At 32.8% G+C, this 144,179-nt stretch overlaps 4 protein-coding genes and 3 long non-coding RNA genes across 13 annotated transcripts in view; 4 read left to right on the plus strand and 3 right to left on the minus strand.

The window, feature by feature from the left end:
- Positions 1–23,052: 23,052 nt before the first annotated feature.
- LOC143203514 (uncharacterized) lies at positions 23,053–110,640 on the plus strand. Of its 2 annotated transcripts, none has more exons than XM_076415693.1 (3): positions 23,053–23,269; positions 108,167–108,222; positions 108,285–110,640. In XM_076415693.1, the coding sequence occupies exons 1-3, from the start codon at positions 23,240–23,242 to the stop codon at positions 109,555–109,557; spliced, it is 1,359 nt and encodes a 452-aa protein (XP_076271808.1). In that variant the 5' UTR covers positions 23,053–23,239; the 3' UTR covers positions 109,558–110,640. The 2 variants fall into 2 exon arrangements, with proteins under 2 accessions (XP_076271808.1, XP_076271807.1); XM_076415692.1 differs by lacking the exon at positions 23,053–23,269 and adding an exon at positions 38,920–39,506.
- Positions 69,153–72,285, minus strand: LOC143203515 (uncharacterized). Of its 6 annotated transcripts, none has more exons than XR_013007354.1 (7): positions 72,149–72,285; positions 71,792–72,066; positions 71,435–71,709; positions 70,721–71,352; positions 70,364–70,638; positions 70,217–70,281; positions 69,153–69,531 (listed from the first exon to the last, which is right to left on the minus strand). It is a non-coding gene; the product is annotated as an uncharacterized LOC143203515 (long non-coding RNA). The 6 variants fall into 6 exon arrangements; XR_013007349.1 differs by having other exon boundaries at positions 69,445–69,531; positions 69,860–70,281; XR_013007351.1 differs by lacking the exon at positions 69,153–69,531 and adding an exon at positions 69,650–69,740 and having other exon boundaries at positions 69,860–70,281.
- Positions 89,976–93,014, plus strand: LOC143203517 (uncharacterized). The gene is made up of 2 exons (XR_013007355.1): positions 89,976–92,449; positions 92,603–93,014. It is a non-coding gene; the product is annotated as an uncharacterized LOC143203517 (long non-coding RNA).
- A 1,060-nt stretch (positions 110,641–111,700) lies between the features above and the next one.
- On the plus strand, positions 111,701–112,996 carry LOC143203441 (uncharacterized). The gene is made up of 2 exons (XR_013007337.1): positions 111,701–111,964; positions 112,659–112,996. It is a non-coding gene; the product is annotated as an uncharacterized LOC143203441 (long non-coding RNA).
- A 1,228-nt stretch (positions 112,997–114,224) lies between these two features.
- On the minus strand, positions 114,225–115,400 carry LOC143204321 (uncharacterized). The gene is made up of 5 exons (XM_076416912.1): positions 115,247–115,400; positions 114,982–115,195; positions 114,857–114,929; positions 114,451–114,805; positions 114,225–114,388 (listed from the first exon to the last, which is right to left on the minus strand). The coding sequence occupies exons 1-5, from the start codon at positions 115,262–115,264 to the stop codon at positions 114,281–114,283; spliced, it is 768 nt and encodes a 255-aa protein (XP_076273027.1). The 5' UTR covers positions 115,265–115,400; the 3' UTR covers positions 114,225–114,280.
- Positions 115,401–115,616: 216 nt separating this feature from the next.
- On the minus strand, positions 115,617–116,539 carry LOC143204322 (uncharacterized). The gene is made up of 4 exons (XM_076416913.1): positions 116,352–116,539; positions 116,217–116,295; positions 116,057–116,157; positions 115,617–116,001 (listed from the first exon to the last, which is right to left on the minus strand). The coding sequence occupies exons 1-4, from the start codon at positions 116,401–116,403 to the stop codon at positions 115,817–115,819; spliced, it is 417 nt and encodes a 138-aa protein (XP_076273028.1). The 5' UTR covers positions 116,404–116,539; the 3' UTR covers positions 115,617–115,816.
- Positions 116,540–142,446: 25,907 nt separating this feature from the next.
- The window catches only part of LOC143203364 (uncharacterized), a 2,796-nt gene continuing 1,063 nt past the window's right edge, over positions 142,447–144,179 (plus strand). The window contains exon 1 of the mRNA XM_076415457.1: positions 142,447–142,607. Coding sequence (XP_076271572.1) covers positions 142,584–142,607 — 24 coding nt within the window. The 5' untranslated portion in view covers positions 142,447–142,583. The remainder of the gene's footprint in view (positions 142,608–144,179) is intronic.

The raw sequence follows: 144,179 nt of genomic DNA on the forward strand, positions 1-144,179 counted from the left end.
TTATTTTAACATTATACTATATCTAAAAACTACAGTTAATTATAGAGCCACAATAATTTATAGGTAAGAGTTAAAATCCTCTTGTTACTATTGCTTAAATATTCAAAAATTAAGAAGAAGAACAATTAAATAAATTATTCAAAATATTACGTATAACTATTACAGGTTATAAACCGGCAAACATTATTTTAGCCCTTTATTTTGACAAATTTTAAGTCGCTCGGTAATATATCATAGCTTGATGAATTTGATGATTGATGATTTGATTGCGGCTTTAATAGGTTATTTCAAAAAGGAACGAGATAACGGAGTAAATTCTGTTAGTGAGGTAATTATTGATGATATTAAATAACATAAGTCCCTACTATTAATTGAAAATGTATTTTTTTTTTGTTTTAGCGGGTTGCTGCCGTGCTAAATATTACTGTGGCTACAGTGATAACAACGCTTATAAAATAAAGAATAATACGTTAGATTAACCCAAGAAAACCCGTCTACATATAAAGTGGGCAACGAACCTTAGCCATCTTGATATTGGCTCAATACGAGACCAACTATACGAAATATAAATATAAGAACAGTAAGTATACAACCTATTTTATCGATATAAACATAATTTAATAAAATTATTTTGGAGAAAATTTTCTCTCTGGAAAGTATACATAAAACAACTAGGGACGTGCAGCTTTTTGAGGGATGTAAGACATCCTTTCATACACTCTTACATGGCATAGGAATTAAATGGTGTAAAGATAACCTTCGGAGAGGTTTAATGGAACTTCCAGACATTACCTTAAAAAGAACCCAATTAAAGTAATGAAATAATATAAAAAAAACTTGAATATTTTAAAATGGTTCATTGTGGTACTCTTGGCAAGACAGTAGCAAAAAAAGTGTAAAAAGACAATAAAAATTGATGGAAAAAGGTAAAAGTTACAATAGCATACAATTGGATTTTATTGGTCATTATATTTATTAATAATTAATTGTAGATATATGGCTGGTTGAGAAGGATATTCCATCAACAACTGTTTGAATATGTGGAAGGAAGCATTGTCAACCACAACACCTTCGGTTTGGATGAACTCGATAAGACATACAGAGGAAGTAATTGATAAATGGTGGAATTGTGAACATGTTTTAGGCAGATTATAAATTATCAGTTTAGTTGTTGAATTGGACAGTGAGTCGTAAAGTCAAACAAGGAAACTTTCAGTATATATGATAATGCTGGAAATTTCTGAGACAGACTAATGAGAGTGGAAGCAACTAAAGGTATGCACATAATTAATTGAACATAACCGCAGAAAATGGTATTGTAGGGCGTGAAATATTTATATGCACAGATATTATTGTAATTGTTCAAAATTAAACATAAACATTAGGTTAGAACGTATGAGGAGAGAATGTATACTAACTGTTTTGTAGATATGGTAAAATAATTAGACATAATTCAGTCATTAATTTGATTAAGAATAGTGTACACAGGTAGTAGCAGAAGAAATAAAAATACAGTGATACCAAGATGACTTGCCAAGTAAACACGCCATCGAAGGAAACAAGAACTAAACGTAAAAAGTCAATGTACTATTGAATGAAAGTAAAATACGTTTCTCAGATATATAATTGTTAATTAGGTAGATTAATCCTCCAGTAGTATAACACTGCATAAAAAACCCGTCTAGAAACTCTACCTCATGTATGGCGTAGAAAAGAGTTCAATGGAAACAAAACAAATCTAAGCTACAAAATATTATACCTGTGTTCATAATTGTAGCTTTAAGTCCTTCGATAATATATATATTAGATGTACTATAATGTTAAAATAAATTATATTTGATAACATTATTGTTCAATTATTTTATTTAGATTAGAATTTTGTTGTGTGTCAAAGCCAAACTGAACTAAAACTCAGAGTTGATGCTACAACATTTTAATGTTTCGACGTCACAAATATCTATGACGCATTACTAAAAAAACTTTGAATAGACTATATACATGTTTATATATGTACATTTTAGGTTATTTTATTGCCATTATATGGAGCGCTAATTTTCTGTTATATATTTGTTGCTTACATATTGTTTGACCTGGCTGACAAATATGAAGAAGAGGTGATAGATGATAAATTACTATGTATTATTAGAAAACTGAACTTAGTAAAATATTTGTAGAACAAGAATTTCTGTGACTCCTTACAAAATATGACGTGGTATCTTTGGAATAGTATTAATACAAAATCTTACATGTTAATGTTAATTCAAGCAGAGAGAAATCAGTACATTACGGTAGTTTTTAACATAGAAATTAACAGAAATCTATGCATCAGGGTACGTAATATATATTACTTGTTTAGTTATACTTATCTAATATTTTATGTTTTAGTACATAAGATCTCTTTATTTCATAATGACGTTCTTACTACAATTCAACTTACAAAATGTCTTGGTATGTCATAATTAAGATATTTTACCTGAATACCATGATTATTTGATATATATAGAAATTGTTGACTGTTAAGTAAGCTAGCAGAAATAAATCTTTACCTTCTAAACACTAATTCCAACGAGCGTCCGATCGATGGATCACATCACTTGTAGTGGTATTCCAGAGGTCCCACAAAAATATACTTCGACGACGGAAGAACAGGAAGGTAGAGGAGGCCTCAACTCATATATATTAGCGATGGTTCTTTAAGATTTTGTTACTCGCACCTAAAAGTTACGTAAGAAGACGTTTAGTTTATAGAAATAAAACAATATTTACATGCAAAATCAGTCTTTTATTAATAAATTTGTATATTAATCAACCTCTAAACTATTTTTCTAAGTAATAGCACAGTGATACACAGGTTTGAAATGTATTTTAGTATGCTCCAAATAAAAATAATATGGAAAAAGTAATAGGACGTCAGGATTTTCTGAAATACACTTAAAATCCAATAAGATACAACACAATCAATACATCTTCGCCGATAATAATAATAATTTCCATCGCATGCAAAGCATGCTCTAAGTAGCTTGTCATGGTTTCACTACCTAGCAAAGAAATAGTTTACCATAACATCCAGGGTGCTCCTTACCGTACGGAGCGCAATTGTTTTAGTCACGACGCAGGCGTCGAAACGATACCCGCGCGCCAATCGTCGAAAGGGTTACGCGCAACGCTCAACGCGATATGTTTTTTCTGGAATATCATAAAATATTGTCAAATTAAGCGTTTCATTTATAAACTGAGTCACACACAGTTGAGGCCGTTAACACCGAGTGTCATAATCTAGGAAATACTACAAGAAAATGACGAGAGTGAATCAGATCTCAGTGACCAAAGATCAAAAACTTCCGACCAGATAGTTTCAGAGGAACGTCAACCTTTTAGATTGATCAAACAACAATAGAATGAGACGTCTAGTTCAAAATATTCTTACAAAAGATTTGGGTACTAATCTGAAATTGGTTTATTTGTGAGAATATTATTGGAAATAGTATTATACAAACCAATGAATTTATACCACACGATCATCTCGTCGTATAAAGCTACACCAATATGAGACAATTTAGAAACACTTACACAAAACTGCCTTTTACCTTATTCTATAGGACAACATGTTCTTATTGATGAAATAAAGACAGGATCGATTTTCGAAGGAAATGTCCTTTTGGATACTTTTAAAAATTAAATCATTAAATCTAAATCCGACAAAAACAGAATAAAGCTATATTACTTGTTGACGCTTCTACGTTTTATGTCCTCAATATTGAGCTTTACGTCGGCAAGCAGCCGAAGGTCCGTATCAGTTAAAAGCTAATTTACCAATTTCTGACGTTGAATAAAATCTAACGATCTATAAGAGGTATCAGTGTTCCTTTAGTGAAGGATTTGGAAAAAAAATCATAAGATTCCTGTTCACCATGCCTGAGAACAATTAAAAAACTCCTTGTTTTGTAGATAAAAACCTATCTGAATATTCAAGTTGATTTGGATTTTATTCACTATATGCTTCACTGACTTCATTGTGCTGTTGAAATCGATGAGAGTACAAATGAACAATGTAAGCCAAACATAGTAACTTTTTACAATAATACGAAAGGCGGCGCCGACGATGAAGTCGACAAAAAGAGTATACTACATCAAGGAAGAATAATAGATGGCCCTCGACAATATTCTTTCGTCTTGTGGATATTGCTGGAATAAACGTAATGGTAATACTGAGCGCAAATAAAGTTGTGATTCAAAAAAGGCGAAAGTATTTACGTCAATTAGGCATTGAGCTAATAAAGGAATTTGTCCAAAGAAGATATTTTATGGTAAATTTTCAACAGAACTTTTTAATGTGGACGTTGAGGATACTAACAATGAAACGTAAACAAAAAAAAACACGCAATCCAATTCTCAAAACACATCATGCCATAGAAACATTTTCTGAAGATAAACTACCTTTATTTGCAATGAATGTTATCTTGGCAAGTCACCGATTCTGAAGGAAACTAGACCTAAGTTGATGGATTTTAATTACTTGATCTTACGGAGCCAATTTTAAAATATTATTTTTTGTTACCGGGTAAGTTACTAGATATCTATAGCTAGTTACAGGCCTAAGATGACTTTTGTTCCCAAATTGGGTTTGTAATGCAAAGAAACGTTACGTTGTATGTTTTTATTTTGTATGTTAATTTTCACCCAATAATCAGATTCTTTTTTTCAGCATATAACAGATCCCGTGACTGCAAACCGACTGATGCTGTAGAAATTCAAGGGTTATTCAGTTTATTGTAAGTTGAAGGCGGATTCTACACGAAAATATATATATATATGACACAAATGAGACAGATGTGCCTATTTTTCCTAGTACCATGGCACTGAAAAAAGTAAAATTTCTTTTTAACTCATTGCTGTTTGATGATGCAACCACACGAGCATCTCGTCGTATAAAGCTACACACACAATATGAGATATTTTAGGAACATTTACACAAAACTGCCTTTTATCTTATTCTATAGGACAACATGTTCTTATTGATGAAATAAAGACAGGATCGATTTTCGAAGGAAATGTCCTTTTGTATACTTTTAAAAATTAAATCATTAAATCTAAACCCGACAAAAACAGAATAAAGCTATATTACTTGTTGACGCTTTTACGTTTTATGCTCTCAATATTGATCTTTACGCCGGCAAGCAGCCGAAGGTCCGTATCAGGTAAAAGCTAATTTACCAATTTCTGACGTTGAATGAAATCTAACGATCTATAAGAGGTATCAGTGTTCCTTTAGTGAAGGATTTGGAAAAAAAATCATAAGATTCCTGTTCACCATGCCTGAGAACAATTAAAAAACTCCTTGTTTTGTAGATAAAAACCTATATGAATATTCAAGTCGATTTATATTTTCTTCACTCTGTGCTTCATTAACTTCATTGTGCTGTTGAAATGGATGAGAATACAAATGAACAATGTAAGCCAAACATAGTGACTTTTTACAATAAAACGAAAGGCGGCGCCGACGATGAAGTCGACAAAAGGAGTATACTACATCAAGGAAGAATAATAGATGGCCCTCGACAATATTCTTTCGTCTTTTGGATATTGCTGGAATAAACGTAATGGTAATACTGAGCGCAAATAAAGTTGTGATTCAAAAAAGGCGAAAGTATTTACGTCAATTAGGCATTGAGCTAATAAAGGAATTTGTCCAAAGAAGATATTTTATGGTAAATTTTCCACAGAACTTTTTAATGTGGACGTTGAGGATACTAACAATGAAACGTAAACAAAAAAAACACGCAATCCAAATCTCAAAACACATCATGCCATAGAAACATTTTCTGAAGATAAACTCCCTTTATTTGCAATGAATGTTATCTTGGCAAGTCACCGAAACTTCTGAAGGAAACTAGACCTAAGTTGATGGATTTTAATTACTTGATCTTACGGAGCCAATTTTAAAATATCATTTTTTGTTACCGGGAAGTTACTAGATATCTCTAGCTAGTTACAGGCCTAAGATGATTTTTGTTCCCAAACTGGATTTGTAATGCAAAGAAACGTTACGTTGTATATTTTTATTTTGTATGTTAATTTTCACCTAAAACTAAGATTCTTTTTTTCATCTTATAACAGATCCCGTGACTGCAAACCGACTGATGCTGTAGAAATTCAAGGGTTATTCAGTTTATTGTAAGTTGAAGGCAGATTCTACACGAAAATATATATATATATGACACTAATGGGACAGGTGTGCCTATTTTTCCTAGTACCATGGCACTGAAAAAAGTAAAATTTCTTTTTAACTCATTGCTGTTTGATGATGCAACCACACGAGCATCTCGTCGTATAAAGCTACACCAATATGAGATATTTTAGGAACATTTACACAAAACTGCCTTTTACCTTATTCTATAGGACAACATATTCTTATTGATGAAATAAAGACAGGATCGATTTTCGAAGGGAATGTCCTTTTGTATACTTTTAAAAATTAAATCTTTAAATCTGAACCCGACAAAAACAGAATAAAGCTATATTACTTGTTGACACTTCTACGTTTTATGTCCTCAATATTGAGCTTTACGCCGGCAAGCAGCCGAAGGTCCTTATCAGTTGAAAGCAAATCTGCCAATTTCTGACGTTGAATGAAACCTAACGATCTATAAGTGGTACCAGTGTTCCTTTAGTGAAGAATTTGGAAGAAAAAATCATAAGATTCCTGTTAACCATGCCTGAGATTCACTATATGCTTCACTGACTTCATTGTGCTGTCGAAATCGATGAGAATACAAATGAACAACGTAAGCCAAACATAGTAACTTTTTACAATAAAACGAAAGGCGGCGCCGACGATAAAGTCGACAAAAAGAGTATAATACTACGTCAAGTAAGAATAATAGATGGCCCTCGACAATATTCTTTCGTCTTTTGGATATTGCTGGAATAAACGTAATGGTAATACTGAGCGCAAATAAAGTTGTGATTCAAAAAAGGCGAAAGTATTTACGTCAATTAGGCATTGAGCTAATAAAGGAATTTGTCCAAAGAAGATATTTTATGGTAAATTTTCCACAGAACTTCTTAATGTGGACGTTGAGGATACTAACAATGAAGCGTAAACAAAAAAAAACACGCAATCCAAATCTCAAAACACATCATGCCATAGAAACATTTTCTGAAGATAAACTACCTTTATTTGCAATGAATGTTATCTTGGCAAGATACCGATTCTGAAGGAAACTAGACCTAAGTTGATGGATTTTAATTACTTGATCTTACGGAGCCAATTTTAAAATATCATTTTTTGTTACCAGGAAGTTACTAGATATCTCTAGCTAGTTACAGGCCTATGATGATTTTTGTTCCCAAACTGGGTTTTTAATGCAAAGAAACGTTACGTTGTATGTTTTTATTTTGTATGTTAATTTTCATTCTTTTTTTCATCATATAACAGATCCCGTGACTGCAAACCGACTGATGCTGTAGAAATTCAAGGGTTATTCAGTTTATTGTAAATTGAAGGCGGATACTACACGCAAATATAGAGTATTTATATGGCACTAATGGGACAGGTGTGCCTATTTTTCCTACTACGATGTCACTGAAAAAAAATTTTCTTTTAGACTCATTGCGGTTTGATGTCGTATTTTGTATAAAGCTACTAATATAAAACTACCAATATGAGATATTTTAGAAACATTTATACAAAACTTTTACCTTACTCTATAGAGCAAGATGTTGCTATTGATGAAATGATGATAGGATTTCGAGAGAAATGTCTTCTTCGATAGTGTTAAAAATTAAATCATTAAATCTAAACCCGACAAAAACAGAATAAAGCTATATTACTTGTTGACGTTTCTATGTTTTATGTCCTCAATATTGAGCTTTATGCCGGCAAGCAGCCAAAGGTCCATACCAGTTGAAAGCTAATTTACCAATTTCTGACACTGGATGAAATCTAACGATCTATAATTGCTACCAGTGGTCCTTTGGCAAAAAAAAACATAAGATTCCTATTATGGATACCATGCCTAAAACAAAAAAACCTCCTTGTTTTGCACATAAAAACCTATCTGAATATTCAAGTCGATTTATATTTTCTTCACTCTGTGCTTCATTAATTTCATTGTGCTCTTGAAATCGATGAGAATACAAATAAAAATATAAACCAAACATAGTAACTTTTTACAAAAAAAAATGAAAGCCAGTGTCGACGACGAAGTCGACAAAAAAAGTATACTAGGTCAAGGATCTTATCAGGTCACTTACTTCAGTAAGTGATCTACTGTACAACTTATAATCTAAATCTTATTCTAGATACTATTCTAACTTATTTTAAAGTATATCCTAACTTGCTCTAAAAATTATTCTGGCTTATTCTAGAGATTAATAAATCTCACTCTATGTCTATTAATCAGTTCGAATGGTAGTTTATGTTTGAGCCTACGCACTTCATTGTCATCGCGCACATTTAACTGTTTGGTGAGTCCATTGGGATGTACTAATATTATTTCACAATACTTCGTACTAATACTTTGAATCACACTCGTTATGGGTGATATCGCGCTGAATTAGTTTGTTGAACACGTGATAGGGGGCATTGACGATAACTCTCAACACTTTATTCTGGAACCTCTGGAGTATATCTATGTTATATTGGTCTATGTTATAGTAGTACCGCACAGTTCAATACCATAGGTCCAAATATGTCTAAATATTGACTTATACAGCAAAACCTTGTTATTTAATGATAATTAAGATTTACACTTTTGGCTCACATTGTATCCTCATGTAATGATAAAACCGCTGTATCGTCAACATATGTTGCAACAGTACTGTTTCTTGAGGTCGGTAGGTCAGCTGCATACAATAGATATAACAATGGGTCAAGAACCTGCGAAGCACCCGAATATTGTGGGGGTAGGTGAGTGTATTCATCACCCTGTCTGTGAGGTACGATTTCCGCACTTGAAAGTGCATATGGGGCAAAAGCTTTTTCAATTTAATAGGCAGTCCAGTGTGCTACACCTTGTCCAGGAGCTTTTTTAGAATTTACTTCTTTAATTGTTTGTTTTACTTCCTTAACAGTAAATTACTCATGTGGCACTTGTATTTGAAACGGAGTGTTAAGAAAGTCAATTATGTCATTTTCTTCTGTTGCAGATATTTCAAACGGGTACGGATTAAATACTGTTTTTAAATGTTTACTTTTTATTGAATGTTATTAGCTGCTATTTCTGTGTCTATTTCTCTTTTGAGAGGTAAATTTATAGATACTTAACTGTCTATCTAATTGCTCTAAATAATGGCCAGTTAGTTTATGTGTTATGCAAAGAAGGTGGTTTTGTTTTGTTGAGAATATTTGAGTTCACTGTTATAATAACTCGTGAGTGATCAAATGATAGATTGAATCATGATTCAGCTTTACACGTTTTGGTATCAATATATTTTGTAACACAAAAGTCCATGGTATCGGGAATTTTATTTCTATCTGACGGCCAATATGTTGGCTCACCAGTAGAGATATGCTGTAAGTATATGCCTTCATTGCTTTGATGAATTCTCTGCCTTTTGCTGTTATTAATCTAGAACCCCATATTACATGTTTCGCATTGTAGCCTCCTCTGGCAATGAATCTATTACTCAGTCCATTAAAGAAACCGCGATATTGTTCTGCCTTGTTGTTGTGTTTAGGAATTTAGGAGACAATAGATAGCACCCATTGGTAATGACCCGTGTACAATGGCTACATTTGTGGCTTGTAAATATTCCTCGCTGAATGTCACTCTTTCACAGTGTTTCATGTTTTCACGGATAATTACGGATGTTCCTCCATGTGCTTTATCATCTGGGTGTTTTGTGTGATACAGCTTGTATTTCGGAATCCGTAAATAATTTCTAGCAGAGAAATGTGTTTCGGATACCATCATGATATCTATATTTTGTTCATATAAGAACATTTTAAACTCCCTGACATATTGCTGGAGTTGATTAGCATTCCAGACAGCTATTTCGTATTTGCTGTAATGGTTATCAATCATTAGGCTAACTTGGTAATGACGACGGTGAGTAGATTCATCATTGTACTCATTTGCTCCATAAGTTTACCCATCATTTTCTCTAATTTACTAATAGTACTTATAGTTTCAGTGGTGATTGGCGTTGTCTGTGTGTTATGTTGGGTCTGACTGTTGGTTATTGCGTGAGCGTATGACATATGAGGATGTTCTATTGGTGCTTTACGCAAGTTAAATAATATGGACTGTTTTGGTGGCTGTAAGTTTATTTTTTTCTCTCAGTGCTGGATACAGTTTTTGTTGCAACGCTTGATGGACTAAGCATCCCCTATAATTTTCAGGATGGTCACCGTTACAGTTGACGCATTTTACTTTATCGTCACGTGTTTTGCGCGTGCAATCATTGGTCGCGTGCTCTCCTGCGAATTTCACACATATATACAACTTGCAACAACATGTTTTGACAAAACTCTTGTTGAAAGCGTCGATTTCGAATTGGAGCATTTTTTAACATGGCTGACAAAGTAAACTTGAAAAACTTATAAACTTACGTGTAAAATATTCTTATTTTGTTAACTGTGTTTTTATATTACTGTGTTTTTATGTGTTATTTTGTTAACTAATCTTTTAGTGATTTGTCTAAATCTTAAGATATCTCAGGTGTTGCGTCCCTGGAAGTAGTACCATTTCAAATAGAATACCCAGCTTTCATAGGGAACTTGCTTGCTTGAAAAACTGATGGAAATCTCTTATGAGGTCTTAAATAAGAACAAAAGGGTTTATAATGTACATTTTACACATGATGACTACAAACCAAAATGTAGAAGTCCAGTTGTTATTTAACCGTCCGTTTAATGACCGGGTACCCGGGTATATTTTTTATCAATCAATTAATTAATAAAAGTCATTAACTATCAAACTTGATACCCCGCCCGTTCAATATCCAGGAACCCGAGTACCCACTAAGATTAATGAACGTCGGGTTTATATACACTTCAAAGACTGCTTATTAAAATATTTAGTTAATTTGACTTTTAAATTGATAATAGACAATATAGTTTTTTTTTTTTTATTTAAACAATAATTAAACAATAATTCTTATTATAAACAATAACAAAAATAGTAAGTAAAAAATATATAACTCCTTTTTATTTTATTTTATTAATATCGTTTTCCATTCTTTTACTATTTATTTATTTACATTATTTTATTTATGATTTTATGATACAGTGTCATATAAAAATTAAATTATATTAAATTATTTCGTACATCCTTCACATCTCATGGTTCGAATACAGTGTTCGTCACAAATAGGGTTCTCATATACCGAACATATTTCTCTAGTTTAACGTATCTAGATTTGACAGCATGTTGGTGTTCCTATGAGGTCCACATCTTTCTCGAACTATATTACGCCTCCCAGCTTGATGTTCACTTGGTGATGTCGCAGCCCATTGAGTACCATCTTTTGCTTTCATTCCAGACGCCGTCGCTTCTACTTCACTTTCTTCATCCTCATCCTTTCTATCTTCACTTTCTTTATCTTCATCATCTTCATCATCATCATTTCATCATCTATTATGAATAAAATATACAATTTATATAACATAAAATACATTATAACTATCAACGTACACAAGAGAAAATAGAAATATTAATTATATTAATATTAATTATTGTATCATCACAATCCAAAGCTGCCGCCTGACTCGGGGGAAAATATTCATCATCATTACTTTCCAACAGGCAGTCATGATCAGATTCTTCTGCTTCGAATGTTTTCTCCAAATTCTTATTACTTCGAGAGCGGGCGACTCTATTGTAAACAATTTCAAATTTATTTATTACAATTTTTTTTCAATTTAAAACATAAAATAAATAAATTACTTGAAAATAAAACAATTAAATATCTCCTTACCGTCTAAAACTCGATGAATCAGCCATTGTAATTAGATTAAATACAATTTTTTTATTAATATATTATCATTATATTATATTTTAATATATCAATAATATTAATAATTAATATTAATTTTGTATATTTTCTTTTCACTTTCAGTGTATATTTTATAGAGTATTCACTGTGCTTGTAGAATTTCAACTGAACACGTTTCTTTCTTTTCGTACTGCATGAGAAGGGGAAAGGGACATCACAGGTACCTAAATATCGATTGGCTTGGTATTCCGCTATTGTTATTTCTATGAGGACTATGATCTATGTCCATATAGCTATTTTATATACCACATAGCCAGTTTACACAATTTCTTTTTAATTCAGTACACTAATGACTTGCACATCTGCCTATATCGGTATATAGGTGAATGGTAAAAGTTTGGTCATTGGCCGGACGGTTAAAATTAAATCTTTTATAATGTTAATTATATGTAACTTATTTGTAAAATATAACAAGTCTCCATTTTAGCTGTAGCATAGAAGAACTAAAACATTGATCCAAATGTGTTAGGTAAGGTGAGTTGAAGCCCGGCCGTATGATAGATGTAATTTGACAAAGCCAGGGACTTTTTTTACTTTGCCGGTAAATGATGTCTAGATTGTTCTATTTAATTCCCAGACTATACACAAAACTTAACAAGCAGTCTGTCCAATATTTTATATCAGTAAATGCCTATATTTTTCAACACGGTCAACTGTATTATGCATTCTCAATAAGACGTGATTAGAAAGATAATAGTAAGATGTTGTTTGTTTTGGTTTGTGAAAAAAAGTGAAAACCATAACAAAAGACAAAAATGAAAAATTTTTATTGCAACATCTAAATATAACAAAGCTTATATGGATGACTTACAATATATATTTGGCAAAAAAAGATCTAAAAAACAGTTGAAAATCAATTATCTTCAACATATATATACTGTACTCTGTATTTGGCCGAGTTATATTTAAGATAATATAAAATGTTCCATACTCAATCGTTTATTCAACTTTGTATATTTAAGACTATAAGTTTTGTGTTAAATCTGTTATATTACATTTTAATGTATTGTTAGTATAATACATTGCCATTAAACAGAAAAGTCTAAGAATTCTCCTCTGAAATGATATTTGCTACATAAATTTACATATATTTAAATAAAATGTATTTTTAAACTGTTATTACATTTTTATTTTTGCTATTATTATTAATAAAATGTTTTAAATTTCCCGCCATTCATATTGTCAGTCTCGTCCTCTGGTGGCAAATGATTGCTAAACTTGGTCACAAGTTATATATGGGAGATACACTTCTAATTCATCTGTATTATCGACCAGGAATAAACGATTATACCCAAAGAGCTATTCCGATTATACCCGAACGTACAGGGTCTGCATAATAACGATTGCTCATTTAGTGTGGTTTCAAAAACTTTTGTCTCAAAATGGACTACTATCTCTCTTACAAGGAACATATTGAAGACCTTAAATAAATTACTTTGGAACCGCCTTGAGCTCTCACTTGTATTAATAGAAACTGAGCAGTGACATCATAATAAACAAAATCCGAGCTATCATAAACTATTCGTAAACTATTTCTTCAAATTCGTAAATTAATATTTGGTGGAACATGAGTATGCGTTTTACATTTATCAATATTTAGGGGGCATTTTAAGGAACATATTTTAAACTATCGCTAGAAATTAGGAAACCAACATAGTTGAACTTTGATGATGTTTTTATAAGACAAGTATTAAGGCTGTTAAGACATGTATGTTAGAAATGGCGAAGGTGCCGCGATTAAGATATATACACAGTTTATAATACATATTATATTATTAAGTGCTTGCATGTATTCGGTTCATTATTGTAGTAAAAAGCATTTATTGAATAAAATCGCAAAAAATCGAATATATCACTTCATTTTTTAACAAAAAATAGCTATTCTAATTTTAAGACGTCCCTAACAAGTAATTTTTATTACAGCAATCTAGTAAATTAACACTAATAAGATATTTGCTTTTATTCTAATTTGCTTCAAAGTTCTTGTTCTGCGATAGACAATTTCAGCATAATATCTATAGTCTATTCAAAGTTTTTTTGGTATATACGACATCAAGATGTTCAATGTGTTGCCTGCCTCAATATGTAAATACGTTTCAGAATCAGGCAATACTTTCCTTCTCGTTTTATTCTAGTTGAAAAGAGACATAATGTTGTCTGATCAGTTCGAACACGCAAAGGAATAAGTCTGTTAAAGTCATCCGGTTTTCAGACATATGCAACATTCTTCAATGCAATTGTAGGAATGTTTGTCGGGTCGGTCGGTCGGTCGAAATGGCTGTCGACTACTCACTACTACTTTTGGAAGGAATTTGCACGAGAACTAAAAACATTGGTTGAATAAAACTATACAAGGGTGTAGGGAAAAGAAAAGAGAAGATAGCGGGACGTCGTTGTGATGGTCTTATATAGCCTGGAACCGCATGGTACCAATCCACCGGCGTTGCCAACCTTTGAACTTGTTGCAGGTGAATGCGTGGTGGCCTAAAGGGTCGTGGCGGTCGCCACATGACTCCCCTCCTGATGGAACTGCCGTGGAACGTACCTCTATATGGTGCAGGTTCCGGAGTGCAATCGCAATCACACAAACAAACGCCGAGGGACTGCTGATGAGATGAAGATTCCAACCTGAGTGAAGAGTTTTACGGAATCAGCTGCCATCGAAGTTGTAGCAGGACGTCGTTCGTCTTGGGGCGTTCCGATTTGTTTGAAGGTACCTATAACTGTGGTGCCTTACGTGTCCCGTTTCATGCATTGGTGTTTATATGTTGATGTTATACATGATGGGCTTCTGTGGTTTTCGTCCATCAGGCTAGTCTAGTGGGATGACGTCGACCATGTGATGTTGATGGGTTCCGTTCCTCGTGCTATCCTTTCATGCACGTGTCAAGCACCTGTCGAGTGGCTTATATTGAGCTGATTTACCTGTTAGGCAGTTTGATCACGTCGGAGTCACCAATAGTAGGAATGCTCGTCGGGTCGGTCAGTCGGTCGAAATGTGTGGTTGTCGATACGATTGTTTATCGGAACACTCACTACTATTTTTGGAAGGAATTTACACAAGAAATAATAACACTGGTTGAATAAAACTTGTTTATTTCTATATTAAATTGATACATGTGATCGACGGGAGAACGGACAGAATATTAGGTTAGAGGAAGTACGGTAGCGCTGTGGAAGTATTACTGTTACAAGGGGGTGGAGAAAAGAAAAGAGAAGAGAGCGAGACGTCGCCGTGATGGTCTTTTATAGCCTGAAACCGCATGCTACCAATCCACCGACATTGCCAACCTTTGACCTTGTAGGTTAAGGCGTGATGGCCCAAAGGGTGGTGGCGTTCGCCACAGAATAATAATAAGAGGTTATTACTCTAACCTATAAACTATTGTGGCTGTATAATTAACTGTACTTTGTAAATGTACTATAACGTTAAAGTAAATCATATTTTATAACATTTTTGTTCAATTATTTTATTGAACTAAATAACTGAATAAAAATTCTTAGTTAATACGGCAACATTCCGACATTTTGCTGGTACAAATTTAGATCACGTATGTACAAAATAACTTTAAACAAACTATATGTCACTTTGTTTAATATATACTGAGTTCTACTTATAACCTCATTGAAATAGCTCAAATGGTTTTACTCTATTTCATCTTCTTACTCAGCCATTACTATTTAGGGGCTGGAAACCTCAACCAACTAAGTCCCCATTGGTTAAGTAACAGCAAAAAGTATACTGACATTGCCGAATATCTACCTTATAACCTATACGTTTTCTGTATTTCAGCTTGAGTTCTTATTTTCTTAAGATGTGGCTTCAATCTGAGTTTAACATCAAAGGTCATGCCAAGATATTTGGCTGTATTTACATGCGGTCTTAATTGACTATTTAATGATAATTTTGCTGATAAACTTGTTGGTGAAATCAATATTTGCTGATTTATTTTACTTCATGTTGATGCGCTATTTTTCTGTACACTATTGTATTTCCGCAAATTGCTATTTGTAACTTTTCTAGGATTTCAGTATCATCTGCAAATATGGCAGCAGAATGTTCATTGAATATAGGCAAGTCCCGAGTATCTGGCAGATAAAGGACTGCTCCCAATACATTTCCTTGTGACACACCTGCTCGTATGTTTCTCAAGTTAGAATAGGAAACTTGCTTTATTCTAAAGTATCGTTCACTTATATATGGCTCCAGATTTTAAATATTAAAACTTTTGAATATTGGTTAATGAAATGCATTATGATCTTATGATTTAAACCCTCATGTCAAACTTTATCGAAAACTTGAACAAGATCTAAAAATATTGTAGAACACATTTAATTTCCTTCTAGTGATTTATTTATGACTTTGGTGATTCTGTGAACCTAATCAATAGTGGCAAGTTGTTTCTTGAAATCAAATTAATGTTCCGGAATAAGATGTTTTTTCTCAATGATTAGTTTTATACTTGTTAATAGAAGTTATTCTAACAATTTGAATATTGTCGGCAATAGTGATGTTGATCGATATAACGCTGCTTTTTAACGTGGCTTTCCTCGTTTAGGGGTCATAATTACTTCAGCCACCTTCCAGTGTTGTGGTACATAACAATTCAAATGAAAAGTCCGCGGCCTGACACACAGATGGAGCTACTACAATTAAATCCATATGTTTTTTAGTTATTCCTAACTCTCAAAAGATGCTCATATATAATTTGACAGCCATCGAATCATTAGTTTGTGAATTATAGCAATTTGAGTGAAATACCTTTTTTTATTGTGAAAAAAAATGGATAAAAAGGAATTTCGCGTGTTGATAAAATATTGCTTTTTGAATGGAAAACATACAGTTTAAGCAAAAACTTAGCTTGATGCCGAGTTTCCGGACACTGTCCCAGGAAAATCAACCGTCAAGGATTGGTATGCTGAGTTTATACGTGGTGAAATGAGCACCAAAGACGGTGAACGCAGTGGACTACCAAAAGAGGTTGTTACCGACGAAAACATTAAAAACATTCACAAAATGATTTTCAATGACCGTAATTGAAATTCAATGAAATGGAAGACACTCTAAAGATATCAGCTGAACGTGTACATCATATCAATCATAAATATTTGGGTATGATCACCACGAGTTGATGATTCAGTGTTTGAAGATGTTTAAGCCTAATAAACTTTTTGGCATCGCTGTGTGACAATGGATGAAACATGGCTCCATAGCATACGATGAACCCACTCTAAACCGTGGGAATAAGCAGCAGTCGGCTGGCAAGGTTATGGCGTCTGAATGTTGGGATGCGCATGAAATAATTTTCATTGACTACCTTGAAAAAGGAATGACCATCAACAACAACTATTACATAGCGTTATTGGATCGTTTGAAGGACTTAATCTGAAAAAAAGGCCTCATTTAAAGTAAAAGAAAATGCTGCTTCACCAAGACAATGCACCGTATCAAAAATCCATGAATTGGGCTTCGAATTAGTTCCTCATCCACCGTATTCTCCAAATCTGGCACCCAGCAACTATTTCTTGTTCTCAGATCTCAAAAGAATGCTCGCTGGCAAGAAACTCTCGTCGAATGAAGAGGTGATCGCCGAAACTGAGGCCTATTTTGAAGCAAAGAACAAATCGCACTACAAAAATGGTATCGAAAAGTTGGAGGGTTGCTATAATCAGTTTATCACCCTTGAAGGAAATTATGTTGAATATAAAGTAAACTAATTTTGACAAAAAAATGTTTTTACAATGGTAGGCCGGGGACTTTTCAATTGACCTGTTAAGTGAAGTAAAAAGTTGACAATTTGCAGGTTATTTCTGAAATTAAAATATTTGAACACAAAAATATTGAAATTAATGAACTATGTTTAAAGGAATAATTAATTGCTCAATATGCTTGCTTATCAGATCTCAGATATCAGTCTTTTAGATTAATCTTTAAGTAAAGTTAGATATTCTGCATTTGGAAATAAAATAGTTATAAAGGTAAATGCGGCAATATTGTGACGTTTTGACGAGTTCACTGCTGCTTTGGATAGACTTAGAGAATCCGTAAATCGCCTGAAGGATGGGCGACTATTCGCTATTAAAATCACCTAATAACAAATTATATAGGAGAATGCATGTATGCAATACATTTGGTATATTTTACTTAATAATAAACCCACATATTAATATTGAAAATCGCAACCGATAAACACTGGTAAATGAAGTTGTCTTCATCAATCAAGATATATCTATTAAATCCAATTTTGTCAAGAAACATCTATACTGGTATTAATAGAGAAAACTCAGAACAAATGCAGTGATAACAAAATGATTTGACAAGAAAACTCAGCAACAAAAAAAAACAAGAAATGGACATAAGAAGGTAAATATATTCTCTAATGAAAACAAAATATATTACATATATATACAATTATTAATTGAGTGGATTAAGCCTCCAGGGGATGCCAAATGTGGTTTAGAAAACAGTTCAACGTAAATATAACATAAAATATTTTTAACAAAAAATTGAACCGACTTCAAAAAATAAATAACGAACTAAAATATAAAAAATAATCAAACATCAAAATCAGACTTTTAAAACAAAAAAACGTTTTAAAATAAAATATTTACATAATAATCCTTGTAATAACTAAATAAACATCATTTTGAAGTCAGTACCGTACCCAAGCAGTTATATTAAATTAGATTTGCTTTGTTCCTTTTTAATTTTGTGTTTCTGACATAAATTTATATTATTATTTTTGTATTGTTTGAGGGCCCGGTACCGACTTCAAACTGATTTTTATTTAGTTGTTACAACGATTATTACGTAAACGTTTTATTTTGAAACGTTTTTTTTTTGTTAACAATCTAAGTTTGAATACTTTTTATGTTTTAGTGAGTTCCTTATTTATTTTTTGAAGTCAGTTCTTTTTTTTTTGGTAAAAATATTTTATTTTTTTCTTTTTAGTGTTGGTTATTTATTCAATAAATTACGCAGTTATTTCATTTAATATCACAATGGGTGAGCCAAATAAAGGTGCCCGTATGAGGAAAAGTTGGAATAAAGAAACAATTATTGAAGTTAAGGAGAGCTTCAGGCCTCTGGGTTCGCTGCCTAATCTAGGTGATTTGACATATGTTCTAACTAGACAACAAAAAGTTATTGTCGCCACCGGGAATCGAACCCGCGAGCTCCGTTAAGGAGCTAAACGCTTTAACCATTACACCATATTAGCAATAGTGTACAATATACCAACGATGCTATATTCGCTATAGTTTGTGCTTGAAATGTAAACTGAATGGTTTCTGCACTGAATGACTTCCGATTTTCCGTCACATCAACTCAGCAATAATATTATACCCAAATATCTGATTATTATAGATAAAAATATGTGAAAACATTATACATGCCTTTGAAATTTGAGCGTTTCCCTCGATTTCCTCCCTTTCCCCCAACAGATTCCGACTTGGTCCAATTGGACCACATCAGAAGTGAATTCTTTTGAAAAATTTTTAAAATCGGCCCATAATTGACGTAGAAATCGACGAACATACATTAAAAAAATATATACAGCCGAACATAGAACCTCCTCCTTTTTCGAAGTCGGTTAAAAATAATTTTAACCTACAAACTATTATAGATTTTCAATTAACTTAAAGTTTCAGTCCTTCCATAATATATGAATTAGATGTACTATAATATTAAAATAAATTATATTTTGTAACGTGTTTGTTTCATTATTTTAAAATACTACTTTGCATATACTATAATATACATCGTTCTTTCGAGAGAGAATCCTTAAATTACTTGAAGGATGGGCAACTATTTTTCACAATGAATCTCTTAAAATACATTATTAAAATCACTGAATAACAAATTATATTAGAGAATGCGTATATGCAATACATTTAATATATTGTACTTAATAATAAACCCATGTATTAATACTGAAAATCGCAGTCGAAAAACCATGATAAATCAAGTTGTTTTTATCAATCAATATATATCTGTTAAATCAAATTTTATCAAAAAAACTTTATTAGTACAAAGTGACACAGGACACTGAGAAGAAATGCAATGGTATCCGAATGATTTGACAAAAAAACACAGCAATAAAAAAAGAAATTAACATAAAAAAATAAATATGTTCTCTAATGAAAACAAAACATATTACTTGGTTATCACTACATAGTATAAAACAAAGTCGCCTTTTCTGTCCCTATATCCCTATGTGCGCTTAAATCTTTAAAACTACGCAACGGATTTTGATGCGGTTTTTTTCAATAGATAGAGTGATTCAAGAGGAAGGTTTATATGTATAATACATGCATAATATACTAAGGCAACATTGCTAATTTTAGAGGTTTCTAACGTGATGTCGTAAATTAACCTATTTTTTTAGGCTTATTTAGCATTTAGCAACAACGCTGCCTAACCCTACGAGTTAGATCAAATTAATGTACTACAGTATTGTACACCATAAAAAGGTCTACAAAAAAGTCCGCGATGGTATATGTTTATCTTTTAGGGATAACCCACATTAACCATTTTTATTGTTTACTTTTTACGTGAGAAAATGGCTTATTTATGAAGCTATTTTAAGCAATACGGCATTAATCCTTATCGAATTAAGTACCTTAAATACAGTGTGCAATTAATATAGATCAATATGGTTCCTTACAGCATGTAAATTAAACAAATACTTTCGGAGATATTACAAATTTAAAATTTGCGTTTAAAAATGTGTAATGTAATAAAAATTGTATGAATTTAGATATTCCAAAGATAGCAGGAAATCTTCATAGTAAGTATAGGGGAAGAGGAATTGTTTTACTCCAAATTTAATGCGTGCAGGCCAAGGGCAGTAATGAATGAACCAGAAATACTGGATCGATTTTAATCATGTTTTCATTGAGTGACATAGGCATATATATTTTATGCCCGTGCAAAGTCGGAGCGGGCCGCTATGTTTTTATATACAACGTTCATATTTTTTCTGTAGTGTATTTAATTTAGTATCAGCATTGCACCCGTGCGAAGCCGGGGCGGGTCGCTAGTACAATTATAAATTAGGTGGATTAAGCCTACAGGGGATACCAAAAGTGATTTAGAAATGGTTCAGTGTAAATATAATAAAATAATTTTAACCTACAAACTATTGTCGATATTCAATTAACTGTAGTTGAAGTCCTACCATAATATATTCATTAGATGTATTATTATATTACGATAAATTATATTTTGTAACATGTTTATTTCATTATTTTAGAATGTTGTTTTATATCAAAACTAAAGTGAACAGAAAATACATAAAATGTCAAAGTTAAATGCGGCAATATTGTGACGTTTTGACGAAATCACTGCTACTTTGCATATACTATAATATACATCGTTCTTTCGAGAGAGAATCCTTAAATACTATTTTTCACAATGAATCTCTTAAAAAACACTATTAAAATCACTGAATAACAAATTATATTGGAGAATGCATATATGCAACACATTTAATATATTGTACTTAATAATAAACCAATGTATTAATACTGAAAATCGCAGGCGAAAAACACTGATAAATCAAGTTGTTTTAATCAATCAATATATATCTTTTAAATCTAATTTTATCAAAAAACTTAATTAGTACAGAGTGACAGAGGAAACTGAGAAGAATTGCAATGGTATCCGAATGATTTGACAAAAAAACACAGCAATAAAAAAAATAAATTAACATAAAAAAATAAATATGTTCTCTAATGGAAACAAAATATATTACTTAGTTATACAATTATAAATTAGGTGGATTAAGCCTCCAGGGGATACCAAAAGTGATTTAGAAAGGGTTCAGTGTAAATATAATAAAATAATTTTAACCTACAAACTATTCGTCGATATTCAATTAACTGTAGTTGAAGTCCTACCATAATATATTCATTAGATGTATTATTATATTAAGATAAATTCTATTTTGTAACATGTTTATTTCATTATTTTAGAATGTTGTTTTATATCAAAACTAAATTGAACAAAAATACATAAAATGTCAAAGTTAAATGCGGCAATATTGTGACGTTTTGACGAAATCACTGCTACTTTGCATATACTATAATATACATCGTTCTTTCGAGAGAGAATCCTTAAATTACCTGAAAGATGGGCGACTATTTTTCACAATGACTCTCTTAAAATACACTATTAAAATCACTGAATAACAAATTATATTGGAGAATGCATATATGCAACACATTTAATATATTGTACTTAATAATAAACCAATGTATTAATACTGAAAATCGCAGGCGAAAAACACTGGTAAATCAAGTTGTTTTTATCAATCAATATATATCTGTTAAATCTAATTTTATCAAAAAAACTTTATTAGTACAGAGTGACAGAGGAAACTGAGAAGAAATGCAATGGTATCCGAATGATTTGACAAAAAAACACAGCAATAAAAAAAAAGAAATTAACATAAAAAAATAAATATGTTCTCTAATGAAAACAAAACATATTACTTAGTTATACAATTATAAATTAGGTGGATTAAGCCTCCAGGGGATACCAAAAGTGATTTAGAAAGGGTTCAATGTAAATATAATAAAATAATTTTAACCTACAAACTATTGTCGATATTCAATTAACTGTAGTTTAAGTCCTACCATAACGTATGCATTAGATGTACTATAATATTAAAATATATTACATTTTGTAACATTTACGTTTCATCGTTTTGGAATGTTGTTTTATATCAAAACTAAAATAAACTAAGATACATAAAAAGTCAAAGATAAATACAGCAATATTTTGACGTTTTGGCGAATTCACTGTTACTTTGGATAGACTATAATATTAGTAGATCTTTCGAGAGAGAATCCGTAAATTGCCTGAAGGATGGGCGACTATTTTTCACAATGAACCTCTTAAAAATACTATTATAATTAATGAGTAACAAATTATAGTTGAGGATGAATGTATGCATTGCACAATATATTAATTGTACTTAATAATAAACCCACGTATTAATATTGAAAATCGCAGTCGAAAAACACTGGTAAATCAAGTTGAATCAGACGCTATTTTTACGTACATCATGGGTCATCGATAACATACCGAATACTGGTTTTACAGTAAACGTAAGACCATTGTGGTTAAGCGATCGCTTCGTCGCGTCGGTTCGAATGCCACATAAGTACGAAAGTGTATCGAAATTTTGGTAATGTGCGTCGTATAAATTAGTGTTTTAGTGCAACGACGTCCATCATGAATTTCTTCCAACGACTTGCTAAACAGGTAAGACAGAGACAACAGGAAAAAACGACACTGTCCGAACTAGAACCTGCTGTTTTCATTTTATCTATTTCGCGTCAGGTTCGTAAAAGGTTAAGAATTAGCGTTGAGAACTATCGACTGAAAACAGCAGAAACAGTTGAGTGTCACAAAACCATCGATCTAGTCACTAGTAAAAAAAACTAGCGACTGAAAATAATAATTATAATTTCAGTCAAATGCAAGCTTAATGTGTTTTTTTTATTCGTTATAACAAACGGAGATGCACGAATTTCTTCCCGTATTAATTTTGGAATGGATTAATTAATTTTAAAAAGGAATGGAATAATGATTCCAAATATAACCTATATAATCGTATTTTAATATTCCCAATAAAACAATGACTTAATATAATGAAATTAATTGGTTTATTTCTGTGTTATTCCAAAATGTGCTTAATATGTTTTTTCAAACATGACATAAGTAAGACGGAGATGTACATAGCCCTAACTTTCTGTGCGAAGGGATGGTGTTGATTCAAAGAGTGTTGAAGGATCTAAAATTATTTTGATATTTTATATACTTGACTTAACTGTAAGGACAAATAGGGTAATGACCACTAAATATTTGCATGCTATTTTCTCAATCAGTCTTTATCAACTATTTCACCATCACACCCTTTTTAAATACAATAAAAATTTTACTTATCGTTAATAAGGAATATTTTAAGGTTATTATTCAATGAAACTTGAATGAAAGAAGATATAACATTCAAAACACTTGTACAAACGAGATACTTAGAAAATCGAAAAAGTTAATCAAACAAATAACCCAATAGTTGCCAATCATAAGTTTGCAGTCAAAATTATTTTTCTATTTATCCATCAAAATGTTGTTTTTTTTATCTTACGACATTAAATAATCTTGAAAAATTCAGTTCAAACAAAACCTAAAACCACATATATTACATATCTATATCAGCATAAATTCGGCAAATTATATTCAAGTCGCCGCTAGGACGGCAAAGCCCGAATGTTATAAATAAGTCGAATGAAACTAGTAGGTCCGAAAATAGTAACTGAAAATACACGACTGGAACAGTCGATAATAAAAAGTGGTCAAATCAGTCGGATCGAAAATAATGACCGAAATAGTCGATCGTAAACAGTAGTCCATTACTAAACAGTCGATAGTTGTTTTCAGTCGATAGTTCCCAACGCTATTTAAGAATAAACCTGGGAGGGATCTAACACGGGCGTCGGTCAATTCGCCTTGAGATCCTGAACGTGACGTAATCTTTTTTATCGTAGCCTGTGTCATATTGTATTGACCCACTAAAACAAATTAATACGAGGGTCATACTACCATTATCATTAAGGAAAAATCTAGTAATCAATTCAAAACAAATATTTGTTTTATATAATATAATATATATAATAGTGCCGTTTTATCTTTTCATGTTAGTTTTGCATCTAATATTCTGGTGAATAATATTTAGAAATATCTAATTGTTTGGTTATATATGAAATGATTTTTTTTATTACTCTTCGTGAGTCCACAATCTGCCCTATTGGCAATAAGTATTTCTTCTGTCTATATTATATATACATGGCATGTAGAAAATCCCTTCATTAAGCTATCTTCTGTGTAAAATATTATCTTAATTAATTAGTCTTACTCTGAAGTCTACATATGTGCAGTAATCAGATCAGGTGGTGTTAAACGTTCTAGTCTACGCACTTCACTATCACGTCGCATATTTAGTTGATTAGCGCGTACATTGTGATGCACTGACACTCTTTCGAAATACTTCACACAAACACGTTGAATTACACTCGTTATAGGCTCTAGAGGAATATCGCGCTGTATCACTTTATTTGAAACATAGTACGGAGCATCAACAATGGCACGCAACACTTTATTTTGGAACCGTTGAATGATGGATATATTAGATTTGCTAGCGGTACCCCATAGTTGAATTCTATATGTCCAAATGGGCTTGATTATAGACTCATACAGCAATACCTTGTTACCTAAGGGTAACTTGAATTTGCGCCCAATGAGCCAATACATTTGATATAATTTTAGTCCCAGTTGTTTCCGTTTAGAGAGTATGTGCTTCTTCCAGGTTAGGCGTCGATCTAAATGCATACCAAGATATTTAAGATGCTCTGCTTGGGGTAGTTGACGATAATTAATATTCACTGGTGGACATGTTCTTCTACGCAGGGTAAACGTTATATGCGTGGATTTTGATTCACTGACTTTAATGCGCCATGTCTTCAACCATAATTGTATTTGCTCCAGGTGGGTTTATAGGTTTATTGATGCTGTGACTGGATCTTCATGGGATGCATATGAAATGATGAGTGTTCATTTATACCGTCAAGAATTAGATTTTGTTAACTAAGGCATAGGCCTTAGTAGGCCTTAGGCCTCTCATATAGGAGAGGTGTTGCCCACCGAAGAATAAATCGATTTTATTATCGAATATTTCGAAACATTTTCTTACTTTATATCTGCTGAGTACAATCTTAATTAACAAATTAGTTTATTAGTACTGTTATGTTGTACTTGCATTAATATTCAAGAAAGGCGTGTACGGAATTAATACATCAGTATGTATTTCCCAAAAGAGAAAGAAAATCGACATTTTTTTGCAATATGTATTGATATTTTTAATTAATCCTTATAATCAAGCGTCATAATATACTAAACCTTTAAAATTAAATACAAAAAATACACCTATAAAGTTAAAAATAAAACCTTTAAAGTTAAACACCGATTTAAAAGGTTTATTAAAAATAATTAAATGGTTTTTTATAACGCTTAAGAGATATATTTAATTTTTCTAGAAAAATATCGAAAAATGTCGATATATCGGCCAAAAATATCCATATTTAATCGGCATCCCTACTTATACTACCTAGTTTTTAAAGTATTTTTTTAATATGATGAATAGGCACAATGTATTTCATTTAATGTATAGTATATCTATAGCGTCTATTTTCTCCCATCTTTTAGACCATTTACGGATTCTGTTTCATAAAAATGATGTATCTTAAGAGTCAATCGACGAATCGATCTATTTTTAGTGTCTTCCTAAGAAGTGAAGCGCTAGTTTGACAGGTCGCGACTCATATATCGGAACAAGCTATAATCAAAAGGACCAATGCCTAGAAAATCCGGCGGAAAGGTTTACCTCCCATTTGAAAGGTTTACCTCCCATTTTAATGTTTCCAAACATGTTTTCACCGGTTTTGCAACATGGGGTTAAGCATTGTCGTGCTGTAGAACCGCTGGGGTGTAATTACATTTATTTATATATAAGAAATTTGCATAACTTTAAGTTTACGAAATTTGTAATGCTTTCTCTTTTGCATAGTTTTTAAGTCTAATTTATTTGACTATTTAACTATATATTGTAATAGTTTTGACATGGGGAAAGCATTAGGACTTGAGACAATAAAATCTCGCATTGTATCGAATATCTGGTCAAGTTAGTCCAAGATAAGAAAGGCACCGAGCAAAGAGAAACCACATATCACATAATTAGACAATAGTTAACAAAGTATACCTATAAGAAATAAAAATTTCAAAAACGGAAAATGGGTCAAATGTAATCCATGTAATATCTAAAAATATTTTTTTAATTATTTAATTATTACATTGTTACTAGTCGTTTCCGTCTAACCTACAATTTGTCTTTATGATAACTTAAATCTAGGTTTATATCTAGGAGGACCCATCCGTCCTATCTCAATCTATGGTGAAATAATGTTTCTACATGTCACTGTTGTATTTTTTATTATATGCACCTCACCACACAATCCTACACAAGATCAAACTGTGTGTTGTTGCTATATGGAATGATAGTATTATTTAATGTTATTGGTGCTTGTAAGGTCTGTTTATAGGTGAACTGTATATGTACAGAGTTACTTTCATTAATTCTTATTTTCCAAGCTTGTGTCCAATTATTTATATTGTCACTTGCCTGTTGTAATTTTCGCGAGGCTTCTTCACTATTGTCTCCGACAGCTATAATCGCAGTATCATCAGCAGATATAGCCATTGTAATATTCATCATTTGTGGTATATCACAAGTATAGAGTAAATAAAGCATTGGTACACTTCCTTGTGGTACACCTGCTTTAACTTCTCTTATAGTAGAGTAAGCTTCTTCTTGTTTGACTCTAAACATTTTGGTTGTAATGTACGATTTTAATAGTTCGGTGTGTTGTTTTGGTAACATTTTCTGTAGCTTATGAATAAGGCCAGTTAACAAGAACAGTTAAGAATATGCCAAATCTTATCGAAGGCTTGTGCTAGATGTAAGAATATAGCTGAGCATACTTTTTTACTTTCGTAGGCTTTTTCAATAATATCTGTTATTCTGTGGATCTGGTCAATTGTTGAATGCTTGTTAATAAACCCAAACTTGTGTGTTTGTATTAGTTTTTTTTCTCTATGATCGGTTTTATTCTTTTCAACAAGAGTTTTCCAAAAACCTTAAATCTTACTGGCAATAGTGATATAGGTTTATAGGCTTTTATTTCGTTTGGTAACTTCCCATGTTTTGGGATCATTCTAATTTCCGCCCTCTTCCAAATGCCTGGGATATGTTTTAATCTAAATGTTATATTGATCAAGTTGGCGAGTTTTATAATTCCCTTTCTTGGTAGTTTTTGCAGTAATTCTCCTGTTATTAAATCGTTGCCTAGTGATTTCCTGGGGTTATTGTCAGTTTTAATAACTTTGGTTAGCTCTTTCGGGGTGACTGATTCAATCATCGAATTTTCAGCTTCTACGCCCGGCAAATTATATTCAATATTGGTTTCGGTCGGTTTGAAAGTTTTCTTCAAATGCTTCTGCTTTTTGGTGATTGTCACGTGCCCATTCACCATATATCACCATGTGTCAATTCCCACATAGGTCTCTTATAGGTGGACTGTGTAGACATGAGCGCTTTAGATATTTTGTGGCTTTCCAGAGTGAATAATCAGTTTCTTGTTTTTAATTTCCAGTATTTCCCTTTTCAGAGTTTGAGTTGTCTAAAACTATGAGGAAAAGCTGCAACTAACCGTATAAACATTGATTTTTTTTTTAATTTAAAGTTTCAAAAACCCTATTATATCACTTCTTAAATATCATAAATGAAAGCAAAAGCTAGCCTGATTTACCGACAACCAAAAAACCTTCTCTAACAATAGCCAATAAATGTTATTAACGCAGTTAGAAGGTATCAGTAGACGTGCATATAATATACTGACTACACATTTCTCACTATGAAAAAAAAATCAGAATCCGTTGAAAATGCATACGATATTATTACAGTATTCAGATTAACCTCAATAGGCAAGGCGCGCATTTACTGTAAACTTTGATAAACATATTTTATTACAAAAAAAATTTAATCGCAAAATTTTATGGAAACTATACCCTGATAATAATATTCCATAAACTTCGATTTTATATGGGGTCTTGTCAGAAAAATAAAAAAGAAAGGAAAGTTTGTTTTGCAATAGTTTCAGATGTTGCTCAACCTTTAGATAAAGTATAAATATTCTCTCTAGACATTATTCAAAACATTTAAAGTCATATATAATTGACCTATACCTCAGAGTCAAACAAGAAGACGTTTATTCTGACTTAAGGAAAATACAAGGAGGTGTCTCACTAGGAGTGTATTTGGAACAGTGCTTTATATGCTATATACTCTGGATTTATGAATTATTGAATGAAAATATTATTGCTACTTGTATGGATGACTGTGGAGATAAAAACATTGAATCAACCGAAAAATTACAAACAACTATTGTCGACATACAAAGTGGACAGAAAAATAGCTAATCAAAATGAATAAAAATAAATCAGTGCCTAATGACATCAGCAACAAATGAGTCAAGCACAAGCTAGTATATATAAATCATCAAGTAGTCCCGTATGGAAATGCAGCCAAATATCTTGACATGACCCTTCATGTTAAACTCAAGTGGAAGCCACATGTAGAAGCCATACACAAAAATGTACTGGCTGTTGGATAAAGTCCTGTCAGTATCCTTATAATTAAGTACCTAAATATAGAAAGCCTTTAAAATGAAGTACAAAAATACAGTAAACCTTTAAAGTTCAACACAGACTTAAAAGCTATATTGAAAATAATTAAATGGTTTTTTATAATGCTTAAATGATATATTTAATTTTTCTGGAAAAATATGGATATTTTTACGATATGTCGATATTTTTTCGGCATTCCTAGCCTATATATTAGCTTTAAAGTTTTTTTTTTTCATTTTATTAATCGGTACAATGATTTCATTTAAATAGTCTATCTATAGCCGCTATGTTTCCCCATCTTTCAAACAATTTAGGGATTCTATTTCATAAGAATGATGTATCTCTTGAGTCTATCGACGAATCGATTCATTTTTAGTGTCTTCCTAAGAAGTGAAGCGCTGGTTGACAAGTCGCGACTCATATATCGGAACAAGCAGTAATCAAAAGGACCAATGTCTGGAAAATGCTGCGGAAAGGTTCGCACTTCCCATTTTAATGTTTCCAAGTATGTTTTCACCGGTTTTGCAACATGAGGTTAAGCTGTGTCGTGCTAAAAAAACTAGAATAACTGTTGGGATATAATTACATTTATTTATATATATAAGGAAATTGCTAAACTTTAAGTTTACGAAATTTGTAATGTTTTCTCTTTTGCGTAGTTTTTAGGTCTAATTTATTAAACCATTTAACTAACTATTTCTTGTAATATTTTGCGACATGGGGAAAGCATTAGGACTTGAGACAATAAGATATCACATTGTATCGAATATCTGGTGAAGTTAGGCCAAGATAAGAAAGGCCACGAGCAAACAGAAAACGCATATCACATAATTAGACAACAGTTAACAGAGTATATCTTTAAGGAATAAAAATTTCAATAACGAAAAATGTTTCAAGCGTAATCCGTGTAATGTCTAAAAAGATGTTTTTATTATTTAATTATTATATTGTTACTAGTCGTGTCTATCTAACCTACCATTTCCCCTTACAACAACTTAAATCTAGGTATATAATTAGAAGGACCCATCGGCCCTATCTCATTCTCTGGTGAAATAATGTTTATACATGTCACTGCTGTATTTATTGTTATATGCACCTCACTACACAACACTACACAAGATCAGATGGTTTGATCCTTTTGAGTCTGTGTCTTGTTCTGGTGGTATCCAAAAGCTGCAATACTTCAATATTCTCATGAGAATTGAGTCTTTCCTCATACCCCCTTGCAACTCTCTTGATTTCTTGACTGACTGTGGGTATCTGAAGGTCTCGATATAGATAATCAGTCCTATTGTATTTGTTTGCGCCCACAATACTTCTCAGGACTTTGTTCTGAAAAATTTTTATTTTATTTATGTTACCCTTTGCAGAACATACCCATAATTTAACTCCGTATATTCATATGGGTTTCAGTATGTGCTTATATAATAGCAATTTATTATGTACTAATTGTGATTTTCTTCCAATTAGTCAGTACATTTTCCTATATTTCAATTCCACTTCTTTTCTTTTCCTTTTTATATGTTCCTTCCAGCGAAGTTTTGCATCAAGATTCATTCCGAGATATTTAGCGTTTTAGTATATGGAATGATAGTATTATTTAATGTTCTTGGTACTTGTATGGTCTGTTTATAATTGAACTGCACATGTACAGATTTACTTTCATTAATTCTTACCTTCCAAGCTTGTATCCAGTTATTTATATTGTCACTTGCCTGTTGTAATTTTCATGAGGCTTCTTTACTATTGTCTCCGACATATATAAACGCAGTATCATCAGCAAATGTAGCCATCGTTATATTCTCCATTTGTGGTATATCACAAGTGTAGAGTAAATAAGGCATTGGTCCCAGTAGACTTCCTTGTCGTACACCTGCTTTAGCTTCTTTTATTGTAGACTAAGCTTCTTCTTATTTGACTCTATACATTCTGATTGTAATGTACGATTTTAATAGATCGGTGTGTTGTTTTTGTAATATTTTCTGTAGTTTATGAACAAGGCCTTCATGCGAAACCTTATCGAAGGCTTGTGCTACATCTAAAAGAATACCTGATCATACTTTTTTACTTTCGTAGGATTTTTCAATAATATCTGTTATTCTGTGGACCTGGTCAATTGTTGAGTGCTTATTAATAAACCCAAACTGGTGTGTTGATATTAGGTTTTTTCTCTCTATGATCGGTATTATTTTTTTCAACAGGAGTTTTTTAAAAACCTTAGATATTACTGGCAGTATCGATATAGGTCTAGAGGCTTTTATTTCGTTTGGTGACTTTCCAGGTTTTGGGATCATTATAATTTCCGCCATCTTCCAAATGCCTGGGACATGTTTTAATCTAAATGCTGTATTGATCAAGTTGGTGAGTTTTATAATTCCCTTTTTTGGTAGTTTTTGCAGTAATCCTCCTGTTATTAAATCGTAGTCTGGTGATTTCCTGGGGATAATGTTAGTTTTAATAACTTTGGTTGCTCTTTCGGCGTGAATAATTCCATCATCGAGTTTTCAGCTTCTATGGCCGGCAAATATTATTCAATATTAGTTTCGTTTGGTTTGAAAGTTGTTTCTAGATATTCTGCAAATGCTTCTGCTTTTTGGTGATTGTCACGTGCCCAATTCCCACATAGGTCTCTTGTAGGTGGACTGTGTAGACATGAGCTCTTTAGATATTTTGTGGCTTTCGAGAGTTAATAATCAGTTTCTTTCATCATCTGTTTTCATCAGTTAAATTTCTCAGATAGTCATTTATGGTTTTGTTTTTAATTTCCGGTATTTCCTTTTTCATTCTTTAGGTTGTCTACAACTTTAACAAAAATAAAAAACTTTGAATAAAATAAATTATTTTTTAATATAAAGTTTCAAAAACCCTATTATATAACTTCCTAAATATCATAAACGAATGTAAAAACTGGACTGATTTACCGACAACCAAAAAACCTTCTCTAACAATAGCTCATAAATGTTATTAACGCAATTAGAAGGTATTAGTAAACGTGCACATAATATACTGACTACACATTTCTTACTATGAAAAAAATATGTCAGAATCCGTTGAAAAGAAATACGATATTATTACGGTATTCATATTAACCTCAATGGGCAAATAATACAAAAAAATCTTAATCATAAAATACTATACTCTGATAATAATATTCTACAAATTTTAACTTTTTATAGGTTCTGGGTGTTTATTGCAATTATTATTCCGTTCTATTGATATTAGGCGATTGCTATAATCTGACATAACAAAATTCTAATATAAATAAAATATTGATCTAAAACTTTTACCAAATATAATTTATTTTATCAAAGGACTTAAACTACAATTAATTATACAGTATAGTTACATTGAACTCGTTTTACACCACCTATGAGGGAGTGTTCTGGGCGCATTTTTTATGTAGTGATATCCCCTGGAGGTCTAATCTACCTAGTTAACAATTGTACATCCAAGTAAAGTATTTTACTTTCATTAGAGGATATTTACCCGTCATGTTTATTTCTTGCATCCTCCTGTGCACTGTTTCCTTGTAACGACATTTTAATATCACTGTATTTCTCCTGAGTTTGTTGTGCTACTATCTATGTACATATTTCTTGATAAAACTAGATTTAATCACTGCATTGTCTCTAATACATTTGCCATATCTGCAAAAGAGTTAATATTATGTATATTCATAACATTTACTCTGTATATCAATGCATATAAATCTTTCAAACTCTACGACATGATTTCCTACAATTATCATATATTAATTATATACTCAGCTTTAGTTATTTCCACTGTCATCACTATGTCTTGATAATCGTCAATATTAAATCATAATCCCACATTCAGAAAGTTTCAAGTGAATAATTAAGCTGTTAATTTCCAATCTATCTAATACTTGTACACGATTCCATGATTTGTCAATTTCTTCTTCAATGTGTCTGATAGAGTTCATCCAAACTAAAGGTGTTATTGAAGATAATACTTCTTGCTTGTATATTTATCGACCAGAATATGTATTGTAATAATTCTTTGCCAGGCGCCATATCAATTTCATTCCTGTTTCCAGCATGAAGAACTGCATTGAATTCATATCTGCAATGAATTACTAATAAACATTATAACAAACAAAACATTTTCCTGTCAACTTTTCTGCCACTATATTTATTATAATCTTGCCATTAGTAACCCAATGTCCCGTTCTGAAATATCCATGTCTCATCTAAATACACAAATTGAAATAAGTCTTCCTTGATTTCATTATGTGCTTTTAAAAATTATGTTCTTTTACAAGCAATGTCTGAAATTTAAGTTGACTTCTTCGTAAATTATCTTTACACCATTTAAATTCTTATAATTATGACGGGATGTTCAACATCTCTTAGAGAATTGCATATCCCTAAATTTTCTATGAATACTTTCCAGACAGCTTCCTCTGAAACAACTGTATTAAAATATGTTTATATTAAAAAAACTACTCGCCGTTTTTTATAAATTTCATAAATCTTGAATAATACATCAAGGTATGTAGACACCTTCTCTTTGGTGAATTGAAAATTATATCGTTTTTCTTTTTTTGAGAGGTTTTATTCATAGTTTCCATATTAATATTCAGTTCAAATGCAACACAATAGAAATATTTGATAAATTTATTATTTATTCAATAATTATTTAATAAAAAACCCCAGCACTAATATTTAATAGTATCAATACTTACCTCTCTAACGTATTTTACTGGTAAGAACGGGCCCCCTTAACCCCCTTCCTGTTCCAAGTTATTTATTAGAGACGTAATCTGTTTCTGACTAACTATTTATTTGGCCTCGTCATTTTCAACCCAAATAATCAGAAATATTAAGCAGACATTTGAAATTTATCAAAACAAGCAAAACGCCAAAACAACGTTTGCATGTTTATAAATTCTCATCATCATTAATATTTTGAAGAATTTTTCATACATGTTGCAGGCTGATTCAATTACATGTTCGAGTAGCAGACAGAATTGTGTCTTTTTTTATCTAGAATAAAATGAGATGTAAAATATTGTCTGATTCTAAAACGCACCTACAATTTGCGGCAGGTAATACATTAAACATCTTGATTAGGTGAGTTCACTGTTATTTTAAGTAGACTATATATTAAAAACAGTATTTAATCCGTACCTGTATGAAATATCCACAACATAAGAAAATAACATTGTTGACTTTCTTAACACTCCGTTTCAAATGGATCTGCCATATCAGAAATTTACTGTCAAGGAAGTAAAACAAACAATATTTAAAGAAATCAATGCTAAAAAAGCTCCTGGTTTTGACTGACCTAATTACTGGAAGAATCTTAAAAGAGCTCACAGCAAAGTGTATCAAATTAATAACATTCATATTTAAGCCATGCTAAGACTTAATTACATTCCTAGCACTTGGAAAGTGGCTCAGATCATTATGATTCTTAAACGTGGAAAAACATCAGAAGACCTCTCCTCTTATCGTCCCATAAGCTTGTTACCTGTGATCCCTAAACTTTTTGAAGAACTATACATTAAGAGACCCAAAATAATCCCAGAAAAATAGTGCAATATGTATTAATCAAAAGATTTTCATCATTTTCTTCTTTTTCCAATATTCCTCGCCCGAAGTTTATTCCCGAATCGAATACAACATTTTATGCAGACGACACCGCGTTTTTCACGACCGGATACTGTTCCGATACAACACAAAACACACTCCAATTGCAACTCAATTAAGAGTTTAATTGAACAGTCCCCGGCCTGACACATAGATGGCGCTACTAGAATTAAATCCATATGTTTTTTAGTCAGCCTTATCCCTCCAAAGATGCGTGAATAAATTTGACCAAGCAACTTTTGTTATTGTGGAAAAAATGGATAAAAGGAATTTCGCGTGTTGATAACATATTACTTTTTGAAGGGAAAAATACAGTTGAAGCAAAAACTTGACTTGATGCCGAGTTTCCGGACACTGTCCCAGGAAAATCAACCACCAAGGATTGATATGCTAAGTTTAGACCTGATGAAATGAGCACCGAAGATGGTGAACACAATGGACTGCTCACGATGAATCCGCTCCAAAGCGTGAGAAAACGCAACAGTCGGCTGGCAAGGTTATGGCGTCTGTATTTTGGGATGCGCATTGAATAATTTTCCTTGGCTATCTTGAAAAAGGAAGGACTATCAACAACGACTATTACATAGCGTTATTGGAACGTTCGAAGGACAAAATCGCCGAAAACGGTCGCATTTGAAGAAAAAGAAAGTGCTGCTTCACCGTATCACAAATCAGTGAAAACGATGACAAAAATTCATGAACTAGACTTCGAATTGCTTCCTCATCCACCGTATTCTCCAGATATGGCCCCCAGCAACTATTTGCTGTTCTCAGATCTCAAAGGAATGCTCGCTGGGAAGAAATTTTCGTCGAATGAAAAGGTGATCGCCGAAACTGAGGACTATTTTGAAGCAAAGTACAAATCGTACTACAAAAATGGTTTCGAAAAGTTGGAGGTTCGCTATAAGCAGTTTATCACCCTTGCAGGGAATTATGTTGAATAAAAAAAATAATTTTACCAAAACAATATGTTTTAGTATGGTAGGCCGGAGACTTTTTAATTGATCTATTTAATTATATATTCAGCTTTAGTTGTTTCAACTCTTATCAACCTGTTTTGGTAATTCTCAACATTGGGACATAATCCCACATCCCGAAAGTGCCATTCGATCACTACTGTCTGAGTAACTATTCAAGTCAACTAAATTGTTAATTACAAATCTAACATTTGTAGCTGTGATTGTCGCTTAATTATAAATTTCCAGTCTATCTAACAGTTTTTCACGATTCCACAATTTTTCAATATATTTTTTTGTGTGTCTGGTGAAGTTCATCCAGATTAAAGGTGTTATTAGAGATAATGCTTCTTACCACATATCCTTACCACATATCCTTACCACATGTATGTTCATCTATATTGTTATTTACAAGAATATAACAGAAAAAATCATGAATACATTACACAAAATGTGTCCAAATGACACTAAAGGTAAATATTATTAAGTACCATTAGTTAAAAATCAAATTATTTTCAAGTGGTTCATTTAGTTGACACAAATGTATACTGATCAAGATACTTACAAGTAATATTTTGGCTTAAGGTTTTTTAACCGAGATAACCTTTTCAACAAGGTTGTTAATAAAACACGTTAATACAAAATAATATAATACAATTTGTAGACCGACAAAATGAGCTTGATTTTGATGAACAAGAGATTATTATGCCTGTTTTATTATACTGTTAATAATAGATGCTTAAGCTGCCTTTTTAACTCCTCAATTTTACTATAATAAGAGCACGGCAATAATTTTGATATATATCATACATTTTAACTTTTTGTTGCTTAAGTATTATTTTTTGGTAAGTTTTCTCCATTCTGATGTATATTAATTGAACTGTTGTAATTATCCGTTCCATAATTTTCGCAATAACATTGTAAATATAATTCTTGCATTACAATAATTAACTTGCATCAATACATTTTTATATTGAACAAGTAAAATATCAACAGACACAGACTGTTAGCTGTGCTGCTCTGCTTTCTTTAATATATATTATTTGAATTGATAGCACTAGAGAAATATGAAATAAGGAAAAAGAGCTATAAACAATTTTGATTATATTTGCCACGAGATATGTTATGTTTTCAATTAAATTGCGGCCATTTTTATATCCACATTTAATTATTATTTATTTATATATTTATATTTCATTATTTTTTATTTATATACATTATATATATTCATTATATACTTATATTTTAGCTTTTTGATATTGTGTAATATCTGAATTTACATCGAATTTTAAATTAATAAATGGTTTTGCAAAATTACATTTTACTTTCATTTGAAATTTAATTGGTCGGTAGAATGTGACGTCTGAGGCTAGTCACGTGATGCGTATGAAATCGTCGACCAATAAAATGGTCTCTATTCAAATATTTTTATTACAGGTGCCTGTAATGGTAATTTGAACTAACCAATTAAATTCAGCAAAATGACGTTCTCAGCGCCTTCCTGCTGACCCCACACAAAACAATTCTAAAATTATTTGTATTAAATTAACACTTTATGCAGCAGATATCATCAAATCAAACAACAAAAGTAATGAATGTCAAAAATGCTATTTTGATTACACTGAATAGCTCAATAATACCAATTGGGAAACTGTTATTTTATGCAGAGAAATGTCAAATGTCGAATTTAACAGTCTGGTCAGGTTGTCTAACAGTTGTTTACATTGATACTTCTAATATTTTACCTAATGGTGAGTACACAGTTGAACGAAGCGAATATCCGGGTCTGCGTGAAGATTCAACATAGATTCGGCAAAAATTTCTTCGTTCGCAGTGATCAAAATCAATTCGTGGGGCGTCCGGTTCTTCTCGGAAAGTTGCGGTCTCCAAAAATAATTTGACGATTTACATCGTTTAGTTCGGAAGACTGTATTCTTTTGTTTATAACCATACTTTTCGCAATGGCATGCGAAAATTAAATATCTTGTGAATCATTTTTCGACGGTGAGTGTAGTGTTCTTTTCCTAAAAAGCAATGTTTATTACTAAAATAATATGTTCCATTAGACGGAACTATTAGTTTTTAAAAGAGTATAAAATTATTGTATGGCCGGTAACATAATAAACGAAGTTATGATAAGGAAGAAAATACGAATAATATTGAAATTCAACTCGTTGTAAGTTTATGGTAAGAATATAACAGAGAACTCTGATGTTTATACGGCTTTAGTATTCTATTTAGAGATTCATGAAGAGATTTCAAACATTTACAATCCTGTAACGATTACAAAATGATTCAAAATGACCAGAAGATATATTCAGTCCCAAGAGAAAAGATTGTATATGTGTAAATTTCACTATGAGGTAGACATAATGAACCTTAAATTTAGAATATTACCTTTAATTGGTAGCACAAAATGTATAAATGGAGTCGTCAGGAAATTCGTCAGTTAATGATAGGGACAGAAATTATATAAACAGGTATGAATAGTATTTACTGCATGATGTATTTTGTATATATTTTATAACTATTTTGAAGGTGAAATATGTGTTAATTGGGTTTAAATTATTTTAGATACAATGGCTTAGTAGTATGAAAAAATAAAAGCTGATAAGTGCAAGCTCATCTGAATGGAAGAGCCACAGATCTTATAAGAGGATATTATGCTAGTATCTTTTCAAATTACAATTATAACAAAGTAAAAAATAAAATTACTAACAAGCACATTTGAGTCATATCTTGGAAAAAATTAAGGGGTAACGAAACTGGTGATATATCTCCTGTCTAAAGAATAACGTAGGTAAGTGACTCTTTTCTGTAAAACTACTGTGTTTAATCAGTTTGACTTTATATTTTAGGTCGAAGATATGGTTCTTTTTGGAAAGAAGCTAAACAGCAATTGTTGAGTATATATACTGCCTTCTGTTCGTCGCCAACCGCTAAAAGTCATTGTGGAGAACACTGGAACTAAACAAAGAGCATACGCACTATGACTTTGAACCAATTTTGAAACCTGTTCATCACGAATGTTCGACAAATTCAGTTCTGCTCATTCGCGTTTTCAATTTTCCCACGAAATTTGCCAAGAATGCCCAGGTCTGTGCCCACCACAACAGTCTGGTCAAGTTGTTTACGTTGATACTTGTAATGTTTTACCTAATATATCTGTCGTATAACAATCGACTACCAGAATTATTTACCTTCGTATTATTTTTATCGGATTTACATATTCCATTAATTAAACTCGCATGAGTTGCGCGTAAATACAGTTCCCCCCAACGCCGCCCTGTCCGTCCCCCTCCTAACCGCGACCATCGCGACCGACTTCTCTCTCTCACACCCGCCATCGTATGTCGGCATTCGTTACAGCGCGAAGCGGCCGGTGTGTGATCCGCGTTTGTTTTTCAACATCAACTGCCGTACCTCGTTTGTTTTGCTCGGGATAGTAACATTTTTTTTCTGAATCGTGTTAGTTATTATGATCGTATAGGTGAGACCCGGAGCGCGACATCGAACATGGGAAACAAGATGTGCAAGAAAAAATCGGACGTGGTGGACGGTGACTTGAGCAACGGTGCCGCGGGAAACACGAAGAAGTCGTGGAAGTTCGGTAACTTGATCAATAGGATCAATGTAAGTGTCTTGTTTATTTTCCTTTTTTGTGTCCGGCTCGGCCGTGTTGCGACTGTATGGGTTATATCGAGGTGATTTAGTGGAAATATCGTTAATATAACCTTGCGGTCAGTTGTTTGAGGGAAAAACAACAATGAAATCGGTTTTTTTATTCGATGTGCGAATTAGATAGAAAGTTTCACGCGTTATACTGCTCCACAAAATTGTTTATTTTTATATAAAATGGTGGCGTATTAAACCGTGTTTGACCAGAAAATATTTTTTTTCGAATTCTGAATCGAATTTTAATGTTTGTTTTTAATTCAGGCCTATAAATTAATTTTAAAGGATTTACAACAGGTGGTGTTACTATGTATTAAATCGCATCGGGTACATTTGTAACCATCTTCGTGTCATTTCGTCGAAGCATGGCAAATTTGTTCTTCACTGCGTTGAAAATGTCTAAATTTTTACCGAGTACGGGAAGTTTTACTTTTTGCTTCAATTTGAAGAAAAAGGCAGCTGAAGGTCTTCGAATGTCAACATGTGCATACTGATTTCGATATTTTAAAAGAGGTGGTTTTGACACAGAAGACAAAGAGCGTTCTAGATAGTCAAAACATTTTGGGAAGGCGATGATTTGATAATCCGTCTATGCAACCATCAATGAGGACCACTATCTACAACAACTGATGCATTTGAACAGAGCACTGCGCAAAAAAACGACCAGAAAGCGAGCAAACACACAACGATGATATTCTTCAGCAAGACAACGCTAGACCGCATGTTTCAAAAGATACTTGGGAATAATAAAACGGAAAGTGCTACCCCACCCGTCGTATTCTCCACGCCTTGCTCCTTCTGTTTACTTGTTTTTCCGAAATATGAGTCGCGATCTGTCTGAGCAACACTTCTGTTCTTATAAAAATAACAAAAAATAAGTCAATTCGTGGATAATCTGAAAATATTTATCGTTATTTCGAGATGCAATCCGTAAATTGCCTGAAAGGTGGGAAAAAGTAACAGCTATCGATGGGCAATAATTTAAATAAAATACTTTTACCGATTTTTAATAATACAGCTTCAAACTAATATCCTTTAAAACTAATTTATAGGTCTATCAATATATATAGATTCATGCGGCATCGATTCCATGAAGTACTAATCGAAAGGTGTTATTTCTGGTGAATATTGCGGGTGGAATAAAAGTTGCCATTTAAGCGGTTCATTGTCAGGTTTTGAAACATATAGTCGCGAACTTTTATATTGCAACATAACCTTTGGTTTCCTTTTTGCTTATGTTAATGCTTGATCGAAAATTAGCCACTGCAAAAATGCAACACGGCTTTTAAAAGCAATATTTACAGGTCGTCATTTTTATATATAACTAAATTTGTATTTATATGTTTACTTTATGGATTATGTTTTTGTTATGAATTATATCTTACATTAGATATGCCTAATACAATCTTACTTTAGAACAATTTCTCAGTTGTACATGCATCAAAATACGAGCACGACGAATGTGAGATAAAAGTGTGAAATAAATAGAAAGGGTTTAGAAGGCAAAAACTATTAATTTACGTTAAAAACTGTTTTATTCAAAGAAAGACGACTCAACTTGTTGAACGCCTATGCAAAACGAAACTGGGGATTTTTGTCTCTTAGAAAACAGATCAAACCCATATCGCTCATTCAACATTCAGGAAAGGATTCATTAAATCAGAGCGGTTATGTTACATTATGTAACACCTCTCTTTTATAGAAACCACCATAGGGATGTACGTGGTCATTATTCCGTCCGGACAGCTTATGGTTGTTCTAAAATTGTTGTTTCTACACAAATTTCCATGGTGTCCCTATATAGAATGATTGTCCAAGTTTTGGTGACTCCAGATTCCAATAGTTGACTGCTAAGAAACTGGGCTACTACAATCCGCTTTTGGTGGCCAACCAAGCTTTTGTCCAAATTCCAGTAAACTATGTTACTTCACAGCAGCTTTTAGTTGTCTTACATCCTGATCTAATGTTTTTCAAATCTTAAATGTTTTTTACTTGGAATAGTTTTTGAGCATCTTTTTTGATCTACCTTTTGTGTCCTTACAACTTCAGCTTTTGAATTGATAGCTTTGAAGAGATACTTTTGCCCGAGCTCCGCTCTTTTATTGATAAATAATTTTATTCTGGTTAAGTGAACACATTCAAAAGTGAACAGCCTTATGATAGCATCGGCATTTTACGGACTAAGCCAATTATAAAATGTAAAAGAGTCAAGGCACAAAGAGGCGACTTGTTAAACGGCAATACAAAACGATACTGAGGTTTTTTTTTATCTATTAAAAATAGTCAATGGCGGCGATAGTCAGAGCTTTAACGTTGCAATATATAAAATAAATACATCAGTGTGTATTTCCCAAATTAGACTACATAAGCTTAAGTTAAAGATTAGACACTTGTACACTATGCATGTTCATGTAGTTTGGTTCCCTTCAATCTTCTTATTCCCTGCGTATTGTCCAGTAACTATATAGTTTATGGGTTAGTGAAAATATAATGACGTGCGTGTATTGGTTATGTTCAAAATAAGTGTTACTATTAGATGTCGGAATTCATTTGTAGATTTTGGTAAATATAATAGAAAGTTTTTTAAAGTGAAATATGCATTTTTTATCGCCCATGACTAGGCTTCAACTTCTTCATTTTAGAACCCAAACCTCTTGAAGTATTCTTTCGAGATTTTAGTGGGAGTAAAATCTGACGTAACACATTCGCTTGGTTAATCTAGAATTGCTTAAAATTCGTCCAATTTCCTAGTTTGTCTTTTATTTCAAAACGTTTATTTGCCATCTAATTGTCGATCAGATTTTCAATTGTCCAAGAGGTTTTTGATGCTCTAATTGATGATTTTGATTCCTCCATTACAGTGCTCGACAGAACTGTTTTTATTTTTATTTTTTTTAAATAAAAATTGTTAAACTGTGCTTGACTTCAAAACATTTTTTTCGATGTGAATTGTAATTGTGAATTAAATTTTAACGATTTTTTTAAATTTTAATATTAAATACACAAACCATATATAAATAATGCTGCATGATGTAACAATCAAAAGGTATTATTTCTGGTGAACATTCGAGTGAGAACATTGTATGTTTCGAAGCATTTTGGTATATATTCCAATGTGTCATGAACTTTTATATTGCAATATAATCTTTCGTTTTCTTTTTATTTCTCATTCTAATGCTTGATCGAAAAGTATCATCTGCAAAAAAAAAACAACACAACTTTTAAAAAGCAATACTTACAGTTCCTAATTTTTATATATAACTAAATTTGTATTTATAAAACCTACTGTATGTACAAGTAATAAAGTTTACTTTATGGGTTATTTTTTATGAATTATATCTTATATTAGATATGCTTAATACAATCTTAATTTATTACAATTCTTCAGTTGTACTTACATCAATATGCAAAACTACCACAACTACAAAAATGTGAAATACTATGCAGTAAATGTGAAGAGGTTTATAACCCAAAAACTATTAATTTATCTTTGAGATAAGATCTTTGAGCACCTTTTTATCCAGCTTTTGTGACCTTACAGTTTTAGCTGCGATACTTTTGCCCGAATTCCATTTAACTACGCCAAGGAATGTGGAAAAATTGCCAACCCAACTTGAACCTGTCTTCTTTTCTTAATAGTCAAATTAATTCCGGTTAAGTGAAGGAATTCTTAATGAAGAAAAAAGCCTTATGATGTCCTCGGAATCCGACCGACTAAGCCAGTTATAAATTGTGAGAGGGCTTAGAACAGAAAAACTATTAATTTATTTTAAAAACTGTTTCATTCAAACAATGAAGAGTTGACTTAGAAATTTCTTGGAAAAAAAAAGATCATTCCCATCTCGCTAGTTCACCATTCAAGTAGTTTTAAAACAGATGGTCCTTGCACATGGTCGGGATAATCAGAGCCGTAACGTTGCATTATATAACACCTCTCTTCTAAAGAAACCACCACAGGGACGTACGTGGCTATTATTCCGTCTGGATAGCTTATGGTTGTAAAATTGTTTTTGATTATAAATTGTTCCTTAGTTTGCCAATTTGCCTTTAAAGATTTTCCAAATGGCAGTGTTTCTGCCAAAAATTTTCATGGTCAATGGAATTGTTGTCCAAGTTTTGGTGACTCTAGATACCGATGGTCTACAGCTAAGAAATCCACCTTTGGTGGCCGTTCACTCTGAACACTTCTGTCCAAATTCCAGTAAACTATGTTAAGGCAAGGTACATTGTCATGGTGAAGCAGCACTTTATTTTTCTTCAAATGCGGCCATTTTTCGGCGATTTCGTCCTTCAAATGATCCAATAAAGCTATGTAATAGACGCTGTTGATGGTCCTTTGTTCAAGGAAGTCAATGAAAATTACTCCATGCGCATCCCAAAATACAGACTCCATTACCTTGCCAGCCGACTGTTGCGTTCATCGGTTCATCGTGTGCAATCCATTTGGATGACTGTCGATTGAACTTCGGAGTGAAATGGTGGAGCCATGTTTCATCCATTGTCACATATCGATGCAAAAACTCGGGTTTATTATGCTTGATGATCTTCAAACACTGCTCCGAATCATCAACTCGTCGTTGTTTATGGTTAAAAGTGAGCTCGCGTGATGCCCACTTTGCACAGAGATTTCTCATACCCAAATATTCGTGAATGATATGATGTATACGTCCAGTTGATATCTTTAGAGTGTCTGCTATTTCATTTAATTTCAATTTACGGCCATTCAAAATCATTTTGTTGATGTTTTAAATGTTTTCTTCGGTAACAACCTCTTTTGGGCGTCCACTACATTCACCGTCTTTGGTGCTCATTTCACCACGTCTAAACTTAGCATACCAATCCTTGATGGTTGATTTTCCTGGGGTAGTATACAAAAACTCGACATCAAGCCAAGTTTTTGCTTCAACTGTATTTTTCCCTTCAAAAGTCAATATTTTATACACAGGGATGTACGTGGCTATTATTCCGTCAGGATAGCTTATGGTTGTAAAATTGTTTTTGATTATCAATTGTTCTTTCGTTTGCCAGTTTGCCTTTAAAGATTTTCGAAATGTTTCATTCAAACAATGAAGAGTCGACTTCATGGTCTATGGAATTGTTGTCCAAGTTTTGGTGACTCTAGATTCCAATGGTCTACAGCTAAGAAATCCACCTTTGGTCGCCGTTCACTCTGCACACTTCTGTCCAAATTCCAGTCAACTATGTTAATTCACAGCATCTTCAATCTGCTTTTGATCGCCGTACACCTTGAAATGTGTTTCATGTACCAGGAATCCACAGACTAGCTTCTTTTTCAAAGCTTGAATATTTCTTACTAATAATTGTTTGTGGCGAGTGAAAGGGTTTAGAACAGAAAAACTATTAATTTACTTTAAAAACGGTTTTATTCAAGAAACTTGTTGAATGGCGATACAAAACAACACTGAGGATTTTTCTATTCGAAAATAGAACAAACCCATCTCACTCTTCAGTTAGTCTTAAATGTATCAGTGTGTATTTCTCAAATTTAAATTAAATTAGACAACTTAAGACTGCTTAAGTTAAAAATTAAACATTTCTACACTATGAAAGTTCATGCGGTAGAACTAAACCAATTGAATCTTTTGATTTCCTGAGTGTTGACCAGTTTAATACGTTAGTGAAAAGGTAATAGCGATTCTTTGTTAGATTTAATATCAATTTTGTAGAACGATTTGCGTTTGCTTTCAGAATAGGCTTCAACTCCTTCATTTTAGGGCCCAAACCTCTTTTCAGAAGTTTTCTTTCATGATTTCACTGGGAGTAAATCTGACGCGACACATTTGCTAGTGCAAACTAGCGATTCTTCACGTTTACTACAAAACCAATTTCCTTGTCTGTCGTTTATTCCCGAGGTTTTATTTGCTATCGAATTGTTGATCAGATTTTCAATTGTCCAAGAAGTTTTTGATGTCCTAATTGATGCTTTTGATTCTTCTGTTACACTGCTCGATAAAAATGTTTTCTTGTTATTTTTTTAGAATGGTATTGTATTAAACTGTGTTTGACTCAAAACATTTTTTTTCGATATGAATTGTATTTACCAATTATATTTTAAGACTTTTTTAAATTAACTCATATAAAACATTTTTATAAAGAATACTGCCAAGTTATATGGTGCGGCATCAATAAATAATCGAAAGGTATTATGTCTCGTTAATATTGCGGGTGGAACAAAACTTGCCATTTAAGCTGTTCAGTGTAGGCTTCCACGAATTTTGCAACATATGGTGGAGAACTGTTATATTGTAAAATCACCTTTAGTTTTCTTCTACTTTTTTCAATGTCGTAATAGGTCGATTTTATTTTCAGACGTTCGATCAACACCTGTCAATTTTGTAAAAAATAACACGACTTTTAAAGTCAGTACTTACACTTTGTCGTTTTATATGTAAATACATTTATTTATATATAACCTATTTTAAGTATATAAAACATTTCTTAAAACAATCTAACATACTGAATAAACAAAACGTAGATCAAAAATAAATGATATAACAGCTACTTAGGAACACAATAAATAAATAATACTTATTTTTGGCGTGCGAGATCTTGATGATGATGTAGTCGAAATAGGTCCAACGAAAAAACCATTATTTATTTAATATTTTACACTTTGATAATTTAAAAAATATCGATATATCGGAGAAAAGAAATATCGATATATTTTTTTGCAACAAGTATAATAAATATCGATATTTTACAAAAAATAGATCGGTATTTTAAAAAAAAAATAAGAATAGTTAAATAATATATATGTTTTCTAAATATTTTAAAAAATAGACATTTTTGACAGAGCTTTAAAATTAAGTATTTAATTTATTTTTAAAAAATACCGAACTATATCAATATTTTTTCTGCATTCCTAATTTGGACGACAGTTCTGAAAACAAGATGAAAACGTACTTGAGTGTAATATAATGGTATTAGCCGTTAATATTACTGGCAGATAGAGTAACAGTGTTGTTAATTAATAGTATAAATTGTACTACCTAAATGGTACTGATAAATAATGGTATTGATGAAATAAATAATAGACCACAGCAATTATTTTTAATAACAATAGCTAACTAACCATGATGGGTCATAACTATATTAGACAATAGAAGCTAGTAACAATGACACACAATAATAATGGTAGACAATAGCGATAACTTATAGCAATGAAAAACGAGAAGTATGATGTGCACACGGTGCGAAGGGAAGGCTGACATGCGACGAACAGGCCTTCTATCCTAACACCTACAACAGTAGACGTGCAATGATATCAAAGAAAACGGGACACGTGGGATTCTTCCACTAAAGCTAGAAGGTCCTACTGGGATAATTAATAAATAAACCAAACTCTTGTAGTCGCTTCTCCTTCAATAGTGATAAACATGCAATACATACAAGGGAAAAGCCAAAGACAAGCCCGCTAGATATTCTTTCGTCATAATCAACAGGAACCATTTTCGGTAGCGTTTCTGTATACTTACAATTTTTAATTAATTACACTTTAGTATCATTTTATGACATATAAAATAGTATAAATAGGCAATGTAAATAGCATACATGTGGGAATTACTATTTGTGCATTGCCTTAAATGACATATAACAGGTCAATTGAAAAGTACCCGGCCTACCATAGTAAAACAATTTTTTTTTGGCAAAATTATTTTTTTTTATTCATATATAATTCCCTTCAAGGGTGATACACTGATTATAGCTACCCTCCAACTTTTCGATAGCATTTTTGTAGTATTATTTGTCCTTTGCTTCAAAATAGGCCTCCGTTTCGGCCATCACCTCATCATTCGACGAAAATTTCTTCTCAGCGAGCATTCTTTTGAGATTTGAGAACAGGAAACAGTCGCTGGGGGCCTGATCTAGAGAATACGGTGAGGAATACGGTGGTATAGGATGAAGAAGTAACTCGAATCCCAATTCGTGGATTTTTATTGACATGTGGCACGGTGCATTGTCTTGGTGAAGCAGCACTTTATTTTTCTTCATATGCGGCCGTTTTTCGGCGATTTCGTTCTTCAAATGGTCCAATAAAGCTATGTAATAGACGTTGTTGATGGTCATTCTTTGTTCAAGGGAGTCAATGAAAATTATTCCATGCGCATCCCAAAATACAAACTCCATTACCTTGCCAGCCGACTGTTGCGTTCATCGGTTCATCGTGTGCAGTCCACTTGGATGACTGTCAATTGGACTTCGAAGTGAAATAGTGGAGCCATGTTTCATCCATTGTCACATATAGATGCAAATACTGGGGTTTATTATACTTGATGTTCTTCAAACACTGCTCCGAATCATCAACTCGTCGTTGTTTTTGGTTAAAAGTGAGCTCGCGCGGCACTCACTTTGCACAGAAATTTCTCATACCCAAATATTCGTGAATTATATGATGTATACGTTCAGTTGATATCTTTAAAGTGTCTGCTATTTCATTTGATTTCAATTTACGGTCATTCAAAATCATTTTGTGGAGTTTTTTAATGCTTTCGTCAGTAACAACCTCTTTTGGACGTCCACTACGTTCACCGTCTTCGGTTCTCATTTCGCCACGTCTAAACTTAGCATACCAATCCTTGATAGTTGATTTTCCTGGGGTAGTATACAAAAACTCGACATCAAGCCAAGTTTTTGCTTCAACTGTATTTTTCCCTTCAAAAATCAATATTTTATCAACACGCGAAATTCCTTTTTATCCATTTTTTCACAATAAGAAAGTTGCTTCATTCACAAACTAATGATCCGACAGCTGTCAAATTTATACACGCATCTTTTGAGGGTTGGGGCTAACTAGAAAACTTATGGATTTAATTGTAGTAGCGCCATTTATGTGTCAGGTTGGGATCTTTTCAATTGACCTGTTACAAGGAAAAAGCCAAAGGCGAGCCCGCTAGATATTCTTTCATCATAATCAACAGGAACCATTTTCGGTGGCGTTTATGTATACTTACAATTATTAATTAATTATACTTTAGCATCATTTTATAATAGCTTATATATAAAATAGTATAAATAGGAAATGTAAATAGCATAAATGTTGGAATTACTATTTATACATTTCCTTAAATGGCATATATTTCTGTTTTTGTTTGACATAACTTTGTAATAATATAAGTTTGTAATGTTTTTGTCTAAGCGAATTTTTATACATTTCAAACAGTAGTTAGTGATAAATGTGTTTCGCCTTGATAGATGACCTCTTGCCACTTAAATTATTGTAATAACTAATTTTAAAATAAATAGTTAAAACATTGTAGAAATTCTGGAAATTTTGTTCGAAAAACTGAACCAAGTGATTTTCACAAGGCTCTTTTAAAGCCAGTTTTACAATTACCTCAAACTCTCAATATTTTCCGACTCACTAAAGATTTGTATTTTACTTTTATTTGTCTTTCCTGTTGACCAGGACTTGTCCTTTTCAAACTAGATCAATCCTCTGTTTCAATCGAATTGTTTATTGGCAGTACAGAGTTTAATTGATCATTTAGCTGGGTTTGGCTTTTCAAGTTTTTTTCTTTCACCGTTTTTTAGAAGATTAAATTTAGCCAATTCTGAATTGTTCTCTTTATCAGAGTATGTATCAGTATTTTAATGGAGTTTCCATTGTTTTCATGGTTATTATATACTGAATATCTCTTTTAATTATAAGATTTGTATTATTTCTTTTAGCTGTTATTAAGTACAAAGAAAAATATATAGGTGAAGATTTTCAGAAGGGGGTATTATCTATTTAGTAGTTATATTTGTAGTATCTATGATATTTATAATTTTAAGACCAAATTTAGTTTCTTTTATTCTAGACTGGAACGACTGAGGTTTAGTTTCTTATGCTTTACACTTTTGTTTTTAAATTTGGAACGTGAAATGTTTGAAGATTGCTGGAATTGTTACAGAAGGATGATTTTATTCAAATTTTTACATTAATGATTATTGTTGCTGCAATAACAAAAGAAGCACAACTACCCTTTTCTGCGTGATTGCCAGCTGCTATGGCCGCTCTCACTCCAGCCTCTTCTTACTTCATTCCTCAACCTTGGTTACTGTCGGGGTTTATCTTTTAATTCGCTGTAAAAACAAGTCATTAGTAAAATAATTCCTTTCCAATCCCGATTCCAATCACGTTCCTTGGCATCACTATGAGATTTAAAACCATTTATGAAGCTTTTCCAGGCTTCAAACATGATATTTTCCGCTCATTATTATCAAAAATTATGACTACCATTAAATTATTGCTGATCTTTCGTGTGTTATTGTTTTGGTATCCAGTGTTTTGTAAGGTTAAGTAAAGTAAGTCAAGTAAGGTACAACATAAAGTATACTGGAGGTATGCACTTGGAGAGAAATAAAATTCTCGGCAAAATAATATAAAAAAGACTGAACATAATGAATAGAATGTAAAGAAAAAACATAGTTCTGTAATATTCAATAATTAGGTATTGAAACAATTTTAAAATTTACACCCGATCATTCTTCAAGCAAACAGAAAACTGCATTGGTCAATAAATAAAATCTATAAATGGACGATGATCTGGAAAATGAAATTAAAGGAGTCGAAAACATTTCACAGTCGAAAACATTTCACATCAGATTTATAAAGGAAAAAATATTTGTTGAAAAAAGTTAAATATAGATATTCGCTTTTATTTAACGAAGCTTTTTTAGGGGAGGGTGGGGTAATTATGTCTTCTAATATTCAGTTCATAGACTCATTAATTTACGTTTTCTTGTAATTATATTGTAAGCTTTTTTCTGTGTTTTTTCCCATAAAATTACCGATTTTAAGCGACCAACATGTTTCAGCACTTTTTTTCTATGTTTAATTAACATTCCAAATACTTTTCCATCTATTCCTTTGATTTGAAGTCCCCGGTCTACCATAGTAAAACACTTTTTTTTTTGGCAAAATTAGTTTTTCTTATTCAACATAATTCCCTTTAAGGATGATACGCTGATTATAGCGACCCTCTAACTTTTCGATACCATTTTTGTAGTACGATTTTTCCTTTGCTTCAAAATAGGCCTTAGTTTCAGCGATCACCTCTTAATTCGACGAAAATTTCTTCCCAGCGAGCAATCTTTTGAGATCTGAGAACAGGAAATAGTCGCTGGGGGCCAGATCTAGAGAATAAGGTGGATGAGGAACCAATTCGAAACCCAATTCATGGATTTTTGCCATCATTTTCACTGACTTGTGACAGGGTGCATTGTCTTGGTGAAGCAGCACTTTCTTTTTCTTCAAATGCGGCTATTTTTCGGCCATTTCGTCCTTCAAAGAGTCCAATAACACTATGTTATTGTTGCTGTTGATGGTCCTTCCTTTTTCAAGGCAGCCAATGAGAATTGGAGTTCAGAGTGAAATGTAGCCATGTTTCATCCATTGTCACATATCGGCGCAAAAACTCCGGTTTATTACGCTTGATCATCTTCAACACTGCTCCGAATCATCAACTCGTCAAAAGTAAGCTCGCGGGGCTCCCCTTTGCACAGAGCTTTCTCATACTCAAATATTCGTAAATAATATGATATACACTTTCAGTTGATATCTTTAGAGTGTCCGCTATTCCATTCAATTTAAATTTACAGTCATTCAAAATCATTTTGTGGATTTTTTAATGTTTTCCTCGGCAACAACCTCTTTTTGGCATCCACTGCGTTCGATGCTCATTTCACCATGTCTGAACTTAGCATACCAGTCCTTGATTGATTTTCCTGGGGCAGTAACCGGAATCAAGCCAAGTTTTTGCTTCAACTATATTTTTTCCCTTCAAAAAGCAATATTTTGTCAAGAAAATATATTATCATAACTAATATATAATACTTTATCATTTATTGCTTTAAAAATAACAAGAATTATTTAACTACAACCATTGTAAATTGTATAGTAACTATGCAGGAATCATATTGGTTTGTCGAATACCGTGATAAGCCATCTAGGTATCAGATCTGAATGATCGACCTTGAAAGGTGTACAATTTTCCTAAAATGCATCGATTATTGTTATAAAAAATTATCATGGCTATAAAAAGACATCATTATAAAAAGCAATCCGACTACGTTAAATCGAAGATGCCCGATGAATGGTGTCGCCATATTGCTGAATCCAATTTACCATTCAGCTGTTACCATTTTAACTTTCAAAGAAAAAAATAGGGATCAATAATACTGTTACTCCAAAACCCACACCAAATAAACAGTCGTTCAGGTGCAATGGCTCTTTTACCAATACATGTGGGTTTGCGGAACTCGAAATCTGACAGAGGTCTGTTTGTTTATGTAATATCTACGATAAATGTTAATCGAGTGGAATAAATATATTCTATTCAAAGTTTTTTTAGTAATGCGTCATGGATATTTGTGACGTCTAAATTTTAGTTCAGTTTGGCTTTGACATACCAAAAAAATCTAATCTAAATAAAATAATTGAACAAAAATATTATGAAATATAATTTATTTTAACATTATAGTAAGTCTAAAAACTACAGTTAATTATACAGCCACAATAATTTATAAGTAAGAGTTAAAATCTCTTATCACTATTGCTTTCAAGAATTTTTCATACATCTCGGTCGCCATCTGGTTGTCAGATGTACGCTAAATTATACAAAATATTAGTTATAATTACTACAGGTTATAAACCGGCAAACATTATTTTAGCCCTTTGATTATTTTGATAATTTAAGTTGCTCCGTTATATATCATACTACTTTGTTTGAAAATGGCAAAACCAATAGATATTCGGGGTCACAAATTTACCTCGACTTTAATAGGTTATTTGGAAAAGGAACGAGATAATGGAGGTCCCCATTTTCTTGTAAATTATTTATAATTTTAAATAATATAAGCCCCTACAATTTTATTGAAAATGTTTTCAGCGGGTTGATGCCGGGCTAAATATTACTATGAGTACTGTGAATAACATCGCTTACAAAATGAAGAATAATAAGTTAGATTCACCCAAGAAAACCCGTCTACATACAAAGTGAGTGACGAATTTTGACCATCTTGATATTGGCTCTATTCGAGACCAAATATACGAAATGTATAAGAACAGTAAGTTTTATTTTATCGATATAAACATAATTTGATAAAATTATTTTAGAGAAAATTGTCTGTCTGAAAAGTATACATAAAATAACTAGGGACATACAGCCTTTTGAGGGATGTAGGACTTCCTTTTATTTCACTCTTACAGGGCATAGGGATTAAATGGTGTAAAGATAACCCTCGGAGAGGTTTAATGGAACTTCCAGACATCATCTTCAAAAGAACTAAATTTTTAAAGGCATAAAATAAGACCTAGGAAGATAAACTATTTGAATTTGTGTATCTTGATAAAACCTGGATATTTCAAAATGGTTCATTGTGGCACTCTTGGCAAGACAGTAAGAAATAAAGTGTAATTACAACAAAAATTGATGCAAAAAGGTAAAAGTTACAATAGCATTCGATAAGGTTTTGTTGGTCATTATATTCAGAAGGATATTCCATCAAAAACTGTTTGGATATATGGAAGGAAGCATTGTCAACCATAACACCTTGGGTTTGGATGGACTCGGTTAGACATACAGAGGAAGTAATTGATAAATGGTGGAATTGTGAACATGTTTTAGACAGATTAGAAATTAACTCTTTAGTGATTGAATTGAACAATGCGTGGGAAAGTGAAAGTGACTCAAGGAAACTTTCAGGATATGTGATATCGCTATGCAATGCTATAAATTGCTTGAGATGAGATGATGATGATGACGAGAGTGGAAAAAACTAAAAGTATGCACAAAATTAATTGAATAGAACTGTAGAAAATGGTATTGTAGGGAGTGAAAGGTTTATGTGAACAGATATGTTTGTAATTGTTCAAAATTAAACATGAACATTAGGTTACAACGTATACAGTGATACCAAGATGACTTGAGAAGTAAACACACCATTGAAAGAAACAAGAACTAAACGAAAAAAGTAGATATGCTCTCGAATGAAAGTAAAATATGTTTCTCAGATATACAATTGTTAATTAGATGGATTAGGCCTCCAGGGGGATACCACGACATAAAAAAACGCGCCTAGAAACTCTACCTCATTGATGGTGTGGAAAAGAGTTAAATGTAAATAAAACAAATCTAACCTACAAACTATTATAGCTGTGTCTTAATTGTAGTTTTAAGTCCTTCGATAATATATGTTTAGATTTACTATAATATTAAAAGAAACTGTATTTGATAACATCTTTGTTCAATTATTTTATTTAGATCTTTTTGTATGTCAAAGCCAAACTGAACTAAAACTCAGAGTTAATTCGGCAACATTGCAATATTTCGACGTCACAAATATCCATAATGCATTACTAAAAAAACTTTGAATAGACTATATACTTTACAGCAATTGATTTCTTGATGTCATTATTATTTAATACATCGCGTCTCAACTTAACCTAAAATTAAAGAAAAAATGGATTATCAGTTACTTATCAAGCTTATTTGATCTTATGAAGTATAAATATGAGTGCCATTCCTTCAATCATTCAATTGACTTTTTAAACACTTGCTGTAGCATATAAGACGTCATAGAAATGTTGTAGATTACCTTTCTTTTGTCTTTCTTGGAGATTTCTTTCTTTCGTTCTTTGGTGAAATGGTTAAAGCGTTTAGCTTCCAAACAGAGATCACGGATTCGATTCCTGGCGCTTAGAATAATTTTTAGTGTTCTAATTTAGTCTAACATTTGTCTAACATTTGTCAAATCTTCTAGGCTAGATCCCAGGGCCAGAAGCATTCCTTATTTCCAATCATTGTTTCTTTATTTCTATTTTTCCTCATACGGGCTGCACCTTTTCTTCAACAATCAAACGTAGATTTTTAACATAAAGAAAACAAACAAAAACGTTTTAAAATAAAAACATGTACATAATAATCGTTGTAATAACTAAAAACAAATAAACAAAAACAATATTTAACCTATCTACTACACATATTTTATATTCTACTATGTACACACTATTTAGCTTAATACCTACATAAATCTAGTAATAATTTTAACTACCACCAACTGATTATTTTGAAGTCGGTGCCGATTATAATTGCCGAGCAAACTTTTTTAACAATGTCTGATTCTTTGTACCCGATCAATTGTTGAATGTTTGGTTATAAATGTTATATTATGAGATTCTGTGAATAAACTTAACGCAACAAAACAAATAATAAAATACATAAAAGACACTAATATTTTATTATAACGTTATATCAAAAATTATTGATAACAAGTATAAATATTAAGTGACAAGATATTCCTATATCATATAGGTGTCAACAATTTTTAACACGCTTTTTTTTATTAAATAAATATCGTAATTTAGCAAACGCCATGTGACATACGTAAACCGATCAATATATAATATTTACACTAGTATCTCAAAATGGAGTAAGTAAACAAATAAAAGAGAATAACTAACGAATCGATCATAAATATTAATCAAATAAACCATACGCTAATAAGGTGCTAATAAATTGAGTCGACACGAATATAGTATTATAAACATTTTAGTTTCATAAAAGTAAATCTTTACTTAGTTTTTTAACTACAAAGACATGTATTTTAACCATCTTCTCATTATGGAAAATGTGCCATATTTAAAAAAGAATATGGTATTTTTTACGCAAGCTATATTTTATGATAATAGATATAATCTTACATTTGACTGTCATGATCGATATCTTATGAATAATGAATAATATCTGCAATTTTTAAATTAAGAATTTATGTTAATAACCATTCTTCTATCCATGCAAAAATATTGAATTCGTTGCCAGACATTTTAATGATTGTTTATAATGTGCTAGACGCTATTTTTTATTTATAAAAATAAATTCAATTATTTCAGTATGGCTGTAATTTTTATATGATTTTATTAAGTAGCAAAATACGTAAAATCCAGACAATAATTATATTGTTTAATAAAAAAGAATACTGATTTTTTAATAAATATCGATTTATCTTATTATTATATATCGGAATTAAGTGGATTTTTTTGCAATAAATCATTACAGTTAAGTAGCAAAATATACACTACATAATTATACATACATCACTACATAGTATAAAACAAAGTCGCCTTTTCTGTCCCTATATCCCTATGTGCGCTTAAATCTTTAAAACTACGCAACGGATTTTGATGCGGTTTTTTTCAATAGATAGAGTGATTCAAGAGGAAGGTTTATATGTATAATATATGTATAATATACTAAGGCAAAATTGCTAATTTTAGAGGTTTCTAACGTGATGTCGTAAATTAACCTATTTTTTTAGGCTTATTTAGCAATTAGCAAAAACGCTGCCTAACCCTACGAGTTAGATCAAATTAATGTACTACAGTATTGTACACCATAAAAAGGTCTACAAAAAAGTCCGCGATGGTATATGTTTATCTTTTAGGGATAACCCACATTAACCATTTTTATTGTTTACTTTTTACGTGAGAAAATGGCTTATTTACGAAGCTATTTTAAGCAATACGGCATTAATCCTTATCGAATTAAGTACCTTAAATACAGTGTGCAATTAATATAGATCAATATGGTTCCTTACAGCATGTAAATTAAACAAATATTTTCGGAGATATTACAAATTTAAAATTTGCGTTTAAAAATGTGTAATGTAATAAAAATTGTATGAATTTAGATATTCCAAAGATAGCAGGAAATCTTCATAGTAAGTATAGGGGAAGAGGAATTGTTTTACTCCAAATTTAATGCGTGCAGGCCAAGGGCAGTAATGAATGAACCAAAAATACTGGATCGATTTTAATCATGTTTTCATTGAGTGACATAGGCATATATATTTTATGCCCGTGCAAAGTCGGAGCGGGCCGCTATGTTTTTATATACACAACGTTCATATTTTTTCTGTAGTGTATTTAATTTAGTATCAGCATTGCACCCGTGCGAAGCCGGAGCGGGTCGCTAGTTAATTATATAAAAAAATTATTGATACATGGTTTTTTATGATGTTAAATAATTATATTTAATTTTTATGAAAAAATATCGAAAAATATCGATATATGTCGATGCTAAGCCTATCAAAAGTCATTAATAAAATTATCTATTCTTAATTAATTTAAGAATTAAGCATTTCGCCTCTACAGGTATGATGCGCACTGTTAATCAAAACCCCTACCGCCAGCCAGATGGGCCGGATACTGATCGACAGAATGAAAGAGAAGATATGTCAAAATATCAGCTTACCTGAAATTCTCACTCAAAAATGTTGTTAGCTTTTAAACTATATATTTCCTTTGTAATGTTATAAATAATCAAAATAAATTGAGAAAATATTTATTAGTATGCTAAAACTTTTCTTGTCTTAAAATAACTCCATATTAAATTTAACATTTTGGTAGCCAATTGAAGTTGCTTTATTTATATTTATATATCGACCTGTTCTGTTTAACCAAAAACTACATCATCAGAAATACTTCTTGTATTTCTGATGATGTGCCGTACAGGTGAGATACCGCAAGATTGCTATTCTACCATATTCTTACATAATAACTAAAGAGACATAAGCATCATCTAAAATGTTTAAAACAATATTTTTTGGAGCTTTGTCAATGTACTTTTAATAAATTTATACATTTTTACATTTTTACATTACATTTACATTTTTATTTGTAAACACATCTGAGGGATATAACAAGTCAATTGAAAAGTCCCCGGCCTACCATAGTAAAACATTCTTTTGGCAAAATTAGTTTTTTTCATTCAACCTAATTCTGCTCAAGGATGATTATGAACTGATTATAGCGACCCTAGCGATACCATTTTTGTAGTACGATTTGTCCTTTGCTTCAAAATAGGCCTCAGTTTTGTTGATCATCGTGATTCCTCATTCGACGAAAATTTCTTCCCAGCAAGCATTCTTCGAAGTCGATTGGACTTCGGAGTGAAATGATGGAGTCACGTTTCATCCTTTATCACATATCGGCGCAAAAACTCCGGTTTATTACGCTTGATCATCTTCAACACTGCTCCGAATCATCAACTCGCCGTTGTTTTTGGTCAAAAGTGAACTCGCGCGGCACCCACATTGCACAGAGTTTATCACACTTAATCATCTTCCTCATACCCAAATATTCATGTTATGATGTACACGTTCAGTTGATATATTTAGAGATTCAATTTAGAGTCATTCAAAATAATTTTGCAGATTTTTTAATGTTTTTGTTGGTAACAACTTCTTTTGGGCTTCCACTGCTTTCACCGTTTTCAGTGCTCATTTCACCACGTCTAAACTTAGCTTATATATAAAACTCGGCGTCAAGCCAAGTTTTTGCTTCAACTCTATTTTTTCCCTTCAAAAAGCAATATTTTATCAACACGCGAAATTCCTTTTTATCCATTTTTTTCACAATAACAAAAGTTGCTTCACTCAAAATGCTATGATTCACAAACTAATAATCCGACATCTTTCAAATTTATACACGCGTCTTTTGAGGCTTAGGGCTAACCAGAAAACATATGGATTTAATTATAGTAGCGCCATCTATGCGTTGAGCCGGGGACTTTTATTGAAACTGCTATTACTCTATATTTTTACATCAATTGCAATAGATATCTTAAAACTTATCTAAATCTAAAAGAATTATCAAATTATTTATTCTGTTAGTCATGTGTTCCATCCGTTCGATTTACTTTTGTTTATTCAATGTTTCATCCATATAACCCAAGAAATTTTCGATACTAAATCAAATAATTATTTATTTAAATACTTATCTTTAAAAAATAATTAATATATCAGACTTTTTGCAAAAAGAAATCTATTCGCACATGTTCTTAAATGAAATCGATTGCCTTTATTTATTATTTAACTTATATTATTAATTATAACTTATTTGTCGTTTGTTATTTTAAATTTTCTCCATTATTTCATCGATGTAACCTAAGCACTATTCAACCATGAAATAACTATTAAATTTAGGAAACATCCATGCTTAAAAAAACAGTGTCGCAGTTCATGGTCTAAGGTCATCAAAGATAGGCTGAAGCTGCCGCAAACTAACATAGAATACTAAAACTGGGGCATAATCTTACACTTGAAGGTGTACGGCCACCAAAGGCGAATTGCAGTACCTCAGTGATTCAGCCGTAGAATATTGAAATTTGCAGAATTAAAAAATTGTGAAACCATTCGAAAAATGGATCAAACACGTGTTATTTACAAGATCATTTAAGGCAAACCGACGAACGGAGGGTACAGTTAATACTCACAAGTAGTTTACCTCCCACTCACTGCTTTCGTATGGAATGACCACCAACATCATTTTGGTCGTTTCTTCAGATATAACACGTATTATGAAAGAAACCGCATGTTTATGTGTGAATATAAAATGTTATGAGTGTAGAATTTAGAAATAAGTGTTTTGTTAAAATTAAGGGGATATTCTAGTCTAGAAATTTAAAAAAAATTAAAAATTAATCCCTTAATCGTTTTAATTACTTAACATCTAAACCACAGCTTCTAAAAACGATGTATAGAGAAGGCTTACACCAAATTTGAAGAAAATCGATTCAATAGAACTTAAGATATCTTGTCAACTATCTCATTAGTATTTTCGAGAAAAACGCGTTAAAATTTCGTTTTTAAATAACACAGTTTAGATGCCGTATTACTAAAACAGCTATATCTCCGAAATTAATTTGTATTTTAAAAATTCCTCTTAATAGCATATTTCCAAATGGTTAAACTCTATAAATATGAAGAAAACATAGATTTGTTGTCATTTCTAACCTAGAATACCCTCTTAATATCGGACTGGAATATCAGCAAAATATGCATAGTTGTTTTCAATCAAATTTCTTTTATATATATTTTAAAGTCTCCTTTTACCAACTAATGGTTTATCTGGATTGGACCTACAGTTTAACATGGGCTGCGAACCACGGTTCTCGATATTAAGCCTACCGACTAGCGAATGACCAACTTAGAAATCATCCCAGAAGATATCCGGTCTTACCCAGCCTGGTTACGGGTGTGACTGGGATCATTTTCCTTGTCGGATTTTACACTCTTTCCTAGGACAATCACAAATATTAAACAATCACAAACATAAAATTACGACCATTCCCCAGCAGGATTCGGACACGCGACTATCTCAACAGTAGATGGACCGTCCTGTCGCCTTTACCACTCTGCCACCAACCCGGCTTCAATTAAATTAAAGTATTTGTTTTAAACCCTACATGTATAATAATGTATACTGTTTGTATCATGTAATTTTCTATTGTATTATGTACTATAATGGTATAAATATAATTTAACCAAACGAATTAAACTTTTAAAGTTTATTATTTAAATAGAAGCTAGACTTTAAAACAGGTTCAATTAGTTCCCCGTTATCTGTTTGTTGACATTCGGTTTCTTAATTGTTATAAAACAACAATGACTTTTCACTATTAGTTGTAACCATTAATATTAAATTAACCTAGAATGTTACTGGTTGATTCGTTCTATCGTAAAGTTCACTAAGTTATTCAAAATAAACTTGTCTCAATAATGAATTCACGGTTTTATAAGCAGTTTTATTCTTAATATGTTTTCCTTCGTCTAAATACAGTTATTTCAACGATCCCAAAGACTTTTTGGAACGTTTGCAAACTGTCCTTCTATGGCAGACATTTCAGACAGAGAGAGACAGAGTTAAGTCGATAGCTAGCTCGATTAGGTCGATTTTGAAACAAATTGTGCATTAGTACCCTAAATTTAACGCATTACCAGTTTGGAGACAAACAAATCGATACTAGCACCTTGGTGAACCAACACCAGCCGAGTAGTACACCTAAGCTTCTTGTTTTGGCTGTAAATAATGATGATAGGCGAAAGTCTCATCTATATCGAAGAAATGGCATTCAAAATAGTTTTAATAATGTTGCATTCACGTGAGTTATTGTTTCTATAACAGGCGAATGCGGTACCGTTACCCATTATGCTGTTTCTTTAAATTTTTCTATCTAAATATAACTTCAAGATATTTTTTATTATTTTTTTTTACTTTGTCCCTTTTTTACCAACTAAAGTTTACCTGGACTATACCTACAGCTTAACGTGGGCTCCGAACCAAAGTTCTTTGTATTGACTCAACCGACTCATCAGTGAGCAATTTAGAGGCCATCCCATATTTAAAATTATTATTTTATATGTTCTGAAATAATGAAATAATATAAAAAGATTTAGTCCATCTTTCTGGCAATTTTTAATTCCAATATTTTTCTTGGTTCATTTGTTTTTTGATAAGAAAGAAACAGGTATGTCCGTTACTGGAATGCACGATCGATCTATTACGATTAATATTTCCCTCTGCTGACTTGGTTGGCGCAGTAATAAAGGCGACAGGACGGTCCACCTAGTGTTGCGATAGTCGCGGGTTCCAATCCTGATGGGGCATCGTCGTAAATTTATGTTTGTGATTGTTTAATATTTGTGAGTACCCTAGGCAAGAGTGTAAAATCCGACAAGGAAAATGATCCCAGTCACGCCAGCAACCAGGCTGGGGAAGACCGGATGTCTTCTGGGATGATTTCTAAGTTGGTAGGCTTAAAAATCATCCTCATCATCATCGCCAGTCGGTAGGCTTAATGCCGAGGACCGTGATTCGTACGTCAAAACATAGGTCCAGTCGAGATAAACCCTCGTTCGTAAAAAGGAGACTTTAAAATATATATATAAAAAATATCTCCCCCTTTTTTCCCCTTATCTACATACTAATTCGAATAAATCATGATTCTCATTATGAAACACTTCTGCGAACCTAATTCAACGAAAATCAACAAATATTATTTTTTGTTAGACAAATATAAGACTTTATACCATAGGAACATAAGTGTCGTTGCAGTGTACGATTGAAGATACGCGTATATTTTTTCTATTCTGTATGCTAGTTAATCTGCTAAAATACATTTTAATGTAAGACATATTTGTTATCAAGCTTAATTTAATTTAATATACAGATTTTATAAAGATCTTAGTATAAATATTCAAGAATATATATATATATATATATATATATATATATATATAGATAATGAAAAATTAAATTAGACATTTTCTGATTACTATTATTACTTGAACCACTATGTTGTGTTAAAATGAACCTGAAAACCTGCAACTTAGAACTACAGGGAGGCATAAACAGTAAGTAGTAATAAAAATGAAAGAAACGTGAAATAGAATACATTAAAATATATCTAAGAAAGATGAAAATGACTTAACTTATTTCTTTTAAATCAAATAGAAATATGGTTACAGCCAAATTAGTAACTAAAATTTCAATGGATATTGTAGACAATATAACAACTACAATTCTACCAACAAGCTGCAAAATTTTTGTTTGTTCTGGTCTAAAACCAGGCGGTGGAATGCATGACGCATACCTGGTCGCGGAGACTTGCCCTGGAGGGACAAGTCGGACTGTGTGTATTAGCTTACCAATACACTAAACCGAAACCGTCTCACAGTTGACCCCTGTGGATCGCTACTGCTACTGCATTAAATTTGGGGAGCCGCTGATCGTTATTGGGCACGAGGACCCGGCGAAACACACAACTGGATACTGTCGTATGAGGGTAACAGTTATGACTGCAGCGACGGATAAGGTCGTTTCAGCCTGGAGGGGGAGGTTAGTGGTGACGCGGTGCTAAGCTCCCAGCATGTCGACCAGCTCGCGAACAAGTGCATTTTCAGAAGAACTTGAGCTGAGTTGTTGTTTGTGAAATGTTTGAAATGTGAAGTGCTTAATTTCTGAAGTGTCAGTTTTCCTATGAATTTGATTATTTCTGACAAACCATGGAGCGTTTAATATTCTCCTGAGATGCTTGTTTTGAAAAACTTGAAGCCGTTTCACCTTGTTGGGTGTAACAAACTGGAAGTAGACATTAGATCCGTAGAGGAGTACGGGCCGAATTAACATCTTGTTAAATAAGCATTTGATGGAGATGGGAGGTCTGCTAGCAGGGCAGATCAGAGAAGATAGCAGGTTTGCTATCCCCAAACGTTTCTAGATTGCTCTCTGGATTTGGGAATGCCAACCGAACCGTCGGTCGAAGTAGAGACCTAGGTACGCGACATTATCCAGCCATGGAATTGTTGCCGCGTCGATCTTAAGTTGCGAGAAGCGCAGTGCGTAACGCTTTTTATGGAAAATGATGGCCTGGGTTTTCAGGGGGTTAATTTTCAACCTCCAGAATTTTAACCAGTTGACCGCATGATCGAGCTGCTTCTGTAAACGTTCTAGAATTGTAACAAGTGGCAAAGCATTGTCATACAAAAAGATACATTTGCCTCTGTTACTAGTCATTGCTGGCCTTTTTACAACAATATGTCGTTTAATTGACGTCAGTAGGCAGCTGTAATAACAGTTTCATTCGATTTTAGCACCTCATAATACACTAAACCTTGCTGATACCACCAAATACCCAAAAATACTATCTGTGCTTGAGATTACCACAATGGGTATACTTTTAATCACCAATTGGAACAGAAAACTCTCTCTTTTGTGCATGGTAAACGGTGATGTTGGAATGGTTCGAAATAATATTTTCAGTCAATTCGGATGGCAACCGTTCTCGCTCTTCTTCATCTTTTCATCGCATGAAAACCTTTGGAAATAATCGATTCATCAATTTTCAAATGTTTCAAAGTTTTTTTGAGAATTTGTGTTGTATTTTCATCTCACAATAAACTAGATGACTGAAACAAAGAATCACACTATGGAGAAATTATTAAAAATATATTTCTTTTAAAACTAGAAGTGGGATTAGAAAAATATTACCACTGATGAGAACACAAGTTAAACATCTATCAGAAGCCCCACGAAACATTGACGTCATTTACCGTTTTCTTACCATCACTTCCGCATTCCAAAGTTTAAACATTTTAACACGCTTTGATTTTATTTGGATCACTTATCAATTATCATCACTTAACTTAATGAAACAAAATATTCGCGGATAGACTGTACTGTGTGACTGTAACGTAAATAATAATTTTAAAAACAATATTGTAACTTTTATAGAATTGTATTGTGTGAGTATTCCAGGCACATACTTACGACGAAATGTGGTAGAATATTGAAGAACATTAAGTAGAAATGATATCAGTAGAACATTTGACAAGGAATATAATTAGCGTAGATAATAGCTCTAACAAGTACCCAATAATCCCCATTTTGGAACTGTGAAAATAACATTACTGAAATCAAGTGACCTACATTTGCTAAGACAAATTATATCGATAACAAGATATTTGAAGATACAGATGCCAATTTATTGCCAAAATATACATATTACATAATTGATAATAACTACAACACAAAAATGTTTGAATGTTTAATGTTTAAATTATGTACATTCAATAATGGATGTTTGATTTCTCTAACCTTTTTTCAGCTCTGTAAAATGAAAAAGTACATCCAGTATTTTATTAAATTACTTAAAAAAAATTAAATAAATAATTTGTTTTATTACTCAAATTAATTACAAATCACTGACAAACTTATAAGAGCACATGCCACTGCAATACTTCATCAAGTACTTTATAAGATCTGTGTTTAAACATGCTTTGACATATTAAATTAACTTATGAATTCTAAAATTTGCTTATGAACCGTGCTTAGTTTCCTTTACTTGACACTTTTTGAGTTGTTTGAATTTAATTAATAGCTTTCTTTGTAGTTTGAGAAATTTTTTTATTACTCTTCGTGAGTACACAATCTGCCCTATTGGCAATGAGTATTTCTTATGTCTATATTATATATACATGGCATGTAGAAAATCACTTCATTAAGCAATCTTCTGTATAAAATATTATCTTAATTAATTAGTCTTATTCTAAAGCTTATTCTAAAGTCTACATATGTCCAGTAATCAGATCAGGTGGTGTTAATCGTTTTAGTCTACGCACTTCACTGTCACGTCGCATATTTAGCTGATTAGCGAGTACACTGGGATGCACTGAACACTCTTTCGAAGTACTTCACACAAACACGTTGAATTACACTCGTTATAGGTTCTAGAGGAATATCGCGTTCTATCACTTTATTTGAAATATAGTACGGAGCATCAACAATGGCACACAACACCTTATTTTGGAATCGTTGAATGATGGATATATTAGATTTGTTAGCGGTACCCGATAGTTGGATTCCATATGAGTATAGACTCATACAGCAATACCTTGTTATCTAATGATAACTTGGACTTGCGCCCGATGAGCCAATACATTTGATATAATTTGAGCCCAAGTTGTTTCCGTTTAGAGAGTATGTGCTTCTTCCAGATTAGGCGTCGATCCAAGTGCATACTAAGATATTTAGCATGCTCTGCTTGGGGGAGTTGACGATGATTGATATTCACAGGTGGACATGTTCTTCTACGCAGGGTAAACGTTATATGCGTGGATTTTGTTTCATTGGCTTTAATGCACCATATCTTCAACCATAATTGTATTTGCTTCAGGTCGCTAACGTTTGTATACATAGATATATAGACCTTTTCCTTACCCTAGTTTCCTTAAAATTAAAAATTCCTGCTTATTTTATTCGGTTAGCTTATTATTACTAAAGAATGTAAGAATTTAACAGTTTGTATATCGTTAATACACAAAGACTCGCAAGCGTATATTATACATTTAAACTAAAAATAAATCAAATGAAAAGCGTTTCCACTAAAAGATTTCTACGCTTTTAAAATAACGTTGAAAAATATCTCGTTTACATTCGATTTTCCATCGCACTGGATGCGGCAGACCAAAAATAAACGGTGATTTTTTTTATAAGATATAAATTAAATGACCGTCTTAGCATAAATTATTATTTGGTCTGTGGGTGGGTTGCAAAGGTGTCGACTGTTACACCAGAAGTGGCTATATTTGACGACAATAGTCACATTAATAAATTTTACAGCGTTGATGTATAGTAACCAGCAAAGCCTCTTTTTTTGTCGAAATATGTCGAATTAAAGCTTAAAAAATTTTAAAATATTACATAGATGTAATATTTAAGCGTATATATCAAATATGTAAATACACATATATATATATATATATATATATATATATATATATATATATATATATATATTTAATTTAATTTAATTTAATTATATATATATATATATATATATATATATATATATATATATACCGTGCGGCTAACGTTATCAAATATAATTTATTTTAACATTATAGTACATCTAAGTAGTACATAGTACATCTATCGAAGGACACAGGTACATTGAACTCTTTTCCACACCACCCATGAGATAGAGTTTCTAGGCCCGTTTTTTTTATGTAGTGGTATCCCCCTGGAGGCCTAATCTACTAAATTAACAATTGTATATCTGAGAAACGTATTTTACTTTCATTCGAAAGCCTTTTTACGTTTAGTTCGTGTTTCCTTCGATGGTGTGTTTACTTGTCAAGTCATCTTAGTATGTACTGTATATTTAATTTCTTCTGCTACTATCTGTGTACGCCATTCTACATAAAATTCATCACTGAATTCTGTCATACTATACCATATCTACAAAACAGTTAGTATTCATTCACTCCTCATACGTTCTAACCTAATGTTCATGTTTAATTTTGAACAATTACAATCATATCTGTGCACACAAATCTTTCACGCCCTACAATACCATTTTCTACAGTTATATTCAATTAATTATGTGCATACCTTTAGTTTTTTCCACTCTCATCACCCTGTCGCAGGAATTTCCAGCATTGCATAGCATTATCTATTACATATCCTGAAAGTTTCCTTCAATCACTTTCACATTCCGACTCACTGTCCAATTAAATCACTAAACTGTTAATTTCCAATATGTTCAGGATTCCACTATTTATAAATTACTTCCTCTGTATATCTTATCGAGTTTATCCAAACTGAAGGTGTTATTGTTGACAATGCTTCCTTCCACATATCCAAATAGTTCTTGATAGAATATCCTTCTCGACCAGCATGTCTATCATAATATGTCTTTGCTGCCCCCATATCAACTCGATTGGGTTAAATATACAGTGATAGGAAGGAAGTCGAATACTATGTGGCCTATTGTTCAGCCATATGATCTTTTTTCGGGCATATTTCTAAAAAAAAATTGCAAAAATCGCAATGAGACATTTCATTTATATTTACCTAGTAATAATTTAAAATAGTTAATTCCTTAACATCAAACAACTGAAATAATTTAAAAACTTATTTTATATACTTTAAATCATTCCCTAATTACAGTCTTTGTTGATGCGCTTGTTGGCATCTTCTCCACCACTGTACCAAGATATGGTGAATTGTCCATAACAATAACTGGCGGTTCCTCCAAGTTCATTAAAAGTTGATTTTCAAACCACAAAACAACAAACAAGTTATGGTACAATTCTCCATCGTTGTAAAAATATTTCATTTATATTCCTGTTTCCAGCATGAAGTAGTTCTTCATGACATATAGTCATGTCTTCAATGAATTATTAATAAATATTATAACTAAGAAAACCTAAGCGATCGTTATTCCCACGTTTACCATTTTCCTTCAGCTTTTATTGCCTTTTCGCTATATTTATTATCATCTTGCAATGAATGACCCACTGTACCATTCTGAATTATCCATGTCTCATCTAAATATACAAATTGATACAATAATTTTTCCATGATTTTGTTATATATTTTTAAAAACTGTATTCTTTTAAAAGCAATGTCTGGAAGTTCCATTAAACCTCTTTGTTGGTTAACTTTACATCACTGAAATCCTATATTACCCAACAGTGTATGAGAGATATTCAACATCCCTAAAATATTTGCATATCTTTCAGCTTTTTATGGATACTTTCAAGACTAACAATTTTCTCTGAAATAATTGTATCAAATTATGTTTCGATCGAAAAAACCACTTATTGTTTAGGGTAAATGATGTGGCTCGGTGAATGGAGGTAAAACGAAATGAAACAGTGGTGTTTACATTACACGACCGTTATTTATTGGCTATTTAAAAAAAATGTGAAAAATACAAATGAAAAAACGGATGGCAGTGGTGTTATCTGGAGACGAGGCTTGGGCAGTTGATGGCGACACGTCTAAACCAAACGATGGTCGAGCACTGAATGAATCGAAATACCCTTCAATGACATCCCAGATAAACGTCTCGGGGTTGCCGCCAGCTATTCGTTATCGGGTTCTAGTTGGCGCTGCTGGCACCCCGCCCGTGTTCCAACATCTGGGATTATATTTCTGGGTATTTTGTAGACCGTTATTCCACGATGTAAAATTCGACTCAAGATCGCTACAATTGTTTCTATACATTTCGTATATTTGAACTCTGATAGCTCTAACATCAGGCTGATCTTGATTCATCACTCGTTTCGTATAAAAACGGTTTCTTTTTGGTCAATTTAAGGTTATATTGTTTTTCATTTCTTGAGATATTTTAGACACCGTGCCCATACTAACATTCAATGCAACTGCAACGCGCTAAACGCCTTAAACAAACAAACAAAGCCTTAAAACAAGGTTTGCCGGTTTATAACACGTCATTAAAATATTTTGTATAATTTTGCGAACGTTTGACAACCGAACGACTTTGACAGGCTTGTTCGGTTTCACGTTCGAACTAATCAAACAGTATTGTGTCTCTTTTTAACTAGAATAAAATGAGAAGGAAAATATTATCTGATTCTAAAACGAATTTACAAATTGCAGCAGGCAATACATTAAACATATTGATGACGCATATAAACTTTGAATAGACTATATAAACATATGTATATGATACGTCGTATACCTAGAAGTAAATAGAGGTGGAGAGATTGTTATCTATTAATTAATAGATGGATCTAGTCATCTATACATGCAACTTTTTTACAAATATAGAATACGTTCTTATATGGTTCTATTTCTATTTTATTTATTTCATTTATTTTATTTTCAATCATAATTATTTACTTTTAACACATGTTTTTTATCATATGTTACATTATATCTTAATTTACAAGTTAATATATTACTATTGTTCAATTGTACTTATATCAAAATAAGCAAGATGAGTGCAGATTTTCTGTTATGATAGCAATGTCTATATACTCTGACGTATATAAGACATAATCGGCATGACTGACAATATCTCAGTACTTGATATTTCTTGATATTGTGCTATAATGAACCACGCTTTCTTTTTTTAGTAACTTCTTTTCCTATTTAACATAAAAGGTGATTTTTAAGAGGATTATAACTTATAATTAGAATTTAAACTTGATTATATATTATAATAAAGTTTAATCAAAAACAGTATATAAATTATATAATTTTATTTCATATGGTTTATTATTATTTGATTAATTTAACTTTTTTGTTTTAGGTAAGTTCAGTTATTTGCACTTAACAATGCGACTAAGACGTAAGTATATTATACGTTTTATAAAACTGAAACAACTTGTTAAACAAAGGATCCGAAGCTAATGACGTATTCAGTATACTGTAACATATAATTTAAGACGCTAACTGCATAACTTGAAAAACATAATTTATCTTCAGTGTTATTAATTTATTATTGTCTTGTTGTTTGTGCATAAATACACAAGCAAGACGAGTACGGGATAAATACATCAATACGTATTTCCTTAATTTAAATAAAAATAGTAGTTAAGCTAAAGCTGAAAGTAAACACTTATATACTATACAAGTTCGTATGGTTTAGTGTCCTTTAGTGTTCTGATTTCCTGCGTAATGTCCAGTAGGTATATTGCCACCACGTTGCTATGATTTAGTAACCTTATTTCATGTTTCAATGTGAAATCTTAAAATTCCTTCTGATAGCAAGCATCGCAGTGCCATCAGCAAATGTGATAGCATAGTGATATTTTCCATTTATCGTATACCAAATGTGTAAAATAGGTAGCGAATTCACCCCAATACACTTCCTTGTGGTACACCTACCTTAGGACATTTTATTGTAGGGTAGACAGATTCTTGCTGTAATGTAAGATTTTAATAGTTCAATGTGTTGTTTCAGAAACATTTTCTGTAGCTTATGAACAAAGCTGTCATGCCATACCTGATCGAAGGTTTCTGCTACATCTAAGAATATAGCTGAACATACTTTTTTACTTTCGTAGGCTTCTTCAAACATTTATTATTCTATGGACCTGGTCAGTTGTTGAATGTTTGTTAATAAACCTGAACTGTGTATCGGTATTCATCAATACACCATACACATTCAATCATTCACCCCAATAAACTTCCTTGTGGTACACCTGGATGGTACCTTAGGACATTTTATTGTAGGGTAGACAGGTAGGTAGTCCTCTGGTTTGACTCGAAACATTCTTGCTGTAATGTAAGATTTTAATAGCTCAATGTGTTGTTTCAGAAACATTTTCTGTAGCTTATGAACAAAGCTGTCATGCCATACCTGATCGAAGGCTTCTGCTACATTTAAGAATATAGCTGAACATACTTTTTTACTTTCGTAGGCTTCTTCAAACATTTATTATTCTATGGACCTGGTCAGTTGTTGAATGTTTGTTAATAAACCTGAACTGTGTATCGGTATTCATCAATACACCATACACATTCAATCATTCACCCCAATAAACTTCCTTGTGGTACACCTGGATGGTACCTTAGGACATTTTATTGTAGGGTAGACAGGTAGGTAGTCCTCTGGTTTGACTCGAAACATTCTTGCTGTAATGTAAGATTTTAATAGCTCAATGTGTTGTTTCAGAAACATTTTCTGTAGCTTATGAACAAAGCTGTCATGCCATACCTGATCGAAGGTTTCTGCTACATCTAAGAATATAGCTGAACATACTTTTTTACTTTCGTAGGCTTCTTCAAACATTTATTATTCTATGGACCTGGTCAGTTGTTGAATGTTTGTTAATAAACCTGAACTGTGTATCGGTATTCATCAATACACCATACACATTCAATCATTCACCCCAATAAACTTCCTTGTGGTACACCTGGATGGTACCTTAGGACATTTTATTGTAGGGTAGACAGGTAGGTAGTCCTCTGGTTTGACTCGAAACATTCTTGCTGTAATGTAAGATTTTAATAGCTCAATGTGTTGTTTCAGAAACATTTTCTGTAGCTTATGAACAAAGCTGTCATGCCATACCTGATCGAAGGTTTCTGCTACATCTAAGAATATAGCTGAACATACTTTTTTACTTTCGTAGGCTTCTTCAAACATTTATTATTCTATGGACCTGGTCAGTTGTTGAATGTTTGTTAATAAACCTGAACTGTGTATCGGTATTCATCAATACACCATACACATTCAATCATTCACCCCAATAAACTTCCTTGTGGTACACCTGGATGGTACCTTAGGACATTTTATTGTAGGGTAGACAGGTAGGTAGTCCTCTGGTTTGACTCGAAACATTCTTGCTGTAATGTAAAATTTTAATAGTTCAGTGTGTTGTTTCAGAAACATTTTCTGTAGCTTATGAACAAAGCTGTCATGCCATACCTGATCGAAGGTTTCTGCTACATCTAAGAATATAGCTGAACATACTTTTTTACTTTCGTACGCTTCTTCAAACATTTATTATTCTATGGACCTGGTCAGTTGTTGAATGTTTGTTAATAAACCTGAACTGTGTATCGGTATTCATCAATACACCATACACATTCAATCATTCACCCCAATAAACTTCCTTGTGGTACACCTGGATGGTACCTTAGGACATTTTATTGTAGGGTAGACAGGTAGGTAGTCCTCTGGTTTGACTCGAAACATTCTTGCTGTAATGTAAAATTTTAATAGTTCAGTGTGTTGTTTCAGAAACATTTTCTGTAGCTTATGAACAAAGCTGTCATGCCATACCTGATCGAAGGTTTCTGCTACATCTAAGAATATAGCTGAACATACTTTTTTACTTTCGTAGGCTTCTTCAAACATTTATTATTCTATGGACCTGGTCAGTTGTTGAATGTTTGTTAATAAACCTGAACTGTGTATCGGTATTCATCAATACACCATACACATTCAATCATTCACCCCAATAAACTTCCTTGTGGTACACCTGGATGGTACCTTAGGACATTTTATTGTAGGGTAGACAGGTAGGTAGTCCTCTGGTTTGACTCGAAACATTCTTGCTGTAATGTAAGATTTTAATAGCTCAATGTGTTGTTTCAGAAACATTTTCTGTAGCTTATGAACAAAGCTGTCATGCCATACCTGATCGAAGGTTTCTGCTACATCTAAGAATATAGCTGAACATACTTTTTTACTTTCGTAGGCTTCTTCAAACATTTATTATTCTATGGACCTGGTCAGTTGTTGAATGTTTGTTAATAAACCTGAACTGTGTATCGGTATTCATCAATACACCATACACATTCAATCATTCACCCCAATAAACTTCCTTGTGGTACACCTGGATGGTACCTTAGGACATTTTATTGTAGGGTAGACAGGTAGGTAGTCCTCTGGTTTGACTCGAAACATTCTTGCTGTAATGTAAAATTTTAATAGTTCAGTGTGTTGTTTCAGAAACATTTTCTGTAGCTTATGAACAAAGCTGTCATGCCATACCTGATCGATGGCTTCTGCTACATCTAAGAATATTGCTGAACATACTTTTTTACTTTCGTACGCTTCTTCAAACATTTATTATTCTATGGACCTGGTCAGTTGTTGAAAGTTTATTAATAAACCTGAACTGTGTATCGGTATTAATTTTTTCCTCTTTATAAAAATATGATTAATTTGAGGTCATCGTACAGTTTCTCGCTAATTACATAGTGATAAGCATTGATAGTTAATCAAAGGACAATGTTTTGGTAGCACTGAATTACCAGTTAGTTTGATATGTTAATACAACCCCATAAGTCATTTATGCTTTATAATTGACTAGCGACCCGCCCCGGCTTCGCACGGGTGCAATGCTGATACTAAATTAAATACACTACAGAAAAAATATGAACGTTGTATATAAAAACATAGCGGCCCGCTCCGACTTTGCACGGGCATAAAATATATATGCCTATGTCACTCAATGAAAACATGATTAAAATCGATCCAGTATTTTTGGTTCATTCATTACTGCCCTTGGCCTGCACGCATTAAATTTGGAGTAAAACAATTCCTCTTCCCCTATACTTACTATGAAGATTTCCTGCTATCTTTGGAATATCTAAATTCATACAATTTTTATTACATTACACATTTTTAAACGCAAATTTTAAATTTGTAATATCTCCGAAAATATTTGTTTAATTTACATGCTGTAAGGAACCATATTGATCTATATTAATTGCACACTATATTTAAGGTACTTAATTCGATAAGGATTAATGCCGTATTGCTTTTTATGGTGTACAATACTGTAATACATTAATTTGATCTAACTCGTAGGGTTAGGCAGCGTTTTTGCTAATTGCTAAATAAGCCTAAAAAAATAGGTTAATTTACGACATCACGTTAGAAACCTCTAAAATTAGCAATGTTGCCTTAGTATATTATGCATGTATTATACATATAAACCTTCCTCTTGAATCACTCTATCTATTGAAAAAAACCGCATCAAAATCCGTTGCGTAGTTTTAAAGATTTAAGCGCACATAGGGATATAGGGACATAAAAGGCGACTTTGTTTTATACTATGTAGTGATAATAAACCAATCTTTCAGATTATCTTCGGACTAACTAGTATAGTTATTTCATTGTGACTTCGGTCCGCTGTATTTTCACTATTTCTACTTACTTTCTTTCACTAAAACTTTTTAATTACCTTTGAAATTAATCTATAGTATAATATATATGGTATTATATAAATCTCAATTGTTCTACAGCTGATAAGTTCGACCAAGTTCTGAAATATGACACTTCTCGCCATATGCCTTTAAGAGAGCTATAAGATCAATACGCCAACTAGATAACAATAGACAATCAATGTCAAGAAACTTCTAATTACTTGACATTGTCATCATGTCATAATTACTTGTATGGACTTTGTAGTTATGTAGTAGTAAAAATGCCAATTCACAACTAAAATACAATGACTTTGGGTAGGTAACCACTTTTTATATTAGAATTTTGAAAATATAAAGAATGAACAAGTCTTGTGCTATGTATATTCCATTATATTTGTTTTAAGTCATTTATTTATTCATACTAATACTTTACCTGTAGATCCATCTGTTTTAAATATTTTTAAAATAATTAAAACTTTAATATGACCAAGAAAAAAACACAAGTCACTTCTAGACAAATATAGTAAGCGACTAACCAGGAATCCGTTTCTTCCTACACTATATTAAGGTTTATTATTAAGCGCGAACTTATACGCATGGGACGAATTAATTTTGTTGATTTAGAATATATTCAACTATAGTATTATTATTATTTTAATTAATTATTATTATTTTATTTTATTTTTACCTAGTATTAAAGTTATTTCTTAAAATTGTCAGAATTAATAGATGCTTGAATATATTATGGTGATTTCTTCGCATTAAAAAGGTAATTTAGAAAAAAGATCGTTCCAGAACACCAATTTGAGTTTCTCAATAAGCACGTAACAATAGAACAAGCGAATAGACTTGTAAACAATATAAATATGGACTTAAACACCAAAAGATTTTGTTCACCTACATTTATAAGCATATCTCAGGTGTTTGATAAAGTATGACATACGGGATTGCAGTTTAAATTAAAGAAACCTCCCCCTAATCCAGATTATGAGCTACTAAAGTCTTACTTCCCAGATGGCCATTTTATTCTTAAACAGGGTGATGAACATACCCAATTACATGCAATATATTCAGTACATATGAATATATTAGTACACAGCCGATCTACCTATAACAAAAATAAACACTGTGGCAACATACGCAGACGACATGGCAGTCTTAGCCTCTCGTGAAGACCCAGCCATAGCATCACTCAACCTACAAACACGCCTAAATCAAATACAAATGTGGCTGAAAACATGGCGTATAAAAGCTATTAAAACAAAATCTATTCATATAACTTTTACGCTCCGTAGAAGAATATGTCCACCAGTCTATATCAATAATTGTTATTTGTATTTTATACTGTATTATATACTATATTGTATTTTACCCTCTATTATATACACACAATTTAGCGTAATACCTTCCTAAACCTATTTATCTTTTGAAGTAGGAGGCGAGCCCAAACAATACAAGATTATTAAAATCATTTTGTGTCATATTCACAATAAGCAAAAAATTATATTTGTTTTGTTCGTAATTTATTTTTGTTTGCAACAAATTATATTTCTTTGTGAATTTTGTAAAAATATGTGGCTTTTTTGCGTGCCTCTAAAATTTGTAGGTTTTCCTCGATAACCCCAGATTCAGATCCTTACTTAGTTCCATTGGGACCACCTCGGAACTGTACTCTTTCAAATAAAAAAAGAATTTTAAAAATCGGTCCATAATTGACGGAGAAATCGGCGAACATACATTAAAAAAAAAAAAAAAAAAAAAATATATATATATATATATATATATATATATATATATATATATATATATATATATATATATATATATATATATATATATGTGTGTATACAGCCGAACCTAGAGCCTCCTCCTTTTTTGAAATCGATTAAAAGGTATGACTTTTCGTCTGACTTTCGTAACAATACACTTTGAGTTTGTTCATATAAATTATCTGAAAATTCTTTGAGAATTATTTGAGCTGTGTTTTCGTCCAATAAGTGTTGTTATTAAAAAGAAACCTTATAAAAAACCTTAAAAATTTTTCCATGCTTTTGGGTTCCCCATGTCCTTTCTCATTGACAACAAAATCGTCACTTTCAATTGCTGGAAGCAAAACTTACATTTTGACAGATCACTATCACTATAAGTTAACAGATAGATTGATTGTTGTAAACCTTCATCAAGCACTTAATAAGTAAAGTGCCCAAATCGTTACGTTTTAACTGCACAATAATATTTTTATAATAATTTCTCCTTTGGGTCAGTACTTACATAATATTCTCAGTCAAAATGACCTTCGTCACTGAAGATTTTATTATTTATCTAACCTACCTAGTAAAAAAATCACTATTCCTTCAGAGAAAGTTCTTCTTAGAACATATTTGTTTTCTTTTAAATTTTGCATTATTTGAATTTCTTTAGGATGGTAATTTAAAACTTTCCAGGTCCAGGCGCTGACTTAATGAGTAGAAACCTCATTTTATGGACCCTTTTAGTTCAATTTTCATGCAGATTAACATTGGTAGCATCTCATGGTCAGTGAATACTAGACTGACTACAAAACCACTTATAAAGATCTGCGGCATATAAACTACCACTCCTAAAATATGCTTCAATGGCAAAGCACATTTGACTACTAATCCTCACGTAGGATATTACAGACGCACAAGGACACGCAAGACATTAACTCGCTTTAGTTTTAATGAACACCCTGTATGTGTTTAAAAACTTCAAACACTTCAAAATAGTAGAGTTAGTATAATATTGAAAAACTGTGTAACGGTCAAATGTGAGAAACAGACCTTGCGCAAGATATAAAATAGCAATATGTTTAAAAAGATCAGTAATTATAAAATTTAATTTACAAAACCTACTTTCAAGCAAACACTATTTTAAGCTCCGAGTCAGAAGCCATAAAATGTATTTAATTCTAGTACAGTATTATATGTCTGTCCGATTAACAGTATGCATTATTTAAAGCAATAATAAGTTTCATTTTTATTTATTGTTACAAAATTATCGTATCACATCTCGAGTTTTGTTACTCCTCATATAAGGCTCAGTTTCAAATACTTGTTATGCCAACAGTTCATCAAACATTGAATGGTTATTAAACATTTGGCTTAATGCCAAGTTTCCGGACACAGTCCCAGGAAAAACAACCATCAAGGATTGGTACGCTAAGTTTCCAAGTGGTGAAATGAGCACCGAAGACGGTAACGCAGTGGATGCCCAAAAGAGTTTGTTACCAACAAAAACATTTAAAAAATCCCCAAAATGATTATGAATGGCCGTAAATTTAAATTGAATGAAATAGCAGATACTCTAAAGATATCAACTGAACGTGTACATCATACCATTCATGAATATTTGGGTATAAGAAAGCTCTGTGTAAAGTGGATGCCGGGCGAGCTCACTTATGACCAAAAACATAGACAAGTTAATGATTCGGAGCAGTGTTCTTGATCTTGACCTAGAAATTCCTACAGTCAGGGAAGTAATCAAAATTTCTCTGGAAAATACAAAGCCAGGGTGCGCCTTCCTAAAAACCTAGAGGCGCTTCAGCTACTGAATGGACGACACCTGTCTAAACCCTGGAAACCTTTGTGATACTGCGTGAGTAAAAGGGTGTAAGGTGTGAGAAAGGAACTAGAGATCGTCGCTGGACAGACTATACTGTGCCTTAGGAGCAAACATTAAACAAGTGACCAGGTTCATAGAATCACAGACACCATTGAAAAAGGGAACTCATTTAAAACATACACTACCAGCTAAAAAACTCCTCATGGAAACAGTGTACTAACATACAAGATGTACTATGTATCATGGCCTTAATATTATCTATCGTCTATCTGTCTATCCCCTATATATAGCTGACATATTCACATATTTACAATAGACAATTCCTCATATTTTAACCCTTTAGACAAGGCTTATGTAAAAATTGTGAGAGAACCCCAATTTTGTTAAAAATAAAACCTTGTTTCTGTAGAATAACGTATTATAAGCCATAACAAGAGAAATATTCACGTATCATATTATATTAATTTAATTATAAATTGCTACAATATCTAACCTATTTATTAAATTTAGTTCTCTGTAATATAAATATATCGCAATTATTTTCTTGTCAGTACCATATTTTTCCGCACTTCGCTCATTTCTAATCATCGACCTAATTCAGTGAATACTGATAATGATGACAATCATAGAGAGAAGAACATGAAGTTCTTAACAGGTGGTGCCTCCGTCACAAATAAGGAGAAGTCTCTGACAATGAGATCATTAACGATCAAATGTGAGAAACAGACCTTGCGCAAGATATAAAATAGCAATATGTTTAAAAAGATCAGTAATTATAAAATTTAATTTACAAAACCTACTTTCAAGCAAACACTATTTTAAACTCCGAGCCAGAAGCCATAAAATGTATTTAATTCTAGTACAGTATTATATGTCTGTCCGTTTAACATTATGCATTATTTAAAGCAATATTTTCATTTCATTTTAATTTATTGTTGCAAAATTATCGTATCACATCTCGAGTTTTGTTACTCCTGATATAAGGCTCAGTTTCAAATACTTTTTATGCCAACAATTCATCAAACATTGAATGGTTATTAAACATTTGGCTTAATGCCGAGTTTCCGGACACTGTCCCAGGAAAAACAACCATCAAGGATTGGTGCGCTAAGTTTAGACGTGGTGAAATGAGCACCGAAGACGGTAACGCAGTGGACGCCCAAAAGAGTTTGTTACCGACAAAAACATTTAAAAAATCCACAAAATGATTATGAATGGCCGTAAATTTAAATTGAATGAAATAGCAGATATTCTAAAGATATCAACTGAACGTGTACATCATACCATTCATGAATATTTGGGTATGAGAAAGCTCTGTGTAAAGTGGATGCCGGGCGAGCTCACTTATGACCAAAAACATAGACAAGTTAATGATTCGGAGCAGTGTTCTTGATCTTGACCTAGAAATTCCTACAGTCAGGGAAGTAATCAAAATTTCTCTGGAAAATACAAAGCCAGGGTGCGCCTTCCTGAAAACCTAGAGGCGCTTCAGCTACTGAATGGACGACACCTGTCTAAACCCTGGAAACGTTTGTGATACTGCGTGAGTAAAAGGGTGTAAGGTGTGAGAAAGGAACTAGAGATCGTCGCTGGACAGACTATACTGTGCCTTAGGAGCAAACATTAAACAAGTGACCAGGTTCATAGAATCACAGACACCATTGAAAAAGGGAACTCATTTAAAACATACACTACCAGCTAAAAAACTCCTCATGGAAACAGTGTACTAACATACAAGATGTACTATGTATCATGGCCTTAATATTATCTATCGTCTATCTGTCTATCCCCTATATATAGCTGACATATTCAAATTCCTCATATTTTAACCCTTTAGACCAGGCTTATGTAAAAATTGTGAGAGAACCCCAATTTTGTTAAAAATAAAACCTTGTTTCTGTAGAATAACGTATTATAAGCCATAACAAGAGAAATATTCACGTATCATACTATATTAATTTAATTATAAATTGCTACAATATCTATCCTATTTATTAAATTTAGTTATCTGTAATATAAATATATAGAAATTATTTTCTTGTCAGTACCATATTCTTCCACACTTCGCTCATTTCTAGTCATCGACCTAATTCAGTGAATACTGATAATGATGACAATCATAGAGAGAATAACACGAAGTTCTTAACAGGTGGTACCTCCGTCACAAATAAGGAGAAGTCTCGGACAATGAGATCATACCGTATCGAGGTGAAATCTGTAAAATTACTTGTGCTTTAACCTTGCGGTATTCGCGTGGTCGTACCCAACGTAACAACCTTAAAACAACAATAACAACAGCCATCGCGCCTGACCGAGTGGTCGAGACGCAACAGCAGGAATCGGGCCAGTCGTATGGATTAACTGCAAACGCCGCGCTTAGAATGTGAACTAACTGTAACATAAAATCGGAATTATATGGTTTTTTTTTTTGTTGGAGTGTCAGTGTGTGTGTATCTGTTTAGTTTTATACGTGTAGAAATCGTATGCTCTAAATATCAGGCTGTTTAATTGTTCCTGAATCTGGTCGCAGGGCCCTGCGTGAACCGTTGATTCGTCTCATTTAGCCAGTTACTGACTTAATTTACTCCTATATCAAATGGGTATTTGATAATATTAACTAGATGCAAGACTAAATGTTCTATTATTGTTTATAATTATAGTCCATTATTATCATGCAGACAAATGCTATATAAGGATATAGTTAAGAATGTTAATATTAAAACAAAAATTATAGCTATAATTTATCCAAAGAAGTTTTGTACATACGTCATTTAAATGTATCACGACAAAACATTGCAATGTTGCCGCATCAACTCTGAGTTTTAATTCAGTTTGGCTTTGACATACTTTAACAAAATTCTAATCTAAAAAAAATTTAAGACTTATATTATCGAGGGACTTAAAATTAGAATTAATTATATAGTTATAATAGTTTGTAGGTTAGGGTTGAGTTTGATTATATTTGCATTGTACTCTTTTCCTTACCACCTATGAGTAAAAATTCTAGGTGCGTTTGTAGTTGTATCCCCTAGAGGCCTAATCTACCTAATTAGCAATTGTATATCCAAATAATATATCTTACTTTCTTTAGAGAACATATTTACCTTTTACTCTTATAGTAAAATCTTATGTATGCTTATGGTTAAGGATCTATTAATAATATAATGAAACAACCATGATTATCTCTTGTCTATAAAATCAAGCTCATCTTGTTGATTTACAAATTATATTATTTTATTTTGTATTAATGTTTTTTTTAACTTCCTTGATGAACATATTATTTCGGTTAAGGAGTCTTAAGCCAAAATATTAATTATAAGTATATTACCCAATACACTTTTGTTTCAAGTAAATAAACCACTTCAAAATAATTAAGTATTTAATTGATGGCACTTTACAAACAACTTTTGAGCAATAGGGACAAAAACCAGCTTTAGCAACCTGTCGGAAGAAATTGAAGACAATATACAACCAAGCCATGAAAAAGTTGTTTCCAAATCACCATTAATAAGAGTCTATAAGGTAGAAGAAATAAAACGTATGCATGACCTATTGAAAACCATTACTAAGAACTAAACAATTAAAACATAGCTCACTGTTAATAATAAACTCACTGAAGTAATAAAAATCCAATTGTTCGAAGCATAGCACTTCAAAGTTCTAGTAAAAGAATTAGATGAAAGAAACATCCAATACCATACTTTCAGGCCAAAATCTGAGACAACATTTAAATTCATGTTAAAAGAATTACATCACGGGACGGACTTTAACACCATCAAGGTAGCCCTAGCTGAAAAAGGCCACGAGGTCGTAAATGTTCACAATATACGACATCGCACGACAAAAAAACCTCTGCCTATGTTCTATATTGATTTAAAACCTAATGGAAATAATAAGGCGGTGTAAGAAATCACCAAATTGCAAAATAATATTATCAGCACATACAAAAAGAATTATACCACAATGCACGAGGTGCCAAGTGCACCGGCATACAAAAACTTACTGTCACAAATCATATAAATGCGTAAAATGTACAGGAGAACACAAAACAGGAGATTGTACTCGTAAAGTTTGCGATGAAAAAGTAAAATGTGCTAAGTGTAACGGAAATCATCCAGCGAACTACAAGGGTTGCGCAGTTCACAAGCAACTACAGCAGAAACTCTATCCTGCCTTAAGAGAAAAAAGCATAAACAGCAACAAAAACAATCCACACCTACCAGTCTACCCACCAGACCAAGTCACCCAGACATAACTTAAATCCAAATGGTTCAAAATGGTTCAGCACAAAATCGAGAAACCACATCACAACCTACTGAAACTAGCAGCAACATTTCTAGATTAGAAAACACGATGAGGCCAAACTAATGGATCAAATGGGTACGATGCTTGGTCTACTCACAACCGTCGTCAGCAAACTTGCCTAATGCCTGAAACCATTAGCTACAAAATCGCCGTCTGAATTGCCAATGGACTCCAACAATACGTCAGGGAACTAAAAATGTCCGTAACTGAACAAAATATTGACGTTATGATGGTTTCCGAAACACATTTTACGGACAAACATTATTTAAATATTCCCAAATATAAACTTTATCATACAAATCACCCTGATGATAAAGCGCATGGAGGTACAGCCATAATAATTCGAGATGATATAAAGCATTTCGAAAAAGAAAAATTCCGCAAAGACTACCCTCAAGCCACCAGTATAACCATAGAGGAAGTCCATGGACCATTAACAATGTCTGCAAATTTATTGCCCACCCAAACATAACAACAAGGCAGAACACTTTCAAGAATTCTTCAGTACGCTAGATAATAGATTTATAGCCGGAGGAGATTACAATGCAAAACATTTAATGTGGGATTCAAGAATAATAACCTCAAAAGGTAGAGAACTACTAAAATCAATAAAGACAGATAATTTACAACATATCTCTACTGGTGAATCAACATATTGGCCTTCGGACAGAAAAAAACCAGATACTATAGATTTCTGTATTACAAAAAATATTAATAAAAAAAGTGTCAGGCAGAATCATGTTTCGACCGGTCTTCTGATCATTCACCAATAATAGTAACAATTTCTTCAAAAATTACCATCAAAGATAAACTCCCTTTTCTGTGCGATAATAGAACTAACTGGCCCTCATTTAGAGAAAACTTAGACCAAAATATCTCTCTAAACTTACCGTTACAAACTGAAATGGATATAGAAATTGCAGCGATAAACCTTACAAAAAAATATACAGGAGGCAGCATATTCCGCAACTCCTAACAGTGAAATATTTCCAAGAAAAAATACACATATATCATGTACTATACAGAAAAAGATAGCAGAAAAAAGAAAATTCCGACGAAAAAAGCTTAGGAGATCCCAGCAGCATAACCCACCTATTAAAACAAACGAAAATAATTGGGCTAGAAGTAATAAAGAGAAGGCCAACATTTTCTCAAAACACTTAAAAAATGTTTTTAAACCTTTCCAGTCTCAGCTGCATAAAGATGAGGAAAATAAAATGACTAGCTTTCTAGATTCGCCATTTCAAATGGACTTGCCGCACGAGAAATTGACGGTCAAAAAAGTTAAACAAACAATAATGAGAGAGATTAATATTATAAAAGCTCCTGGTTATGACTTAATTACTGGTAAAATTTTAAAAGATCTATCAGAAAAGGGCATAAAACTATTAACATTTATATTTAATGCTATGCTACGAATTAATTATTTCCCTAGTATCTGAAAAGTAGCTAAAATATTAATGATTCTTAAACCAGGAAAATTACCGGAAGATGTGACCTCCTACCGACCTATAAGTTTATTACCGATAATCTCGAGAAATTATGCATAAAAAAGCTAAACATCAGTTTGGCTTTCGCGATAAGCATGGGACTATAGAACAAGTGCATAGACTTGTAAACAAAATAAACACTGACCTAAAGGCCAAAATATTGTTCGGCTGCTTTTCTAGGCATCAGGCTTTTGACAAATTAGGGCATACTGGCTTACAGATTAAACTAAAGAAACTTCTCCCTCATCCGGACTATTAGTTACTAATAAAATAAAATCGTATCCTACTGATCTCCATGATGCTCCGTGCTATATTTCAAATAAAGTGATACAACGCCATATTCCTCTAGAACCTATAACGAGTGTAATCCAACGTGTTTGTGTGAAGTACTCCGAAAGAGTGTCAGTGCATCCCAATGTACTCGCTAATCAGCTAAATATGCGACGTGATAGTGAAGTGCGTAGACTAAAACGTTTAACACCACCTGATCTGATTAGTGGACATATGTAGACTTTAGAATAAGCTTTAGAATAAGACTAATTAATTAAGATAATATTTTATACAGCATATTGCTTGATGAAGTGATTTTCTACATGCCATGTATATATAATTTAGACATAAGAAATACTTATTGCCAATAGGGCAGATTGTGGAATCACGAAGAAGTAATTTTTAAAAAAAAATTTTGAAAATTATGTAGATTTTTCCTAATAAAACTGTATTGACTTTCCGGTACACCTGATAGAAGCACCGTTTTCGGAACGTTTGGACATATCAGACAAAATACTTTCTTCCTCTATCAAAGTTCAAGAACACCGCTACGAATTAATCCGTGGTACGAACTACAAAAGCGTAATTAAAAAAAATACACTCTTATTTCAGTTTCGTGTCGATCGTGTCGCGTCCGCTGACTCCGGCATTGGCTGCGGAAAAAATTAATTTGCATCAATTATTCATCCAGTGAACGAACGGAAAATGTCAGAACGTGGGAGCGGGCGAAAAAAATGCCCATTTCAAGAAAGGAAACGCTCTCGAATCGCTGGCTGCCGTTGGTCGGTTGCTTCATCGAACGAACTGCAGCTCCGTTCGCCACTCGAACGTACGTCTAACATTTACGGAGTTATTTTTCAGAATTTTCGCTTTTGCAATCGCGGCGTGTCGGTATTTATCGTTCGATATTAGTTTGCGTCACGCATTCCGATGCAGTTCTCGTTTTTATCACAATTGTGGCGTTCAGATCTTTATCTGGGCCCATTTTCCCCGGATTTTAGATGATGTTTCCATCGTCGACCGCATGTTTTGTAAAAATATTCACACTCGCTTTCTATCAAAACTTGAATTTTACGTCGAACAACGATAAGACTTTTAATGGTGGGTACAGACTTGAGCATTCGGGGCAAATTTCGTGAGAAAATTGAAAATGCCGATGATGCAGGATTCAAAATTGGTTCAAAGTCGTAGTGCGCATGCACTTTCTTTAGTTCCAGTGTTCGCCGCATGACATTCAGCGCTTGGCGACGAATGGAACGTTACTCTAGGAGCTGCGGATCAGTATTTTATTGGTTTTGTTTTTCCATGTAATTTAATTCGTACTTTAAAAATGTTTTTGAATGATAAATATGTATTTAAATGTTAATAATGTTTAATAATAATACATATAATTATATAAAAACCTCACAAAATCGTTAAAAAAATAAAATATTTATATTTTACTTGCAAGAACCTTGTTATAAAATCTGAAATAATATTTAATAAAATAATTAATAAAAAGTGTCATAAAAATATGAGTTGTTTTTCTTATTTTTCATTGAAGGCATTTACATTTATTGATACTCTCTATAATTTCAATGATTTAAGTATCACTGTACACTGTTCTTATATCTTATCAAAATGATATCAAAATTTCTTATTCTCTGATTCTCTGAATTTCACGTTCTTCGACTTTTACTCTCAACAAATTCTAGCTACACTTTACATATAAAATAAAATTTAAATCATTACTAAAATATATTATGTTTTATAAAAAATATTTAACCTTACATTCTGCACTTATCCTTGTTCTACTATATGAAAACCAATGTCTGTTAGATCACCAAGAATAACACAACAATCTAATTATTATTAGTATAGAATTGTTAATGTAACACAAAATCTAAATATTCTAGATTTTTTGTTATTTTCATCTGACCGGCTGTACCGTTCGATTCGAAAATAATGGACAATATTGTTTATTCTTTTCTACGGTTTATTCTATGCAGGAAAGGCGCATGCGTCAAATCCGGATATGTTATGGGGTAATGTAGTATGGAGTTCACAGAGCACGTTCATGAAGATAAATAATAGCTATACCGATAGTGTGAGTGGGTAGTCTTCCGACGGTAGGTTAATCCACTGGTCCACGTGACCCCCGTGGCGAGTCACTTCCATTACAGTTTTTTTATCATTTATTACAACAAGAATTGCTAATGCTAATTAGGACTTGCTTTTTAGTCATTTTTTTTTATTATTATTTAATTAATACATTGTTACAAGACGTTTCCGTCTAACCTACAATTTGTCTTTATGCTAACTTAAATCTAGGTATATAACTAGGAGGACCCATCGGCCCTACCTCAGTCTCTGGTGAAATAATGTTTATACATGTCACTACTGAATTTTTTAATATATGCACCTCACTACACAACACTACACAAGATCAGTTAGTTTGAATCTGTGTCCTGTTCTGGTGGTATCCAAAAGTTGCAACATTTCAATATTCGTATGATAATGGAGTCTTTCCTCATGCTCCCTTGCAATTCTCTTGATTTCTTGACTGACTGTGGGTATCGGAAGGTCTCGATGTAGGTAATCAGTCCTATAGTATTTGAGTGCACCCACAATACCTCTCAGGACTTTGTTCTGAAAAATTTGTATTTTATTAATGTTACTCTCTGCAGAATATCCTCATAATTGAACTCCGTATGTCCATATAGGTTTCAATATTTGCTTAAATAATACCAATTTATTATGTGATAATTGTGATTTTCTTCCAATTAGCCAGTACATTTTCTTATATTTCAATTCCAGTTCTTTTCTCTTCTTCTTTATATGTTCCTTCCAACGAAGTTTTGCAACGAGATTCATTCCGAGATATTTAGGGTTGTTGCTATATGGAATGATAGTGTTATTTAATGTTATTGGTGCTTGTACGGTCTGTTTATAGGTGAACTGCACATATACAGATATACTTTTATTAATTCTTATTTTCCAAACTTGTGTCTAATTATTTATATTGTCATTTGCATGTTGTAATTTTCGTGAGGCTTCTTCACTATTGTCTCCGACAGCTATAACGCACTACCATCAGCAAATGTAGCTATAGTGATATTTTCCTTTTGTGGTATATCACAAGTGTAAAGTAGATAAAGCGTTGGTCCCAGTACACTTCCTTGTGGTACACCTGCTTTAGCTTCTTTTATTGTAGAGTAAGCTTTTTCTTGCTTGACTCTAAACATTCCGGTTGTAATGTATGATTTTAATAGTTCGGTGTGTTGTTTTGGTAACATTTTCTGTAGTTTATGAACAAGGCCTTCATGCCAAACCTTATCGAAGGCTTGTGCTACATCTAAGAATATAGCTGAGCATACATGTTGACTTTCGTAGGCTTTTTCAATAACATCTGTTATTCTGTGGACCTGGTCAATTGTTGAGTGCTTGTTAATAAACCCAAACTGGTGTATTGGTATTAGGTTTTTTCTCTCTATGATCGGTTTTATTATTTTCAACAGGAGTTTTTCAAAAACCTTAGATATTACTGGCAGCAGTAATATAGGTCTATAGGATTTTATTTCGTTTGGTGACTTCCCAGGTTTTGGGATCATTATAATTTCCGCCATCTTCCAAATGTCTGGCACATGTTTTAGTCTAAACGCTGTATTGATCAGGTTGGTGAATTTTATAATTCCCTTTCTTGGTAGTTTTTGCAGTGATTCTCCTGTTATTAATAAATCGTAGCCTGGTGATTTCCTGGGGTTAATGTCAGTTTTAATAACTTTGGTTAACTCTTTCGGCGTGACTAATTCCATCATCGAATTTTCAGCTTCTATGTCCAGCAAATTATGTTCAATATTAGTTTTGTTTGGTTTGAAAGTTTTTTCTAGATATTCAGCAAATACTTTTGCTTTTTGGCGATTGTCACGTGCCCAATTCCCACATAGGTCTCTTATAGGTGTGCTGTGTAGACATGAGCGCTTTAGATATTTTGTGGCTTTCCAGAGTGAATAATCAGTTTCTTTATCATCTGTTAAATTTCTGAGATAGTCGTATTTCTCTTTTCAGTCTTTGGGTTATATTTTTAAACTATTTTTATTTTCAGGTGTTCTGTTTTGATGCCATTTTTTCCATAATTTACGTTTTTCAGCTACCATTTCCTTCACTTTTTTTGGATAATTAATTCCTTTAGTTATACGCTTTATTTCTGGAGTATTATTCCAAGCAGCTTGTTGAATATCTACTACGAATTTTTCTGCTTCAAGATTTAATTGTTCAGTTGTCTTGAGGGGTACATTTAGTTGAATTCGTTTGTTCAATTCTTCAGCAAATCCTTCCCAGTCTGTTCTATTGTTTGTTAACGTTGAGTTTCTTTCTTTTCTTATTATATTTTCGCTCAGCGTCAGAATCACTGGCGTATAATCTGAACTTAGCTCAAAATTTTCTTTTATATAGTCGGATGTTATGTTTCTTACTATGAAAAACTCTAACAGGTCTGGGGTTTTCTCCTGATCAGTCGGTTGGTTGGTTGTAGTAAGTTGGTTTTTCAGTTGACCTGTAACGCTTTTTGGTAAATAATAGAAAATATTTTAGTATTTTATTGATATTACATAATAACTTTTGGGGGCTTCGTTAGTTTATTTTTGAGAACTCTGCAAGCTCTCTTTAGCACGCTTTAGCGATTATGCACCAGCTGCTACTGATATCAACTATAATGGATTCCCAATTATTATATTTTAAAGAAGACAATATTAGGCACTTTACTGTCATCGCGCACATTTAACTGTTTGGCGAGTGCATTGCAATGCACTAATAGTTTTTCAGAGTACTTCGCACTAACACTCCGAATCATATTCTTTATGGGTTCTATGGGGATATCGCGCTGAATCAGTGTGTTGGACAAGTAATATGGGGCATCGACGATGACTCGGAACGCTTTATTCTGAAACCTCTGTAGGATATATATGTTAGATATGCTAGTTGTACCCCGATAAAATATTGACGTTTTAGATTTAAAGCTAAATACGCTTTAAAATGTCATATCTACATGATCATAAAACGTAACACATTGAAACAAAATAAAGACATTTTAATAACTATTAAATTTAGCCATACAAATCCGATAGTACACTCAAGATAACCCAATATATAATATTATTTAACAAGTTTTAGATTACAATCAGAAATTAACGAAAAATTGGCATTCATTCTGATGTAACAAAATGGTTATGTAATTAAATTGCACTTGAAGTTAGGCTCAAGTAGAAAGGAGATTTTTCACAGATCAAGATTGTTTCTTCTTATCTAATGACTTTAAAGTTAACGAGCATTTTGATGTTTTATTTTTTTCGATCAGTTCTGTTTTGAAACGTTTTTTGTGTTATATCTTATGTTACCTTAGATATGTTTAGAACTTATAGTCTCAAGACTTAAGAGTTGCACTGTACACACAAACGAGACAAATACGGAATAAGTGTAATCGGTATGTATCTCTCAAGTTAAGTTGTACTACTTAAGCTGCAATGAAGGCTAAACACTTGCAGGCTATATAAATTCGTGTAGTTTGGTTCGTTTCAATCTTCTGATTTCCGATTGCCCAGTGGCTATATTGCTTACACCGTTGCATGCAATTGGTTTAATGTTTTAATGCTTTGGCGTAGTATTTCCAATTTGACCTATCATCGACATGGATACCGGGGCATTTCGCTAATTCGGTGTCATTTCCCCGCTATGCGAATTTAACAGGCATAAATTTGGAGCTATTGCGCTGTATTTTTTAGTCTCTAGTCCATTTGTAGATCTTCTTACCGTTACTTTTACTTTTTCTACAGCCTTAAGCAGAGATATATTTTTGACATGATAAATTGTATCGTCGCCAAATCTTCCAAGAATTGTTTCTTTTGTTACTAAGATATCAGCAGTGTAGTGCAGGTACATGAGTAGTCAGTCTCAAGATACTACCCTGGGCAACTCCAGCCGATATAGGTTTAAGTGTTGAGACTACCCCTTCATGCGAGATATTCTAAAATATATGATTCCAACAGTCGACGGTAATTCCTTGATAGGAATTTTGCCAAATACTATACTATACCAGTCAAGAGCTTGCGAGACGTACAGTAATATTCCCGGACAGTACTTTTTCTCTTCCAGTATCTTTTCAACAACCGCTGTTACTTGGTCGATTGTCGAGTAGTGATTTCGAAATTCGAACAGAAATCTAGTATTTCTATAAATAGTTTAATACATTTTAATACCACCAGAAAGAGGCCTATAAGATTCAACTTGTTATGTCGGCTTGTCAGGAGACGCTAAATGATATTAATAATTTAGATAATAATATTATTAAATGTAAACCACCAAACACAAAAAGAATGATTCCACGGTGTACAAGGTGCCAAACACACAGCAACACAAAAGCGTACTGTGGAATATCATTTATATGCGTAAGGATTACATAGTCCACAAGCAACTACAGGCAAAGCTGTATTCTACGTTAAGGGAAAAAAGGAATAAACATCAATAGAAACAGTCCAGGCCATCCAATTTACCAAATAAAGCAACTCATATACATATTGCATACTCAAATTGTCGAATGACAACAACACGATAGGACTAAAAATGTTTACAAACGAACAAAACACTGATGTAATGGCTTTTCAAAATACACATCGCAGATAAATACTATCTAGAAATTATAAAATGGAAAATGTATTAGTAGAAGTTTCAAACATTTCGAAAGGTACTTATATACAGACAATGTATTAGCCAAATATTGTTACTGAAGTCAAAGTTGAAGAATTCAAAGGAAAACTTGATATATTATAGCCTATTTAAACACAGATTTTGTAAAGTACTTAATGAGGTATTGTAGTTGCACATGATTATAAGATAGTTGATCTTTTATCAAAATGAACTTCAAAATTACAATTTATGCATTTTATTTACCTATTTATCAAATGTATTAGGTTCTCGGGCGAAAATCCAAGTTATCATTAGATAACAACATATTATTTTGTTGTATAAATTTATACTCAAGCCTATTTGATCATATCGAATCCAACTATAGGGAACCACTAGCAGGTTTAATATATCCATCATACGACGGTTCCAAAATAAAGTGTTGCGTGCCATTGTCGATGCTCCGTACTATGTTTCAAATGAAGTGGTTCGCGCGATATTCCTCTGGAACCAATAACGAATGTAATTGAACGTGTTTGTGTGTACTGTTTGTGTTAGGTACTTCGAAAGTATTTTAGTGCATGCCAATGTACTCGCTAATCAGCTAAATATGCGAAGTGACAGTGAAGTGCGTAGACTAACACGTTTAACACCGTGCAATATGATTATTAGACATATCTAGACTTTAGAATTAGCTTTATAATAAGACTAATTAATTAAGATAATAGTTGGCACAGGAGATCAATTAATTGAGTTTCTACACGCCATGTACATATAATATAAACATAACAAATACTTTAAACCCTCTGGGCAGATTGTGGAACTACTAAGAGTAATAACAACAAAATTTACACAAATATTTAAAGGTGATTTTATGCACTATGGAGCTGTATCATCAAATGTATAGAATTTAAATCTTTTTGCGTTAAAATGAATAACACTATTGATAACATTTGAAGTTGGGTCTGATTTCTTTGTTTATTGTGTCAGTATATCAGTCCGTAATGATTTTGTTCAACTGTGTAAAATGAATATTTTGGTAGCTCTGCAAGTATATTTACATGTATATCTTCAAATTTTCACCATTAAAGTTAGATTTTCCATAGAAACAATTTTGATTTGTCTTAACAAATATTTCGTTGCAATAATGCTATTTTCACACATCCCAACTGGCGTTTGGGTTATTATTAGGTACTCTAAAAAGTTATTACCTGCACTTATTAATTTTGCTCTTGCCGTTAGTGTGTTAGGCTAGAAATTTTACTTAATGTTCTTCAATATTCTATCACATTTCACGGGTAGTGTGTCTGGAATACTCATTTTCTTCATTCCATAAAAGTCAACGAATCGATCATTTGCCTTGATAAATCCCAGTTCAATCTTTTCATTTATCTAACTCTTAAACTGTGACTCTTTAACCGATAAGATAAATAATCCAAAATCGAAGCACCCTAAAAAGTTCAAATTTTAGAAATGATGCTTAGGATAACGACGTAAGACTCAAAATGGCGAATTTTGAAATCTTATCTGGACTGGACCTACTGTTTAACGTGGGCTTCGAATCACGGTCCTCGTCATTAAGCTTACCTACTGGCCAGTGATCAACTTAGAGGTCATTCCAGCAGACATCCGGTCTTACCCAGCCTGGTTACTGGCGTGACTGGAATCGTTTTCCTTGCCGGATTTTACACTCTTGTCTAGGACCATCACAAATATAAAACAATCGCAAACTTAAATTTACGACCATGTCCCACCAGCATTCGAACCCGCGACTATCGCAACAGTAGGGGGACCGTCTTGTCGCTTTTAACACTGCACGAACCAAGCCGGCTTGAAATGTTCTATTTTTATTTATGGTAAGATCTTAGTGAGATTACTTTTAATTCTAAAGTAAATGGATTTTTAATAATATTTCTATAAAATATTGCTATTATAAAACAATATTTTTCCGATTTTTATTACAGTCATCTAGCCTACTGTATCTATTTAAGTTTCCATACTATATATGTATGTTTGGTGACTGTAAATATGTAAAATATCCTTTAAAATGCATATAGTCTATTCAAAGTTTTTTTAGTAATGCGTCGTGGATATTTGTGACGTCGAAACATTACAATGTTGCCGCATCAACTCCGAGTTTTAGTTCAGTTTGGCTTTGACATACAAGAAAATTCTAATCTAAATAAAATAATTTAACAATATTTTATCATAATACAACTATTTTATCGATATAACATAACATCAGTTAATAAAATTATTTTAGAAAATTGTCTCTCTGGAAAGTATACATAAAAGAATTAGGGACATGGAGCTTTTTAAGGGATGTAAGACATCCTTTCATACACCCTTACAGAGTATAGTATTTAAATTGTGTAAAGATAACCTTCGGAGAGGTTTAATGGAATTTTCAGATATTAAAAGAATTCAATAAATGGCATAAAATAATTTAAGAAACTTGAATATTCCAAAATGGTTCATTGTGGCACTTTTGGCAAGACAGTAACAAAAAATGTAAAGACAATTAATAGTTAATTGCAGATATATTGCTGGTTGAGAAGGATATTCAATCAAAAACTGTTTGGATATATGGAAGGAAGCATTGTCAACCATAATACCCTCGGTTTGGATGAACTCAATAAGACATACAAAGGAAGTAATTGATAAATGATGAAATCGCGAATAGGTTTTAGACAGATTATAAAATAACAGTTTAGCGATTGAATTGGACAGTGAATCGTAAAGTGAAAGTGACTGAAGGAAACTTTCAGGATATGTGATAATGCGGTGCAGTCCTGGAAATTCCTGAGAGAGGGTGATGAGAGTGGAAAAAACTAATGGTATGCATATAATTAATTGAATATAACTATACAAAATGATATTGTAGGGCGTGAAACATTTGTGTGCACAGATATGATTGTAATTGTTCAAAATTAAACATAAGCATTAGGTTAGAACGTATAAGGAGAGGATGAATATTAACTGTTTTGTAGATATGGTAAATGCATTAGACCGAATTCAGTGATATAATTTTATCAAGAATAGTGTACGCAAGTAGTAGCAGAAGAAAAATACAGTAGTACTAAGATGACTTGCCAAATAAACACTCCATGGAAGGAAACAAGAACTAAACATAAAAAGTAAATATGCTCTCGAATGAAAGTAAAATACATTTCTCAGATATACAATTGTTGATTAGGTGGATTAGGCCTCCAGGGGGATAGCATAACATAAAAAATGCGCCTTGAAGCTCTACCTTATGGACGGTGTGGAAAAGAATTTAATGTAAACAAACCAAATCTAACCTACAAACTATTATACCCGTATTCTTAATTGCAGTTTTAAGTCCTTCGATAATATATGCATTTGATGTACCATAATCTTAAAATAAATTATATTTGATAACATTTTTGTTGAATTATTTTATTTAGATTAGAATTTTCTTTGAGAAAGAGTTGATGCGGCAACACTGTAATGTTTCGACGTCACAAATATCCACGACGCATTACTAAAAAAACTTTGAATAGACTGGTCGTAAAATGTGTAAGGAACACTATCTAATATATAGATCGTCTGACCGTCTGAATTTCCAATATGGCCGTTAGAATTAATATATAAACAAATTCCTATTAAAAAAGAACACGGAGAAAATAGAGGTAAAGTATTTTAATCGGCACCAAGGTTGATATATCAGTCGAGGACGTCTCCGTATAGGCGGGTCATTCCTGATATATCGGTTTATTTATAAACATTGACTCGTTTTTCCGATGTGTTCGAGCGGATGAATCAGACAAGCATCATTTTAATAAGAACCGTGCCCACTAAGTACGTTTTGTGGGAACACATGTTTGTTAGTGGTTTATCTATCCAATATTTTATCAATTTCTTCGTGTAAATTAATTATTTATAGTATAATGTAATTAATAACCATAGTTTCAACGGACTACATCCGTACGGAATCTAATTTTGTTCTGTTTGGTAAATAAACAAGTTTATTTCGGTCGTGACATAATTAACGGGGACTTGTTACAATATTTTTAGACAAAATTTTTGTTTTAACAACTATAATTATGATTTCCTATGGATTTAATTGGGCTTAATTAATTTAGAAAAATCAGTTATAAAATAGTTATGGTTAAGTTATTGGCAAAATATGATATAAATTAGTGTTGGGAACTATCGACTGAAATTGACTATCGACTGTTTAATATTTAACTACTTTTTACTATCGACTGTTTCAGTGGCTATTTTTAGTTCAACTGATTTTACTACTTTTTACCAGCGACTGTTTCAGTCGTCTGTTTTCAGTCGTTATTTTCGGTCCGACTGATTTTGTTTCTATTTACTATCGACTGTTTCAGTCGCTATTTTTGGTTCGACTAATTTTACTACTTTTTACTATCGACTGTTTCAGTGGCTATTTTTAGTTCAACTGATTTTACTACTTTTTACCAACGACTGTTTCAGTCGACTGTTTTCAGTCGTTATTTTCGGTCCGACTGATTTTGTTTCTATTTACTATCGACTGTTTCAGTCGCTATTTTTGGTTCGACTGATTTTACTACTTTTCACTATCGGCTGTTTCAATGGCTATTTTTAGTTCAACTGATTTTACTACTTTTTACCAGCGACTGTTTCAGTCGACTGTTTTCAGTCGTTATTTTCGGTCCGATTGATTTTGTTTCTATTTACTATCGACTGTTTCAGTCTACTGTTTTCAGTCGTTATTTTCGGTCCGACTGATTTTGTTTCTATTTACTATCGACTGTTTCAGTTGTACTTTTAGTTACTATTTTTGGTCCTACTTGTTTCATTCGCTTGATTTTTAACGTTCTGGCTCTGTCGTCCTAGCCGCGACCTTGACAAAAATGTATCCAATTTATATTTAAATAGATTTATATATAATATATGTAGTTTTATGATTTTTTTGGTAGTTTGCTTGTCAATAACAATATACTGTATATTAATGTTATAACATTTTGGTACGATATTTTTCAAGATTGTTAATGTAATAAGGTAAAAAGATTAAAATTGGGAATGATAAATAGTAAAATATTTTGACTATTTTTATGGCAATAATAGATAATATTTCGATTACTCTCTCAATTTTTGTTAAAAAATATTTCCGTTCAATAATAAATAAAGCATGTAAATTTCATTTCATTCAGATAATTTTTAATTATGTCATGGAATAGCAATTAACACATTAAAATACAATAAAATATTTGTGGGGTAATATTCCATTCCATAGAAAAATTCCATTCCTTTTTACAGATCTACAGAACATTCAAATATAATAGTTTTACATTAAATATAGTAATTTTACTTCGTTTAAAATTAAATTATAAATTGTATGTTATGTATAATTATTATAATAGTATTCGGTAATTTTTTTCCTTCTTTTTTTTTAAGATCGTTAGTTCGTGAAGCTATTTATACATCTCCGTCTTGCTTATACTACTGTTGGAAAATAGAACCACATATAAAATTAACAGCCCCAAGCAATTATCTCCGTCCTTTATTCTCTCACCATTTATACAGGAAAAGATTCGTACATCTTCGATTCGTCTGACATCACGAATTGAAAAAAAACAGTCGCTAGTTTTTTGTCTATCGACTTTTTCGACTCTTTTCAGTCGATAGTTCCCATCGCTAGTATAAAAATTCCTACTGTATATCGAATCGAACCCTTGTATCATTATATATCAATTTTGGATTATATTTGTAACACTTTTAATATAAAGCGTATTATTAAAATTATACAAATTTTGCAATCAGGCTGATATTAATTATGAGAAGGCTAAATAGAAATATTTTAATATGTGTTTGCATGTATTCTAGTCATTTTTCACCTTTAAAAGTTTTTGGAATGAATTTATTAGAGAACATAAATATTCTGCAATTTTTTTGTGTTAAAAAAACGTAATCAAAGAAGATTAATTATCACGAATTCCAAAAAAAGGACTTGGAGCGTTATAATCCTTGCAGCATAACACAAGTCTAATACATAAAAGTAATACATAAAATAATAAAATAAAAATAAACAAATTTAATTTATTTTAACATTACAGTACATCAAATTCATCGAAGGACTTAAAGTAAAGTTAATTAGATAGACATAATATAATACAGTTGTTTTGTTATATTTACATCGAGCTCTTTTCCAGGCCTCCTATGAAGTTACTGCCTCTATACATTTGCCCTATCATCTGTAAAAGAGTTAGTATCCATTCTCTCCTCATACATTCAAACCAAATGCTCATGTACATTCTGAACAAGTACAAACAAATGTATGCACACAAATCTTCAGAAACTGCCACTTCCACTATGCAATCAGGCTGATATTAATTATCAGAAGGCTAAATAGAAATATTTTAATATGTGTTTGCATGTATTCTAGTCATTTTTCACCTTTAAAAGTTTCTGGAATGATTATATTAGAGAACATAAATATTCTGCAATTTTTGTGTTAAAAAAACCTAATCAAAGAAGATTAATTATCACGAGTTCCAAAAAAAGGACCTGGAGCGTTATTGTCCTTGCAGCATAACACAAGTTTAATACATAAAATAATGAAATAAAAATAATCAAGTTTAATTTATTTTAACATTACAGTACATCTAATTCATCGAAGGGCTTAAACTAGTTAATTATATAGACACAATATAATAGAGTTGTTTTGTTATATTTACATCGAGTTCTTTTGCAGGCATCCTATGAAGTTACTGCCTCTATACATTTGGCCTATCTGCAAAAGAGTTAGTATCCATTCTCTCCTCATACATTCAAACCAAATGATCATGTACATTCTGAACAAGTACAGACAAATGTATGCACACAAATCTTCAGAAACTGCCACTTCCACTATCAGAGTTAGTGTTCTAGTTAATTACTAAATTATTAATTTCTAAAATATCAAACGCTCTTGCAGAATTCGACCTTTTGTCAGTTTCTTCTTATTTGTGTTTGAAATACGCGTGTGTTCTTCAGTTCCCTGTGAAATAATTCTATTAAATTATGATTATATCGAGAAGACAATACCAAAAAACTATTAGTATTTTAGGGTTTGTCATATGGCTCGGTGAATGGAGGTAAAACGAAATGAAACAGTGGTGTTTACATTATGTGAACGGTATTTATTGAAGTTGTATAAAAAAGGTGAATTTACAAAATAGATAAAACGGATGGCAGCGGTGTTACCTGGAGACGAGGCTTGGGCAGTCGATGGTGGCACGTCTAAACCAAACGATGGTCGGGTACTGAATGATGAAAGTACTCTTCAATAACCTCCCAGATAAACATCTCGGGGTTGCCCGATAATCGTTATTATTTCATAGTTGGCGCTGCTAGCACCCCGCCCGTGTTCAACATCTAGATTATATGTCTGGGTATTTTGTAGACAGTTATTCCACGACGTTAAATTCAACCGGCCTCAAGGTCGCTACAGTATAAAAGAGGAGTAAATAGTTATTATTTATAACTTTAATTTGAAGTAATTTAAAAATTATGGAAAATATAAATGTGGAAAAAAAAATTTAGTGTATTTTGTATTTAAAAAAACTTAATCTAAATAAAGATTGGAGTAAATTAGAATTAATTATCTCGAATTCTAAAAACTTTGTTGTTATTTACATCTCAAATTTTAAATTTTAGAAAGAAATATAGAGAAAATAATTTAATTATAATTACGAATCACTTAACTGGCTATTGTTAGGATATTTTCGCTGATGTTCTACTGCTGATTCGACGTTAAAATTGTAAAAATAAACGACAATGCATAATGCTATTAAAATAGGTATCGTATAGCGTTAACACAACATCCGTACAAATTTTATTTCAGATTCATGAATTTTGCACCATATACTCAAAAATTGAAGTGTATTAATATATTATTGAATAATACAATTAGCGTTGGGAACTTTCGACTGAAATTGATTAACGACTGTTTAGTAATTAACTACTTTTTATTATCGACTGTTTCAGTCGCTATTTTTGGTTCGACTGATTTTGCTACTTTTTACTAGTGACTGTTTCAGCTAAATACTACCAGTCGCTATTTTCGATCCAACTGATTTTATTACTATTTATTATCGACTGTTTCAGTCGCTATTTTTTATTCAACTGCTTTTGCTACTTTTTACTAATGACTGTTTCAGTTAAGTGCTTTCATTCGCTATTTTCGGTCCGAGTAATTTTATTACTATTTACTATCGACTGTTTCAGTAATATACTTTTAGTTACTATTATCGGTTGTACTAGTAATTAACTACTTTTTACTATCGACTGTTTCAGTCGCTATTTTTGGTTCGACTGATTTTGCTACTTTTTACTAATGACTGTTTCAGTTGAGTGCTTTCATTCGCTATTTTCGGTCCGAGTAATTTTATTACTATTTACTATCGACTGTTTCAGTCGCTAGTTTTGATTCGACTGATTTTGCTACTTTTTACTAATGACTGTTTCAGTTGAGTGCTTTCATTCGCTATTTTCGGTCCGAGTAATTTTATTACTATTTACTATCGACTGTTTCAGTAATATACTTTTAGTTACTATTATCGGTTGTACTAGTAATTAACTACTTTTTACTATCGACTGTTTCAGTTGCTATTTTTGGTTCGACTGATTTTGCTACTTTTTACTAATGACTGTTTCAGTTAAGTGCTTTCATTCGCTATTTTCGGTCCGAGTAATTTTATTACTATTTACTATCGACTGTTTCAGTAATATACTTTTAGTTACTATTATCGGTTGTACTAGTAATTAACTACTTTTTACTATCGACTGTTTCAGTTGCTATTTTTGGTTCGACTGATTTTGCTACTTTTTACTAATGACTGTTTCAGTTAAGTGCTTTCATTCGCTATTTTCGGTCCGAGTAATTTTATTACTATTTACTATCGACTGTTTCAGTAATATACTTTTAGTTACTATTATCGGTTGTACTAGTAATTAACTACTTTTTACTATCGACTGTTTCAGTCGCTATTTTTGGTTCGACTGATTTTGCTACTTTTTACTAATGACTGTTTCAGTTAAGGGCTTTCATTCGCTATTTTCGGTCCGAGTAATTTTATTACTATTTACTATCGACTGTTTCAGTAATATACTTTTAGTTACTATTATCGGTTGTACTAGTAATTAACTACTTTTTACTATCGACTGTTTCAGTTGCTATTTTTGGTTCGACTGATTTTGCTACTTTTTACTAATGACTGTTTCAGTTAAGTGCTTTCATTCGCTATTTTCGGTCCGAGTAATTTTATTACTATTTACTATCGACTGTTTCAGTAATATACTTTTAGTTACTATTATCGGTTGTACTAGTAATTAACTACTTTTTACTATCGACTGTTTCAGTTGCTATTTTTGGTTCGACTGATTTTGCTACTTTTTACTAATGACTGTTTCAGTTAAGTGCTTTCATTCGCTATTTTCGGTCCGAGTAATTTTATTACTATTTACTATCGACTGTTTCAGTAATATACTTTTAGTTACTATTATCGGTTGTACTAGTAATTAACTACTTTTTATTATCGACTGTTTCAGTCGCTATTTTTGGTTCGACTGATTTTGCTACTTTTTACTAGTGACTGTTTCAGCTAAATACTACCAGTCGCTCTTTTCGATCTAACTGATTTTATTACTATTTATTAACGACTGTTTCAGTCGCTATTTTTTATTCAACTGCTTTTGCTACTTTTTACTAATGACTGTTTCAGTTAAGTGCTTTCATTCGCTATTTTCGGTCCGAGTAATTTTATTACTATTTACTATCGACTGTTTCAGTAATATACTTTTAGTTACTATTATCGGTTGTACTAGTAATTAACTACTTTTTACTATCGACTGTTTCAGTCGCTATTTTTGGTTCGACTGATTTTGCTACTTTTTACTAATGACTGTTTCAGTTGAGTGCTTTCATTCGCTATTTTCGGTCCGAGTAATTTTATTACTATTTACTATCGACTGTTTCAGTAATATACTTTTAGTTACTATTATCGGTTGTACTAGTAATTAACTACTTTTTACTATCGACTGTTTCAGTTGCTATTTTTGGTTCGACTGATTTTGCTACTTTTTACTAATGACTGTTTCAGTTAAGTGCTTTCATTCGCTATTTTCGGTCCGAGTAATTTTATTACTATTTACTATCGACTGTTTCAGTAATATACTTTTAGTTACTATTATCGGTTGTACTAGTAATTAACTACTTTTTACTATCGACTGTTTCAGTCGCTATTTTTGGTTCGACTGATTTTGCTACTTTTTACTAATGACTGTTTCAGTTGAGTGCTTTCATTCGCTATTTTCGGTCCGAGTAATTTTATTACTATTTACTATCGACTGTTTCAGTAATATACTTTTAGTTACTATTATCGGTTGTACTAGTAATTAACTACTTTTTACTATCGACTGTTTCAGTCGCTATTTTTGGTTCGACTGATTTTGCTACTTTTTACTAGTGAATGTTTCAGCTAAATACTACCAGTCGCTATTTTCGATCCAACTGATTTTATTACTATTTATTATCGACTGTTTCAGTCGCTATTTTTGATTCAACTGCTTTTGCTACTTTTTACTAATGACTGTTTCAGTTAAGTGCTTTCATTCGCTATTTTCGGTCCGAGTAATTTTATTACTATTTACTATCGACTGTTTCAGTAATATACTTTTAGTTACTATTATCGGTTGTACTAGTAATTAACTACTTTTTACTATCGACTGTTTCAGTCGCTATTTTTGGTTCGACTGATTTTGCTACTTTTTACTAGTGACTGTTTCAGCTAAATACTACCAGTCGCTATTTTCGATCCAACTGATTTTATTACTATTTATTATCGACTGTTTCAGTCGCTATTTTTGATTCAACTGCTTTTGCTACTTTTTACTAATGACTGTTTCAGTTAAGTGCTTTCATTCGCTATTTTCGGTCCGAGTAATTTTATTACTATTTACTATCGACTGTTTCAGTAATATACTTTTAGTTACTATTATCGGTTATACTAGTAATTAACTACTTTTTACTATCGACTGTTTCAGTCGCTATTTTTGGTTCGACTGATTTTGCTACTTTTTACTAATGACTGTTTCAGTTGAGTGCTTTCATTCGCTATTTTCGGTCCGAGTAATTTTATTACTATTTACTATCGACTGTTTCAGTAATGTACTTTTAGTTACTATTATCGGTGGTACTAGTTTCATTCGACAAATTTTTAACATTCTGGCTCTGTCGTCGTAGCCACCAGCGATCTCGACAAAATGTGACCAAATTAGGCTTACATAGATTTATATGTAATATATATGATTTTATATATTTTTGGTAGTTTGCTTCTAAATAACTATATATATATATATATATATATATATATATATATATATATATATATATATATATATATATATATATATATATATATATATATAAATTGATAATATAAATTTTAAAAAATATTAATAGATAAAAGGGACAGCGCAATATTACCTGAAGAGGACGCTTGGGTGGTTGATGGCGGCACATCTGAACTGAACGACGGTCAGTGTCCGAATGTGCTAAAGCACTTTTCAATAGGGATGCCGAAAAAATATCGATATTTTTGGCCAATAATCTTTCAAAAAAATTAAATATACTTCTTAAGGATTATAAAACCCATTTTTTTTTAAAGATTTTGTATATTTTGATACTTAATTCTAAGTATTTATTACAAAAACACCAATATATATTGGAAGAAACATCGATATATATTTTTTCTCGAATATATCGATATTTTTAAAATAAATAAATCGACTGTTTCAGTACTATACTTTTAGTTATTATTTTCTAAAAAATTCTAATCTAAATAAAATAAATGAACAAAAATATTATGAAATATAATTTATTTTAACATTATAGTAAATCTAATACTATAATAGTTTGTAGGTTAGATTTGTTTTATTTACATTTAACTCTTTTCCACACCATCTATGAGGTGGAGTTTCTAGGCGCGTTTTTTATATAGTGGTATCCCCCTAGAGGCCTAATCCACCTAATTAATAATTGTATATCTGAGAAACGTATTTTACTTTCATTCGAATATTTACTTTTTTCGTTTTTTTCCTGTTTCCTTCAATGGTGTGTTTACTTTTCAAGTCGTCTTGGTATCACTGTATATTTTATTTCTTCTTGTACCATCTGTGTACAACATTCTTCATAAAATTAATCACTGAATTCTCTCTAATGCATTTACCATATCTACAAAACAGTTACTATTCATTCTCTCCTCATACGTCGTAACTTAATGCTCATATTTAATCTAATCTAATTAAAAATCAAATCTTTCTCTCCCTACAATACCATTTTCTACAGTTATATTCAATTAATTATGTGCATACGTTTAGTTGTTTCCACTCTCATCGCTCTATCTCAGGAATTTCTAGCATTGTACAGCATTATCATATATCCTGAAAGTTTCCTCCAGTCACTTTCACTTTCCCACTCATTGTCCAATTCAATTACTAAACTGTTAATTTCTAATCTATCTGAAACATGTTCACAATTCCACCATTTATTAATTACTTCCTCTGTATGTCTAATCGAGTCCATCTAAACCCAAGGTGTTATACTTCCTTCCACATATCCAAACAGTTTTGACGGAATATCCTTCTCGACCGGCAATATATCTGCAATTAATGATTAATAAATATAATGATCAACAAAACCTAATCGAATGCTATTGTAACTTTTACCTTTTTCCATCAATTTTTGTTGTCAAAGCCAAACTGGGCTAAAACTCAGAGTTAATTCGGTAACATTGCAATATTTCGAAGTCTATAGTATAAATATCTATGATGCATCATTAAAAAAACTTTCAATAGACTATAGATATAGATATATATTAATATAACAGCATTTTGGCATGACATTGTTCAAGATTGTTAATGTAATAGGATCACAATTGTGAATAACAAATAGTAAAATATGGTGGACTGTTCTTATGGCAATAATAGGCAATATTTCGGTCATTCTCTCGATTTTTGTTAAAAAATATTTCCATTCATTAATAAATAAAGCATTTACTTTATTAAAATACGATAAAACATGTGGGGAATTATTTGACTCCACAGAAAAAATCCATTCCTTTTTGCATACCCTCAGAACATTCAAATATAAAAATAATTCTACTTCGTTTAAAATGAAATTATTAATTGCATGTTAATGATATTCAGTAATAATTTTTTTCCTTTTCTTTTTTAAAGTTACTACGAGAAGGAATATATACATCTCCGTCTCGCTTATACTACCGTTGCAAAATATAAGCACATATAAAATGACCTGCTCCAAGCAATTATCTCCGTCCTTTTCTCTCTCACAATTTATACAGGAAATGGTTCGTAGATCTTCGTCCGACATCACGAATTAATTAAAACAGTCGTGCATTTGACTGAAAATAATAATTAATATTTTCGGTTGCGGATTTTTTGAATATCGACTGTTTTGACTATTTTGCGGCTATCGACTGTTTTCAGTCGATAGTTCCCAACGCTAATTTTAATTATAAAACAAACGTGTGTACTAATTACTATGAGTGTGTACTTAACATGGTTAACATATATCTATTTAAAAATAAAATAATCAAATCTGTTATGATGTTACGACGACAAATATAAAACAAACAAAAATAGATCCAGTGGTCCGCTGTTTAGGCGCATCTAAGCGCTTTCTGAATGAATGGTTTCAATATGTATTGTCGGTGAAAGTTAAACGAAAACTAACTACCAATTAACAACCAAATTGACAGGTATTTATACAGACTAAAATAGAAATATGTTAGCATTAAGCGTTGGTCATTAAATGATATATTTAAGGTTTATCAAGTGTGATGCACGAATTATTGATCTAGATATAACTGATTTAAAATATAGGAAAATGTATTGGTTAATTGGAAGAAAATCACAATCATCAGTACGTAATTAATTGCTGTTATAGCAAATATTGAAACCCATATGGAAATACGGAATACAATTATGGGGATGTTCCGCGAAAATTAATATAAATACAATACCAGATTTCCAGAACAAAGCCCTGAGAAGTATTGTAGGTGCACCGAGATACTACAGGACTGATTACTTACACCTAGACCTTCAGATATCGATTGTCACTCAGGAAACCAAGAGAACTAGAAGGATACATGAGGACAGACTCTATTCTCATGTCAATATCGAACTAATACATCTCTTGGACAAGACCAGAACAGGATGTAAACTCAAAGGAATCAAACTATTTGATCTTCTGTAGTGAAGTATCTTTAATAGAAAAACAGTATTGTTAATACAAAAACATTATTACACCAGAGTCTAAAATAGGGCCTATAGGTCCTCTTAGGTATATACCTATATTTAAGTTAATGTAAAGACAAATGGTGGCAACGACTAGTAACAATACAATAAATAAAAAAAGATATAGCTGGTTCGTGGTAATTTTGAGGTCATTTTAATAGAAATTAATAATTTGCAGGTCAATACAGATGACAACTTATCGTAATAACACAGAACAGCATTGGAAAAACCATTTCAACAAAATAATGTGTTATCCGGTGCATCTATTTCTAAAATAATAACAGAAACTTGTACCAGCCACCAATGTCTCACATTTTAATATTTCAATATCAATATGATTGATTGATTGTGATTCATTGGTTGTTGATCGTTAAGTCCAAATGAAGGAATCTTCCGAAAATCATACAGAAGAACTACTAACTATTTTGCATTGCTCCTACCGACTTAAAATTGATCAGTTGGTTGTAGTTAAAATATCATTGTAAATAAATAAATAGGTCTAGGAAGTTATTAATCTCAATTGTGTATATCTAGTAGAATATAGAATATATATATAATTGATCGATTGTGATTCATTGGTTGTTGATTGTTAATCAGTTGATCAAAAATCAAATTGATCAGTTGGTGGTAGTTAAAATAACATTTTAAATAAATAAATAGGTTTAGATAGGTATTAAGCTAAATTGTGTGTATATAGTTGAATATAAAATACGTGTAGTAGATAGGTCAAATGAGTATTTTGTTTATTTTTATTTAGTTGTTATAACGATTATTATGTACATATTTTATTTTAAAACGTTTTTAGTGTTAAACATTTAAGTTTGATTATTTTTTACTGATTAGTGAGTTCCTTATGTACATGCAATAAATGAATCAATCATTGCATTTTCCGATTTCTGCCTTTATGCTGTCGAAAAAATCACGAAATAATTATATATTTGACTTACTAAGATAGACAAATTTAATTATCAGAACACCTGTTTTTTTCTCTTGTTACAACTTTTAGTGAAAGTAGAACAATGTCGGAGAATCTAGTCGAGATCCACCGGTCATTTCACTTTCCGATTGGAGATGGTATCATTTCGATATAAGCCTCTTGATTTCGTTATCAGTAAGTTAGTTTCTTATTATACGTGTTCCACCGAATATTATAAGAACCAGGGGTTGATTTTGATAATAATTTAATTTGTTTCATTAAATTACTTTAAATTCGCTTATAGTTCTTCTTAATATTTAAATACCACATTGTTACTAGTCGTTTCCGACTAACCTACAATTTATCTTTATGGTTAGGAGGACCCATCGGCCCCATCTCAATATCTGATGAAATAATGTTTATATGTGACACTGCTGTATATTTTATTACATGATCAGATGGTTTGATTCTTTTGAGTGTGTCTCCTGCTCTGATGGTATCCAAAAGTTGCAATACTTAAATATTCTCATGAGAATGGAGTCTTTCCTCATGCTCCCTTGCAGTTCTCTTGATTTCTTGACTGACTGTGGGTATCTGAAGGTACGTATCTGTAAGCAGTCAGTCCTGTAGTATTTGGGTACGCCCGCAATACTTCTCAGGACTTTGTTCTGAAACTATGTATTTTGTTTATGTTACTCTTTGCAGAACATCCTCATAATTGAACTCCGTATGTCCATATAGGTTTCAGTATTTGCTTATATAATAGCAATTTATTATGTACTGATAAATGTGATTTTCTTCCAATTAGCCAATACATTTTCCTATATTTAAATTCCAGTTCTTTTATTTTCTTCTTTATATGTTTCTTCCAGCTAAATTTTGCATCAAGATTCATTCCAAGATATTTAGCGTTGTTGCTATGTGGAATGATTGTGGTATTATTTAATGTTATTGGTGCTTATACGATCTGATTGTAGGTGAACTGCACATGCACAGATTTACATTCGTTAATTTTTATTTTCCATGCTTGTGTCCAATTATTTATATTGTCACTTGCCTCTTGTAATTTTCGTGTGGCTTCTTCCCTATTGTCTCACACTATTTGACTATTGTGACAGCTATAATTGCAGTATCATCAGCAAATGTAGCTATCGTACTATTCTCCATTTGTGGTATATCACAAGTGTAGCGTAGATAAACAATTGGTCCCAGTAGACTTCCTTGTGGTACGCCTGCTTTAGCTTCTTTTATTGTAGAGTAAGCTCCTTCTTGTTTGACTCTAAACATTCTGGTTGTAATGTCGATTTTAATAGTTCGGTATGTTGTTTTGGTAACATTTTCTATAGTTTATGAACAAGGCCTTCATGCCAAACTTTATTGAAGGCTTGTGCTACATCTAAGAATAGAGCTGAGCATACTTTTTCACTTTCGTAGGCTTTTTCAATAACATCTGTTATTCTGCGGACTTGGTCAATTGTTGAATGCTTGCTAATAAACCCAAACTGGTGTGTTGATATTAGGTTTTTTGTCTCTCTGATCGGTTTTATTATTTTCAACAGGAGTTTTTCAAGAACCATAGATATTACTACCAGCAGTGATATAGGACTGTAGGCTTTTATTTCGTTTGGTGACTTCCCGGATTTTGGGATCACAAAACTATATATAACAAGTCTTGCTTGCAATATTACCACATATACGCTTAGGTCTTAGTTGTTTTGTGTTATACTGTTTGGTTCTTATCACCATGAAATTGGAGACAAAGATTCGTCTATTTCAAAAGCATCTGCGGAGAAACATGTGCCATAAGTTTCAGTTTTCACACCGCTTAATTTACTTCTTTTGAAAAAAATTTATGAATGATATATGAATTTATTTGTACCTACCTATAGTTATTTTTAAAGATTCTGGAAAAGTTCCTTTGTGATAGATTAAGCCAAAGGATCTATGAAAATACAGATATTATGTATTTGAATTCAATTATCGATCTCCCACATTTCGGCTCCTAATTATCTGGACGGTCTAAAATACAAAGAATAAAACCTTCCAGTACGGTTTGATGTACGACATTATAAGAGGTCCCTGAACTTTATCATTGTTTACTTTTAAAAATCGTTTCTAGAACTTTTTAGCTAGAGCAGAATCCTTTGGAAAATAATTCATTTTATTTGAACCTTCATATCCTGGAAATTAATACTCTTATTATGTTGTTACATTTACAAAATAATATTTAACTTAAGAGATGTGTTGAAAAGCCCCGGGCCTAACATATAGAGCTGATTTATTGCCTTCATCGCTTTTTCAGTTAGTACTATCCTTCAAAAGAAAGATGTTAAAATTTCATGATATTCATTTCTACTCATAAGTTTGTGAGTTACTGTGATAAAAGTAACAATTCTTGTGTTATTTTCAAAACAATGGATCAAAAACAATTTCGTGTTTTAATTGTACACTGCTTCTTGATGGGAAACATACGGTTCAAGCGAAGTAATGGCTTGCAAACTGTTATAAGGAACGCTTATAACGTTAACGTTATAAGGATTCGCTCCATCAGAAACAACAATAACACGTCGGTTTGCTGACTTCAAACGTGGTCGTAGAGAGAACGATGATGCAGAACGCAGTGGACTCCAGAAAAGATCCAAAAAAATCCACAAAATCATTTTAAATGATCGAAAAGTAAATTTGCGTGACTTATCATCTTAAGCATCGTAAAGGTATCAAAAGAACATGTTGGTTTTATATTACATGAGCATTTGACTATGAGAAAGCTCGTTCCGCATTTGCTCACTGTTGACCAAAAATAAAAACGTGTTGATAATTCTGAGTGGTGTTTGGACATGCTTAAACGTGACAAACCAGAATTTTGCATCGATACGTGACAACTTATAAAATATGGATCAAGGACTTCACTTTGTTATCAAATCTGTCATCATCTGAGTGGCAAAAGATACATTTTTCTACAAAAGTGTTATTGAAATGTCAGAGAGGTGCTAGAATGAATGTGCGGCTGTTGATAATGATTACATTGATGAATAAAGACAATTTTTAATAAAAAAAAACTTGTTTTCCTTTTTACACCCGAGACTTTTCAGCCATAACATTATAATAACGAATTTCCTTAAAATCATATACAAAAATAATAAAAAGAAACGAATATAACCCACCAAAATCTTACCAAATCGAAACTAGAATGAAATTATTTAAACGAAATGAAATTCTGTTTTTATTTATACATGTTGTGACTTTAACACCCCTTAACGTTCATCACAATATTGTTGCCTTTCTAGCATTGAAGTAAATATTAATTAGACCTTCTCTATTGTTACAGTTGAAGCCGACGACATGGAAATCCGAAACGCAACTAAGCCAAAAACGAGCAACCGAGTGAGTACATCATAATCGGAAATATTCGCAGTTCATCACACGCAAACCTTTATCCGTTTCAGCTTAGAAACCGACGGCGAACGAAAAGGCGAAAGCATTTTCTACACGAGACCACTATCGAAATCTTCCGACTGGACCGACGTCGACCTAGAGGTGCCCCAAAAGGAGGACGAACCCGTCCACCTTAGAAACCCGAAGCTCACGCTCATTTTCGACAAGGAAGACGGGACTCCGACGCCCCCGCCTAGGAAGAACCACAAGGGCACCAACATCCGAGAGAAGATCGGTAAAATCGCGCGGGAGGGCCTACAGGCGCTGCAGGGTGGCGAGAAGAACAACCAGAAACCCGTCGAGGAGCCCACCATAATAAAAAAGAAGATCAATTACTCTTGTCCGGCCTGCGAGGGCGACGAGGCAAATCACAACAGAAACCATCACCACGATCACGTGCAGAAGAACACCAGCTCCAACAAAAACGCGAGGAAAAAAAATCCATCGGTCATGTCCTTGCCGAACTACACCGACCTGAAGTTGTCCCTCGCCAATACGGACAGCAAGAGCTCTTCGAAACCCGATCTGAACTCGTCCAGTCTGAGTTTACAAACCCCCGGGGGAAAGAAGCTCAACACCAGCTCATCCACCGGCCGATTAGACGCATACATAACGCGCTGCCGAAGCTTCGGTTCCCTGTTACCTCAGCAACTGAAGAAATTAAAGCAACCTCCCAAATTGGACAAGAAGGAGGACGTCACGTCGGACGATTCGTTTGGTCCGCTGGAGGACTGGGACCTGGGACTTATCGAGCACTACAATCCTAAAGACACCAGCCTACCCCGACCTAGAAAGCCTCCGGTACCCAAAAAAACAGAAAGCGAAGTTCTCTCCGGCATAGAAAGTCTGATCGTAAACGAAGAGGACTTACCACCGCCCAAACCGAAACCTCCGGTACGACGCTCCGAATCGCTGGTTAAAAAAAACCAGAAAGTTCCCCAACAAGCAGCCATCTCGAAACCAGCTCCTGAAGAAGTCTGTCTGACCCCCCCGCCTAGTCCTCCTCAAGTTAAACCGCCCATACCAACAAAGAGAACGGCCCAAGAACAACCGGAACAAAAACCAGTGGAAGCAGATCCAATGGAACACTCTAGCTTGATGAGGATCCTACAAGAGTTCAGTATAAAGGACAAACAAGAACACACAAGCAGAGCGGAGGGGGAAACTGATTTACCTTCACTGACTCCCTCTCTAGTCGAATTCGAGAAGAATCTCAACCCAGGAAATTTGGTAGAGGACTTCATCAATGCAGAAAAGAGCCACTCCAGGGCAGTACTGAGCTAGATTTTGTAGAATTTGTTATAGATGTTTAAAGATGAAAGTTAATTAGGTATATAATTACTATTGTTTTTATGTAAAAATGTATTTTCCGACCACAACGTAATTATTTGATATTGTTTTGCAAAAATAAATATATGTATTTGCAAAAAACAGCTCTTTTCTAAATGCCATCAATGGACATATATATTTACAAAGTAATATATTGGTGATTCTATTTATTAAATAAGTTCATGTACAATAAAAAGAATAAGATAGGTTTATGTGTACAGCAATTTAATGTAACATAGAAAATACACACCAAGATAATAGATATTTTTTAAAAAAGCTCAACAGAGATAATAGCATATTAGTTTAAGTAAATATGACTCGAAGAATGTACTAAATAAATTATGTTATACAATTATTTAATTTCAATTATCCCTAAAATGTCAATGATTCAGTTAGCACGAATTAATATTAATTAATGTTAACGCACCTTATATTCTTCTGATATTCCTCATTTAATTAAGACACCTTGACGGCTTGTATTAATAATTTTTAGAAAACTATGTAGTTCTGCCGGATGCGCTTGGTATATCATTTATTTCAATATTGAAGTCTGTCTGACTTCTCTACCTGGCTGTCCTCAAATTAAACCGCCAGTACCAACCAAAAAGGACCAGAACAAAAACCCGTGGAAGCACATCCAGTGGGACATACCAGCAGAGCGGAGGGGGAAACTGATTTGCCTTCCCTGACACCCTCTCTAGTTGAATTTAACAAGAACCTCAACACAGGAAATATGGTAGAGGACTTCATCAATGTGGAAAAGAGCCACTCAAGGGCAGTACTCAGCTAGGTTTTGTAGGATTTGTTAAATTGTTTTGTTTGTTAACATCATCTCAAATCAGATCTCTAAAGATGAAGGTTAATTAGGTATCTAATTCCTTTCATGTTTTCATGTAAAAAATCTTTCCCATAACATAACATAGAAAATACACACCAAGATATCAGATATTGTTTAGAAAAACTTAACAAAGATAATAGAATATAAGTTTAAGTAAATAGGACTCGAAGAATGTTTTAAATAAATTATATATTACACAATTTTTTTAATTTCAATTATCCCTAAAATATCAACGTATCAATTATTATGAATTAATACTAATATAATGTTAATGCAGCTTATTTTCTTCTGATATTCCTGATTAAATTAAAACACCTTAGCTGGTTGTTTTAATAATTTTTTATAAAAATGTTACTATTTATTCCTAAATTGAAGCCTGTCTAACTCCTGCATCAAATTCTCTTCAAGTTAAACCGCCCACACCAACCAAGAGAACTGTTGAAGAAGGACCAGAATAAAAACCCGTGGAATCTAATCCAGTTGAACACTCCAATTTGATGAGGATACCACAAGAGCTTAGTTCAGAGGACCAACAGGAGCACACCAGCAAAACAGAGCGGAAAACTGATTTGCTTTCTTTGACACCCTCTCTAGTCGAGTTTGAAAAGAAGCTCCACGCAAGAAATTTGATAGCTGAGCTAGATTTTGTATGATTTATTAATTTACTAAATTGTTATTTTTGTAACATATTCATTAAAAAGCAGCTCCTTTATAAATGCCATCAATTGACATAAATACAATACACAATAAAAATATAAAATAGGTTTATGTGTACAGTAATTTAGAGTAACATAGAATATCAGAGTAAGAAAATACGATTTAAAGAATGTATTAAATAAATGATATGTTATACAATTTTTTATTTAAATTATCTCTAAAATATCAATGTTTTAATTATTACGAATTAAAATTAATGTAATGTTAAAGCAGTTTATGATCTTAAAATTTTCATGAATTAAAATACAATAACTGCCTGTTTTACAAAATTATATAGTTCTGCCGAAGGTGCCAGGTTTGTTATTTAATTATAAACTAGCAAAGGATGAATGAAGAAATCATTAGATTCTATGCTTTTCTTATTTGGTTTAATTTTACATATTTTTGCAACTTTCCAGTAATTGCTTAAAAAGTGTTTCTGTACTAAATATAAATTAATTAAGAAGGACACTACCCGGTGTACCAGAAAGTCATTACCTGTTTTTCCATAACAGATGTCGCTGGGATTAGGATGCAATGTTGTTATTTTTTTCTATGGTTGTTATTTGACACATCTGTTATTTTACTAACATCAAGCTTAGAAAAATATATACATGTAACAGTTTTTTGTGTGTAATACCACAGAATAACTAGTACCATATTTTGTGTGTAATATTTTGCAAAGGTAATACGGTAAATATATTTTTACTTTTTTGACAATGTCAAATTTCGTGCCTGAAAACGTGCATTTGCGGCACGCGTTACTGTTCTTATTTAATCAAAAGAAAAAAGCTGCTGAAAGTCATCGTTTGCTGGTGGAAATTTACGGTAAGCATGCTCTAACCATAAAAACATGTGAGTCCTGGTTTCGAAAATTCAAAAGTGGTGATTTCGATCTGCAAGACAAAGAACGTTCTGGTAGACCAAAAAAGTTTGAAAATGCGAAACTACAGGAGTTGTTGGATGAAGACCCTAACCAGACTCAAAAGCAATTGGCAGAAGCGTTAAATGTGGCCCAAGAAACGATTAGTGACCGACTACGTGCAATGGGGAAAGTCCAAAAGGAAATATAAATTAATTAAAGGGGACGCTACATTGGACCATTGGTTTGGTCCGTCAGATTACTAGAGCCTGGGACTTATTGAGCGTTAAAATCGTAAAGACACCAGTTTATCCTGACCTAGGAAGCTTCTGGTATCCAAAAAGCACAGAACGAAGAAGAATGTACTAAATAAATTATATGTTACGCTATTTCTTTTGATTTTAGTTATCCCTAAAATGTCATTGTTTCAATTAACATGAATTAAAATTAATATATTGTTAATACAGTTTATAATCTTCAAATATTCATAATTTAAAATACATTGACTGCTTGTTTTAATAGTTTTCGTAAAGCTGTTTAGTTCTGCCGAATGCGTTAGGTTTACTATTTATTCCCAAACTAGTGAAGGATAAATGAGAAAACTATTAGATATTGTTTTCGTTTTCCTTATTTTATCTAATTTCGCATATTTCTTGCAAGGGAAGCATAAATTAATTAAGGAGGAGGACGCTACATCGACTTGGGACTTATCGAGCATTCCAGTCCTAAAAGCACCAGTTTACCCCGACATAGGAAGCCTCTTGTATCCAAAAAACAGAGAAAAATGTATTGAATAAAATTTGTCAGACTATTTCTTCTAATTTGAGTTATCCTTAAATGTCTATGTTTCAATTAATATGAACTGAAATTAATACACAGCATGTATTCTGATATTCTTGAATTTCTACTAAAGAAAATATCTGATTTCAATAATTTTTAGGAAACTATTTAGTTCTGCCGATTGCGTCGCATGAATACTTATTCCTAAATTAAATGATAAATGAGAATATCATTAAAGTGTTTTTGTTATTCCAAGTTAAATACAAAACTCCCCAAAGATACTGTACAAAGTAATGGCTATTTGTAGTAGAGCCATGGCATGTCTTTTTAATTTAACCTACCTTGAACCAATTTACCTCGACTTATATAATTTTTTTTATTAATTACATCTTACATTAGATATTGTGACAGCCAATGAACAATACATGAGTATTGTTCATTGGCTGTCAGAGAGATACATTAGAAACATTGTTAAATATGTTTATAAAATTCTTACATTTATTTCGCAAAATTCCGTTTTTATCTGTAACATCTGCCTTTTTATAGTTTTATGATAATATTTTGGGTCTATCTGGCAGAACAGTTTATTGCCACTGCCTGTCCTATAGTTTACTTGGGAACCGAAACAACCTTATAAGTCGACTATTGGTTCCAAGAAAAGGTGATTATCAGATACCATATAAACACCACCTTAAATAGGGCCAACCAAGAGGTTCCTAACCATTCACAATAAAGTATTCACGTGAAGCATTCGCGAAAAGTTTATATTCACGACTAGTTATTAGTCAAGTTTGTAAATAAAGATCGAAGATTGAATATAGTTCGGGTATTTTATAGTGTTGCATTGTATTGTAACTGTATACATAAGTAATTAAGAAACAGTTTACTTTTATTTAAAGAAAGATATCGAATACCCAGGAACTAATTGATCTCAGTTTCGTGAATCACTGATATCTCTAAGAACAACTTATTTTTGACTCAATTGAACCAGCGTTCCGAAAATTATTTATGAATTAAACAAGTTATTCAACAAGTATGTATTTCCCAAAATATAAATGACTGTAAATCATATCACCAGCCCTCTTATTTTATTCTCAAAAAAATAAAAAAATAACCAGGGCTTTAGAAAAGTCAGATATCGAGGGTTGGTTTAAAACGCAAGCTAAGAGTCTGGTGGTGTAATTAAAATTACACTTAAACGAAGGTCAAAATCAAATACGAATTAGCAACTTAGTACATCTATATCTTTAGCTGTATCCTATATCGTCGCTCAAATACCCAAGTAGTCCCTTTGTAGTAAGAAAAAGTACTATAGGTATGACGGCAACAAGTCGCACTAATAATTCTAAGAATTCTAAAATCCTGTCTATGTGATGGAAGAGCTGACATCCATAATTATCTATCTAATCTTATAGATTAACCCTGCCAATAATATTAAACCAACACTAAGTTATACATGCACCAACTTTAATACCTCAAGATACAATTAAAATTAACATAGTTCAGAACAATAAGCTTCCTTCTGGAGGCGTTTGCAGGAAAGCCTTTAAATAACCGACCTCCTGTTGTAGACGAAAATTTTCATAGGACAACAAATTATTTTTCCGAATCTAAAAGCATCCTTATTAAAGAAAACAAAACAAAAACGCAAAAGAAACAATATATGACCAACCTCCTGAAATAACAAACCCTGATTACCATCCTGCGTCAACTTTAACTGTTGATTAATGGCGTCGTTCTTTTCCAAACACTGTTTATGGAGGAGGGCTATCAGACGATCATGAACCATCGCCAAAGCGTACCTCTCGCGTTTAAATTTGACCGTTTTCTCCTTCTTCTTTCTTTTCACTTCAGCTAGTTTTCTCTCAAACCTAACACTTTTTGCCTGACATTCCTCCAATTCTGCCGTGACGAGATGCAATTTTTCCTCCAACGCCAAATTGTATTCCTCCAACTTTTTCAGATCTTTGTTTCTTAACTCAAGGATTTTCAATAAGGTATTATGCGCAGAAGCTAGTTCGTCGTATCTAGAAAACGTGATTCCTTATATAAATTCGTATAATTGCAAATCCACCTACTTGTATTGTAAATGAACCAAACTTATTGTGGATATACCTAAATTAGATCCTGAACTTCTCAACTGAACCGTATCTAAAAACAAATAAGACATTTATATATACAAATAAAGTTAATAAATCATTACCTAGTAACTGTTCATTTTCCTGCATAACTTGTTTTAATCGATTTTCCATACTGGACATTTTAACCGAACTACCCCGTAGTTTTACTAAAAATTTACGGTCAACCTCTTCTGCAGCCGTGAAACTTATCTCTAAAGTGTTCACTACACGCCTGAGATTTTTGATTTTGTCCTTCAACTGTTTCTTCGGTTTAGTTTTGATTGGTTCTAGAGATTCCTAAAATCTATTTGTCTTTAAGCAGCGATTGATATATGTCTTTTGGTATACAGTTAAAAGTTGGGACATATCACTTTATTGGTGCAGTTATGTTACAATAAAATTTCCGTGTTGAAGACAAGTTTCTTGTAGCGTTCATGTAAATAAATTACTAGCATAACATGACATAATGCCATCATATATGTCAATTTTGACAAAATTTTATTAGAGTTCATAATATTCTGTATCTGTACTAGTCATATAATGCTGATATTTGTTAATTATTGCTGTATATAAGGTTGCCAATATATTATTAATAAATAAGGTTGAGATAACTGTGACAGTTTTTGATAAAAAGGCACAAAATCCTTTTTAAAAACATTATTATCAATTAATCTTCACACGGAAGGAACGTGATTTGATTTGAGAAGAAAAACAAACCTAATATCAACTTTTTATTGAAATATGTACAAGAACAAACAATAACAACCTCTGTTCCTTTTTTGTATACTGTCCAGTCTTAAAAATGAGATTTTCACCTTATATAAGTTAATAAAAGGTATTTGGTACTAAAAAAACCGATATTGCACTTGGCCTTAATATTTACAAATGTGTTCATGTTTACTGCTCAATGTTAAATAGTTATATGGCTTGTTTTGAAGTATCTGCTACTGCAGTAATATGTGCATATAATCTTCTGCCCCACCATGATTCTAAATCAAAAGGTTTAAAATCTTGTAAAGTATCTGAGCATTCCTCGTTATAATAATAAATAGTTTGGTTATTATCAGAGCTATGTTCTAACTCTGAATGTACCGATAACCAAGCTAGAAAAAAAGAAGTATAGAATTATAAAAATGATAAAATATATGCAGGACTCACAATCATGAATAAATTTAATAACTTCTACCTGTTCTGGAGAAACATTTTCCTGTTTATTAATATTAGGTAACAGTTTCTTTTGAAAATATGGCTTTGGTACACTAAAATGATTTCATTAGGTTAGGTACTATTCACTTAGTGAAATAACTGCTTCACTTACTTCTTACAAACGCTATTTTCGCATTCATTGATTTTACTTTTTCCATAGTCCTTGTAATTTTCTATACTTTGTGGTATACCTACAATTGAAAAACAAACCTTTCAAATAATTAAAAATTAACTATAAGGATCTAACCTCTCCTCGTTGTTTTGGCAACTATTTTACTCGGACCCTTGATATTGTACATGATATAGAACCTTGAAATAATCACTATAACAATTGTAAATTTAGATTAACATTTAATATAAAAAATGTACATATATTTGACAATATAAATATCTAAAAAATCTGTTCAAATAGCCTAATATTGACAATGCCACAGATTACTGTATAAATCAATGATGGAAAGAATCGAATAGAAACAATCTGTAGTAGGGACAAAACAAATATCGATATTACTCTTAAAATATCGATTATTCATAAAATATCGATATATCGGAAAAATATAACATTGATATTTTTTGCAGTATATATTAATATTTGTAATAAACCCTTGTTATTAAATATCAAAATTACACCAAACATTTAACCGTAAGTACCAAAATACACTAGATTTTTAAAATTAAGTACCAACTTAAAAAGTTTACTAAAAATAATTATACGGTTTTTTATAATATTTAAGAGATATATCAAACTTCTTTGAAAAAATATCGGCTAACAAAAATGTCTATATATCGGTCAAAAATATATCGGCTAAAAATATCCCTAATTTAGAGTTTCTATAGTCGGAAAATATTCGTAGGCAAGATAGTATCTATAAATTCATTCTAAGACGCTCTTGCCTTTAGAAAGTTTTTTCCACCTATGATATAAGTATGGCCAAGATGTATTAATTCCTTTTCATATTAAGAAAGAAAAGGAAATAGATAAATGTTACATTCTTTGGATTGTAAATAATAGACTTTCACAAACCAAATTTTATAAAAAATACAAAACTGTGTTATTGACTAATATCGCTACGAAACTTTAGGCCACCATTTATACAACAATATAGGTTTCTAGGTTTGGCAACGCTCGAGGATTGGCATCATGAAATCCCAGGGTACGCAATGGGAGAATTATCTCGCAGTGAGAGATTAATTTTGCTGATCTTATCTGCGACGCCTTTTTGTCTAATGTTTGCAGTAATTGATGGTAATGGAGAGGATTAGAGATGCAGAAAATATATCGATATATCTGACAAAATTATCGATATTTTTTCGAAATAAATGAAAACTTTTAATAAACCTTTAATTTTAACAGTTCGGTGAATTTTGGCACTTAATTTTAAACACCCATCAAATATATCACTACTTTTTAAAATATTTAGATAAAATATATATTTCTTTAAGACAATATTTGACTATTTTTATTTTTTGTTAAAAATATCGATATATTTTGTGTAAAATATCGATATTTTTTAAAATACCGATATATATATATATATATATATATATATATATATATATTATATATATATATATATTATATATATATATATATATATATATTATATATATATATATATATATATATATATATATATATTATATATATATATATATATATATATATATATATATATATATATATATATATATATTATATATATATATATATATATATATATATATATATATATATATATATATATATTATTATATATATATATATATATATATATATTATTATTATATATATATATATATATATTATTATATATATATATATATATATATATATATATATATATTATATATATATATATATATATTATTATATATATATATATATATATATATATATTATATATATATATATATATATATATATATATATATATATATATATATATATATTATATATATATATATATATTATATATATATATATATATATATATATATATATATATATTATATATATATATATATATATATATATATATATATATATATATATATATATATAAATATACAGGGTCAGTGTTTTTGGTCATGTTTTTAATGTTGCTATGTTAACTATGTGCTATGTAAGTATTATGTTACTCAATTCTATTTGTCCTTAATGGAAGGATTAGGCAAAAACTAGGTTAAGTTCAAACAGGATGACTCAACACAAAATTCAATAAATCCTAAGATAAACAAAACTCTTCTTCGATTTTTTACACTTTTTTGTTCATTTAGAGGCCATTCACTGGCTGCGGTCTACGCAATTGTTAATATTGATACCGATCTTGCCTGTGATATCTTTTAGCCTAATCGGTAGTAAGAGTGCTAAAGTAAGGTAAAAAAAAAACAATCTGTGTAGGATAATGTTTTTAGTATTAGACTGTAATGGAGAGGATACCATTGCCAAATCAACGGGTTGGTTATTTATGTTGCTGTTACGATTTTCATTATTTTTATAGGATGGTCCATCTTTCCTCATGTGTTACTATGTACATGGGGTGCCATATGGTCATTATAACAGATTAATTGAAAAGTCCCCTGCCCGACACATAGATGGCTCTACTATAATTAAATTCATATGTTTTTTAGTTAGCCCTAACACTCAAAAAATGCGTGTATAAATTTGACAGCTGTCGGATCATTAGTTTGTGAATTATAGCACTTTTAGTGAAGAAACTTATGTTATTGTGAACAAAATGGTTAAAAAGGAATTTCGCGTGTTGATAAAAAGTTGCTGCTTGAAGGGAAAACATACAGTTAAAGCAAAAACTTGGATTAATGCCGAGTTTCCGGACAGTGCCCTAGGAAAATCAACCATCAAGGATTGGTATACTAAGTTTAGACGTGGTGAAATGAGTACCAAAGGTGAACAATACAATACGGTGAACGCAGTGGACGCCCAAAAGAGGTTGTTACCGACGAAAACATTTAAAAAATCCACAAAATGATATTGAATGATTGTAAATTGAAATTGAATGAAATAGCAGACACTCTAAAGATATCAACTGAACGTGTACATCATATAATTCACAAATATTTGGGTATGGGAAAGCTCTGTGCAAAGTGGGTGCCGCGCGAGCTCACTTTTGACCAAAAACAACGACGAGTTAATGATTCGGAGCAGTGTTTGAAGATGATCAAGCATAATAAACCCGAGTTTTTGCGTCGATATGTGACAATAGATGAAACATAGCTCCATCATTTCACTCAGAAGTTCAATCGACAGTCATCCGAGTGGACTGCACACGATGAACCCGCTCCAAAGCGTGGGAAAACGCAACAGTCGACTGGCAAGGTTATGGCGTCTTTATTTTGGGATGCCGATGGAATAATTTTCATTGACTACCTTGAGAAAGGTAAGTCCATCAACAGCGACTATTACATAGTATTATTGGATAGTTTGAAGGATGAAATCGCCGAAAACGGGAGCATTTGAAGAAATAGAAACTACTACTTCGAATTGCTTCCTCATCCACCGTAATCTGCAGATCTGACCCCCAGCGACTATTTCCTGTTCTCAGATCTCAGAAGTATGCTCGCTGGGAAGAAATTTTCGTCGAATGAAGAGGTGATCGCCGAAACTGAGGCCTATTTTGAAGCAAAGGACAAATCGTACTACAAAAATGGTATCGAAAAGTTGTGTTTCACCCTTGAAGGGAATTATGTTGAATAAAAAACTAATTTTTCCATAAAATGTGTTTTACTATGGTAGACCGGGGACTTTTCAATTGACCTGTTACTACTTATTTCATTTTGTACCCATTAATAGAGAAAATAGACAAAAATCAACTTAAGTTCTATCAAGATGACGTAATCTAACATATTATTCGATAAGTTTCCGGTCTGTCTAAGAGATATTTAGTTTTTTCCATCTTTTTTGTGTAGACACCGATTTGGATGGCTTTCACTGACTGTGGTCTAGTTAGCTCTTGCTCGCATTCCCATAATTTAATTTTTATTTTTCCTCTTAAAAGGTATTTATTGCGAGAATATAATATTTTCTACCATTTCATACAACTTACAATCTTTCTGTCAAATCATTGATCAGTTTTGAAATTCTTGAGAATTTCGAAACCGTATACTAGCCAAGCGATGCTGCATGGAGCTGGACAAAGTTAAAATTAAAAGGTAGTTTATTTGACCAACACGCTGGATGCGACATAACTTCAGTCAATTCAGTTGGCGCCGGTGAGCATTGGGCTTTAACAGTTTTTATATATACTCGATAAAATCTTATTTGCCTGGTCTTCCGCAGAAAGCTGCGGCCAACGAGCCAACAGGATGAAATTTCTCAAAGAATTCCAAACTAAAATGAGAGAGAAATTCTGTCAGCAGACAGGGTGGAAAAATTGGAGAAATCCGAATTGGAGAAAACTACCGAAAACAAGCTAAACAAAAACAAAAATGAGTAATTCGTTTTTAAGAATTATAACTTGGAACGCAAACGGACTAAATCAAAGTTCTCGAGTTTGGGAACTAGAATTATTCTTGGAAACAAATAACATAGATATAGCTCTCATATCGGAGACACATTTTACTAAAAAAATTGCATTAAAATACGGGGTTATGATGCTTAGTGGACACTACACCCAAGCGAACGGGCTCGAGGCGGAATAACTTTAATAATTAAACAAAATATACAACATTTCGATAATTAGTATCGAAAAAAACGGAGCCGAAATAAATATTGGCGCTATATATTGTCCACCAAGATATAAAATGACACAACAACTGGACACTTTAATGTTAAACATGCAGCTTGGGGTTTACGAATAATAACAGCTGGAAGAGGAAACGAATTACTCAAAGCCATTAACCTTACAAATAGTAATTATCATTCAGGGCGTGAACCCACACACCACAGACAGTAATAAAGTCCCAGATCTACTGGATTTCTACATTTCATAAGACATCTCATTAAATCAAATTAGTACAGAAAGCTTGTGCGATCTAACATCTCATCACATTCCAGTATTGTTAACACTGGGCGCGAAAATTCTAAGAAAAGCAAAAAAGCCTACTCTTACCAACAAATATACTGACTGGGACAAATTCGGATTATTTATTTATTTATTTATTTATTTAAACCCGTCAACCTCTTGGGCTATTTAGGGTGAATTACAATACATTATATGAACATTAACAGCATAAAATGCTACAGAGTAGATTATAAATAGTAGAATATATACAATAAAATTTTTTAATTACACAATAATAAATGTATATTACAGGTGTTGAAGTAGGTCTATGATCTTTAGATAGTTAATCAGCAGATTCATTTGCTCAGGTTGGACCAATTGTTCCAATGTTGTCGGCATCTCGAGTTGTCTCCTCAAATCATCATATTTTTGGCAGTCCAGTAGGATGTGTCTGAGGCTAAGTTGAATCTGGCAAAAATCATACAAGGGCGGGCTCTGTCCTTTCAACAAATATGTGTCAGTTTACAGTGCCCCATTCGCAGTCGTGCGAAGACGCTTGACTTGTATCTACTGATGTTATTATGGTCTATAGATTGATAAAAGATTCTCTTGACTTCCCATAATTTATTGTTTTTTATGAGAAGGTCCCATTCTAATTGGGCCAATTGCCTATTTAGGCCCCTCATATAAACTTTGGCTTCTTTTTTGCTAAACAGTTCGTTTAACTTGATCGACTCCTCTTCCCTAATTGCCAGTAGGTCGGCTCCTTCATTTCCAGATATTCCTTTATGGGAGGGGACCCAGAGGTATGTTATACTTACACCCCTAAATTGTAACTTTGTCTGTATCTCTCTGATGTATGTGACCAGAGAGTGGACTGTCCTTACCGAACTTAGGCTCTCTAAGGAACTCATAGAATCCGATACTATTAGTGTCAATTCGCTAATCTGTGATTCTTCCAAGGCAGATGGGGCCATATATATAGCCAGCAGCTCCGCGGTGAAAATTCTAGTCAATAGAGTAGACTAGACGTATAAACAGCACCTACAAAGTTCTCACGTTTTGAACCATCCGTGTAGATGATAAAATGATTTGAATAGTTCTCTTCGATTATCTGTCTAAATAAGCTTTTTATTGTAGAAGAACTATTTGTTTCCTTATTCAGAGCCTTCATAGAGAGGTTTATGTGTATTCTTGAAAACTGCCATGGCGGTATATTAGTGATTCTACATTTTGCATCTGAGATCACCGTCATTAATCGTTTGCATATCCTCTGGAAGATTAATGAGGGACTTAAGTGCTTCTTCCTTATATTGGTCCAGTTCGTCTTAGGTAGGAAAAAGGTACTGAACTGATCCAACTCTGGACGGAATTTGAGGGAGCTTGCATAGTTTAAAAAATCTTTACAATCTCAGCTACATAAAGATGAGGAAAAAAATTACTAGCTTTCTAGATTCGCCATTTCAAATGGATTTACTGTACGAGAAATTAACGGTCAAAAAAGTTAAACAAACAATAATGAGAGAGATTTATATTAAAAAGTTCCTGGTTATGACTTAATTACTGGTAAAATTTTAAAAGAACTATCAGAAAAGGGTAAGAAACTATTAACATTTATATTTAATTCTATGCTACCAATTAATTACTTCCCTAGCATCTGGAAAGTAGCTAAAATATTAATGATTCTTGAACCAGAAAAAATACCAGAAGATGTGACCTCCTACTGGCCTATAAGTTTATTACCGATATTCTCGAAAGTTTTCGAGAAATTATACATAAGGAAGCTAAACTATATAATAGAATAAAGAAAAATTATTCCAGAACATCAGTTTGGCTTTCGCAATAAGCATGGGACTACAGAACAAGTGCACAGACTTGTAAACAAAATAAACACTGACCTAAATGCCAAAAGATATTGTTCGGCTGCTTTTCTAGACATATCTCAGGCTTTTGACAAAGTACGGCATACGGGCTTGCAGGTTAAACTAAAGAAACTTCTCCCTCATCCGGACTATCAGTTACTAAAATCGTATCTCACTGATAGAAATTTTATTGTAAATCAAGGCGATGAACATACCGAATTAAATCCCAAATATTCAGGAGTTCCGCAAGGTAGTCCTGTACTGTATCTTCTGTATACGGCCGATCTGCCCACCACAAAAATAACTACTGTGGCAACATACGCTGATGACACAGCAATCTTAGCATCCCATGAAGATCCAGTCACCGCATCAATAAACCTACAAACCCACCTGGAGCAAATACAATTATGGTTGAAGACATGGCGCATTAAAACCGATGAAACAAAATCCACGCATGTAACGTTTACCCTGCGTAGAAGAACATGTCCACCACTGAATATCAATCATCATCAACTCCCCAAGCAGGGCATGTTAAATATCTTGGTATGCACTTAGATCAACGCCTAACCTAGAAGAAGCATATACTCCCTAAACGGAAACAACTTGGACTTACATTGTATCAAATGTATTGGCTCATCGGACGCAAATCCAAGTTATCATTAGATAACAAGTTATTGCTGAATGAGTGTATACGCAAGCCTATTTGATCATATGGAATCCAACTATGGGGTACAGATAGCAAATCTAATATATCCATCATTCAACGGTTCCAAAATAAGGTTTTGCGTGCCATTGTTGATGCTCCGTACTATATTTCAAATAATGTGATACTGATACTAATATGAACTTATAACAAGTGTAATTAAACGTGTTTGTGTGAAGTACTTCGAAAGAGTGTCAGTGCATCCCAATATACTCGCTAATCAGCTAAATATGCAACGTGATAGTGAAGTGCGTAGACTAAAACGTTTATCACCACCTGATCTGATTACTGGACATGTGTAGACTTTAGAATAAGACTAATTAATTAAGATAATATTTTATACAGATGATTGCTTAATGAAATTATTTTCTACATGCCATGTATATATAATATAGACATAAGAAATAGTTATCGCTAATAGGGCAAATAGTGGAATCACGAAGAGTAATAAAAAAACATTCTTTTAAGATTTAGTATGTATTTTAAAGTATTGTCAAAAAAACAACAATGGATATAGTATAATGTTTGGGCTCATTGTACGATTTTCAACGTTGAATTGGACGAAAAGGGATGACAGGTTTATAAGTTCTTAGAAGAAATATAATAAGAATTTCTTCAAGATGACAGTTACTTGGCTTACAACTCGAATTGAAGAAAATCATTTTTCTTTTTAACCGACTTCGAAATAGGAAGAGGTAATGTATGTTCGCCGATTTCTCCGTCAATTGTGTGTGGATTTACAAAATTCTTTTTTATTCGAAAGAATGCACTTCCGAGGTGGTCCCATTGGAACCAAATCAAGATCTGTTGTCGGAAAAGGGGAGAATCAAGGGAAACGCTCAAATTTCAAAGGCACGAACAATGTTTTCACATATTTTTTATTTAAGACATCAGATATTTGGGTCTGTTAAATAACATAAGTTTCTTGTTTATTTTCATTTAGTTATTACAACGATTATACATATTTTATTTTAAAACATTTTTTTGCGTTAAAAATCTAAGTTTGATTATCTAAAATGATTGGAATTACTTTTTTGCAGAAGCAGTGGTTAAATTTCGTAAAAAAATTAACTATAAAGAGCTGGTAAACTATATTCTTTATTTATACTAAATATTTGTAATAAATAAATTTACCGTTAGGAAAAGTCTTCTTTAATATTCAATAATTTATTTTTATGGCTATTAGAACATTCAAGAAATAATGAGTGTGGCGACATTTTTTGGTTTAGACTTATATTACCAGCAGATCAGATACAGATATGTTCTTTATAATCCATTTTGATTATTTTATAACTTTTCTATAGAATGATGTATGGTTTGGGAATAATTTGAAAGATAATCTTCAATATCTGCTATCTGCAATTAGTTATAATCAATAAAAGACTGACAATTTTAGAAATTAACACAATATGCGAGAAATCCATATTTTTGGATTCTAGATTTAAAAAAAGCAGAATTTGGTACTACAAATAATGCTGAGTTGATACAAAAAATTATGACAAAAGAGGCCCATCTTCCATTCTAACCCTAAAAAATACAAATACAGTCCCGCAACTCGAAATTCAAGATACAACTACTGACGAATAATGTATTGATATCTGGAGATATTTTAATAAAATAGTAGCTAGAACGAAAGGAATAATTTCAAATAATTTCAAAATTGTTTTGCGTAGTCTCAGCAGGAAGGCGCTGAGAACGTCATTTCGCTGAATTTCATTGGTTATTTGAAATTACCATTACAGGCATCTGTAATCAAAATATTTTATTACGACAGCATTTCATTGGTCGACGATTTCATACGCATCACGTAACTAACCTCCGACGTCACATTCTACTGACCAATTAAATTTCAAATAAAACCAAAATGTAATTTTTCAAAACCATTTATTAATATAAAATTCTATATAAATACAAATATTATACAATATCAAAAAGCTAAAATATAAGTATATAATGAATATATAATGTGTATAAATAAAAAATAATTAAATATGGATATAAAAATGGCTGCAATCTAATTGAAAGCATAACATATCTCGTGGCAAATATAATCAAAATTGTCTATAGCTCTTTTTCCCTTTTTCATATTTCTTTAGTGCTACCAATTCAAATAAGATGTATTAAAGTTTCTGTCTTTTTGTTCCATCATACTGCTGAAAACAGAGCAGTATAGCTGAAAGTCTGTGTCAAGCTGAACATGATAATATTTTTGAATAGTAATTTGCAAATATTTCCGATCAATAATAAATGAAACTTATTTTATTTAAAAAGGATCTGGTAGTTATTTTGCGATTATTTTCAGTTATGTTATGGATTCGTTTTCGCTATTCGTTTCTATTTTCTCTTTCGTTTCTGTCATTAGGTATACGTTTAGTATTTATGATTATTGTACATCTTTAGTTTTAATATTGTTTAAGCTCTATTATATTATCTATAGTGTATTCAAAGTTGTATCACTGTATATTCAATCCAATCGAGTTGATATGACTAAAGAAAACTTTCAAGATGTGTGATAACGATGTGCAATGCTGGAAATTCCTGAGACAAAGTGATGAGAGTGGAAACAACTAAAGGTATACACATAATTAATAGAATATAACTGTAGAAAAAGGTATTGTAGGGCGTGAAAGATTTGTATGGACAGATATTATTGTAATTGTTCAGATTTAAACCTGAGCATTATGTTAGAATATATGAGTAGAGATTGAATACTAACTGTTTTGTAGATGTGGTGAATGCATTAGATAAAATTCAGTGATTAATTTTATGAAGAATGGTGTACGCAGATATACAGTGATACCAAGATGACTTGACAAGTAAACACACCATCGAAGGAAACAAGAACTAAACAAAAAAAGTAAATGTGCTCTCGAATGAAAGTAAAATACGTTTCTCAGATGTATAATTGTTAATTAGGTGGATTAGGCCTCCAGGGGGATACCACTACATAAAAAACGCGCCTAGAACCTCACGGATGATATGGAAAAGAGTTCAATGTAAACAAAACAAATCTCACCTACAAACTATTATACGTGTGTTTTTAATTGTAGTTTTCAGTCCGTCGATAATATATGTAATAGATGTACTATAATGTTAAAATAAATTATATTTGACAACATTGTTGTTCAGATATTTTATTTAGATTAGAATTTTGTTGTATGGCAAAGCCAAACTCAACTAAAACTCAGAGTTGATGCGACAATATTGCAATATTTCGACGTCACAAATATCCATGACTAAAGAAATTTATACGGTATTTGTTATGCAGTCGTATAAAAATAAACTCCCTTATTCCGATATCTCTGATCTTAAGATCTTAAAGGAAAAATCAAATTCTCAATGCTACGATTACAGACTTCATGAAGTATCAAAAAGATGCCATGAAAATAAAGACTCCCGCTGCCACAGAAACCACACCCAGACACCAGCTAAACCGGCACAACGGTCAGACCAAACTGAAGACCCAGACGACGGTTTCACCTTGATGGGAAAAAGACAGGGCCCATCACTCCACCTCAGGAAAGCCAGCTGCCGAAGGCCGGCAACAAGGGGAAACAGGTAACTGCTTCCAAATCACAACCCAATCCAGTAGCCAAGCTGGCAATTCAATCTACCCAATTGAAAGCCAAGGCTAACGTACAGCCTTCGGTTACAAAATTTGCCACCAGACCAGTGCAAAACAAGCCGACCACAAGGATGGCCCCACAGCCACTACCGAAAGAAGTTACCACAAGACCAACCCAGCCTGCGCAGGTAAGTAGCCAGGCCACTAAGCAAACCTTAACCTCCACAGCAAAAACAGTGCCAATCGTTTCGGCGACTGTTTCTCAAAGTCCCCCAAAGGAAAAAAATTCCGCCTATAGTGCTTCGTGACAAGAAAAGGTTCATGGAGCTCATTAGAATCACTAAGGCTCAATCAATTGATATCATAACCCGAAACAAAAATGAGGGCATTTTCTTATTCGCCGTTACAAGCGACGATTACCGGAAACTCACTACCCTGCTCGAAGAAAGGAATTACCCTTACCATTCCTTCTGTCATCCGGAGGAGAGAGCATTCCGGGTAATAATAGGAAACATCCCAGAATCACTCTGCATTGACGAGGTACGTGAACTTCTCTTTGATCAAGGCTTCCATCCCAAATTTGTACAAAGATGGAAATTAAAAATCGGGATAGAACTACCAATTGTTCAGGTAGTTGACCCTCGCGAAGAGCGACAGATTATTTATATGACCAAACTCGGCGTCATCACAGTGAAGGTCGAGGTCCAGAGGGGAAACGGCCTGCCAGTGCAGTGCTTCAACAGCCAGCTTTTCGGGCATTCCAGCTCGTATTAAAGAGCCCCCCCCCCTTCACGGTGCGTCAAATGTGCCAGGCATCACGACACTAGATCCTGTACTAAAATTCCAGAAGCACCTCCAAAATGCAGCAACTGCAGTGAAATTCACACCTCAAACTTCACCGGTTGCAGCTGCCATCCTGCTCCAAGAAAACCAAAAATTCCGACCGAATCTACAAGGTTCTGCATGGAGTAACCAAGGTGGCAAGAAGCTAGCCCAAAAACTAGCCAGCGCCACCCAGCCTGCTCCAACTCAAACTCCTGCTCCAGCCAATACATCGGACCTTAACTTCCCAATGCAGGCGTTTACTGACCTGCAGGCTTTCCTGCAAGTGATCGCCCTGGCCTACCAACTTGCTCGTTTTTTCCCAAATGTCGCCGCCTAAGCGTTTAAGCGCCTAACCTGTTTCTTTAACTTCCAGCAGCCTTTTAATTCTTCGAAATGGCTGTTCCGAAATCTCTTATACTGATGACATGGAATGCAAACAGCTTACGCGGAAAGCAAGCAGAATTGAAAGACGCTATGACATTTTATGACATCGACATCGTTCTCATCCAAGAAACTTTCCTGAAACCTCCGCATTGTCTCTCTTTCGAACACTGTTTGTCTACAGAAACGATGGAACTCCGGGTCGGGTCGAATTCTCGTCAGAAAAGGAGTCAAGCACGAGCTCCTACCCTCGTTATCAGTAAACAACTTCGAAACAACCTCCATTAAAATCGATATACAAGAACGTCCCTGCCTGATTACATCACTGTATAGGAAATCTTCTGCATTCAACTATACCGAATACCGATCACTCGTCGAAAGAAAATTTCCAAAAATAAAAGGTGGCGATTTCAACGCCTACCACCCCACCTAGCGATGTTCCAAAGCCAATCCCGCAGGTAATGATATCGCAGCTCTAAGTGCAGATCTGGGCTACGGTCTTGCTCTGCCAGATGAACCCACCCATCACCTCACTACAGTTTCTCAAGGCACAGCAAGAGTCCTTGATTTCTTTATTCTTCAAGACGTAAATCGCCCTTCCGAAGGCCGAATCCTTGACAAACTAGACTCTGATCATCGTCCGGTCCTTCTCAAACTCGGAAACTGCGTCACCATTCAAGTCCCACTCACAAGATTCAGGAAAAAGACCGACTGGAAAAATTACCGATCTCTTATCCTGAAATCCGATCCAATTCCGAAAATTAACACACCAGAACAGCTCGAGGAAGCCGTACTCAAGCTAACTCGTGATATTCAGTCTGCTCACGACTCTGCCACAGTCGAAATTTCATCACAATCCCAACCGTGGAAAAACCTTCGCGCTTCTCTTAAACGTGAAATTCGCATAAAAAACGGTTTATGCAGATTAGCTCGATTCACCCTTGATGCTGCAGACAAAAGGGCGGAGCTGCAAAACAAAGCATGCAAGGAGGTAAGGGTGGCCGTCTCGACTTGGCGAGCAATGAAATGGAACTAATTTCTCGCGGACCAAAGACTGGATGGCCCCCCTTCCTTCTGACGTGTCTAAAAATGCCTCGTATGGATCACGCACAATGTCATCCCCCCCCTGAAGTCAGCGGTTACAGGAAATTTCGCAGTCAGTGACCAAGAAAAAGTCGAGCTCCTTGCAGAGACCTACGAAGCTCAGATAAAATGCCTCCCACCCACAGAGAACACTAAAGCTAAAGACAATGACACTGTCATCAACGCATCCAACCCCGTCAAAAGACCAGTAACTTCCTTTCTTTCCAACCATTTCGTGTCTCGAAAGTCTCTACAGACTATGATCGGCAAACTTCAAACCAAAAAAATCCAGGTTTCAACAGAATATCGATTACCCAGTCAAAAAAGCTCCCGCATAAGCAGCTCGCAGAACTGGCAAACACCATTAAGTCCATCATGAAGCTGCAATATTTCCCGGCGTCTTGTAAACACGCGCATATAACGCTTATCCCCAAGAAGGGAGCAAAATCATCTCTATCTGACTATAAACCTATCAGCCTTCTCAGCGCCATTTCGAAGCTTGGCGAGAGGGCAATACTCTACGCTCTCAACTCTTTCACAAAGGAAAACAACATCATTCCTGATGAACAATTCGGTTTTCACGCTCACCACTCATCGCTCCGTTCATCAGGCTACCCGTCTGGCCGCACACATCCATCACGCTCTTGACCAACTTAAAAACTTGGAGCAATTCTTCTGGACCTAACCAAAGCCTTCCACAAGGTCTGGCACGACGGTTTGTTCGCAAAGTGCGTGCGGTTAGGCCTCCCAGAAGACCTAACCGCTCTCATCAAGTCCTATCTCTTGGACAGATCTTTCCAGGTCAAGATCAGGGAATCACTTTCCAGTCGTAAACAAATCGATGCTGGCGTACCTCAAGGTTCCCCGCTGGCCCCAGCCTTATTTAACCTCTTTATTTCAGATCTGCCGAGAAAAGAGCACATTGACGTCGCGTTTTACGCTGACGACACTGCTTTTTTCGGGGCCGCCAGGTTCGAAGTTACAATTCATGAACGTTTATAGAACCATGCGGTCAAGTGGTTCAAATTCTGGAGGTTGCAAATCAACCCCCTGAAAACCCAGGCCATCATTTTCCATAAGAAGCATGAAGCACTGCGCGTCTCGAAACTTAAGATCGACACCGCAATTCCATGGCTGGATAACGTCACGTACCTAGGTCTTCACTTCGACCGGCGGTTCGGTTGGCATTCTATCTTCTCTGATCTGCCCTTCTAGCAGACTTCCCATCTCCATTAAATGCTTATTTTACAAGATGTTAATTCGGTCCGTACTCCTCTACGGATCTAATGTCTACTTCAAGTTTGTTACACCCAACCGGTTGAAACGGCTTCAAGTTTTCCAAAATAAGCTCATCAGGAGAATCTTAATAACGGCTGCCCGATCAGCGGATGCCATATCCCCAAATTTAATGCAGTAGCAGTAGCGATCCACAGGGGTCAACTGTGAGGGGGTTTCGGTTTAGTGTATTGGTAACCTCAGAGGTCCAACTCGTCACTCCAGGGCAAGTCTCCGTGACCAGATATGCGTCATGCATTGCACCGCCTGGTTTTAGGCCAGAACAAACAAAAGTTATTATATTATAATTCATATAAAAATACTACAGTAGTAATAAAATAATTTCAAAATTAATATTGTATTATGCATAAAAACCACAAAAGTATTAACGGTTGTTCTAAAATATCAGTTGTTAACCGCACTCACCGCTTATCTGAAACGCCAGGAAAATTTACGTAGATATACATAATTTTACTTATTTTTTTTTTGTTTAATTTTTTACTAGCGTTGGGAACTGTGGACCGAAAATGACTATCGACTATACACTAGTTTAGTATTGTCCTACTACCGACTGTTATACTCTGATGGTTCTACCACTTCTGGTCTGAGCGATCCATCTCAATTCCAAATGATTTAAGGTTTTTATTATTTCCTCATCCGTGCAAATGCGTGATTATACAGCGATAGTGAGGATCAGTTGGGGATTAATTTAACGATATAAAAGATATACTAGAGACGACAGTCACATGATGTGGCTAGGGGCCAGAAGCTGAATCCTAGGCATGGTTGACCCTGTGTTCATGATACAGCAGGAACCCAGGACACGGTAGCGTCACTGTACCTGGCATGGGTACTACACAATATATTTTATTTAAGATACAGTTTTCTACAGATTGTAATTGTAATCATTTTAAATGCTTTAATTTATAATAATTAATTAAATTAAATTTATACTTTTTTATATATATTTGAAAGTCTCTTTTTATCAACTATGGGTTTATCTGGAGTGGGCCTAAAGTTTAACGTGGGCTCCGACCACGGTCCTCAGCATTAAACCTACCGACTGGCGAGACACCAACTTTAGAAATCACCCCAGAAGATATCCGGTCTTACCCAGCCTGGTTACTGACGTGGCTGGGATCATTTTCCTTGTCGGATTTTACACTCTTGCCTAGAACATTCACAAATATTAAACAATTACAAACGTAAATTTACGACCATGCCCCAGCAGGATTCGAACCGGCGGTTATCGCAACAGTAGGAGGACCATCCCATCGCCTTTACCACTGCGCCACCAAGCTGGCTAAATTTATACTAACAATTTAGATAATTTTCTAATTTTAGTTATTAAATATATTAATACGTAAATACGTTCAAGTTCATTGAATATGAATGAACAATTTTGCACTACCACTATATTTACATTTCATATCAAAATAATTGTGATAAAAATAATAAAAGTAATAACTGATTTCCTGTTGCTATATATGAACAGGAATAACTACTATTAAGATTGCACTTAAATATTTTTTACTTATAACCTTTTAAACAGTGAACTCATGTCATCAGGCTGTAATTTTAATTTATGTATGCTGTACATAAATAACATACTATAGTTAATATATAGTCTGTTCAAAGTTTTTTTGTATATTCGTCATCGAAATTTGTGACGCCAAAACGTCGCAATATTACCACATCAACTGTGAGTTTTAGTTCGGCTTGCCTTTGACATACAACAAAATTATAATCTAAATAAAATAATTAAACAAAAACACTGTTATCAAATATAATTTATTTTAACATTATAGTAGATGTATGCATATATTTTCGAAGGACTTAAAACTACAATTAAGAACAAAGGTATAATAGTTTGTAGGTTAGACTTGTTTTATTATATTCACATTTCATTCTAGACATTCTAGAGTTCTAGACACATATTTTTAAGTAGTGCCCCTGGAGGCGTAATCCACCTAATTGACAATTATATATAAAAGTAATGTATATTACTTTCAATCGAGGGCATATTTATCGTTTTAAGTTTAGTTCTTGTTTTCTTCACCGGCGTGTTTACTTGTTAACTCATCTTGATATCTATAATATACTCTATTTTTTATTTCTTCTGCTACAATCTGTGTATACCATTCTTGATAAAAATCAATCATTAAGTTCTAGCTAAGGCATTTACCATATCTACAAAACAGTTAGTATTTATTCTCTCCTCATTTGTTGTAACCTAATGTTTTCCGTCAATTTTTGTTGTCTTTTTTTGTTAGTCTTGCCAATAGTGCCAAAATGAACCATTTTGAACCATCAAGTTTCATTAAGATACACACATTCAATTTGTTTATCCTCTGTGGTCTCATTTTATACCTTTAAATATTAAATTCTTTATAAGGCAATGTTTGGAAATTTGATTAAACCTCTTCGAGTGTTATCTTTATGCCATTAAACCCTATGCCCTGTAAGAATGTACGAAAGGATGTCTTACATCCTTCAAAAAGCTCCATGTCCCTAACCCTTTTATATATACTTGCCAAACAGACAATTTTCTGTAAAATAATGTTATTAAATTATGTTTATATCGATAAAATAGCTTGTGTACGTACTGTTCTTAAACATTTCGTATATTCGGTTTCGAATAGAGCCAATATCAAGATGGACAAGATCCGTCACCCACTTTGTATGTAGACGGGTTTTCTTGGGTGAATCTAACATATTATTCTTCATTTTGTAAGCGATGTTATTCACAGTAGCCACACTAATATTTACCGCGGCAGCAACCCGCTAAAAACATTTTCAATGAAATTGTAGGGACTTATATTATTTAATATCATCAATAATTACCTCTCTAACGGAGTTTACCGGCAAAGGGAGCCTCTATTATCTCGTTCCTTTTTAAAATATTTTATTAAAGCAGCAATCAATTTGTGACTCTGACTATCTATTGTTTTAGGCATTTTCAAACGAAATGATAACGGAGTGTTTTAAAATTTATTAAAATAATCAAAGCCCTAAAATAAGGTTTGTCGGTTTTTAATTTCTACTAATAACTAATATTTTGAATAATTTTGTGTATGTCTGACAATAAGAGGTTTTAACTCTTACCTATAAATTATTGTTGCTGTATAATTAACTATAGTTTTCAGATATACTATAATGTTAAAATAAATTATATTTCATAACATTTCTGTTCAATTATTTTGTTTAGTTATTAGAATTTTCTTGTATGTCAAAGCCAAACTGAAATAAAACTTAGAATTGATGCGGCAACATTGCAATGTTTCGACGTCACAAATATCCATTACGCATTACTAAAAAAACTTTGAATAGACTGTGTGAACAGAATATAATTATATAAAGAATGTATACTAAAAGAAAACTAGAATCACAATGTAGTAAGTTGAAATGCACGTGGCAGACTTACCTTCAGGTGATGCGAATAGCTGATCACTCTCAGAGTCACGAACGGAAAAGCATCTCGAGATGTCGCGTCATCCTCTAGCTTTACCACCCAAGGTTGCCAAATCGCACCCTCTATCAGTACCACTTGTTGCCACCTCACCGTGGGTGCTAACTTCAGGTATGTACAATGCCTCGAGGAAATGGGTGGGCTGCTAAGAGTTCCTGGAAATTTTGAAACATCTAAAGGTCGCTACAGATGTTTTAGTGTAACCCATATTTGCACCCCATAGGTCCAAATGGTTTTATGATCGACTAGTAAAGAAATCTCTTTGATTTTAGGTCAAGTTAAGAGTATCTTCTAACTAACCTGTGCAGTTGCTTGACTTTGAGTCTAATTTGCTCTGCTTTTGTCTAACATGATGTTTCCAATTTAATCTACCATTGAGATAGATGCTCTGCTGATTCCATTTGAGGAATCGGGCATCCGTCAAGTGATATAATTAGTTTTTTGCGTTATTTCGTGGCAACGCAAAATTGACATGGACAGTTTGGAGCTGTTAAGCTATATTTTCCAGTTTTCTTTAACGCCTTAGAGAGCGCATACGAAACAGTGTTTTAGTTTGTTCATTTGCGGCTAGGTGGCTTGAACTTTTGAATTTGGCAGCAAAGCTAAATTTGACATATTCAGCTTTTAGAAGACAGGTCTAAAAGATAAGAAATCGTAGAGGCTAAGGCTAAACTTGATTACAGATAATACCTGGGACCTTTTACCTGGGACCTAATACCCTTCTAATTCCTCTGTACGCCAGGGGAGTGTAACTCCAATGGTAAGTGGTGGGGCAATGTTTCGCTTAGTCCAATCATTGGTGGCGCTGAAAACGTGAATTTGATTGGTTACGTGGCGACCGTCACGGCCCTTTAAGCCACCACGCATTCACCTACAACAAGTTCAAAGGTTGGCAACGCCCGTGGATTGGTACCATGCAGTTCCAGGCTATAAAAGACCATCACGACGACGTCTCGCTCTCTTTGCTTTTCTCCACCCCTAGTAACAGTACCACTTCCACAACGCTACCGTACTTCCTCTACCTAACCTAATATCCTGTCAATTCTCCAGTCAACAGCATGTAACAATTTAATATAGAAATAAACAAGTACTTCTTCAATCAGTGTTTTAAGTTCTCGTGCAAATTCCTTCCAAAAATAGTAGCGAGTATTCGGACAAACAATCACATCGACAGCCACACATTTCGACTGACCAACCGACCTGGCGAATATTCCTACAGTTAGTTTAAAATGGTTATGTAGAAACCTGTAAAGACAACACCTTGCTTTGATTACTCTGCTATTTCGTGTCATTACTTTATGAGGTCACATTTATTGGCCAATAGTATTTAAATGAAAATCAAATTTAATTTTTATATATATAATATATATAAAGCAAAAATAATCAAACTATACAGGTGTAATTAAAAAACATTAAGAGCTCCATTCCAGGCAGAATTAAAATATTATTTTGTAACGGCTTCTCTTTTTTCGTATTTGTTTAGGCCATCAATTTTATAGGATCTACTAGGGCCTTATCTTCTTTTGATATATTGAACTTTAAATCCAACAAAAGATACAATGAACACCTCATAATAACTTTTAAAATTTGGTCTTGAAAATCATTATGTATTGGACAGTTAAAACACTTAACATTTTTATGTTTTTTAAGATATATCTCAAAATAACTGATATGTTGGTTTTATGGCAAAATCAAAGGATCAAATAAAAGAGTTAGTTTAAAGATCTACAAACAGTCTTGATGGAGTTGTTAGTTTTGGGCCTGCGTGGCTGCATTGCTTCTGTGAAATCAATATCGAGTATTTGATCCGTGGAACTACTTAACATAGAACGTAGACAAATATTGCATGTTTTCATTTTCAGAAGTTTTATCAAATAGCCTGAAATATAGACTAACGTACAACATTCCACTCTTGTTTTCCTCAAAGCAAAGTTCTCTGGAACTGAAAATATAGACACACGTGGTGATTTAACAACCTTTAGTGGTACTAGATCCCCCGTTAAAAAAAGTTTAAGTTATCTGAAGCCCCAACATGTTCATCTTCTTCACATTTGCTCCGGGAGAATTATGTGAACAAAATTAGGTGATCATGAATGTTTTAAAAGATTTCTCAAACATAGTAGGTGAAGGATATATGTTTCTACCTATGGTACTATTTAAATATACAATAGCTCTATCTACTCTATTATTGTTGTGCTCTGGTTATGGTAAAATCGAGGAGTTAAAAAACAACTTAAGCATCTATCATTAATAATACAACAGGCATGATAATCTCATGTTTATAAAATCAAGCTCATCTTGTTAGTGTACAAATTGTATTATAATATTTTGTATTAATGTATGTTGTATAACATCCTTGTTGAAAAGATTATCTCGGTTAAGGAGCCTTTAGCCAAAATATTAGTTATAAGTATCTTGACCAATATATATTTGTTTGAAGTAAATGAACCCCTTCAAAATAATTAGGTTTTTAATTAAAGCACATTAAAGGGTAATAAAAACATTTGGACATATTGTGTGTTTAAACTTTGTGTAATATTTTCATGATTTCTTCTGTTGTATTCCTTTAAATAATAATATATATGAACAGAAATACTTTATATAAATAATTGTATACGTACCATGTAAAAGCAATGCTAAGTCACACTCACATCCTAAATCTAGCTAACTTGGGTTGTTTCCTTCAAGGTTTCTTCCAACTACGTCTGGTTTTTTATTTCTGCATATAAACTGGATATACAACAATTTTGATGATGAAGATACATTATAATCAAATAATAGTGATTATATTTAAGACACAAAAGTGCTAATTGTATTTTATGTCAGACAATTGTATTTTATGTCAGACACACAAAAATGGCGTCGTAAACAAACTTAAACAAACAATCACATTATAGAAATATGCCGACAAAACACAGAGGAATTAGAAGTGTATCTCTCATATATTACCTGTGAACAAGTTTAGCATTAATTTGCTACCAGAGGGCGCGACTGACAATTTGAATAGCGGGAAATTTAAAATATTTTATTAATAAAAATGTAATATAAGCTTAAAAATACATTTTATTTAAATATATGTAATATTTACATTACAATTATATCAACGGAAAATTCTTAGAATTTTCTATGTTTAATGACAATATATTGTAATAACAATATATTAAAACGTAATATAACAGATTTTACAGAAAAAATATACTTTTAAATGTACAAAATTTAATAAACTATAGAATATGAAACATTTTATATTATCTGAAATGTAAATCTGCCAAATATAGAGTACAGTACAATATATATGTTGAAGATTATTAATTTAGATTTTTTTAAATATTTGCTTTACCAAATATTTATTGTAAGTATAGAATTGTACATCATCCATATAAGCTGTGTTATATTTAAATATTACAATAAAAAATGTTTCATTTTTTCCTTTTGCTATTCTGTTCATTTTTCTCATCTACCAAAACAAACAACACCTACTATTATCTTTCTAATTATGTTTCGTTCAGAATGCTCAAAACAGTTGATCGTTTAAAAAATACAGATATTTGGTGATTTAAGATATTGGACAGACTGCTTGTTAAGTTTTGTGCATAATCTGGGAATTTTATAGAGCAGTCAAGATATCATTTACCAACAAAGTAAAAAAAGTCTCTGGCTTTGTCAAATTACATCTATAATACTGCCGGCCTTTCATAACTTCACTGTTCAACTCACGTTTCCTAACATATTTGGATTAATGTTTTCTTTCTTCTATGCCATAGCTAAAATGGAGGCTATGTTAAGTAATGCTCTTCCACATTTCGGTTTGTAGTTATCCTGTGTACAATGTACATTACAAACCCTTTTGCTCTAATTTAAGACCTCATAAGAGATTAGCATCAGTTTTTCATCATTCATTACTAAAAGCCATTTCTGACATAGAGCAGGATCCCTAGAAAAGCTGGGTATTCTATTTGAAATGATACTACATCTAGGGACGCAACACTTGAGATGTCTTAAGATTTAAATAAATAATTTTAACTAAAAAAGAAATATAAAAATACAATTAACAAAATATGAATATTTAACACGTAAGTTCATAAGTTTTTTTAAGTCTGCTCTGTCAGCAATGAAAGAGACGCTCTCAACCAAAGCTTCGTAAAAAAAATTAAACCAAAATTCTTTGTATATAAATCAAATTGTTTCTATAGGAGGTATATAATTACCAAAACAGTTCAAAATATCCAGTAAATTTTTGATTATTTCCACCAAATATAAACGTACGTACATTACGCCTTCTTATTTTTTAGAAGAGGCTTCTGAAACCAGAAAGTATTAAATTTCATCTTTGCTACCAAATATCTCGAGCCACCTGGCGGCGAACTTTTTTTCTGCTATATAAGATAACCATCCTAACATATAGAAGATCACTTCAGTAAGTGATCTGCTGTACAATTTATAATCTAAATCTTATTCTAGATACCATTCTAACTTATTTTAAACTCTATCCTAACGTATTCTAAAGACTATTCTAACTTATTATAGAGATTATTATATCTCACTCTATGTGTCTATTAATCAGTTCGTATGGTAGTTTGCGTTTGCGCTTACGCACTTCACTGTCATCGCGCACATTTAACTCTTTGGCGAGTGCATTAGGATGCACTAATAGTCTTTCAGAGTACTTCGCACTAGCACTTTGAATCACACTCGTTATGGGTTCTATGGGGATATCGCGTTCAATCAATTTGTTGGACACGTAATATGGGGCATCGACGATGACTCGCAACACTTTATTCTGGAACCTCTGGAGTATATCTATGTTAGATTTCCTAGTAGTACCCCACAGCTCAATACCATAGGTCCAGATGGGTCCTTGCAACAGTAGTGTTTCGTGAGATCGGTAGATCAGCTGTGTACATAAGATATAACAATGGGTCGAGAACACTGCCCTGCGGAACACCCGAATATATGGGTTGTAGGTCAGTGTATTCGTCACCCTGTTTGACAATAAAATGTCTGTCTGAGAGGTACGATTTCAACAATTGAGAGTGCGTATGGGGCAAAATCTTTTTTACTTTAACGTGCAGTAATATTTTTTATCGTTTAAATTTTTGTTAACTTTGTTGACTATTCTATGTATTTATTCTGTTGTTCCGTGTTTATTGCGGAAGCGAAATTGATGGTCTGGAATTGGTTAGTTGGATGGTCTTTCTCTCCTCTGCGATTAATTTTAATCTCTTAATGTATAGTTTTTCGGAAAGTTTTGAGATGATAGGTAACAGGCTGATAGGACGATAAGAGGAGACGTCTTCTGATTTTTTCCCGGGTTTAAGAATCATAATGATTTGAGCCACTTTCCAAGTGCTAGGAAAATAATTAAGTCTTCGGATGGCGTTAAATATAAAAGTTATTAATTTGATGCACTTTCCTGAGAGCACTTTCAAGATTCTTCCAGTAATTAGGTCAAAACCAGGAGCTTTTTATCATTGATTTCTTTAAGTATTGCTTATTTTCTTCCTTAACAGTACATTTCTTATGTGGCAGATCCATTTGAAACGGAGTGTTAACAAAGTCAATTATGTTATTTTCTCCTGTTGCGGGTATTTCAGATGGGTACGGATTATATACGGTTTTTAAGTGTTTAGAGAAAACTTCCGCTTTAACTTTATCGTTCCTAGCCCAGGTATTGTCAATTTTAATGGATGGATTATGTTGTTGAGGTTTTTTAATCTTTTTTGTTAATTTCCACAGAGAATACTCCGTTGCATCAGTTGGCGTTAAGTTTTCTAAATAGTTTTGAATTACTTAATTTTGTTCCTTATTTATTCGCTCTTTCCGCTCTTTTGTGGCCTTGTTGAATTTTCTCTTGTTTTCTTCTGTTCTGATTTTTTGTTTAGTTGTAGATGAAATATAGGTATAATTAAACTTTTGATATATCACTCTATTACGTGTTGCGTACCATGCGGCCTCTTGTATAGTTTTTGTTATATTTTTTGCTGCTATTTCTGTATCTCTTTCTGTTTTGAGAGGTACATTTAGTCATAACAAACTGTCTAATTTTTCTCTAAATAATGGCCAATTGGTTTTAGTGTTATGCAAAGAAGGTGATTTTGTTTTGTTGAGAATATTTGAGTTCACTATTATAATAACTGGTGTGTAATCAGATGATAGATCGAAGCATGATTCAGCTTTGCACGTTTCGGTATCAATATTTTTTGTAACACAAAAGTACATGGTATCAGGGATTTTATTTCTATCTGACGGCCAATATGTTGGCTCACAAGTAGAAATATGCTGTAAATTATGTGCCTTCATTGCTTTGACCAATTCTCTGCCTTTTGGTGTTAATAGTCTAGAACCCCACATAACATGTCTTGCATTGTAGTCTCCTTCAGCAATGAATCTATTACCCAGCGTATTAAAGAAACCGTGGTATTGTTCTGCCTTGTTGTGTTTAGGTGGACAATATATAGCACTAATTGTTAATGGCCCATGCACTTCTTCAATAGTTACACTGGTGGCTTCCTCGCTGAATTTCTCTCTTTCACAGTGCCATGTTTTCACGGATAATTATTGATGTTCCTCCATGTGCTTTATCATCTGGATATTTTATGTGATACAGCTTGTATTTCGGCATGTTGCTGGAGTCCATTAGCATTCCAGACCGGTATTTTGTTATTGCTGTAGTGGCTATCAATCATTTGTCTAGCTTGGTAACGACGACGGTGAGTAAATTCATCATTGTGCTGTTTTGTTCCCCATCATTTCCTCTAATTTACTAATAGTACTTATAGGTTCAGTGGTGATTGGCGTTGTGGTGATTAGGTTGGGTCTGACTGTTGATTACTGCATGTGCGTATGAGATATGAGGATGTTGTATTGGTGCTTTAGATGAGTTAGATGGTATGGGCTGTTTTGGTGGCTGTAAGTTTCTTTTTTCTCTCAGTGCTGGGTACAGTTTTTGTTGCAACGCTTTACTTACCAAGCATCCCCTACAATTTGCAGGATAGTCATCGTCACAGTTGACGCATTTTACTTTGTCGTTACGTGTTTTGCGTGTGCAATTATTGGTCGCATGTTCTCCTGCACATTTCACGCATCTACACAACTTGCGACAGTATGTTTTGGTATGCCTATATGTTTGGCATCTGGCGTATTGTGGTATGATTCTTTTTGTGTTTGGTGGCTCACATTTAATGACATGGTGGTCCAAATACTTAATCTCGTAAACATGTTTATTGTTTTCTTTTGGCTTCAATACAACTTCGTGGCCTTGTTCATCTAGGGCTGTTTTAATTGTGTTTGTATCCGTTGCGTGATGTAGTCGTTTTATGACAAATTTAAAGGTTCTTTCAGATTTTGGTCGAAAAGTATGATATTGCGTGTTTCTATCGTCTAACTCTTTTATTAGAATTTTGAAATGTTCAAGGTCAAACATTTGAATCTTTATTGTTTCAGATCCGATTGTTTTTATTGTGTAATGACTGGATATTGTCTTGAGCAAGTCATACAGATGTTTAACAACACCTACCTTATATACTGTTATTGGGGGTGGTCTGGGAATTACTTTTGGTTGGTTTTCTGTGCTGTTCTGGTTTTCTGCTGTCTCTTCTGTTAGGGCACTGAAACTGATGTATGTTTGGAGGGGTTTTTGAAGCCAATAGTCGCTAATTTTCGTCTGTTTTCGGACTAATTGTTCTTCGGAACTTCGTAAGGGATTTTTTATTTGTAACCGTGTTCCATTCGTGCATTTGAGGGGTTTCAGTTATTGGCAGTTGCTTGCTATTTCGAATAATGGGTGATTCAATTGATGAATTGACAGAAAGATGTTGTGTATTAGCCATTACGTATTGAAATTAACAATACAGATCACTTAATAGTTATTAAATGTTTAATTAAAAAAAAATTACGCGCGTCACATTTTGCTCGCTCGATTTACCGTTCCGAAAATAACAAAGACAATTCTCAGAAAGTAGAGTCTTGCTTATGGCGGCACATTAACAAACTAAAACACTGTATCGCGTGCGCCCGTTTAAAATAGCCTTCTAATTTCTCAATATTTTGTGAATGAGCCTTTGATTCAAATGAACCGATCAAAAAAATGGTCTCAGAGCCGCCAATGAATGGACCACGCAAAATATTTCCTGGGTTTCGCCTGTTTAAGTAAAACCTCTATACATGTTATACTCTATGCGCATGGTCTCGCGCAAAACCTGAAACGTGAAGAGATCGACGCCACAAATACCCAGACAGTAAGGAGTATAGTAGTTTTCAGTCGTGGAACGTTCTTTGGAATTGTTGTGTCGCCTTGAGAGTGTTACCGACGCCTTGACGTTTACCGGGTGTTGTTGTGATATTGAAACCGGAGTCATGAGTTCCTCATTTTCCAAGAAGGTACATTCACTTTAACGTTTTCAACGAAGACCATATATCGGCAGTTTTTCAAATAGTTTGCTTGAGTCTCACTTTTTTTAGTAATATTACCGCATTTATATAACGAAAGTGCCAGTTAAAATAATTACTTTCGTACTTAACGTTTTTAAAAACTTTATTTTTATTCGATACAATTCTCTCGGGAATGGTAACAATTTGAATCGTCAAAATTATATGGTAAAAATTAGCGTTGGGAACTATCGACTGAAAATAGTCGAAACAGTCGATAGACGCAAAATAGGCAAAACAGTCGATAATCAAAAAACTAGCGACTGAAAATAGTAATTATTATTTTCAGTCAAATGCACGGTTTGACTATTTTTTTTTCAATTCGTGATATTCGATGTTAAGAATCTTCGAATGAAACTAGTAGAACCAAAAATAGTAGATAAAAGTACATGACTGAAACAGTCGATAGTAAATAGTAACAAAATTAGTCGAACCAAAAATAGCGACTGAAACCGTCGATAGTAGGTAAAAAGTAGTGAATTACTAAACAGTCAATAGTCGATTTCAGTCGATAGTTCCCAACACTAGTAAAAATTTAATTTCTGTCGGTCCGTCGACTTTTATATTCGTTTTTCTTGGGTGATTGGAATTCCTAGTTGTTTACGGAATGTTAATATCGAATGTTTAAAATTCCGACGATATTCCTATTTGTATTGGAGGATTTATCAATGTCAATTGCCCTTTTCGAATAATTTTTAAGCAATTTAATTTTTAAATGGGCAAAAGAATAACGCAATCTTTAACAATTCAATTGAAAAGTCCCCGGTCTACCATAGTAAAACACATTTTTTTTGGCAAAATAAGTTTTTTTTTATTCAACATAATTCCCTTCAAGGATGATGACACTGATTATAGCAACCCTCCAACTTTTTGATACCATTGTTTTAGTACCATTTGTCTTTTGCTTCAAAATAGGCCTCAGTTTCAATGATCACCTTTTCATTCGACGACAATTTCTTCCCAGCGAGCATTCTTTTGAGATCTGAGAATAGGAAATAGGCGCTGTGGTCAGATCTGGAGAATATAGTGAATGAGGAAGCAATTCCAAGCCCAATTCATGGATTTTTGACACTATGCATTGTCTTGGTGAAGCAGTTCTTTCTTTTTCTTCAAATGTGGCCGGTTTTCGGCGATTTCGTCCTTCCAACGATCCAATAACACTAAGTAATAGTCGCCGTTGATGATCCTTCCTTTTTCAAGGTAGTCAATGAAAATTATTCCATGCGCATCCCAAAATACAGACGCGATAACATTGCTAACCGACTGTTGCGTTTTCCCACGCTTTGGAGCGGGTTCATCGTATGCAGTCCACTCGGATGACTGTCGAATGAATTTCGGAGTGAAGTGATGGAGCCATGTTTCATCTATTGTCACATATCGAAGCAAAAACTCGGTTTTATTACGCTTGATCATCTTCAAAAACTGCTCCGAATCATCAACTTGTTGTTGTTTTTGGTCAAAAGTGAGCTCGCGTGGCACCCACTTTGTACAGAACTTTCTCATACCTAAATATTCGTGAATGAT

This window comes from Rhynchophorus ferrugineus, unplaced genomic scaffold (genome assembly GCF_030347505.1).
Source record: "Rhynchophorus ferrugineus isolate W39M unplaced genomic scaffold, kcgeb_rfMv2 rfM10, whole genome shotgun sequence".
NCBI lineage: Eukaryota > Metazoa > Arthropoda > Insecta > Coleoptera > Curculionidae > Rhynchophorus > Rhynchophorus ferrugineus.

Bases quoted from the DNA above. Each gene is read 5' to 3' on its own strand.
- LOC143203514 (XM_076415692.1), top strand. From the start codon at position 39,390: ATGGGAAACAAGATGTGCAAGAAAAAATCGGACGTGGTGGACGGTGAC. The intron at 39,507-108,166 runs GTAAGTGTCTTG...CTATTGTTACAG, and splicing joins ACTTGATCAATAGGATCAAT to TTGAAGCCGACGACATGGAA. The intron at 108,223-108,284 runs GTGAGTACATCA...TATCCGTTTCAG, and splicing joins AGCCAAAAACGAGCAACCGA to CTTAGAAACCGACGGCGAAC.
- LOC143204321 (XM_076416912.1), bottom strand. The intron at 114,806-114,856 runs GTAGGTGGATTT...CACGTTTTCTAG, and splicing joins TTGGTTCATTTACAATACAA to ATACGACGAACTAGCTTCTG. The intron at 114,389-114,450 runs GTTGGTCATATA...GGATGCTTTTAG, and splicing joins AGGGTTTGTTATTTCAGGAG to ATTCGGAAAAATAATTTGTT.
- LOC143204322 (XM_076416913.1), bottom strand. From the start codon at position 116,403: ATGTACAATATCAAGGGTCCGAGTAAAATAGTTGCCAAAACAACGAGG. The intron at 116,296-116,351 runs GTTAGATCCTTA...TTTCAATTGTAG, and splicing joins TGCCAAAACAACGAGGAGAG to GTATACCACAAAGTATAGAA. The intron at 116,158-116,216 runs GTAAGTGAAGCA...AAATCATTTTAG, and splicing joins GAAAATAGCGTTTGTAAGAA to TGTACCAAAGCCATATTTTC.